Consider the following 144,179-nt stretch of genomic DNA (forward strand, 5'->3'; position numbering starts at 1 on the left):
GTGGTACCCTAGACTCTGCTTTTGTGTGGGAGAATCCACTCAATCCACTGAGCTTTTAATGAGTAGACCTAGGCTGATTAAATGCATTGAATCCTAATGCAGGGGAAAGAAAATCATCTGGCTTTTGCTTTTTAGGCTTCCTCTGTCAGATGCATGTTTTACAATCATATTCCTTTTAGGAATTGTAAAGTTAAAGCTTGCAAGGCAGTCATTGGATGTGTTATTCATACTGCCATAGAAATAAGAATATTATCAACTTCACATGATTGCTTCTACCAGTTTTTGCTTCTTCATTAAGAGAAGCTTTCGTCCTGACCTACTAGCTTAATGTTAGTAGTGTATCACAATGGATGTTTCTTGGCTGTGCTTTGATAAGCGTCAGTTTGATAACATTTCAATTATGATAATTCATAAAGCTACTTTATATGGCTATATTAGGGCTCATGTCTGCACTAGTCTGCAAGAAACGCACTTGGCAGGTGTGTATTTCCACGGTATATGGTGTTTGCATTATTAGCATGTGTACTTTGAACTGTATTTCTTAATTAGTATGTAATATCAGTGTGCTTGCTTTTCCAGTAAGTATTACTTTAAGTTATTCTTGTTGTTTTTGTGTTTTAATGACTAGAGGCAGTGAACAGCAGACTGTCACTCGTGACAGGAAAGTCTGAATAATCTGAAGCTTGGAGTTTCAGAACTCTGTCATAGCTAACTGATGCCACATTTTGTCCTGCCTGGTTACTTGTCTATTGGGTCTTTCTGATTATCCTTGGTCAGCTTTACAGCGCATTTCACCGACTGAACTGGTTAGAGCAAATGAGCTTTTGGGACCTGTCCTACTTTAAAACACTCTTCTGACCAATGCTCAAATCTGGGCACCGTGTATTAATTATTGAATGTGATCTTCTGTACTGACTAGCTGGAACAGTCAGTTCTTTGTTCCACCTGATGAGCTGGTGTCCAGAAGACAACTTCTTGGGCCTCTGCCTTAAAACTTCAGGGCTTTAATCATCCTTTATAGTAAAACACCAGAGCTTTTCAGCCTCACAGGTATACTCAATAAAATCCAGTGTATTGAGTTGGCTTGAAATATATTGATATAGGTTGATACTAGCTTTACTCTTCTCCTGAAGAGCTTCCAAAGAACACTATTTTTACTTGCAGTTATTTTAAATCACAGATGAAAAATTGGCCACGCATCTCACGAAAGTATATGTCCATTTCTATACAGCATCTGATATTGTCTAACTCTTGCTCCATCTGTGCATCACTTGTGCATTGGATTTTGTCGTAGCCCAGAACTGAATATACTTTAAATGTTACTTAACATAATCTGTTCTACAGCTATCAAAAGTTAGTATATGATATGTATATCCTTTCATGAGGTCCTCAAGTAGTGGTGTAAACACATTAATTATTGTATTTTGGAATGCCATGGGTGGCTCCACCCTATAAACGATTAGCTTGCTGGACCCACAGGATGTTTCTCTACAGTTCTAATGTGTTTCAATAGTCTGCTGCTTTCATAAATTAGTGAAGATTCCAGCTTCAAGTTAATGTTGGAGGGTATTTTACCAAATCTGAAGTGTTCTAGCTGTCTGTGTCAAAAGCTTTAAAAAAGAAAGTCTGTAGTCTTTTACAGAATTGTTCCCTGTGCTAATTTTCTGGAATATCGGCTTTATGCAGAGGATTAAGAAATCCTTCTTTGCACCTGAGGAATTTCTTATTAGCTAGTTATAATGGCAATAAATTTAGCCAGTATGACAAGTGGTTTGTGTTCTACAGAGCATTTTTGGATGTGTGGGGTTTTCTTGTTTTTGTTTTTATTTTTTTTCAAATGTGCTCCCAGTGCCCTTTTATCTTTACCAGTGTTTCAGATGAAGTTCCTTGAATTCATGAAAGTCACTGAATGATATTTGGGGCCATGTCCTCTTACACTACTTTGTTTTGTTTTACCCCCAAGGTCAGAATATTCTGCAAAGAACACTCTTGTTAGTAAAAGTTACCTACGTTGCCCATGGTTCTGGATCCATGTATAGAAATCATTTCAACCACAGTTGAATCATCTTTTTTTCTGTTGCATAAGAAGGTGGAGTTGTGGAAATGTTAAAAACTAATCAGCAGTACTACTTATAAATCTTCAATTAGCAAATGCTGTGTAACCTTAATAAAGTAACTATCTTCAGTTATTTTAATGACACTTTTCTGTTATTTATTGTCTTAGGGGGTTGTTAAAACCTAGAATAAAATTGATAAATACATTTGTTTTTTATAAACAGTAGTTTAAGAACACATTCAGTTTTATCAGGGCTAATGCTCAAAAGTGCTATTGATGATGGTCAAGAAAAAAACTGGCTGTAGTACAGCAAGTTGTTTCTTAGAGATGTGTTATATGTTAAGATCCTGTTGAATGGAGAAAAGTTGTGTGTCGTCCCCCCCCCCCCTTTGCAAGTTCATAGTGTGACACACTTGGGAATTATATTAGAAGTTTCATAAAATGTGGCTTTGGACACTTGCGAATTGTTTATCTTGTTTTCATAACTGTGCTCCAGTTGTCAATTGTGTGCTGGTTTAGTACTTCATTAATGAAACTCTGCTGTGCTTTAAGCTGGAAAAAGGGAATGCTCCTCATTTCTGTCCTTCTGTGTCATTCCTTGTTTGTAAGGACCTAAGCGTGTGGCTGCATAGCAAAGCAGATTGAGGAACTACTCCTACTTAAAGCAATCTTTTTCTTTGAAGTGTACAGAGAAACTATAGCCTCATGTTGAATTTGTAATTTTCATTAAATAAAAGATGCGGGAAGGCAGAAAGCATGAGACAATTGAAGAAAGTGACTTTAAATTGTCCTTTCAGCTGCAGTTCTCACAATACCAGCCTCTCCTACCACTCTTTCTAGTGTGAAAGCTAAAATCAAATGCTAATGTTTTTACTTTAATGACGTGAGTAAGTACTAGCTGCTGGATGACAATCTATTTAAAAGGCTTCTGTTTTGGTCAAGATATGAAAGGATGAGGTGTTCATAAATCTTTTAGTTTCTTTTTAAAGGAAGAGGGGATTTCAGGAAACAAACAAGCAAAAACGATTGAATAGGAGTGCTTGTATATATGGTGCTAAATAAGCCTGTCATGGTGGTGCTTCAGCCCTTAAGGGAGTCTTACCAGGTACCTTGCATTAGTCAAAAGCTGAGAGTTGTTAACTAGGCAGACAAGTGTAATTGCAGAACTCTAATCGTGTAGTTCCATTTGGAGAATGCTGCTCTCTGCTTTTTGTTCTACACTACACTGTTGCTACACAACTAATTTTACTGCTTGTATCTTGCTTGAGTGACTCAATCTAATGAACCCAATTTGTTTCAATTCAGGATAAACGGGCCTTTATTTTTTTGTATTACTTGTATATGAAAATGGTATGTCATGTTGCACTTAAGTTCTGGATGACTGCTGCTGAAGTAATTCACTACTGGATCTGTAAACCAACCTTCCTTCCCCTTGTCTCCTTAAAGTACTTTTTCTGTTCTGAAGTAGATTGTAGGTTTCTCCTTGTTCAGCATCTAAACACACTTGATAAATATGTGTAAAACCTATGACTTTCTAAGTTTATGTAATATCATTGCACATTGATCATGTTTTGGTAACCAGGTAATTTCCAGGTAATACAGAATGAAATACTTGTCAGGGAATTTTGCTTTTTTGCATGAGAAAGTTGAGTATTTGCTGTAGTTTTACATAGTGTGTTTTCCTCTCCTCACTTTATATGGACATATTATCTTATTAATCTTCCAATCAAAGTGTGTTTAATTATAGAAACCATAACAAAAAAATACCCCCAGACCCTGTGGTAGAGTTTGCAAGATGCTGAAAATTTAACATTATAAAACTTTAAGCAGCTGTTCAGTGTTCTGCATGTGAATGGTGCTGAAGTCAGAAGGTTAAGCAAGTATCTTGATGTTGGTCATACAAGAGCATAAGGGATTTACAGTGCACACTATAGACAATCTGTTTACAGCTATCCATTTTAGCTGCAAAAGCAAAATCGTTCTAGGAAATATATTGTATAAAACCTATTTTCTTTGTTAGAATTGAATGTGAAGAAAAGCACATCTGTAACTGACAAATTTTTAAGAAGCTTGTTCTCTACCTTTCCCCTGTAATAACAGTTTGGGGTCTAAATTTAACTAAGAGTATCTGAATTTGTTAGAGTTTATCTCCATGCTGTGTGGCTAGAAGGTCTTTTTATCTGAGAAACTACCTTGTTTTAAAAACATCTGTTTAAAAACAACAGAAATCTGAATTCTTTTGATACTCCTTTTTAGTAAGTCCTGTAGAATGTAATAGAAACATGCTAACTATAAGGGGCAGGGAGAGAAAATGACATTTGCAAAATACTTACCTTTAAATTTTAGAGAAACATAGGCTTTCTTTCAGTTATTTTTACTAAATTTCCCAGATTCTAGTGTTATCAGCTGTTCACTTGCTATGGCTACCTTTCATTTTTATAACCAGGTCATTCCAAATTACACAACTATTTTGACAGACGTGTCACTTCTAGGTATAATTTAATGCCAGTTATTTAGGATTGGCTGTCTCTATTCAAAGTCACAAGTTATCTTATCTATGAATGAATTTTAGTGGGAGTTTAACTTAATATTGGTTCCCAGGCTAAACAAGGGAAGGCTTATAATGTTATTTGCTTTTTTATGAAATACATTTGCCTATTCTGCAGAATCCAGTGGAACTGAACTGGATTCAGTGTTTCTAAGGACTGCTATTGATTCTCTTTTGGAATAAGAACTCTGATATAATTGTTTATTAATCTTAACTTTGTTTTCCTATTGGGCAGTCATTCAAATTATAAAACTGCATTAGTCTTTCTTCTACAGTTTGTCTTTTTACTTAATTCTTTGAATTAAGTTTATATATTTAAAAGAAAATTATGATGTTTGTCTTGTGTTTTATAACTAGTGACTTTTCTGTTTGGACAGAACAATTGGTCTGTGGAGTTAATTATGGCAAAATTGAAATTGTTTGCCAACATGTATAGAACTGTATTTCTTATAACAACCTTTTTTTAGCGCAGGTATCAGCGAAATGGGTAGATTATTGTGGTGTAATTTAGAAGTTGTGCTTCAGAATATCCTAGTTTCTGTAATCTTTTTTTTTTTTTAAACAAACTAACCAACAACACCTTAAATTTTGCATCTGTCTTTTTTTTTTCTTTTTGAATGGCATGATTTAAAGGTCAACACTGCTCTCTTAATGTAGGTTGTGAGTGCTGCATGTGTGCTTTTCAGAGCAGTAGTGTGAGGAAGCTTGCAGTGGAATGGCAGGACGGCCTCATCCTTATGACAGTAACTCCAGTGATCCAGAGAATTGGGATCGGAAATTGCATAATAGACCTCGTAAACTTTATAAACATTCAAGGTAGGTGCTATGTACAATCTATTGCATCTCAAAACTACAGTAAAATCCATTCTAAAGACTACTGTATCTGGTTGTGGCAAGTCCTGTCATAAATCTTATAGTTCTTGTTAAAAGGAATACTAGTTAATTGGTTTTAAAGATATTTTCTAACCTTACTTATTAGCCTTCCTAATCTGTGCTTACATTTGTTTTACAGTGGGTGGGTGGGTTTTTTGTAAATGCCTTTTGTGTATATCAAGGTACCAGTTGAGTCTCTGAATATTTTTGGAGTGGTTACCAGGAATTACTTCCTGTTAATCATTTTCTAGTCACTTGGCCTTCTCTGTTAGATAGTATACTTAAAATATATGCAACTTGTTCCTTGCATGCAAGTTTCACTCTCTAGGGCACTTTCTTTCTAAAGCTGCATGTCAGATATTGCTTTCCCCTTGCTTCCCCCACTGTGAGAATGTTTTCTAAATGCTTGATTTGAAGACATTAAGAAATTAACTAGGGTGTTTTCAGCAAACATTATTAAAAATATGATCTAAGCAAAGCAGTTGGTTACCTAGCAAATGTATGTGAGGAAGCATGTTGCTGAAAGTATGCATAAGCATCAAAGTAAGTATGTATTTTTCAAGTACTGTGGTCCTTTATAAAGGCTAAGTATAACTAAAAATATTCCTGTTAGCCAGCTAAAATTTTTACTGATTTATGTTTTCTCATCTGTAAGATGATAGAAGGAGAACCAAGCAGCACATTCAACAACAGTTTCTAAATTCAGATGTTTTTATTGTGTAGATTCGGCTAAACTGGACTCAAGTATTGCCCAAAGCTTTCTATGGATGATTAATGTTGTGGGTTTTTTCCTGTCATTAAAACTTGAATCATTGTGAGACATCTAAGAGGGCATGAAAAAAGAATGTGCTGAGAATCAAAAGGCTTGCAGGGACATCCGTGTAATTATAGGCTTATTTGTGATGTTACCTTCACAGTGAATAAGTGGTATGGTTAACATAGACTTGATGAGGGAGCTGCTACTGCTAATCAGCATAGTCTTATGGAATATAACTTTGTACAGTCAATCTTGATATTAAGATGACAGTGTCTTCTAAGTGGTCTTCTTTAGGGTCTTTGTAGTGCAGTATCAGTAAATGAACAAGATAGAAGTAATAGGACAGAGTATGCGAGCTAAGGACTGTTCACTGTCAGGGATCAAAGTGTAATTGTAAATGGGCGATTCATTGCTGAGTCTCGTTCAAGCAGTTTGTCCCTGATCCTGTGCCACCTCCCATGATTGGTGATCTGGAGGAAAATCTAGAGCTGATATTGATGTTGATGACTCCTCATGGAGTGTTAAATAATAAAAAGGACTCAATAACGTGTGATCTGAGTAGCTTATAAACTGGGTGCAAGCAATCGTGCATTTTTAATGTGACTAAACATGAAGTTATATATTTTGGAACAAAGAATGTAGGCTGTTCTTGTAGACTGCATAAACTCTATCGGTGGTAGTGTTGGCACTGTAAAGAACTCAGTGGGTAGTCAGTTGAACATGAGCGCACAGTAAAACATATGATCAAAAGGGCTAATGCAGCTATTGGATGCATGGTGAAATTATTGGAAGCCTGGTATCAGTGGTTCAGGGAAGAATTTTGATTTGAAAGGATTCTGAAAATATGTGAGTTCTTAAATACCTTGTGAGGCATGAAAAATTTAAAGGTTAAGTGATGACTTGATCAGTCTGTAAAGATCTATGCGGGAAACGGCAATATGATGATCTTTAGTCAGCAGGCAAATTTGTGACAAAATATAATAGCTGGAAGCTGAAACTAAATAAATCTCATCTAGAAAATCAGTACACATGGCTTACCATGTGAGGTTTGTGTTGCATTATCTATTTTGGGGAAATATTTAAATAAAAAGCTGTGTGGCTTTCTGAAAGACTATTTGATTCGGATAGGAGTTAAGTTCAGAAAGTCTGTAGCCTGTGCCTTTCAGAAAGACAGGCTGTGGTTGATCGCTTCAGAAGACATGAATTAATGGTTCACACATGACAACATATGAAATATATGCCTTTGGAATAAGGCATGTATAAGCTAAATTAGATGAATTTCTAGCAAAACGCAATCCATGTTTCCAAAATAATGCATTTTATGGAGGAATAGTACTCAAACTAACATCTGGTGTGGGGGGTTTTTTTTGTTTGTTTGTTTTTGTTTTGTTTCAGATAATGTAGACACATTTTTGGAAAGCTTTGTGAATGAGAATCCAGCTAATAATTTGAGGTCATAATAGAGTAATGAATAGATTAAGGAAAAATGTTTTGTAATCTTGTTCCTTTAAGATACTTCATTACTTCAAAGAATAAAATTATTGGAAAATAGTGCACTTTATTCAAAAGTCTAAACTAAATAATTTGGTTTTGGGTGGCTGAATATAGGCATATTAATATTGCTTCTGACTTAATTGACACTTTTTCTCAAGAGAAATGAAAATCTGTGTGAAAACTGCAGGGTTAGAAAAATGCTTTGGGGGGCCTAAATTTTAAGGGTAGAACTTGAACAGAACTGCTTTCTCTTAAGGTTTGAGCATTGCAGTCTTATTTGTCCTGCACTTTCAAAATATGCCCTATTATTATAAGAGAAAATAGGTTTGCAAAATATAATAGTGAAATCAGTACTTTATAATTCATCTCAACAAGGGAGTAAAATTTAAGACTGATGGTTAGTCTGTCACTTCTTGATGCTCTGGAGTGCTTAATCCACCAGCCTTAACATTCTTAATATAGTTTTTTTAACTTGCTAGGCTCATAGAAAGCATAATCTAGGACTGTGAGCCATCCAGCTGTGTGCAAGGTTTATGTGGCAGCAAGGACAGCTATAGAATCCTGTTCCCTTCAATGTGCTACTGTGCTAAGGACTTGTGGCAAAACCATCTAAGGTATTTGTATTAAACAGTTATACAGGTTATCTTTCTAGTTTTGAGGATATCAGCCCCAATTTTCGAAACCTCTGGCAAGTTGTGCTATTGTTTTCTCACCTCTTTTTTCTTCAGTGTTCTGAGATGGGCAATGTAACAGAGCTCTGAATAAACAGAAGGGAGAGATGCAGAAAATGAGGACTAAAAACGTAATCCAGATGATCCCCACTATGAATCTAAAGAGCCTGATGGGATGAAATTGTTTAATCTTAAAGCTGGCTGTAACTAATGATACAAACAGTCCTGTTTGTCAAAGCTATTATGGAAGTCATTGAGATGCTTTTTATTTAAGTATCTGATTAAGACAGAAGACAACTTTTGGGAATCAAATGTTGACTACAGGGTGACTAAGGTTCAAAGAAATAGTTTCTGAATTAACGTTTGCTTTAGTAAGTATTGCTGTTATGTATTTCCTATTTAATTTTTCATTGCTTATTAGCTTCCCACGTGTAGCTTCTCTATAGTGCTGTAGTTTTTGTTTGTTGTTGTTGGAAGACTTTCATTCTAATTTTGTTGCACTAAGTGCTTTCTCTGAAGTTGTGGTGAAGAATTTTTTGGCTTAAACTTGCCTCTTATAATTTGTTCTGGATTTCTCCATGCCTGTTCTAGAGTCTCATTTGATAGTTCCTTGTTTGTTCATTCTGTTTAGCCGATGTTAGATTCAAAATCCTTTCTGCCCTACTGCATTAATGAACAAAATGCATCTGTGCCTTGATTCTGTTTTCATGACTTTTGAGTCTTTGAAAATCTTGAACCTTTTTGAAAAGTTTCCCACAGATGACAAGTTATTGTGCAGATGCTGAAGATTAAGATTTTTTCTAATATTGTGTGCTGGGAGGATGCATTTATGGGTCATGAATTGAAGTTCTGCTTGCCTCAGTGTTTTTAAGCACATGAAGCATCCCTGCAAGACTCCCTTCCTTATCCCTATAATGATAGCAGAACGTATAACCTGTCTTCCAGTGCAGGAAGAATTTTTTTTCTCCTCTTGTAAATTGGGTTTCTGCAATTGAACATTTTATAGAGTGGGACAGGCCTGCACAGTACGTGACACTAAAGCAATTAGGCCTGTTATCACCAGTCATAGCTCGTGAAAAAGCTGCCATGCATCTTCTACTTTATGGTAACTGCAAACATACCTGCTCTTAATTGCAACCTGGTACTGATAAATCAAGATCTCTTTATTTAGCTTTTTATTTGCACCATCATATAAAAACCTTGGGAGAAGCTGAGATGGACTGGGAGGAAGTGTTCTTGGAATCTAGAAAAATGGGTTGCAATCAAGGTCGTGATTTTCAGAAATTTGTCTACTAGTCTCTTGTAAGGTACCTAAGGTAGAGTGGTCTTAAACAGTGGTGTTTTTAAGTGTGTGGGTTTTCTGCTTTTTGTTTGTTTGTTTGTTTGTTTTTTCCATCTGAGAAGGCAGCTTGCAAACATTGCTGAAAAGGAAAACTTGGTGGCCTTCTGTGCAGAAGGTCTGACTAAATTCTCTTGAACTTCTCCAGCACACAAATGATGCTCTCTAAATACCTTCAGATGTTAATTTTAGTGGACTTCAAAGTCATGCAGAGCTTCATCAGACCCTGTCTTTTAATTAAGTCACTAAGCACTAAAGAAATGAAACTCATGCTCAGATACATCCCTAGAACTTTTAAGGACAGCTGTCCTCTGCAATTGTTGTCTGATCCTTTCTGCTCTGAGAGCAGAAACTAATGGCTAGATTCAGGTTCAGTAAGTGTTTGGGCTTGATTCTTTTGAATTTGAACTTCTGAAGCTGATTTTTTTAATAGGTGGAGGGACTTCCCAAGAAGAAATTTTTTCTGCCTCTTTGAAACTTTGATTTTTGTGTAATGGCTCTCTTTGAAAATGGAGGAGGAATTGCTGGTATATAAATAAAGGCAACCAGTATCCTTGTATGGAGATCATGTATTTGGGTAGTTTGACAGAAGAGGTGGGGTTTGAATGTAAATCTACCTAAAGATTAACTCTTTGCTCCTTGAAAAATACCTTTGGCAACTGAAGACTTGCAGGATTTTTTTTATTGTTTCCTTCCTGAAATGGAACAGAATTACTAAGAAATGTATTACAGCTGAGAGGACCTGCTGAAATGCAAAATTATGTGGTTAAGAATTTCAGAGCTTCAGAGCAGAATTTCACCAAAACTGCCATGCCGAGCTGAAGGAAAATCCTGTAGTACTCCCCAGTTTAAGCAGAGGGAAAGAATACTTTCTAAGGGCCTTTTTATTGGAGATTTTGCAGCCTAAGTAAAGCAGGGCTGCTGGACTGTGCCTTTACAAGATCTTGGCAGATGCATGTCCTAGCCTGACAGGTAGCTGTGTGGGAATTTGGAGCTAGGCTATCCAAGGCGCATACTTTCTACCTGAAATTGGAGCAAAGGAGAACAAAGCGTGCTAATTCTGCTATGGAGAAAAGACTCCGTATAGTGAATCAGTGCTGAAAGAACCTGGCTACAGTTGTACTTTTTCTTGCTGCTGTTTGACTCTTCTATTAATAAATAAATAAATAAATGTTTGAGGCAGACAGCTTTTTATCATACTTCTTGTAGGGTGGCTTCCATGGCTTATCTTGGAGCGAACAAAAGGCATATAAAGATTGTGATGGTTGTTCCGGTAGAATAGGGGGTGGGGTGTAGGGAGGGTTGTGTGAGCCCCCACAAAACCCTAAAACAGGAGGAAATTCACTGGCTCAGGTAACTGAAATTGTGTGAGCAGAAATTCTCCTTCAGTGTCTAAAGAACTGATTCCTCCGTCTGGAATGCTGGTGCTCTCCTGCCTTTCTAATCAGAAGTTTCTTTCTTTTCTTGATGACTTCTTTGTAACAGCAGGCCTTTTCTGAACAACCTCCCTTTATTCCTTCAACTTTCATATTTCCATTTTCACTCTACTGCTTCTCACATCTTGATTTTTATCTATTATGATACCTAACCTACTTTTCAACTATTCCTCCAATGCATTGAGACTCTTTTAACAGCCTACAGACATTTTAAAAAGAATCATTTTAAAAATGCTGTAGCATAATATTTATTTATCCTTCTCCAAAGGGGAAAAAGAACCTTAGAGGAGTTTATCCGGATAGAAACAGTAATCTGCTGTGTTGCTTTTACTCTATTTGTGCTCAGCAGACTTGACTTGTTATCAAGCATTTGATGACCTATGGATGTGAAGATGTGATGTATCAGGAGTTGGTGAACTACATTTAGGTTGTCACCAAGTGTAGTACATTTTACCTCTAAAGGTGTGCATGCTTTTGTCTAGCATAGGCTTGCTGGAAAAGGGATGTTTTTAGTCCAAAAATGGAGGCTGTGCTGTCTCATTCTCAAAAGGCTATTGCCGTACCCGCTTATGAACTTAGCGAAAGGTGAATTCATATTAAATATTGATTCTGGGAGACTTTACAGTAACAGATTAAATGTCCCCCGAAACTTGCATGGATTTGAATGTCTATAAAAGCAAATGAGATGTGTGACAAGGGACAGTTAGCAATACCCTTTTCAGATGCGGTGTTTGTGTGCAGAAATCCGACAAGCTGGCAGGACTAGAAATAGCTCCGCAGATGGTACTTGGCAGCGTAGCGAGCAGCTCTCCTCTCGCACGCTCCTCGCCCTGCCTGTCAGTCGCGGTACCCAATGGCTGCCTAGAGATGGGGGAATGGCAAGTATGAATTCAGCTCACAGGAGGCTGCGAGGTCAGACGTCAGGACTGCACTACGCATGGCTGAGTCAGTGACTGAGAGAAAATGAATTGAATTAATATCTAGAGGGGTTTGCGTCTTTGAACACTTAATGGACTGTATAGCTACAATCCTCTTATCCTTGAGGGGGAAGATGATAGAGGAAAAAGTAAGGCTGGCTGATGGTGCAGTGAACTACTGATGAGATGATGGAAATATCAAATATGCTGAACTTAAGTAATGCCAAAGGATGCTGATCTGGCTTCCAAAGCTGCCTTCTTGGAAGGAACAGAATTCCTTTGTGCTCTGATTTCAAAATTATTTCCATGCTTTTGTGTTTCTTCCCTGATAGATACAAGAGGAAGGTGCGTATCTGTTAACAGGAATAATCTGTGGACAGTATTTAGGAGAAGAATGAGTAAAAGGAGAAGTACTGTCCTTTGTGTATCCTGGTCAATTGAAATGTCCGCTGACAAAGAGCAGGCTTCAGGGGGAGGAAGAAGGGCATAAGCATTCTCATTGTGTTAAGTCATAGTAGCATGAGCGGAGTGGATTTTTTTTTTTTTTTTAAGCCTCACAGAAATGCTGCTGTAACTTAGTGTGTATCTTTAAGGTTCTATGTCCCTTTTATGCAAGTGCTGATTATGTGAATGCAAGTGTCCTAGGAAAGGACTGGATCTAAGTTTGTATGTTAAGAGAAGTTAGTTAATAAAAGTTTAGAAGGTAAGGGGGGAAAAATGAATGAAAGTCTGGGTTAATATTTCATTGCTGTGTCCCTTGCATTTAGCTACGGTTTTATGGTTTTTTTTTTTCCCTGACAATAAGTGTATTGGTTTACCACCATAATTCTGTGCAGATAAGAGGCAGTTTTGTAAAACAAGTATGTTAATTGGCAGTGTTAAGTAAGATGTACATGAACTTTATGTATTGGAATACATGACAATTGTTTTGGTGGCAGAATTAATACAGTTTAATGACTTCTTTTAATCATTAGTAATATATTCAAAGCAATATGTTGTTTTGTATAAAGACAAAGGGAAACCCTCAACAGATGACTCAAAAGCATCATTAAATTGCTTTTATGGTGTTTCTTCTTTAAAAAAAAAAAAAAACCCTCTTGCCTGACTGCAGAAATACAAAGCATACCAGTATGACAAGCCTGCCATTTTGATGGTACTCTTCCTCCTTTACTTTATAGTAAGCAGTTTTGCTTAAATAAAGCTTTGAGCTTATTTGGTTTTGCTTGTGTGACAGATGCTTTTAAAGAAAATGCCTCTTTTCTCTTTTTGCAAAAGCAGAGCTTCCTTTAGCAGCAGTTGAGGAAGAAAATAAATTCTGTCACTTACTGACCCTAAAGGTCTTGCATGGGTGCAGTGATAGTGTGCCAGTGTTCCTCTGGAGCCAGGAAAGAACAATATATTGAATTTATGGAGATTGTCTAAATACACCACTATTCATCTTTTTTCCTATAGGAAAAAAGAGGATAAAGCAAGACACTCTTCTCTCTTTATAAACTTTTGAGTGTTAGTTAGTCTACCTTTTTATTTATTTTATTTTATTTTTTGGTCCAGCTTTAGTGAATGAGAAAGTGAGAGTGTGGATTTAAAATGTTTTTTTGCTTTTATAGTTCTAAATTAAACACAATGTTAAGCGCCCAGGAGAAGAATTTTGCTTATATGCCGCTTTTGTGTCTCAGTCATTGCCTATACCTTCACCAGTGCAATTTATAGCTGTTAGTCATCAACTGGGAAATTAATTCAAAGCTCCAAATTGCAAATACTTCTTTTTAGAGTGAGTTAGTGATCGGAAACTATAATGACTTTTTTGGAGGCTTAAAGTAATGCGATGTGCTGAGAGCATCATTGATTGTTGTAGGCTGAAGTTACAGATTAATATAGTGCGACAGCCAGGTGCCGTGGAAGACCAGTGGCTTCCTGGCACTTTTAACTATCAGTAGTTTGCTGCTGTTTGAAAAAACACTGCTGTTTTATCTGGTCTGCGTAACGCTTTTGTAAGCCCTAGCACTTACTGACAGTTTCCCTGTTTTTGCAAGTAGGGCTGCTGTGCTTTTGTCGGGCACTTTGTCATCAGGGTAGGTGAGTTGCATTGACACAACTGCAGAACTCCCCGGGGGAGGCCAGTTTGGCTTATCCGCATCATTTTGGATCGTTTTGTAGTTAAGTCCCAATTTGGACAAAAGTTAAGCCTTGATGAACAAAATGCACTACAAAGTCTTTGCTAATAGCTTAAGAAATCATTAATTTAAACCTATGTTATAGGAGAGGGAGTGAATATTTTGGTCTAACCTATTAATGAGTGAAATTAAATGACTCATAATAAGGCTTAGATTAGTGGTGTAAAGCAAAGGGTTTCTGCATTTCCTTCACCCCCCCCCCCCAAAAAAAAAAAACTTTGTTAGGAGGAAAAAAAGATATTATTAACAAGTACCTCTATCAAAATTTTAAATTCATTAAGTAGTTCTGGTGTCTTCATTTTCTCTGAACACTTGCAACTTTTTCTGAAGCCTCTTTACAGTAAAATCCAAGTCATAGCTCTTCTTTCATATGTAATATTGGCCACAGGTGTAGGATTGAGGCTCCTTTTCAGACCAACTTATACAGTAGCCCAGTAACACAGTTTTCAGAGTCAAATATTGCAGGGTAATGCCAGTAAATGTTTCTATTGACCTGCTAGGTCCCACCTCTCTTTGTATTTTCTCTTTGTTCAGGTTTAAACCCTTTTCAGTTTTAGTTGTCTTGCTTATTGTAAAACAGAGTTGCATTTCAGTAGTGGTATTTCGTCTGAGTACATATGCTACAGAACAAATGGAACTTCAGATTTGGTCGGGTATATGTCCAACGGTTCAAAGAAATGCATTTACATTTTTTGTGCTTTGTGATTCAACAATGATGAGACTTAAGATTGACATTTTAAATGGCTGTAATTAAAATGAGGGAAGATTCGTGATTCAGATGGTGCTGTCTCAAGCCAGACTGCTTGAATTCTCAGATATCTTGCATTTTGTGTGTTGTTTTTCTGGCTAATAGGTAATGTGCCTATCTCGCAGCATTAACCTGTAGGAAGGTACAATGTAGAAGTAGAACAAATGAATGGTGTCTCCAGTTGCAATTTGAACAGCTCCTCTTTCAAATTATTTACTAATTTAGCTTCAGAAACAAATTGATTTTAATATTTAAAGTTCCTGTCCTCCTCCACCTGGAGGTCTCTGCCTCCTTAGCAGTGCTGCATGCTGAGCTACTAGTTCACGTGGCCCCGCTCCAAGGGGCTGGCTGCAGCTGGCCAGAGAAGGAAAGGTATTCTGCACGCGCCTATGCCCTCTTGTCCCCCACCTTGGTTGCTCCTTGTCCTTACTAAGGCAAAAGTAGCCCAGTTCCCATAGTGGGAAAAAGTAGCTGGAACATTAAGAGCTAAACACGCCTGGCATCTCTTCCGAAATGACTAAGGCTGATGCCAGCTGAGTCAGTGCAACTTCCTGTAGCACCTGTTTTTCTCTACTCCTATGAAGAGATTATTAACCAGGGCTCGCCCTCCTTCAGTGTGAACTCTGAATCACTGCTTAGAAGGTAATGTGGCTTTAGATAGTCTTCTGGTATCAAGAGTTGCATTTTAATTGGCTTCTTCTCCGTTAAAGGGTAATTCATGTCTGCTCTGCCAAAATATGTGATATGCTTGCAAATCCTTACAGAAGTTCCATTTCATTTTTTAGTACATTTTCTTTATTTAAAGAAACTAGAGTGCTTTGGTTATTGAGAAATAGGGAATCATAATTTTGATACTATGAAATAGGGCACCTGCAAAAACCATGGTTTCTCACTGCGTGGTTAAAAATATTACCTGGGGGTAGGATCAAAATGCTTCATTGACAGAGACCCGATCATGTGGTTTTATTAGGGTTTGCTGAGATAATTTGTCTCCAGACTGCTAGGTATGTGTTTGAGTACTCCTTTTTCCCCTCTCCTTGTGGGATGGTTATACCATGATGTGCAAATATAAAACAGTTAAGGGCAGATGAGATAGGATTTTTTTTTTTTTAAGTTTGTGACCTTTTTTTTTTTTCTTAAGTTTAGCTGTTAGTATCATCTCTCTGATTATACTGGATGATATGCAGATGATGACTATCATCTGTAAGCAGGGCTCAAACTTTGGTTGCAAGTTAAGTTTTAATCATAGGCTGCAAACCATCACTTCCTCTAGTTCGTGGGCACATTTCATACCTATTAACATGGTTATCTTCTGTATGCATCAGTATATATATGTAAGAAAAGGTCAAAGTTTTTTCTGAATTGTTGATGTTCATGAAAGGGATGTTGAGGATCTCAATCTGGCAAATTTTTGTGGGTTTCGTTTTCATAATACAGAACATATCTCTTTATAATAGAGAAGTAAAACAAGTAGAGAGACATGTTAGCCATGCTGAAGTGTTACATATCTTTATACATTCAAAATAGCATTGGATGTTTTGTGGAGTATACTATTGCCTTTTAATGAGACTGGTTTAATTCTTGGACTGTAAGTCTGAGCACTTCCAGCCATAGGCAAGGCTTCTTGCAGTTGTTTTACTTTATTCAATAGATCTCTGGCTGACTTCACATCTAGAAGATGCATGTCTTATTGCAGCATACTTTCAGCTTGGCAGGAAACAGTATTGCAGTAGATTCTCTCTGCACCAAAATTCTGCTTTATCAGTTGTGAGCCTCTTCCCTCACCCAGCTGGGGTGGGCAGAAACTTGCATCCCTTAGCTGAGAGGCATATTTCTTATCCTTTGCGTGCTAATATCCATTTTGTGCCAATTTTAGCACCAATGTAAACTGTATCATAAGGTCTATAATAGCCTGTTTTGTTCTGATTTAAACTCCTCCTCTTGTATCAGTCACTGATACCTGAAGCTGAAACAGTGAAGCTAAAACATGTCATACTAGATGTTCACTTCTTAGAATAGCCTTGATTTAAAAAAAATTTTTTTTTTTCTTCTGAGCAAAACAGAGGACATTCTGTGCAACTTGCTTGTACAGTTCATGCTCTTAAAATTTGCTGTGCTGTTCCTATCTAGGCCATTATTCTTACATCTTTGTGCTCTTGAATCATATAGTATTCCTAGCAGACATTTTTAAGGTCTCTTGGGTAAGTTGTTGGATTCACAAGCTGTAAGCAAGTGGGTCATTGTGGCCCTGTTTCTTGGTCACAAACAAGTGGGAAATAATGATCCTTCTGTACCTGTCAGATCTTGTAGGTGTCCACACTTCCGTCTCAGTAATCTAGTACTTGGGGTTTTAAAAATGTTCTTTAGTTAACCTTTTACCTTGTAAATGAGGAGTGTTGTCATGCCTGTGCTCAAAAGGCAAGTAGCAAAGGACCTGATGTGGGAATTCCATGGGGATTCAAGGAGACAAATGCGTCTATGCTGTCCTCAGATACCTATTTTGAACAGTATAAAGACATAAGTATTTTTGCTCAAATTCGTTACTATAGCTTTTGAAGTTGATATTTAATTTTTAGTTTCTGAAAGTGCTGGACCTTGAACTAAGATGTCTTGTTGGTAGGTTTAATAATTAATTGCAAAATAAAATCAGTATCTTAAATTAAGAAATATAACATGACTTAATCTAAAAATGTCTAAAACTGTTGCATTAAATTTTGCTGGTTTAGAACAAATGACCAGCTTGTTACTGACAGTGTTGTAGGTCATAGCTTTAATGGTATAGCTAATATGTTTGCTCTCTGGGTTGTGATCTCTTACTATTGGCTCTTCTAAGAGGAACTGGAAATTAAAAAAAGAATGCACAGATGCAGACTCGACTGGTGCATCTCGATGCATTAACTAGCTTAAGGCTGACCTTTTTAAAGGGCAAGTTGCAATAAAAGCCAAGTGAGTACTGGAAGCCTATACTCTGAGAAAACCTGTTTTGGAAAACCTTTATTGAAAAAAATGACCCCTATCCCTTAATTTCTGGGTTTGATTAGAACACTTAACATCACATTAAGAGTCAGGGTAAAATGCTCGGTTGTATTTGGCTTACTGGTTCTGGAAGGGATTTCTGTGAATTCAGGTTCATGGGCAGGCTGATTAAGCAATGTTTCTGTAGATCACTCAGAAATAAACAGGTATTTCTTGCTATCTAGCTATTTAATGTTCCAAATCATTGTTCATGTTTGTTAATATAAACATAAATAAAGTAAAGAAAATGGAGGTGGATAATGTTCATCTTCAAACCATGTATGTGGAGCATAAATTGTAAATGCCTTTAAAATTTAAATGTACAATGTTTATGAAACTTTGAAATGCTGAACACTTATTTCTCTTTTTAGTACCTCATCTCGTATTGCTAAAGGACTAGACTGTACAAAAATGAGCCTTCATGGTGCTAGTGGTGGACATGAGAGATCGAGGGACAGACGAAGATCAAGTGACAGATCTCGTGACTCATCCCATGAAAGAGCAGAATCTCAGCTCACTCCATGCATCAGGAATGTTACTTCACCAACAAGACAATATCACTCTGGTGTGTTCAGAGTCTATAGCCTTTCAGGATTAAAAACTTACTATTTTGTTAAAAGGATAAAGTAAAAAGCATTCTTTTTGTTGATGGTGCAGGATACAGACTTCTAATGTGCCCTCTGACCTGGGAGTAACCTTTTTTGCCAGGTCGTCATTTTTTTTTCCTTCAGTCCGTAGGCTGTACTCTCACGTGATGTTCTTATTTCATTCAAATCACAAGAGCAATTAAATTCTTCTGAGAACAGAATTGACTAAATACTTCCCCTTACTTGATAGCGTTTAGTTTATATAGAAATACAGATCTAGAAAAAAAGCTTTTTTTTTTTTTTTTTAAGCAAAAACTTGGGCAGTCGCTTTGACCTACAGCACTAAACACAGGATCTTTGATGCATAGCTCCTATATTATGCTGAGCCACTTTTTCAAAAATGGAATGCTAAGTTATTCTTGTAATGGCTTTGGGAAGACAAGGTGGCTTTGTCTAAGTAGTAGAAACTTTGGGATGTCCTATACAATTGTTAATTTTGTAGGGTTTTTTATTATTGTTATTAATAGAATATCTTTAATTGAGTTTGTCTGTAATTTATCAAGTTGCCACGTCTTGTTTCTGGAAAGAAATAAGTTGCGCAGAACTCATGTAAATCTTAATTTTGTTTCACATTTTTCTCCCTTCACCTCCTCCCCTACAAGATCGAGAAAAAGATCACAGTTCATCTCGACCAAGCAGCCCTCGTCCTCAGAAGACTTCCCCGAATGGTTCCGCTGTCAGCATGGGGAACAGCAGCAGAAACAGTAGCCAGTCAAGTTCAGATGGGAGCTGCAAGGCTGGTGGGGAAATGGTATTTGTGTATGAAAATGGAAAAGAGGGAGCTCGGAATGTGAGAACATCTGAACGAGTAACACTCATAGTGGACAACACTAGATTTGTTGTAGATCCTTCTATCTTTACTGCACAGCCTAATACAATGTTGGGCAGGTTTGTATCTTTTTTTTTAATCTCTGACTGTAGAAGAGAGTCATAAACACTTCATTTAAGAACTGTATTTAAATAGCTGTTGAACTTATCTTACTACAGCTGATCTGTTAATGTTTAATATTATCACTTTATAAAGGTCTTTAAAGTAAAAATCAGATACAAGTTCTTCTCTGTATTTGGCAGAGATGCCAGTAGATATCTATTACCTAGAGGCAAAAGAGTTCCTAAATAAATGAACATTTCGTGACATATTCGTTTCCTTCTATCTTTTTGAGCATTGCTTCTGTATTCAGTCTTCCCCATGCTATCTCCTGTTTTTAAAGCTAGCTGCTTTGTAAAATGGAGTAGTGAGTATAGCTAGTCTCTTTCAAACTAGCAAGGAGGAGAACCTTGAAGGAACTTTTTATTTTTGCATAATGGGCCTACCCTAACAACATTCAAGCTCAGCAAATTTGTCTTCTGAAATGCCTTTTGAACAAGGGAATGTCAAATGGATATTGTTGATACAGTGTTGTGGTCAGTGTCTCTCAGCGAAGAGACCTAGCATTTAAAATTGAATGAAAGTCCACAGATGTGCATGTAATACTTTATATAGAAACTATAAAGAGCAATATATTTAACAGGTTTACCTGGTAGGAAAAGATTTTATATTTTTCTTGCTTGCTTACAAACTTGCAGAAGAACAAAACAAAATGGAAATAAAGAGAAGTAATCATTAATACAATTAAATTCTTTATATAAGGAACTTGTAGACGTGTGTGCATATATTATACATATACAAGTAAATATCCAGTATAACAGATGCTGTATCAGTGTGAAGCTATGTGGTGAAATAGTCTCCTTTTTCATGTTCACCCTCAGAGTAAGTGGTGCTGGGTAACGCACTAGATTTCTTTGTGTTGCTGAGTTATTCTGCCCTTGGGGATTGGTCCAAAGAACAACTTTATTTTATCTTCTGCTAATCCAAAAGTAGGTTAATAAAAATATGGAAATATTGCTCTAAAGTGCAAGTTATTTATAAACCCACTCTTCCCCAGTGCCAGTTCACAGGACACTGAGCAAGAACTGCTTAACTAGCATGTACTAGGAGGTAAAAGTAGCTCTAGTAGGAATGTATTGTTTGCCTTAAGCCTGTACCCTATTAGACTGCCACTTTCATAAATATTATATTCTTTCTTGGCTTAAAGTGGACAGAAAACTCGTCAAATCAGCAAGTGGAAAAAGTGAATTTGTTCTCCACTGTAAATGTGCACAGTACTCTGGCTGTATCTTTTTTTGGGTGGTGTGTATGAAAGCAAAGTTTTGCCACTGGGCAGGTTTGTGAAATAAAACATAAAGAGTAGATGGCAATATTTTGTAAGCATAGGGTGTAGTTGAGATACGTTTCGAAGCTGTTCTTTTTTTTTCCTGGCAGTCTAACGGGATATTGTAGATACGATTTGAGACATGAAGAAAAGTTTAAGTTAAATCTGTTGTCTCCTTAGCCTAAATTTCCATGTGTCCTAACTGGAAAAAATAGGCTGCACATGCTGTGCTTATTTATGAGCATCTTCTATCAGAATGATATTTTAACTTTGAAATTAACTAAATTTTTTAAACTAAATTAAGTTTAGATGAGTTGTATCTATTTGAACACTTAAGCTGTGTTTCTCAAATTACCTCAAGTGTTTTTTAAATAATCAGAATTTCACAGAAGAAATTGTTTTTGTGCTGCATCCACCACACGAGTGCCAAAGGAAGTGTCTTCTGGGCTCCCGCCCAACTTCAGCACTGGCAGGAAATGGCCTGGTCTAACTCTTGTTCTGATCAAATAATATTGGTAGGTGAAGGCTGAAGAATAAAACTAGTCTTTCCTCAGTTACATTACCTTGCTTCCTATTTCCTAGTGGTGTTGCTAAACATTAACTGAACACTGTGCATACGTACGAGATGGGATAGACTTTCCTTTCCTCTACCATTTCAGAACAAATTCTGACATTTTACTTCTCAGCTTTACAAAAAAATCATAATAAGGAATTCTAACTAAATTACTTATTTTCTTGGATAGGATGTTTGGATCAGGCAGAGAACATAACTTTACGCGTCCTAATGAAAAAGGAGAGTATGAAGTTGCTGAAGGAATTGGGTCCACTGTGTTTCGTGCTATTCTGGTGAGTTTTTATGGAGGAAAAAAGGTAGGGGGAAGTACTATTAGACCAAATACTATAGGTATTAAAAAATATGTAACTTCTTGCTTTAGCCTTACTTACATATCTGGACTTTGTGGATGGAATAAATACTGTTCTTTTGTACTGTTCTTTGAAGGAAGAAAAAAAAAAACAACTTAGTATGAAAACACTCCTAGGTTTGTGGGTTTTTTTTTAAGATGCGCATATGTTAGCCATAGAGACAGAACAGATGAAAATTTTGCTTCCCTGAAATCTGTTCACCTTCTCCTGTACATCTGCACACCCGCCTAGTTCAGATGTGTTYGTCCTCTCTTGTACTGAAATTAGGTGAAGTACAGTACTTTAACTTACAGCAGGGAACAGGAGAAAAGCGAATTTCAGTCTGAGAAGAACATGGCCCCTTATACATTTCATATTTGCACAAAGAAGTAGAGCTGCTCTACTTTGTCGACAGAACCAGAATAACAAAAGCTGGGTGATGTATAGATAAAAGATAGTATACATGCACAAAAATGATCAATACTAATAGCTGTCATTTAAATAGCAATTTTAACCAGAACTCACTGCTCTGAAAGCAGCTACTTCAGAAACTTGTTTGAGAACAATAATATTCAAAAAGTTTAACACATACTTTGCTCTCTTAGGTTTTAGGGGAGCTGATTGTGGAGAGAGTCTTATAAACAATTAAATGTTTGTCAGTGAATATTTTAGAGTGCATTGTGCTTCTTGTTTACGGCATTACTGTAGGATTACTACAAGACTGGAGTGATACGCTGTCCTGATGGGATATCTATTCCTGAACTGAGAGAAGCATGTGACTATCTCTGTATCTCCTTTGAGTATAGTACTATTAAATGCAGAGATCTCAGTAAGTATGGAATTTCTTAAAGTATGTGAAAGATAGTATTTGAGATAATGAAATGAAACAGCAGGAGCATGCATTTCCCTGCTGTACTCAGCTCTGAAGAATACTTAAAATCTATTGATGTATTTGCAGTACAGATACCACGAACATTAAGTGGTATTTTTGCAGAAGAGGGGGAGGATAATTTATTCTACTCACTTAAGAGAAATAAGCTATGTTGCTAGCAAAAGCAGTACAGCTGTGCTGGTGYGTCACTTCCAAGTGTGTAGCATCTCTCCAACTCTTTCCTTCCCTGAACGCAGCCAAAGCTTTTGCCAGAGTTTTAAAATGACCTGGCCTATGTCTCGGATCCTGTTGTCTCCTGACTTTTGTGCAGTTCAGTGCGGTGCCTGCCTAGCAAGCCAATCTGTGCGAGTCCAGCTGTGAGCTTGGTGCAGGGGCCAGTGTGTGCCTCTACCAGCCGGGCTGTGATGTGCTGTTGCCTCGTAGTGTGTCGCCTGCTGAGTCACGCTGTCTGTTCGCTTTGTCCTTAGCAGAAGGTTTTAGCAGCTGATACTGTGAAGGTTTTGAGAGGCTTTGTTTTTAAGCTGCTGCTTTCTTTTAGGAAGCTTGAGAGGAGTCTGGCACACAATTACCAAATGTTTAGCAGTGGTAAAACATTCAGGAGATCTACTCAGTGTTGCTGAAGTCACTACACTGTCTACCCAACAGAATGTTAGTATCTGCAGGACAGTCCTATCAGTTTGAACTGCTGATGTGGTTCTGGTAAACATCTGAAAAAGTTCTGGTCTTATGCAAACTAATAAGCTAAAAATATATTTACAGCTGTCTGCTGTAAATAATACAAAATAAAGAGAACTGCTGTGTTTCTTTTGCTTTCATTTCTTTACCAGATTTCAAATATGCCTATGCTTCTAAACTTTATTTCAGGTGCTCTCATGCATGAATTGTCAAATGATGGTGCTCGCAAACAGTTTGAGTTCTACCTAGAAGAAATGATTCTCCCATTGATGGTAGCCAGTGCTCAAAGTGGTGAAAGAGAATGCCATATTGTTGTGCTGACAGATGATGATGTGGTTGACTGGGATGAAGAGTATCCTCCACAAATGGGAGAGGAATATTCACAAAGTAAGCTTATTTTCATGGTTTTCACTGAGCCACACTATGGCAAAGGTAGTAGTAAACATGCTGCTTTAACTTATTCATGAGCACTGTTAGTGAAGTCTTTACAACATCCCTAATACTTCACAAAAACTTAGTTTTGGTAGTTTGCTTAATCTTTTGCTTCATTTAAGCATCTGTTGCATGTTACATTCAAATCTTAGGTTGAAAAGAGGAACTAATCTTTATTTTTAAGGCATTGTTAGTCAATGGAGGGGAGAGGAAGGAAATACTGTCTGAAAGAGCTTGACAAGAAAAGTTGGATAGGAGTCCTGTTTACTGCGGGAGAGCAACCAGAGCTTTGAAACAGAACATGAGTGTCTGCTAATATTTTGGAAGTGTAATAGCTTGGTCTATAGATGAGTTAAAGTACCTGTTAATGGAGTGCCCTTCCCTGCACATGTGTTATCCTTGTAGCTGGAAACGTCTCTCCAATGTGAAAACTTGAATTTCAGGATTTTGAGGGGGGAGGTGGGAGCTTGAGATGCTCTTTGTACTCCAGTAGCATAAAATCCTCTTAAAAGTTTCCCGGGGGAGGTGGGGCAGGGGTTCTGCTAGATTTTTGAAGGATTCTAACCTACAGTTATACAGCTGTCCCTCTGAGCGGAGAGATGTAAATACAGATCAAATGTGGCTGTTCTAACATGGTGTAACACAGCTGGCTCAGGTTTCTCAGACCTTCATGTCTCAAATGTGAATTAAAAATTCCTCATACCCTAAGTAATTAGCCAGGCACATACTTGCCTTTTTAAGTTTAATACTTTTCTTACAAGATTAATGGCCCCAATCCCTTCCTTTCAGGTGCTATCTCAACTAAATTTCATAGGATTCCCTCTTGCTCTGCTTCATGTGTCTGGGTTTTCTGAAACTGATTTGTCCAGGAACTCAGATCTCTCTTAAGCAGTGCTAGGCAGAACGGGGAGGTTTCTGAGTGTCTGCAGAAATTCAGTCGGGGGAGTTGAGGGGTGTGTGTGTGTGTGTGTGTGTGTGTGTGTGTGGAGCTGAGGTGGGGAGTATTTCATGTGGTTTGCTCTGTGAATTGTCCTGTTACATTCTAAACTGTTCAAAAATCTAAGTGTACAAAAAAGATGAGACTGATTTAAAAAAAAAAAACACCTGTACAGCCGACCAGCTTCACAGTGCCTTCAGCCATTTCTCTCCGATTTCTGTCTTGGATATTCTGAGAGGTTCTTAAGTCTGTCTTTGTCTCTCTTCCTCTCCCCCTCTTTCTGAAATAAAAATACTTGATTAAAGCAAAACAGTAGAAACAAGATTATGAAATCTTTTTGTTGTAAGACTAGAAGTTTAATCTTTGAATACAATTTTTCTCATTAAAATGTATTTTTAGTTATTTACAGCACAAAGTTGTATAGATTCTTCAAATACATTGAAAATCGAGATGTGGCCAAATCGGTTCTGAAGGAAAGGGGGCTCAAGAAGATCCGATTGGGCATTGAAGGTAAGAAAAACTTTGCTTACAAACTGACTCTTTGGGAAAGAGCTCCGCTGCACTTCACTACTTTATGATCATCTTCACAGTTGAAGAAATCGGGGCTGATACTGTGTATCATAGTGAGGCTAGATGATACAATGGCGAGAGGGGGGAATGGTACCCAATAAGCAACTGGTCCTGCTAGAAAACCTGTTTACAGGCTCATGGCTGGTCTACAAAATTTATCTAGCTGCTTAGACTGTTTGTAGAGTAAGTTAGGCTGGGAGGAAGGAGAGATGGAAGAGAGCACTAGGATCTTCCTTGGAAACTTAAATCACAGATCAGAGCAATGCTGCTCTCTACTTCTGAGGTCTCACGTCCTGCCTTCCAGATCATAGTGTTATAAAAAGATTGATGCTTTGGTTTAAGGAAGAAGCAACTAGCTTTGCCTGTAAAGTTTGGAAGAGGCTTCTCACTAAAATATATGCTAAAAGCATAGTTATTATCTGTAGCATGTAACCTCTTTCTTAACAATTCTGTTGGTAGTTAAAACTTTTGACTGTGCATTTTCCTACCTTAGCTAACATTAAGTAGAACACAATGGTGTCTGTTACCATTCAGGATGCTGATGGTGACAATTACTAATCGTCACTATGCCTTCATACATTGTCTTTTTGTTTAAAAAAAAAAAAGCCTGAACTAATCAGTACAGGAAATGTTACCTTTTGCTATTATCTGCTGTTTCTTAGGTTACCCTACATACAAAGAGAAAGTGAAAAAGCGACCGGGTGGAAGGCCTGAGGTGATTTACAACTACGTCCAAAGACCATTTATTCGGATGTCATGGGAGAAGGAGGAAGGAAAGAGTCGGCATGTTGACTTTCAGTGTGTGAAAAGCAAATCTATTACAAATTTGGCAGCAGCGGCAGCAGATATACCCCAGGACCAGCTTGTGGTAATGCATCCTACCCCCCAAGTAGATGAGCTGGATATTCTGCCTATTCATCCTCCACCTAATAACAGTGAGATGGATACTGAGGGACAGAACCCAGCACTCTGATGTAGACTCATATTAAAACAAAAGCATGCTACTTTAAAGTGACTCTGTACTCAACTCATACTACACTGCAATTCCAGTTTTCTCCATTGTGTAACAGTGTTTAGGATATTGCAGTATGGACCTTTTAAAAGACCAAAGGGAGTATCTGATTGTTTTCTAAAGAGTACAGATGATAACATCCTGCGGTTACAGTTACATACATGTATTTGTTTACCAGTAGGTTTGTGACATTGGTTATTTGTATGCTGGACTGTCCTCACTCTAAGCCCATCAAAAACAATGGGATGTTGGTGGCTAGTGTACATTCAGTATTGTTACACATGGGCTAGAATGCAGAATTGGAACTGATAGTAGCACTTTATAAATGGTTGATAAATGGAATTTCAAGCCATTTTTTATAAATGTGTTGCACAATACTAACAAAGTGCTTCTATCAAAAGTGTTAACTGTAAATAGTTTTGCTCTGACTAGATTGACCCTTTTAAAGTTATTGTATATGGTTGAGCACAAAAATACTACTACTGGGTTTTTGGATTGAGGACATGATTCAATTACCCATTTAACATCTTGTTAAACTCAGAGTTCTTCGGTGAATTTTTTTCACTTGTTTGCAGCGTGAGCCATGTTCAAAAGTTGTGAACAACTGATAGGGGCTTTATCTTAAATTTTGCCTTACCTTAATCCGTTCACAAATATTTATTTACTAAATTTTTCATAAGTGTCATGAAATAGGAAAATGGAAAAGGTTCATTCTTCATTTATTAATGATTGTAAACAAGTTTTTCATTCAAATAAAATTTCCATTATTTTAATTGGTTTGAATTATTGTGAATAAGATTAAGTATACAGATGAATTTTAAAAGTAGCTGCTTTTCTTTCCTTATGGTGATTGGAGAACACTTATATTGTTACTTAATATTTTGGGTGGAAAAACAAGTATTGCTTAATATTAAAGAGAAATCAGTGGCACTACCAGACTACCTTAACTAGCCTTTCTCTTGCAAGTTTGGTTTTTTTTTTGTAGTTTAAGCTCAGAAACCAAGCAAGTAGTAGCTTCTCTAGAAATACATTGTAATGACAAAATACTGCAAGTGTATGTGAGGCATTGTTTTCTGCCCTTTTCCCCCCAAAGAAAGAAAAATGATAAATAGGCAACTACTTCTAGCATGCACCTTCACAGGGTTTTATCAAATTTATTTATCAAAGTAAATGCTCCATTTTAGAACAAGGGAAACATTTATTTTAAAAATATTTAACTGTCTAATACATTACACTTTAACAATATTTATAGTAAAGGATTCTTACAAGAAAGAATAAACAGCTTTATGGTACAATTAGTATAAGAAATATCCACATGGGGACTGTTTTGCAGTGTAAAAACACACCATACATCTGAAATGGTCATTTGCATATAAAAGCTACCACTGATGCCAGTGAGTTGCACAGTGATTTTAAAAAAATTCAAACAACAGAATCCAAAATATACAAGTAATGCAAACTATACACAGCTAACCAAATCCACACAAACACTGTAGCGGGTTATTCCATGTTGTCTGAAGTTACACATGGTAGGATGAGTGGCATTCTGATATGGCTTTTATGAAATTCATACATAAAAGCTTCTCCAGCCAACAAGTTTCACAGACTGCAGAACTCCACCAATAAATGCACTTTGATATTTGGATGTTGAAGCAAGGTGCATCATTTACAAGGGCCATGGCAAATCACTGAAATCCACAGGGCCACCAAGACCTGCATCTGCTTCAAGAAGGCTCATTATTACGGCCATTGCTGCTTCATCATTGCTAGGGCTGCTTGATCCTTGATCGTTGTCAATCATATCAATGCCTATATGAGAGTTTTCCCCTGTAAGCATAAATACAGTAAGTCATCACAAGTCCAGATTTGTTTCATGACTTATTTGCAATGATCACATGCCATATGACTTGAAGTAGAACAGCTGAACAGGCTGAACTATTCTGTGAGTATTAGCATGTCTGAGAGCCAGGTTGCCACAGTTTCAGGGATACTGTTGATACCTGGGAGTTAAGAGTACAAAGGTTAGGTCACTTCTCAGAAGTGACCAGTATACCTGATATGGACTGTCTTATGATGTGCTCTACTACAAGAATAATCTAGATTAATGCCTAGGAGTCAATTTAGCCTTTCTTATTGGCTATAGCTACTTAAAAGCATTCACAAGAAGTAGGTGAGGAGTTCACCTAATTCACACCTATTCAGCAAGACAAAACAGGCTTACAACCACTATTTTTTTTAAAATGACAATATAAAGCAACCTAGACAGATTGTCAGGCTACTCTTGTAGCCACTCTTTTAGGCAAACTTAAAGTGGTAAGTTAGTTATGAGCTTTATTGTTCAGCTAAATGCTACAGATGGTAAAAGCAAGCTACTGCTAAAAGCAATCATCTTGTTAGTCATCTGTACAGTCGTCATGTGTTTAGTTGATATCAAGGTAAGTTATTGTATGTCCTTGCTTACCAAGAATAGAGGAGTTGTCAGAATATGGGTAACCAGAGTTATCTTGGATTTGCCCAGACAGTAACCCAGCTGAAGGAATGTCTGAAGTGCCGCCATTCAAGATCTTAAAAGAGAAAACAGAAGCTATAAAGCAACATGTCATATGACAGTTTAAGATATTGTCTCATACCAGGATACCTTTTAATACAGTGAGGATGGACTTCCTGAAAAAACCCAGCATCTAAAGTCTAGTTAATGAGACTAGTTGTAAATTAAGATCTACTTCCTCTCTATTATGCCCATTAAGCAGATGCCAGATTGATAGCAGATCCCTTCCTTTGCAGTGGTGATACAAAGTCAGCACTACATGCTAAACTTCTAAAAGTAATTTCTGAAAAAATACTAGAAAGTGCTCATAAAGATGATGCAGAAATCTAACTCATCCACCTGCAAGTGATAGTAGTTAGAGCTAACTAGAGAACATGTGAATTTACAGATATGGTGCATGTAAAGGACTGTCAACTGAGCTCCTTCACATAGGAGGGGATCATACTCCTAAAACTGAAAAAGACTACATGAGCTGAGCACTGCTCCTGGATGCTACGTCTAACTGTTTTTGGTACAGAGCAGCACAGTGGCAGTGCATACACCAAAGCACATGATTGTATAAAGAACATAGCAGGGACAATAAGCAGAAATTCCAGAATCTCTGAGATTCTTAAGCAGCAAGGAAATAGCTGAATTTGAACCATAGTCTTAATCACTCAGATGCGTGTATGCTGGAAAGCATAGGGTAAGTACTTCTGAGCTCCCTTTGAAGGCAGCATCAGTTGGAACTTGAGCTACAACTTACACGGTCCCTATGTAGAAGGCTTTTCAAGTTTGCTTTCTAAATAAGGATGAATATTGAGGGGGCACCGTATTAGACATACCCAACTCACCATGTGCATTTTCCTTAATTCTGCTATGTTAACAGTAGCCCTTAATATATGCAGGTGCTGAATTATTGTAGGGCAGATGGAGCACAAATGACTATTCCTAGAATTACAACTCTTAACTTATTACAAGTTCAAGTTCTACTTCAAGTACAAAGTAAGCCACCAATAGAAGAAAATATTTAGTGTAAATGATATGTTCCAATGAAACAATTCTTATCTATAGCCATGTTAGTTTCTGGGGAAAAAAGCAAGTCTGTAGCAGGGTTTGAATGCACAAAATAAGAATTTGGGTAAATGCTCTTTTTGCCTTGAATATGACAACTATAAGCAGCAATTTGCTAGATCACTTAACCACTTGAACACTAATACTAGGTGCTTTTAAAGTGTTGATAACACTATATGAATGCTGCTCAAGCAGTCTTAGGACAAGGCATGGTACATAGTACTGATTTAAAAAATAAACTGTCAGTGCACAGTGAAGCACCTAATTGTCACATTTTCTGCTGCAGCAGTATGGTAAAGCCATTGTAATTCATTAGACTTAATGTGAGTACGGTGAGTGCTCAAACAATAGCAATTCCAATGTTCACCAGTATGTGGTGGGAAAGAGTTTTTGGAGGATCAGGAGACATGAGGTGAGCTACTTACTTGCAGCTCAGTTAAAAAATAAAATTGGGGAAAACCTAGGAGTGGGCAGATTTCAAAAGCTGTCAGTGTTTAAGAACTACTGGTTTCTGCACTGTACGGACTGCTATAAAGGGATTTGGGCTACCAGAATGTTGTGATKTGCTGTCACAGACTCCTTCAGCCATGCAGAGTTCAACACCACATGTAATTTTATAAGCTTTATCTCACACTGCTTACCACTACTGTTGCAAGTCTGTTTGTAAAGCTTGTTCTTACCTTCTTGCCTCCTGGGGATGATGTATCAGGTGGTGGTGTGCTGGTAATATTCAGTGGACTTGAACCACAGCTAGAAGGCGATGATCCTCTTATCCTGTCATGGACAAAATAGGGAATGATTTTGCTAGTGATTGATTGGACTCAAGTGCCAGAGACTTGGAGTTTCAAATGCTGACCTTAGTATCAGGTGGCATAAGGTGTTTAAAAGCATGGAATTCACTGCTGTAGTTTCATCACCCTTTCACTGATACACAAGTTAGCAGCAGCAACATTTTAAATTGCAGCCAGATCATTTTAATTTGCAGCTAGATTAACAATAACAGTTTGTGTGTGCATTGTCCAGCTTGCTCAGTCTGCAAGCTCTACCTCCTCCCACCTTTATTTGTTGCTGTGCAGCCTTCACAGAGCATCTGCAAGGAACAGATCCTGGGTATTTTTTAACCAAAAAGTTAATCTCAGTTTTGGGGTACTGATTCAATTTTTACCGGCTAAGAATTTGGCCTGCATCAGCCATACTAACCTAGACTCCTTCAGTGAGCTACTGCTACAGAAATACGCTAGACGTGATTTAATTAACTTATATTAAAAAACCCTCAAAGCAGCATTTTTCACTTTCATTTTCCTCAGCTTGATCAAATACCAATCTTTTAATAATGAATAATGTATTAACTGTAGAATCAACAAATCTCCAGACTAAATGGAGGAGGGATAGTTACAGAGAACAGTAATGGAAATGGGAATCTTATCCTTGGCAGAGTTCCCCTGGGAAAGCTGAACAGAAGGCAGCCTTGGAAAATAGTAACAGCTGCTGAAAGAGGACTGGAACTAACCCAGGGTCTTCAAATGAAAGGAAAGTATGGGGGGGGGGGGAAAACTATACTACTCCATTCACTGCAGCTAATTAAGAGTTTTACAGCTACTAAAAGTGATGGGAAGTTTTAAAGTCTTGGTTCAACCTGCCTGTTGCTTAAAAGTATGTTTACAGACAGGAAAAATGTCAGTCCTTATTGTGATAGGTTTACTGTTTTTTTTGCCTAAGTATATAAGTAGTCTCTGGCCTGCAGCAGAAACAAAACTATGAGAGATGGGTCTGAAGTTTTTCCTGAACTGCAGTTCAGGACTGTTAATACCACTGAACATTTGCTAGATGGGACTGCTTTTATGGGCAGGGAACAGTTCCCAAGAGGAAACTTATGAAGAAAGGGGGATCCTTAGTCAGTAGAAATTAATAGTGACACCTCCTGAAAGTAGCTGCTCACACAGAAAGATGCGACACAGCTGTTTTGAGAACCACCTAGCTGTTACTACAGACCCTTACTGCAGGGTACCACATCACACTGTGTTTAAACTAGAGCTGTTTCCAGACAGACTGCCTCTGGGAAGACAGAGCTAGCTTAATCATTGTATCCTTGGTCAATAAGCTGTGTGAATACTCCTCAAGTTGGACTTACATTCTAAAAACTCTAAAAGCAAAGCAAACTGGATCACAGGAAAGCAAACATTTGGCAATTGTCAATAGTTTTGGCATTCAGAGGTTGTTCCACTTATACCCTTAAGTCATGGGAAAAGAAAAGCATGGAAAGGAATTTGGTTTTAGTTAGTTGCTCTTTTTATTTTCTGTTTCTGGTAAATAGATAATTATCACCATAAAAAAAAGTTTCAGTATTAGTCCTTTTAGAGTAGAAAACTGGAAGGCTGTAACTTTTTCATGCTTTCACTGTGCCTCAGACATTCAGTATAGATACCTGTAGCTGTCTACTTATAAAATACAATTGCATAATTCCACCTTCAGCTTGAAGAAAGACTTCCTTAATTTCCTTTAAAAAAAAAAAGCCACTGATTTTGCTTTAACTTTATACCATTTTCTCTCACCTGTGAATCTCCATGATTTCTTCAGCAATCATCCTCCCTATTTTACCTGCCCCAGCTCTTGTTCCACCTGGAATTCCAGGGACAGTAGGATGGGTCCTTTTGGGGCCACCTGAAACAAGTAGATATCTTAAGGTCAGATAAAAGCTTACGGCCCTTTTCCAAAAAAGCGCTTGCATTTAAGCATGAAAGGGTCCCCCAGCTTCTCAAAACTAAATGAATTGTAAATATATACAATTCCACTGACTGGTGAGTATCTTCAAATATATGGACTGCTCCATCTTGCAGTGGGCCAGGCTATGCTATACCTCTTAGACATACATCTATGCCACTAGGTATACATACTCTGACTCGGGTAAACATATTCTGACTCTTTTCAGAATCTGGCTCTTTCAAGCATCTGGTAGTATCTCTTGCCCAAATTTAGTAGAGAACAGCTTACTAGACCTGCTTTAATATGTGGCTGAATAGGCTCATCTCCAGACACACTTGTTCTTTGCGAAGAACTTACCAGCACAGACACAGTCAATATGGAATAAACTCAAGTTACCTGATGAACATAAATCAAACCCCTGCAGGTTACTGCAAATATCTCAGAAGTAAAGAAAAAGTGAGCTCTGAACCTTTAGAAGTTCACTGTTATTTTAATGTGATTTGGCACTTGCACAGTGCTTCAGGTTGTCTGGAAGGAGCTCAATATATTCCAAGGCACAACAAAGAAGGGATCGCCTACTGAAAGGGCAAGGAAGCCTCGTAGCATTGATTATACATAGTGAACATTTGTCTTGTTTTAGAAATTCATATTTAACAATAATAACCCTTGCAATCTTTATGGCTCAAATCCATCAGGAGGTGAGATAGCTCAGCACCTCCTAGAAGATCATCAAATCCTTAGCTGAGCCAAAACCACTTGAAATTAAACTTCACTCTTTCTTTTCTGGGAACAAGAACTATCAGTATGACAATATTACACATGGCTGATTTCTTTTCAAAGGCTATGCTGTAGCATGAATAAGCTCATCCCATTTTAGAACAGTTTGTTCTATATTTCTTCATTCGTGAAAGCCCCAGACACGACTTCATTTCTGTAATTCTACATTCAATTACTAATCACCATACCTATATCTCAGCTTTTCTTCCTACCACACTGCCAACTGTCCATGCTTTGCCATCCTCCCTCCTTCATAGTTTCACTTACTGAACCTCATTTTTCAGAACAGAGATAGCTGAAAAGCCCAGCTTTTGCACTGATCTGCTAAGCATACTGTATACAATTTATGAGATAATTCCAGACATGCACAATATCCTGTAAAGGCAGAGTTGATAAAACTAACATCTAGTAAAGTAAATAGGGTCTCTAAAAGCAATGGCTCCCAACTTTTTGGAAAGAATCTCAGTGCTAATAACATCCCTTCTCCTCAATCCTTCATTCATAGCCTATCACTGCATCCGCCTACTCCTCCTCACTTCTACCCTGCTCCAGTAACACTTCATTATTAAATCAAGCTCTGCTCCATATTATGCTACACTCCATCAGTTATAAAAGATGTTTCAGTGATCTGCAGAAGCCATAACAAGCCCGTGGTAACTACTGGATTTCAGTCTTCATGTCTTGACAAAAAGTAAGTCAAATAAAGGGGGAGTGATAAGGCGAACAGCCAAACTATGTTTATGATCTATCCACCCTGAGTGTACATCTGCACTGACAACAGAACTTGAAGTTGCTCTGGGACGACGTTTGTTATGCATATATRACAAATAGACTCCTCCATGAAGGCAAACATTTCTCCTCTAACTCACTCCTCCAACCTTGTTCATAATTATTTCCTCTGTCTGACTCATTCACATTCTCTCTCTGACYATTTTGCATTCAAAGCTGATTTAGGTTCATCGGGGCAAGAACTGCTTTAGCATTTGTGTGTCCTAAAACATATTTTTTCCTTAGATTTTAACAAATTCACAATGGAAAAATGCAGCAAATTTATGCATTCAGGATTAGCTGGTAACAAGGCAAGGCTGCTAATAATTTCCTCACAGTACAGTAGTTACCTTCTCCAGCCTGGAGAACACTGTCCATACTATGTGGAGAAGCTGCAAGCTGTGGAAAGGCTGTGTCCCCACTGTCAAGTACATTGGTGCTGTGAATTTCAAGAATTAAAAGAATCAGTGATTAAGAACCCTACAAAACAGTCTCTCTGCCATTGTGACAGAGCAGAATGCTTCAGGGTTTAAGTAGTTTATGAATCACTATCACCTCTGTGAAAGAAGCACTGTGACTGACATTAAGGCTAGATAAACAACAGAAATAAAACATCACGTTACAACTCAAAACGTGCAATGCAAAACCCAAATTGCTTCTCTCATGAGATGAATTCCTCTACAGCAGTTATGCTGTTGTGAAGTCACTGCACCTGTACAGAATCCTCAAGGAAAAATAATGCATCTCCCATACATCTCTACAAGGACTGTAACCCCAGGTTTTCCCAAAGAAAGAAAATATTTATATGTTTGAAGACTTTAATAAGCACCATCCAGCCTATATTACAATTCATAAGTCAACTAATTCCCCTCCCCACAGTATGCAATTCTGGCTGCTATCTGTAGAATACTTACTGTCTTCGGGAAGATGTGCACATATTTATGTCAAATCTTAGCTTAAGGCAGGGCAAAACAATCAGCATTTACATGCATTTGTTAAGGGAAAAATACTTACGAAACAACTGTATTTGTTGAGACAATGTATTCTACTTCTTTGGTCCAAGGGTTCATGAAACTGAACCAGCGACTCCTCAGTGTAATAAAAGACCCATCTTTTATTTTAAACTTGTAGCAGTTGGTTGTAATTTTTTCTCTTGTCTGCAAAACTATAGACAGATAGAAAGTGAGTAACCTTGTTTCAAACAGGCACAATAACTACACAAGCAGAATCCTTGTCAGGGAAAACTCAATTCAGCTTATTCCTCCCCTCACCTCTGGAGAAAAATGCTATTTCTGCAGCTTTTTTCCCCTCCATAACCAAAGATCAAATATTCATTAAAAATCCATGGAAGTCTAACATAATCATATCATTCAGCTCATGATGAACAATGTTCTGAACAGAAGCATTTGCAAACAGAAAGACAGCCAAATCCTTTCAAGTTTCCATGGCTTTCTTAATACACTATTTTCCCAATATTTTTACAAAATTTCTTTATTGAATTATTAATAATTGTACCTTGTCTATGACATTCTGCAAGATGTCCTATATCATCTTGATGAAAATACTCATAACACGAAGTACCTAGAAGTTCCTGGGGTAAGTATGCCAGAATGGCTGTTGCCCTTGGGGAGGAGGGAAAAAAAATTGTTTTTCAAGTTGAAATATTAATGACAGATTACTAAAACTCATACTGAAGTTAGGCAAGCTGCAAGTAATGCTGAAAGGTATTTTAGCTTACAAGGAAAAAATTCATTAAGAATACTCTGTTTTCTTTTTAATTCTCAGGTAATTATAAAAGCACATAACACCAACAGCCCTCAAGTGGTGTATTTGACCTATCACCACTGGATGTAAGAGTTTCTAAATAGCTTTGGAGGTATATTGTAATTCTGAGAATTTAAACTTGATTAAAACTACTTTGTAGCAGCCACAAGGTAATATGAAGCCTTCTGCATATGATGCCATTAAAAATAAGCAGACACCTTGGGTTTGAAGAGCCGCAGTTTTCCTTTGTGTACCCATGGTGCTGTTGAATAGCAGCACAATTTTAGCATAACTAGTGTTTCAGGAGCATTTTCTCCCAGTTGCAAGACTTAAGAGTAGAACTGCCCCCCCCCCCAAAAAAAAAACCAAAAAAACACCCAAACCCATAAAAAAGAAAGGTTAACAAACAGAATTTTCCTAAAGAAGCACTAAGAGACCTAATGTATATCTTTATTTTGAATCAGACAGGAACACAAAGCAAATAGAACAACTTTTCATTTCATCAGAACAGCCACAAAGCCAAATCATTTGCTTCCTCATCAGAAAACTTTAGAACCAAACACACCTGAGATCTGCAACATGGAAAAGACACATGGGTTCTTGATCTGACTCTCAGGTAGTGTTCAAGGAGATGTTGGCAAAGATGGAATACATCTCAAGAAACTAGGAAAAAAGACTTCTTTGTACATCAACTTGGTAACCCAGGCCTTAAACTAAGTTCAAGAGGAAAAGTGAAGCAACACTGCAGATAAGTGACAATAGGCTAGACAGTGGTCCAACACAAGGCAAAAGGGCCATTCTTGACAAGGAAGAAGTTACAATGGGCCGGTGGGCTAAACGTCCTGGAGATCTGTACGTTAAAACAGGAAAACAAGATGTGTTTCTTCTGTTGTTTATGATTTAGAAGCTGTATCAAATTTAGTAGGATAACTCATCTAACCAGAATACAAACATGAAAAATAACAGATAGGCAAGAGGGACATAGGAATTGGTGTCACCTTGCACATTATGGATGTGTCTGCTTGCCACCAGCCCCCAGACCATGGGATAAGACAGACTTGTTGAAGGTATCCGGGGAGGGACAATTCATGATGGCTACCGTGGTGCATGCAGCACAGCCATCACCTGGCAAAATCAGTACTTGCTGGTAAAGGAGGAACCATTTGAGAATGCAACAAAGCAGGATTAACATCCAGGAATGCCTTGAAATGCACACAATTTTATTTAGGAGATAGATAAAACTAGAGGATGAAGGACAAAATCAAATCTGCAGAAGCTCTAGGCAAACTGCTTGAGAACATCAGGATAGAAAGTAACATGGCTGAATGACTCAGGGGTAAGAGTTTGAGACCCTCTAGCTCAGTGGAAGAATGGACAGCAAACAAAACCAATGACCTGCAGTAAACTTTCATTTTGTATGTCTCTTAGAAGAAAATTCGCTTAAGGAGAAATGATGGTTTCTTGAAGAAATCAGTATAAAAGTCACAATTCCAAACTAGTCCAATGCAAATGAAATAGGAAGGGTAATAAGGAACCAACTCAGCTAGATCATCACCTCTTCTGCAATCTCAAAAAAAGCCCAAAGGAAATATTATAAAATGTAGAAACTATTTCATATTAAAAAGTGAGAGTAAGAATAACAATAAGAACATAGAGGGACAAAAAAAGAGATACAACTGACAAAAAAAAAGAGAGATTTTTAATGCAGGGTATTTTTTTATTTTTCCCCTTAAAAGCCTTTAGTACTAATCAGGTGGCTTACATCATTAGTCCTCACTGACAAAAAACTCTAAGACTTCAGCCTCAGAGAAGAAAACATTACAAAGTATTCACATGAGAGAAATTTTCAGACTGGCTTTTGTCTGGTGAACTTTATCCCAGGACACTTAAACTACTGACAGCTGTAAGACTGCTTTGGTGAGTTACACCTGAGAGCCTGTGGAAAACCAAAGAGCAGCAAAATGTAGAGTCTATCATTAAAAAGGAAGAGCTTGGAACAGACTAAACTTTATTCCAGTATTTTTCCAAGAACTGAAATAGCAAAGCCTCTTAACGGCACTGGGGTGGGGGTTGAAGGCCTGGCATATATGATTAACAACCAGTATGGGCATCAGTAAGCAGCTTGCTAAACCTTTTTAATTTACTTTCACAGAAGGACAAACAGGTCTTGTGGAATGTGGATGATGTAACAAACTATGACAGATGTCAAAAGACCTAATGAATTCAAAGTTTGACATTGTTTTACAATGTATTATACTAAGCAAGGAAGGAAACCAAGCTGCTATAGATACTACACGTACTAACTAGCTGGGCCACCACAGTCAGAGAATAATTTCTTAACTATTCACTGTAAAAATGGCAGGCTACACTGAACAGAGTTTTAAAAAGAATCACCCCATTTCTTACTTCATTCAGTACTTTTAATGACTCTGGATGGTGAATTTGAGAGTAAAATTAAGTTTATTAAATATGCAGACAACATCACACATAGCTTCAGAATTCAAAGTGATCTTGTAAAGTGGAGAAGCAAGCTAAAGAAAAAAAAGAAAGATGTAAAAAAAGGATGAAATTCAAGAAGGACAAGTGCCAAGTAATACACTGCTGGAAAGAATGATGAACAATTAGGAAATAGTTCAACAGAAGGAGATTGAATATAATATACCATAAGGCAGTTTTGTTCAGTCACTGACAGCAGAACACCACACTAGTATGTATCTATCGGAGCACACCCTATGAGATGCACAGAACAAACCTGCTACTCAGCCCTGGAAACTTCAGAACCAAAGTTCAAGAAGGGTGTGGATGAAGCAGGCACTCCAGACAACAGCTACAAGAATGGCCAGAAACCACCATCTGAGGAAAGATTTAGCTTAACCCCCCCCCCCCCCAAACAGATTTATTTCATTGCAATCATGCTTCCTATCTGAAAGATGCACAGCACAAAGAAGAGACTCCATCTGTTCACCAAGTCGTAACGGGTTTAAACTGCAGCAGAGAAGATTCAGATTTAGCTTATCTGTTACTAGGAATGCCTTTCAATGGTAGAGGTTAGTGGTTCCCTGAAACAACTTGCCTGAAAAAACTGTGGTATCTTCCTTTAAAACCATCAAAAAAACCACAGGATAAGCAATCACACTCGAAGAATAGTGTAGCACTTCATTGTAAATCTGAAAATGGCCTACATGGCCTCTTGCGTCCTAGCTGTTCACAATCCCACTACAAGCCCTTGTTTATAGTCTAGACTTGTAGTCAATACATGCACACAATTCAGTGAGTAATGAAGTATTTTTATACATCCCCTGCTGAGACAATTTATCAGAAGACACCTTGAAGAGCACTCTTGTCATGCTTTAATAAAAAATATTAGATATGTGCTTAACACTTTTACTGGATGTGAGCCAGGTCATAGACAACTTTCAAGATCATTTCTTCCAGTGAACTGAACACTACACTTTGGAGCACGGACCCAGGAAATCCCAGTTACTTTGCAGACAGTTACTGTGGAATAGCTGCTACACACACTCTCATTCAATAGTAATGCAATGTGCCCCCTTGCACAAATGGATAAATTAAACCAACTAATCACCTTCCCTGCACAACAGAAACATGAGCACAGGTAATCACCTCATAACAACTGATGAAAAGTAGCTCATGTGTTTCCAGCTCACGGATGCACTTTACGGCATTCTGCATATAACACCCCTCTTCCACTGCTGCTAAATTAGTATGGAGTTTACTTGTGAAAGCATAATTTTACACTGAGGGCTAATACATGCCATTTTCCTCATCAAGTATATAGTATATTATTAGAGGAAGCCAGAGATATGCCAATTATTTTTAATTTAACTGCAAACATAAGGAATTGGTTCAGTTATGAAGTCTTTAAATGCTCAAGAAAAATCAAGTACAACATTAATGCCTAATTATTCTCCAGAAGTTTCTCTATGCTAATTAATGCCTACATCTTTTCTTTTCCTGCAAGTTCTTCTCCAGGGACTATGCACTCCATAATGGCAAAACATTAGGGTCACAGAAAATCAGAGAAGTGTCTCTTTTCTAGATTCCCTTAGACAAATGACAAATGAACAGTGCAAGTTTATATGAACAAAAAAACTGCAACATAGAAATAAATTAATGGTTTTCAACTTTTACAGGTGCCCAAATATTCTCCAGTGGAAGCATGGATCCCAGGATACGAAACTTAAGCCTACGGATGAGGCTCACTTAAAAAATTCCCTTTCAAAGAGCCCTTCTAAGTAGTATACATCCTTCAAGGTACGTAGACAACAGCTGGAAAACAACAAAATAGAGTATTGGGGGAAAAAAGCAGAAAAACTTGTAGACAACATTTACTAAAAAGTTGAAAAGAACAGACATTTCTTTTTTGAATAGTATTTGCGCTACTTTAAGTATATATTATGCTGTCAGTAAATCAGTGTTGGACAGTGACTTATTGCAGAAGTTATTACAAATACTCTTACCTCTGATCTACAAAAACAAATTTCCCATCTATTGCATGTCGAGAAACATATTCTGTAGGTTTCACCCTGATTTCACCATTCACTGGTTGTGGTACTACATGGGGATGCAGCCGTCCAATTGCAACAAGACAACTTAAATTACAACCCTCATTATCTGGTTCATTATCTTCATCTAGTCCCATTTTTGTTGGTGGCCAGCTTTTTAAATATCCTGTACTATGGATAGTGCAAAAGCTTTTGCGGTCTGCTGTTTAAAAAAAAAGAAAGAAAGAAAGAAAGAAAGTAAAGCTCATTTATGTCATCAATACTGCTTTTGGAGAGCTTCATCTTTCAGTTTTGCTAAAATGCACAAAATGCACCTCCCCTCTTATCCTGGAAATCTGGGATATTGCTCACTAATGGTTTTTCAGTATTCCTGTGATATCGCGGTGCATTGGAGAAGTCAGTATACAATATACCTCTGCAAAATCATTGTTTATACTGAAATGCCAGATAGTTCAGACCATTTGATAATCTTTATGTAGAAACTGCATCAACTCTTATTGTTTCAGCATGGGATGCAAATAACCTAAAGGATTGTTTGGAGAAATTAGTATATTAAAAAAAAAAAAAAAAAGACTTTTTTTCAACTTAATATGAGGCTCCTGGGAAAACACAAACAATATGGTTAGCTGAAAAYACACCATTTGGGGTGCACAGGGGTAAATGTATACAGGGCTGAAGATTAAGACTCAATGATAGGTAGTACAGGCAGTATCTGAAAGAACTCATCTCCCCTCGCCTTGAGCAGGCAAGACTGGCAGCATACACTGCTCACAACAATTTCAAGAAAGGAGAGAGGAGAGTTTGGCTTTATATGCTGATACAACATGTAAGAGCTACTCTGGAAAAAAGGAAACAGTATGAAGAGGAGAAAGTAACAGACCTAGATATAGTTCATATAGCAATATCTTAAGAGGAAACATAGACTCTAGTAGGTAAGTGTCAAAAACTTAACCACTGCACGTTAGCAATTGTAGAAAAAAATGCTTGATAGTCATTCTATTTGACAAAATGTATAATTGTTACCTTTCTTCTTCGAACAGGTTGAAGGAAAATCCTTGTCTTCTATTTTTACAGAAGGTCTATTGCACTTCATCCTACAAAAGAAGGACCGTCTTGCTCCAGAACATAGTCGTGATGGCCCAGGTGTTATATCAGTTTTAACTGGGAGTCCAGCTGCAGCAAACAAAGGAAGTGAGGAAACCTTCTCTTTGTTAGATAAAATCTTAACCATACAAATGATTACATCATACAACCAAACTGTATGATGTTTTAACTTTGCTGGGACTTGCACAGATGTCCCAACTGTTACATCCTTCCCAGAAGCAAAAGTGCTATTTTTGAGATTTTCCTTTAAATGACCCAACAACAACAGGATACCAACTGATTCAACTGACCATATCAACTTAAAGAGTTCCTGATTATACTTTCTAGTGTGAAAACACTGACTTGAGAATAAAGGGTTCTAAATGCAAAGATTACAAATAAATTGTAAAAATACTCACACATCTTGCAATAAACATTTTWATTTCTTTGAATACTATCAATTGATTAAAAACAGTGATTATTTACCATAACCAGAGTGGTACTTCATACATACAGTCACCCAACAGTCCCATAGCCCTTCACTTCAGACTGGAAGAGTTTTCTATCATAACACCCAAAAAGCACATAGGAATGTATACAGCAGAACAGGCCCAGTGCCATTTCAGGTTCCTCTCAACTGCAGTATCTCAATACATCAGATTTTTTTCATTGTTCTGATGGAAGGGGAAGAAAGTGATATGCACACAGACTGCAAATCTCCAAGAACTCCAGTTATGTGTAAGGAGTCTCTCTGTCCAGAAAGAAAAAAGTCCCTATGACCATGCCCTAACAATAAGCCCTAACCTTTATCATATTCTTGCAGGAGGTTTTTAGAATCCTCTGTGGAACATAACTGGAGAAACATATTACGAAATGGCACATCAACTCTGGGAGCCAACAGCAGAGTGCTGGTATGGGGCTCCAGGAAGACACTTGGCACGYGTCAGGAATGCAGGTATCAGCAAGGTCAACGATGCAGTCGGAGCTCTAGTGGAGAGCGCTCCAAGAACTGAGGGAGGTTCTAACTCACACAGTAACTTTTCCACAGCTTGCTATCCACCTCAACCATTTCTGCATGGGGATATACATAAATGGACAGCTGTAAACCTGGACAAAAACTTCTAGGGCGCTGTAGGCATTTAACATGAAGAGGAAGACAGTGATTCCAATGTTTCAGTGTGTCTCTCTGTCATAGCAGATGGGAAGACCAAAATTCATGGTATTTACTTTTGCCTTTACTTTGTCAGAGGCACACAAAAAAGGGATAGCACTGGATAAACATACTTGAAGATCAGGGAAAATTTTCCAGAAACCAGGAGCCTCTAGGCTCATCACCCTGGAATGACCTATCTTAGTCCAGTTTCTGACCTCGAGCTGGTGGCTTCTTTCAGATGAAAGATCCAATACTGGGCAGCTAAAATACAGGCAAGTCTCCAGTGCTACCTACTACCATTCTGCTCATACTATATTATCACTGGTTGCTACCTCTGATGCCTGGGAAAAAAAGGATTCCTCAAAGGTGAAGCCAGTTATTAAAACTAATACATCTATATTGCAGTACATGCCAAACATACAAGCTTCCATATTTAGGTATCAGTTTAGTACTTTTTTCCCTGCCTTTAAGATGGAATTTCCTTGACATATGTGAGGTACTTCTAGCTGGAAAAGAATCTTGTGGAATGACAGGTAATCCAAACAGCTCCTCTCTCCTTCTGGATGTTAGGTAAATACTCAGAATCATTGTATCTGGCTACATGACACTGTTTCAAAACACACAAATACTCACTTTTTGCATCTATAAGCCTTTCCCGTGGTGCAGTGTCAGAAGAAGAGAGCTGTTCCTTCACTTTGGCAATGTCTTTAGGATGAAGGTAATCAAATAAGCTTTGACCAATCAAATCATTCTGTGGATATTGAATATTCAGTCAAAAATTAAAATAATTGTACTGCATATTTTCCTAATTTTAGCATCCATTATTAAGAATCCTTTTATATATAGGTCTGACCAATGAACATCACACATCTGAAATCCAGGATTTAATGGAATGTATTTATTTCCTCTATATGTTTTGAAGTTATGACTATGTTGCACAGTAATTTAATAATTCAGTTATTTTCAGTAAATGTTTTGCAGAAATAGCATGCTCAGTCCATTAACAAACAACATTTTGGCTTCTGTTTAGTCTCATTTTGTATACTACATGTTTTAAGTAAAAATCATAACAACGAATATTTTCTTTCAATATTTATGTCATTAGTAGGTATTTAGTATATATGTAAACTAAAGGCTGCTTGAAGTAAACCTTGGAAAAAAAAATTTTTTAAGTTGAAAAGGATAGCAGAYGACAGAAAAAATGAAGACTTATTTACACATTATATAGTGCAAGTCAAGCCTTATGTTAAGCATGTATTAAAACCTAGCTTTGGTCTAATTACGTCTCAGATTGTATTTTGGAGGGAGTCAATCCATGGATAACACCATGGAAATAGTTTCTATTTTCATCAGTTTTACTTGACAAATCCCACTCCTATGTTGGCAATGAGCACTAATATTAACATTTTTCTCTTTCCAGACAGCCTCAAGAGAACTGAAATATACAAAAATAACCTTTTAAAATAAAATTTTTGACAAAGAATGATGCAAGATACTCCAGTGTTTAGATACAGGTGCTGCTGCCCAATAGCAAATATTTGGCTCAATACAAATCTTAGATGAGTTTTTAATCCATTATTAAGCAGGATAGCAAAACCAGAACAAAGATAACCAAGTAGAAAAATTCTCCAGAACATATGTGAAGCTGCTGGAAGAACCTCAGACTGATTTTTCAACGTTCACTTAAAAGCGAAGTTAGATAACACTTGTGCAAGTGTGATGGTAAATCCCTAATGAGAATGCGTCACTACCAGTGAAACAGAGTTAGTACATTTTCACCTCCTTAGATTCAACTCAAACCAGGAACAATTTTTTCTAACAACACTGCAGARATCAGAAAGCATTTTTTTGCAACAAATATCACCTTTCAAGATAGACCATTCACATGAATACCCCCCTCTCCCTCCCCCAAAATAAAGGCATAATCACATAAAGCCTTTCAAATCTTCTAAGGCCTAACATTATTTACGATAGAAAAGAATACCTGACTGTAGTTGAGGATCTTGAAGACAGATTCTGAAACAAACAGTATCTTTCCTCTGTCACAGCCCACAACAAAAAGAAATCCATCTGCTGCCTAATTAGGAAAAAAAAATGTAAATTGCTAAGTTATACATCTTCCCTGCATCATTCTAGCCTTTAGAAGCCTTTTATATACAGTAGAATTTTTAGACCAGGAAAGCTCTCTCAACATTTATAGAGATAACTGAGTCAACAAGCAAAATATGAAATTACAATGAATTTTTTTTGCATTTGCAAATATTTTTGGCATCTTTCTGGGAATCATGCCCAGAATTTAAAATCGTTTTTATGGGAAGAAAGAATCCGTGTCTTGTCCTGTAATATTATGATTATGTTTACTAATGCTTTTGTTTTCAAATTAAAACATTACCTTAACTATATTTACTTCATATTGGCTCCTTTAGAAACCAAACACAACCTGAATATTTATGTGTCTGCAGGTAAGTAGTACTCATTCAGAAAGTACTGTTTTTCAGTCACATACAAGCATGCAGGATCAGGCCCTAACTTTATGGCTCTAGAGTCACAATGCTGCAGAAATTCAATCCTGCATATGCTGTATCTGATCACTGCAGTGCTTCACAAATTATGCAAGCTACTAGAAGTGCTTAACTTCCAACACAAGTGATATATACTCTCTGCACTGTAAAAGAAGTATAGAGCAAGTAGCCAAACATACTGAGTTCTGTTGCATCAGTGACCTCAAATAAACCAAATTCATTACATCATTGTATGCTGAAAATCATGTCAAGGTATATAATTTTGGTTCATTCCATGAAATAACCAAAGATTCTGATGATCAGGAAGCATGGTGCTTTTACCATCAAAATATCTGAGCTTCTCAGATCTCCATCTAAAATCCTTTTGCTTAATTTTAGACATGTTAATCATCTTTAAATCACATTGACTTTACGCAATGGTCTGTCATCCTCCATAATCAAAACATTCTTAAGCTGAGGTACAAGGTAGAAAAATACTGGTGTTTTGCTTTGGGAGAGCTATATTCACAGCCATCAATATCTCATAATTAAAAGCTGAAACATACCCTGAGAATAAGATGTTTTAATTCATCATCTGATAAAAAAGCAGGCTTATAGTTTGCTTCTGTATATGGATTTGTAGCACCTAAAGAAAAAAAAAAATCCCCTATATATTACTAAGTTTGCAATACACAAATTTGACGATAAACACTTAAATGAGCAATATTCCTTTGGCTCCTCTTTGTACTGTTATTCTTTTCAGTTGTTTCTTAAGATGAAAGTTGCTTTTTTTGTTCTCTTTTACTATCTAGATGAACTTTGCAGGTATTGGCCCAGAAAAGGATGAAACCCTTTTGCTAAAAACACAAACATACTAAAGTGTAGGTCATAATTTGAATTAAATGTCTTCTGAGATAAAAATTGTTCCTCAACATATTTTTTGCCTTGAGTGCTGTGCTTGACTTAGGAAGATCTATTCTCAACATTAGAGGTCAAAAGTAGGAAATTAATTTATAAAAAAAGATTTCTACCTTCAAACTATTTCTTCTTCCTAGAACCTAGTAAAATATGACAAGGTCACTTAACCAGACTATCAGTTAAGAGCTTACAAATTGGTTCTCTCATTCCATGTCAGAGACATAAAGCCCAACATTACAGAGGCTGTATCTAACGACATCAAACTCCCCAAATTATCAACAAATGAGGCAGTTAGTTGTTCTAGCATAATTCTTCCCATTCAATTTCCTTTAGAAAGACAAAAGGGAATCAAATTAGTAACCACTGAACTGTTATTATGTACTAATCTAGCCAAATGACAGTGGCAGAAAAAAGTTAAACTTAAAAAAATGCTACGATAAATATGGCTGGAATATGCCAGGCCTCATAGGAACTAGGAAAGTGACTCTTTCTGGAAATTTGCTGCACCACTATCCTTTGTGAGGGACATACTCTCTGGAGGCTTAAGCTTCCATCATCACCACAGATTGCATCCAACAACTGATTCACTCTTAGACAAAGTTCTAGGACATACAGAATTTAAAACAATCCCAACCCTTCCAAAACCACAAGAGTTTCCTTTCAGGTGCTTGTAACAGAAACCAATTAAAATTACTCAAATCAAATTCTCAAAGTACTGCTTACTCTTTCACAAAGTGTTAATGGTACGAAAACAGATCTCGCCAGTCCTGTAGGAATATTACTCATACCTAAAACCTAACTTTCTGTCCAAACAAATCTTGCACACTGCCTGCCTAAGAGCATTGCTCAGTGCTACACAGGTAAGTGTGGACTGCCACTTAAGCCCTTTGTTCCCTTCCCCTGCACACCTCAGCTGCTTTGCCTTTCTTGAATCTAGCGATGGTGATCAATAAGGTCAGCCTCCTGACTTGATGGAAAATTCTTTGCTCGCACAAAAAAGCTCCCCATCAGATATCACATCATGAACCTGCAGTTGCTCATCTGCAAAACAGAGGGGAAAGGGAGGCCATGTCTCTTAAATGGTAGCTTCATGTTACAACAAACTAGCCATAGCATAAAGCCACACCTTGAGTTGGAAGGTACAGTCTGCAGCATTTGTCTTTCCATGACTTGAGTCTCTCAGCCTTTGCTAGCCCACACAAACTCCTTTTTTTTCTAGGTTCTGATATATTTGGTATTCTTAAGGATTCCAAAAGGAAAAAAAAAAGTGCTAAAGATGACATCTGACTAAGTTCAAAGGTGTTTCTAAGGAAGGAGTCATGGAGGATAAAAAGGAAAGGCAGCCTCATTACAGTTTCATGTTGTAACCAAATCTACATCTTCATGGCTGTATCTGATGAAAGGCTCTGGATGCTTAAGACTACAGCACTATCAGGTGAGAAAGTCAGGAAAGGAGTTCTGAAGAGAATTCCATCGTGAACCACAGCACAGACAAGATGCACACATAAGGGCTCCAGCAGAACAAGTAGCTCCAGCAAAGGAACAGCATGCTTACGTCATCTCTTCTACACAGAAAAGCCCTAAACAACAGCTTTAGCAAGAGACTGAAGTGAGATACTTTTCTAACGTCACTCTTTAAAACAAACAAACAAAAAAAACCCCTTAAAGCTACAGAATTTAACAAAAAAACCCCCCTTAAAGCTACAGAATTTAACAATTTGATTTGCTAGAAGAATATGCATTAGTCCCCCCATACCTTAAAAATGGCTAATTTTTAAGCAGCTCAGGTGAATTTAACAAGTTAAAAGTTCTTTAATCTCCACAAGTGTAACTACACCAAACAAAAGTAGTGTTGCAAACTCCTTAGGTGCCTACAGCTCATGAAAAATTTTGGAATCTCAAGAGCTATGGTGTGCCGCAGTAACCTATAAATGAAACAGAATCACCTGCTAATAAAAGTCCTCCTGCAGGGCATTAACTTACTCCTTTTTTGCAGAGGCAAGAAAGAGGGAGAAAATTAATGGCTTTGGGGAAACTCCATATTGTTCCCTCCCCACCAACTTACCACGTAATGTTTTCATATGCTGGACTGCCATTCTCAACACAGTGAGTTTATCTAGTTTTCGAGACATAGCGTTGCATGTTGGTACCAAAGACGCCAGTTCATCTATAAAACTGTTCATTTTATCTCTACGCCTTTTTTCAATTTGACTGTGAGCCTCCCTAAACAAGTACGGTGGTGAGGAAAAACAAGAAAGCATGAGAAAATAAATCATTAAAAAATAATCCAACTCTTGAAAAACAGAAATGCAAAATAACCTCCCCCTGACAATTAAGTCACCCTCTTATCCTCATGACAAGGCCATCCACATACAGAGAGTTCTCCAGACATTAAATGTTCATTATTTGGGTGAGTAACAGTTATAAGCAATAGGTAAGGCTGCAGCACATGGCTCTAATTTACCAGAAAACACATATAATGTTGGTCACCCTGTACACCGCATATTCAGTTCTGAAACCATACATTAGACAGCACAAAATTATCTTACGAATTTCCTACTGCTGTCCAATACTTCTTAGCACATACACCAAAACCTAACAGGAGTCACAAAGGTCACAGGTAAGCAAATTCCAGTGTATATAAAAATTGAATAAAGCATTCAATTAAGTATTGTAACCAGTATACTATATAAATGTACTAAGGATTTAAAACTATCTCTTGCTGTGGCAATATAAGTTTTCTAAACATCCTACAGTTTTCCATTTAAAGTATTTGAGATACCTCTGAACTAAGCTCTTGCTTAACCAGGAACATGATGATCAACACTGATTTTATTTTTGTTCTGTATCTTCAAATATTACAGAGTCTCTATGAATACTTTTGTGACCCACTATGAGTTTAAAGAAACAAGATTACAAATGTAACATTACCAGAAATATGTGCAGACTTCAGTTTCAATGTTAATATTAACAGAAGTGACTAAAAACATATTTTAATAAAGTTATCTACCAAATCAGCATTTTCACAAAACTATATGCAGTTCATACAAAAAAAAAAAAAGTTAGTGTAAAAATATGGAAAAACAACAGAAGGTCAAAGCTATAAAAATTTATTTTCAGAATAACAAACACATGCAAATATTCCTTATATAGCAAAAGGTGAGATAGCAATTCTTTTCAATATACTTGTTAAGGGTATATTACCTTGCATTTTTTATTCTCCCTTGTTGGTCTGTATACTCCAATCTGTTAAGAAATGGTATCACAAAATTACAGTACTGAAAACAATTCTTTTAGTGCATCTCACATACCTACTGACCTTCATCAAAAATCAGCATTTTATTTGATTCTTTATTTAACCATTCCTCAGAAAAGATCATTATTTACAATATTGCAGTGCGTCTCAAACTTTTTTTTTTTTTAATTTCTGTAACAACATTATGCCTTTTTCCTGGAAAAAAAAAACAGTTTGGGGCACCTGACTGCAGTGACATTGAACACTGATATCTAAACACAGGATCCTATGTTAGTACAGTGGAACTAACAATTTACTGACTGTATCAATAGTACCTTCCATGTTGGTCATCTTTATCTGTGTCCATACCTTCCCTGCAGAAACAGAATAAAGCAATTTATCACAAATTAAGCAGGATTAGCAAAGCTCTTATCAAACTGTAATAGAATTATTATAAAGTGTTCCTGCCACATTTAAAGAATACAAAAATGAAAACTTGGAAGGACTAGAGAAGTTCTGGTTTTTGCAATACTAAAACATTTTCTTAAACTGGTTTTCTCCTTTAGAGCAAGCCAAATGGCACAGTTTGATGTATTTGACAGTAAAACATGCTGCAGTTCAAAGACATCATCTATTATAAAATGTTTTTCAATTAACTGGAGAAAAAAAAATGAAAAAGGACATATCATTTTTCATGCCTTCATCAGAAATATGGCAATTAACTTGCACTTTCCACAGTTAAAGGTTTGAACATAGGCAGTCATCGAAGTGGGTACCGTAAAATCCACAAGTTGCCCTGAATTAACTTGTGCAAACGTCTGTGTGTTCTACAGCTTAGTTTGCCTAACGGTAGATGATTTGGAGGTAGGAGACAGTAATAATCTAGACCACATAATATATTTAAACATTGAAAGTGGCCAAGAAGAAGGACAAGATTGGAGATTGTATGAAACTAACCAGACTTATTTTAAATTAGTACAACTTTTCAGTGTAGACGCATGGCTTGGATTTGTCTCAACACCTGAAAAAAAAAATCTAAGGAAGGAGGCACGAGTGATAAAAAGAAAAAGGATCCTTCTCACTACATTTATACTTTGTAATCATAACTACAGAAATAAGAAGAGAGGAAAGCCTAAATCTTCACATTAGTACCTGGTAAAAGACTTTGGATGCCTAAGACTACAGCACTATCAAACAAAAGAATTAACAAAAAGAATTAGGAAGAGAATGTTTTGATATATTTAAATCTGTACAACTGTGTTTAAACGGACATTCTTAAATCTGGCTTATTCTGGTTTAAATTGTACCTGTAAGTTGTAGGTAAAGGGAGGGAATGATGAGGAAAAAGACACAGCATCTTTTTCAAGTTTGAAGTGAAACTGATTATTGAAATATTTATACTTACTCAAAAGGAAAGCCATCAAGTCTGAAAAGATAATAAAAAAAAAATTACACCCTACATAAGAAGTTGTAACACTACCTACATTTTTGCTGAACTTCTTAAACTAATAATTTATATTCTATTTGAAATGAAAGCACAATGAAAACAAAGACAATAGCAATGAATGTTCATATTTTAAGGTGACAAATTTGTTCAAGTTGATCTACTTTCAGAAAGAATAATTCTGCTTTTTAAGATGGGATATTGTTACAGTTCATTACACTAAATGTGAAACATTAGACATAATTTAGGACAGTTGTTTCACTATTATGCGAATTACTATGATACTGTTTCATCTGCAGAAACAAAAAGATCTCTGCTCTACACATATTGCCCTTGTGGTCAGGTAAATGAAATTTCAGAGTACTCCAAAGCCAGGAATAAAAAACATATCTGAAGTTTCTCAGTTTTTTGATTCTGCCCAGCAGGACAGATAACCATTTTCTCTTAGTTAGTACTGATCCTAATTCTGAAAATTATACAGACCTCCTCATATCATAAGGAAAATAAAAGGAATCTCTACATGCAAATTAAYTGCTGGCATCACTTCAAGACTGCAAAGGGGCCTGAAACAGCACTGAGCTTTAACACATTGAGAGGCTAGGTGGTTTTTTAGAAGTTTTATGACAATCCTTTTCATGTTAGTCATTAACATATTACCATTATTTCAGTTCAATATTAGACATTAGCATTCTTAAAAATAAACATAACAGTCTTTCATATATTATTCATTGTACTTTCTAATTAATCACCTTTGTGGTTAGTTTTTAAAGAAGTTTGAATAATGCTAAGTGTTTTCTTCATCTCTCAATTTGCACATTCAAGTTACTGTATTAGCCAATGGCTCAAAGCACTTCTGATGCTTACAAAGAAATAGCATGCAGGTCTAGAGTAAGACTTAGAAACAGAAATGAGGCATCAATTATCCACTTATATAGGTAGCTGAACTACTGTTCCCAGGGAATGATTTATACTCTGTAGTAAATCACATGGTAGATACGGCATCTCAGTTCTTAGTTGTTTCAGTGCAAATTCATTTACAATCAAGTTGCTAATGAAAATTGATCTGATCTTTAGCTACAGGATGCTTGCTGGGACACAAAGTTCACTTTAGCCTTAGAAGAACCGAAAAGAAAAACCTAAAAAAGGTATTTTCACCAGGTAACTTACTAATGCTTCAGGTCAGTTTTAATTTTTATCATATATTATTTTAACTTAAAACTTTATTCCTAAGAAAGGAACTAGCTGTTTAGGGACCTGTGTGCAAAGTCTTGGATTCCAGCACGTGACTAGAACAGACTGTAGTGGAGAACGGATAACCTTTGCTGAAGTGACAGCAGTAGGTTGGACCGGAATTTCCCTTGAGGGGTTGCAGGAGAAAGAATTGAGATGAAGCTGGTATGGAGAGCTGAAAGAGCAGCTCACCAATAAGCTTGTTTGTACTTGAGAGGTCAACGGAGAACAACACCAAAACAGTCAGGTTCTTCCTTACTCCTTGACTAACTTCACTGGTCAAGGAAGCATAAAGCTGGACACTCATAACAATTTATAAAAGAAACAGATTGTTAATGGGCAGCAAAAAGCTGAACAGTGGCATCTCTGAATAACATTTACAGATACGTACATACAGAAAGATGAATCAAGGGAGTCTATCTTAAGTTCTATGCAAAAATAGGAATTTTTTGAAACCACCACTTCCTTTGCAACACAACATGAACTGTAGTAAGAAGACAGCCATTGTAAACTTATTTTACTTAGGATTTAAGGAAACAGTATTTTCACATATTTAATAAAATGCACACACAACCTAAAGGGCAGAATTATAACTTACAAGAGCAAGCTGTCTTTTGGAAAAGAGGACTTGAGCAATGCTTCCTAGCCAGAAGAATAAAGATGGAGAAATCCTTTCTAGAGAAGAGGAAGTTGGTAAGATTGAAGCTGTTCACTGAATTTTGCAGTAGTCAATTCAACTAGAGGGAGTCATCTTTTTTTCAGGAAGGCTAAATGCATATTATGGAAGATAGGTATGTAGTAAGTATGTCCATAGTCTCTAAACAGTAACTAAAGTTTTGCACATAAGTCATCCTAAAGAGAAGCTCTCTGCACAGGGAACCTAAATCTCAATTGTTATGCTTAGACTGGATTAAAAATTATACCCCTCCCTGCAAAAGGAATTTCCAACAATCCAATAGCCCATGACAATAAAATCTGTGGAGAGTTGCATAAAAATGGATGTTACATAAAAATGGACTACATAGCTATATTAATGGATGGGACCCATCCATAAATTAACCTGCAGCTAGCCGCTATAAAGTTGTAACACATATGATGAGGGCAAAAATAGGTGAACAGAAGGAACTATTCCTAGTTCTGCTTCTGCTTTTTAACTGATTAATTTCCTTCCTGCTAGTCAGACTATCTACTTCCTATGTAAATGGTCAATATAATCATCCTTCACACTGTACATTTCATCTATATTAATTTATCTTTCCTGACCATGTAAAAGATTTCTCTCCTCACCCTTATCACAAAAGCCTTGGTACAGATTGTGACACTAGCTGCATAGCCCTCAAAACTGGCTGCACTGAAATGAAGGCTTTATGTTTATTATTAAATAAGGAACTTTCTTATTAGTGTATAGTAACTTTTTCCTTCATTAAAACCTTTACAACAGGTTATCATGAAAAGGTTATTAAAAAAATTACTATAAATACTTCCATTGTCCCCCCACCATGATGTTCTGTCATAATCTCTTCTCAACAGTGCTAAATCAAGAGAAATCTAACTTACTGATAATCAGTAGAGCTTCCTTTCCTTTTCCTATTACAATCCATTCCTGAAGTGCTAAGGGAACTGGAGATCAAGTCAGTAGGATCTGGTGACATGAAGTCACTAATTGTAGAAGAAATGTCCATCCTTTGGTCTGCCATTGGTTTGTCTGAAGTTATCAAAAAGAAAAGGAAAAAAAAAAAAAGACTGCATTAACAGAATCAGAAATTTACATATTTTTAACCAAAAAACAAATTTCAAACTTAGTATACTTAATATCTGCAATAACTACAATTCCATTATTTGCTTTTGTCATAAAACAGAGACAGGTTAGTACTGTTTCTTTCAACTGCTGTTGTATTAAACACAGCATACAAACCATTCTCAAAACACATTACTTAACACAATGTTTTGCAGAATCCTCAACATGAGCTGGAACTAAACTGGGTTTACTGTTAACTGGCCAGCCAACTGCTGCTAACCAACATAAAGGATAAGTTCTGTTTGCCTTTTGCCTATTGGGGACAATAATTTGAGTGTCTCTCTCCTTCAGTTGCAGATCATATTCTCAAAGTTCATAAACTTTGCGAGCTCCACTTCCATTAAATTCCATGAAATAGAGTTCAAAATACTTCCAGAGTAAAACAGGTTAAATGAACACCAGCACAAGAGTCCCCACAAATAAAAACCTAATAACCCAGCTATGGTCTAAGAAGCCTAGTTAAAGGTGCAAAGGAATTTGATTAGCTTTTTGTTCTAAAGGATGTACATTTTAATCCTCTAGACTGCAAATAGCTCATTTAATTATATTGTTTGTAGAGACATAGTAAACAGCTTATCCATTACTAAAGGGCATCAACTGTGAAACAAAGAATTTTACCTAGGGAAAGAAGCTGATGCTCAGCCTGAAGCAGTTGATCACTTTAAAACATTTTCATGCCTTGTAATTTGTTAGTCAAATATTTCCAAGAACCTGAACAGGAAGAAAATCAGCTATCATGAAAATCACTTTCAAGATAAGTTTGTCTCGAACAACTATTTTAGACAAAGTTTACAATAGCAAATAGATACTTTAACAAAAAATAAAATTTCTGTTTTCTACTTGAGAGTCAAATTTTAATTTTCTTTAATAAAGTATAGAAGCTTTATCCATTATCAACAAAGTTAGATGATGGGATGTGCATCTTCAAAGGACCCAGCTTTGGAACAGAACAGGTATCCTCAACATCAGTTCCCTCTGGGACCTGTTTATCACTCCTTGGTCTTTTCAACTAGTCACATAAAAACCCTCCACAAAACAACGATCAGATCTGAATGCATTTACTCTTAGATGCTACCAGAATGAGTCAAACGGCTGCACAGCGTGAAAGATAGACTGATCCTTTCATTTCCTGGCTGCTTCACTTTTAAGCTAACCATAGCAGTAAGATGATTTGGGCTGGGTTTACTGCTTTATTTTACTTTGTAATAGTAGCTGGTATTTTCAAAGGAAAGATGGTTAAAATTATTGTTCTATTCTGCAGGCTTCAAGTTTTAAATCAAATCCACACACCATACTGTAACTCAAGCCCTCAGCTATGTCTCCCAACTACACTGTAAGCTTAGTGGCCAGCTTGCATATGGATGCCCTTCGCTTCCAGGTTTCTGTCATGAAATACTTTTCAGCAAAACTTACTGTGTGAGACTATGACCTTAAAACAGTTCTAACAATCTGTCTCTAGTAAAGGTTAAATTTTTGAAAGTATTTGAAAGCACTGTTTTGTGGTTTATATATCTGCAAGCATTGCTACTGCCTTTCCAGCCTGCGACGAGAGCAGAACATGCTGCGTACGCAGAGCAGCAGCACACACTTTCAGATGTTCTCAAGTCTAACTAGCATTCTGTCAATGTGAACGTGTTGCAACTGATTCTACTGCATCATGTATAAAGACATGTTAAAAAGTTATAAACTAACAGAAACCCCACAAAATCCAAAGTCAAGGGTATCATTTTCTTCATGTTTCTTCAACTTGTGAACAGAGGATCATCCTGTACTTCTGGAAGCAGAGCTTCCAAGCTGAGGGGTTCATCATCCATCTCACCATTCATCAGACTTCTCTGTGGTCTTTTCTCAGTATCAAAACAAAAAGTTCGGTATTTCTGAATGTGTGGACATACTGGTAACAGCAAGTTTAGAGTTGGCACCAGGTCACTGACAAAAGCTAAATCGATATAAGTTTAAATCAAATTATGAGTTCTCATTGAATCCAGAATCATAACTGATTTTAGAAGGCAGCTGTCATCCATGCTAATATAGTTACTTGTAGATCAGGCCTAATTTTCTTCTTACTTCAGCCCTTTCCTAGTTGTCTACTTTGTCCGTCTTACCCAAAGCAGCACAACTACAAATCTAGTCATATGATCAAGTTACTGAGGTCTATGAGATTACCACACCTTAATTTATAACACACCAGTTAAACCATAGTCACTGACCATTTCTCTCTTCTTGGTCTCTCTATCAGATGCAAAGAGAACATTATCTTCAACCTCAGTTAATGCGCAATAGTTAGTTACAGCTACACTTAGAGTGGCCTGTGCCTAAGGCCTACGCATTTAGTGATAAAGTACTATCACACCTAACTGCCTACAGTGATATTTTTCTATGCTAAGTGCTGTGCATCCAGAATTCAGTCCTCTAATCTATCATAAAACCCTGGGCACTGTGCAATGCATGCTCTGGAAATGAGCAGTTTCCAAAATTTCTGGCCGAGTCACGCACCATTAACTTTCCAAAGCTCCTGAACACCACTATATACCACTACCTGAGTACTTGTTGAGCTCAAATTTTACTGCTTAAGGTAGTTTTATAGACCTCAGAGAGAAGGTTGGGACTCACTGGAAAAAAAGAAATGTTTTCCCAAGTTTGACATAGTCTTTTTAAGAGTACCTACAATAGTCAACGTTTTAGAAGGAAAGAGAAGGAAAAAAGGGATACGATGAGAAAAGGGGATGAGAAGAAAAAAAGGGAAAAAAAGGCTGCACAAGTCATCAGTATGTTTTCATGCAAAAAACTGCTTTGCTGTTCACCTCAAAACATAACTTTAAAAATCAGTTTCACAGAAAAATTCTATAAATTAAGAATTCATTCAACTGTGCTACTATTTTAAATTGTATAAATAACAAGAGCATATACTTTAAAGTTTCAAAGCAGCAATTTTAAATGCCTAGGTCATGTAAACAGAGCAAAACTACATTAAAAAAAAAAAAGAACTCTCAATTTCTTTTCGAGTTAGCCCCTTCTCCACAATGGCCCAAATGCTCATCTCGTTCTAACACACGTCCTACATTTCAGCATTATGGGAATTAAGAATCATGTATGTCTCTTGAAATGAGGTTTAATGTTAAAAAATGTCAACCCAATGATCAGAGGAACATCAGCATGCCCCAGTATAATAAGCAGTAAACATTTCAGCAAAATTTGTTTTATTGTTAGGCTATCTTAAAATTCTGGAAAAGGAAATACTTTAGTAGCTTTTCAGCCTCAAGCTGCTGGTTGTTCAATGGCTCAAAAAATCCTCTACAAAAAGTAACACAGAAAAAAATACCCATAGATATAAGCAAAGCCCAAATCTTCCAATTATGACCCTATGCCTGTTGCCAAGATACTTCAAGAACCTACTTGAAAAAATGCCAAGTAGGTCACTTCCTGATTAAATTCCCCTGTAGGTAAGAATTAAACGATATTTTGTCACTGTGTTGCATCAGATGGTGTCTCTCCACAGCCTAGTTTGGACTACTTCCTTCAGGATTCCCCTCCCTCACCTTCAGTCTTTCTCTAACCCCCCATAAGGAGGCTAATGACACAGTAAACACAAATCTTATTGTTCATCTGTTAAAAAACAAAAAACTGTTAGATGTCACATGACTAGCTTAATCATGCAGCAAAGCTGATCACGAGCACATAAACACCTCTGAGCAAATCAAGGTCAGAGCTAAAATAGGTCAACTAAGTCTGCCAAGCACCCATCTGGGAAGTCCGGACCTCTTTATGAAAGCACCACCAGCTTCAGCCACCCCCCAGGCAAGATTCAACTACTTCCAACATAAATTTATTTAAAAAGAAACATAATTCATAACTTTGTGAATCAGAAGTGTGTCATATACTAAAAGCATTATTTCACGATAAAGGAAAACTGTGGTGTGGCTTCCTTAAGAAATAATTGAGGAGATACTTATTGTCCTTATGAGTAATGACTGAATTGAAAACAGACAGCTAGAAGGGAAATCTTTCTTCCCTTCATAGCAATATTCTGTCTCAGACATTAATTTACACAGTATGGACGAGTAAGAAACAGAAGAGTAAAGATTATTTATCTCCACTATCTATATTTCTCCAAGATGTGTTGTAGACATCTCCAGATATGGGTGCATTCAATAAAAGTGGGAGATTTCCGCTCAGCAGCACAAGGACCGCAGTATCCCTATGAGACTTTCAGGACAGACAGGCACATGCAGGCATTGATGCTGCAAATGACAAGCAGTTCTTTAATATCAGAAACTTTATTATGGAAAAACTCCATAAAAATCAAAGGAAGATCTCTGAACAAAAGCAGTGATATTTTCCTTTGCCTCCAGCACTAAAGGAGCAGCTGTCCGAGTACTCCGTATCCTGTTCAATATATTGATACTGTTTTGTTTTAATGGCATACTTGTATTTCTTGAACTTCCTGAAATTATTTGCAAGACTATTCTGTACTCCCAGAAGATAAAATGCCATGGGGTAGTATCATCTCATATGCAGATGTTTTAGATACACAGTACCCACTGGAGCATAGAACTGATTTTATCCTGCTCTGCTTGTTGTGGGCATCCTTTTACCGATCACTCAACACCATGGTTGCCAAACTCTGGCAGACCACAAGCCACATTTGAGTATTGGAACTCTTCCCTACCCAAGCACTCAGCAACAACAGTGGCTCATGCTTCCTCCCCATTCTCAACCACACACACAGCAGCAGTGATCAAATGGGCTCCTGCCCTCTTGTGTTATCAGTCACTGCTTGCTATCTGGCACCCTCACAACATGAGCTGCACAAGTACCCCTTTCTCTGTGGAAGGCAGAGCCACAGCCTTCAACTGCTGAAGTGACTTACTGTTCAAGCAGCTGTTCCCTGTCTTTCCTAAGGAAAAAGCAGAAGGCTGAAGGGAAGCATCCCATGAATTTAAACCAGCCACAAAGCTACAAGTTGAATCATTTTGACTTAAGGAAAAAAAGGCCTCCAATGAACAGAAGAAAAACTCCACAGGCACAAAGAACATCTTTCAGTTCTAGGAAGTCAGTTTAAAGGCAATTTCTCAATAGAGTGCCCGCATGCACTCCCCTGCCAAAATCAGGTTTGTTCATCACTAGTGCCTCTGAGAAAAGATATGTGTCGTATCATGGGATCACCCTACAGGAGTTTTCTAAACTCATGCAATGCTGTAAGTGGTAACAGAGCCATAGGACAACATTCTGAATGTTATCCTGCTTAGAGAAGCACTTAGACTTTTAGCTCAGGAGGTGCCTCATTTCTCATCTCTCCTTGCTTACAAGGGAAAGCACTAAAAGCTTTTACTCCTAGCTATTTTGGCAAAGAACTTTTATTTGATTCTTTGAAAAACCTAAAATAAGTGGTAACTAAAGCAATTTTTATGCAAGGAACTCCCTAAGACAGGCATGGAAGATGGTATCCTTCCTGAGGACTGGAAGAGAGCAAATTTCACTCCTATCTTCAAGGGCAAGAAGGAGGATCTAGGAATCTACAAGCCAGTCAGCCTCACCTTGATCCCTGGGAAGGTGATGGAGCARCTAGTCCTGGATACTATTTCCAGACACATGAAGGACAGGAAGGTGACTGGAATTAGTCAGTGTGGATTTATGAAGGGGAAAATCATGCTTAAGCAATATGCTAGCCTTCTATGATGAGATGATGAGCTTGCTTGAATGTGGATGTGCGCAGTGGATGTTGTTTACCTTGGTTTTAGTAAGGATTTTGACACCCATAACACTGTCATAGACAAGCTGAAGAGCTGCAGGGTGGATAAGTGGTCAGTAAGGTGGACTGCAAACTGGCTTAACTTCCATGCTCCAGTGGTTGTGACTTGCAGCATAAAGTCTAGCTAGAGACCAGTCACTAGTGGTGCACCCTAGGGGTTGATATAGGGGCCAATACTGTTCAACATTATCATTAATGACTTGGATGATAGGACAGAGTGCAACCTCAGAAAGTTTGTGGATAATACAAAATGGAGAGGAGTGGCTGATAACCAGATGACTGTACTGCTATTCAGACAGATCTCAACAGGCTGGAGAAATGGGCAAAGAGAAACCTCACAAAGTTCAGGAAAGGGAAACGCAGAGTCCTGCCCCTGGGAAGGAATAACCCCATGTACCAGTACAGGCTGGGACTGACCAGCTGGAAAGCAGCTCTGAAGAGAAGGACCTTGGGTTCCTGGTGGACAACAAGTTGAATATGAACTTCTTATGGCAAAGAAGGCCAACAGCCTTCTGTGCTGCATTAGATAGAGTGTCACCAGCAGGGTGGGTGGGTAGGTAAGTGATATTTCCCCTCTCCTGAGCACTGGTGAGGCCACTTCTGGAGGGCTGTGTCCAGGGCTGGGCTCCCCAGGGCAATAGAGCCATGCACCTGCTGGAGTAAGGCCCATGAAGGGCCACAAAGATTGTAGAGGGATTGGAGCATTACTCATATGAGGAGAGGCTGAGAGAGCTAGGACTGTTCAGTCTCATGAAGAGAAGGCTCAGGGAATCTTATCAATGTGTATAAATACCTGATGGGAGGGAGTAAAGAGGGCAAAATGATCACATAGGCAAATATCATCCAATTCTGACCTAATCCAATTTCACAGCATCTATAGAATGGTTGAGGTTGGCAGGGACCTCTGGAGATCATCTGGTCCAATACCTCTGCTCAAAACAGGGTCAGCTAGAGCAGGTTGCCCAGGTCCAGTGGGGTTCTGAATATCTCCACAGACTTCACAACCTCCCTGAGCAACCTGTTCTAATGTTTGGCCACTCTCACAGTAGARAAGTGTTTTCTTATGTTCAAGTGGAATTTCCAAAGTCTCAGTTTTTCCCTCTTATCCTGTCACTGGACGCCACTGAGAAGAGTATGGTCCCATCCCCTTTGCACCCTCCCATCAGGTATTTATCCACACTGATAAGATCCCCCTAAGCCTTCTCTTTTCAAGGCTCAAAAGTCCCAGCTCTCTCCACCTCTCCTCACAGGAGGAAGACTCCAATCTAAATCCATGTCCTTCTTGTCCCAGGGAGCCCAGCACTGGACATAACACTCCAGATGTGGCCTCACCAGTGCTCAGGAGAGGGGAAGGATCACCTACTTCAACCTGCTGGCAATGCTCTAATGCAGATCAGAAGCTAATGCAACCTAATGCAGCACAGAAGGCTGCTGGCTGCCTTTGCCACCAGGGCACATTGTTGACTCATATTCAACTTGTCTACCAGGAACCCCCCCCAGGTCCTTCTCTGCAGAGCTGCTTTCCAGCCGGTCAGTCCCAGCCTGTACTGGTACATAGGGTTATTCCTTCCCAGGCACAGGACGCCGCACTTCCCTTTCCTGAACTTCAGGAAGTTCCTCTTTGCCCATTTCTCCAGCCTGTTGAGATCTGTCTGAATAGCAATGCAATCAACTGGTTATCAGCCACTCCTCCCCATTTTGTATTGTCTGCATGTATAAGTATGAAGCTTCAGACAGTGTGGAAGGAAAGGAAAAGGAGCTGGTTCTACAAAGAGGGCTGAGAAGATTTAAGGAAAACAAAACAAGCAAGCAAAACCTAACATGTTCTTCTCTCAGTGAAGCAGACAAATACCTGTTTTGAGGCCGACAGTCTTGCTGATGGAGATTACAGACCATGGTGGGGGGGCGGGGGGAAGAACTGGAACAAAACCAAACCCCACCCATGCCCCTTCAAGGAATCAAATCTTGAGACTAAAAAGAGGTTGTCCACTCTACAGATGAGGTATTTCCCCTGTAGGGCCAGGGATACGTACCACTAGTGATATAGTGAAAAGTCTAGCATAAAATTCTACTGAATGGGCACTGGATTTGGAGACTGTATCATTATCAGAAGCAGCATCCTGACTAACCATTCAACCCTCAGCTACAGGGGATTTCATTTCCTCCCACATCTCAAGGGAATCTGTCTGCCAATCTATTCAGCGAATCCCAGCTAAGAGTTTCAAAGCTTGCTAGTTTGTAATCCTTATTGAAAGCTATACCATCTACAAACTTTCCTTCAGTCAGGACTAGACTCTTTGGCCTCTGATCCTTTGAAATAAGCTCATGTTGGCCTGTTTAAACACTTCCTTTTGGGCAGCCATCAAAAGAAAACCTCACACGGGAATTAATCAAACCTTTGTGAAAGGGTGGTGATAGACACTCTTGGAAATTAGTACTAAGATGCTGCTGTTATCAAAGAACTTGGCTTGCTTTAATAACCAACCCACCAATACACATACTCTTAAGTTTTCAGGAGTTGCTTCCACAGGAATAACAAAGTGGATCAGCCCTTCTTGGAAGGCTTCAAGGGATTTCTGCAGCACACCTACTAGAGAGGGTTGTTACCCACACATAAAGCAAACCTGTAGCCTCTGCACAGGCCTCAAAGCAACAAGTATTGATCCTGCAGTCACTAAATACTGGGTATAATGATATTGGCGATCAAATAAATTACCAAGCTTAGCCACAGTGGCCAGAACTAGAGTAATCAAATCCGATGTCTTAGCTGAGACAGCAGGGACAAGTGGATGCTACCTCAGAGTTGTTGCAGGCATTTCACTGCGAGTCTTATGACATTTTACAGACACACTAAGACCCACACAGGTATTCTAGAAAAATTTTCAGTTTTTATCTCAAATGTCAATGAGATGGAGATTTTAAGGAGGTTTACAAAAAAGTAAAGCTGTCAATAAAAGAGCCAATCTCCTACAAAGGGTAGGAGAAATTAAACAGAGTTAAGCCTACGTATAAGTAAATATCAGTGTAAGATCCACTCTCAATTAGCACACTTCCTCATGACTTTGGATTCGTTACTTAACAGGGCCCAGGTGATCAAAAATCACCAGTTTGATTTTACTGGACACAGATAAAACTGAGAGGAAATAAAGTTATAGTTATTTGAGAACAGTTGCCTTCAGAAGAAAAATGAACTTTGATATTAGAAGTGTTTTCATTATTCACAAAAAAATACTTTAAGACAATGGTATAGACATTTTGTTCAGCATAGCGCCCCAAAATTTCTGTAAGTTATAGAACAAAATAGTTATACATWATATTAAAAAATAGGGACCACCAATGTTAAACACTGGTAAAGTAAGTTCACAGAAATCTATATGTTAAGATGTAGTGTTTAATATTCATTTATTCCAATCCCTCAGAAGACTTTCTGAATGCATGGGAAGGAACAAAGTATTAGCTTTTCAATATTACAGAAAAAAAAATGAATAACACTTAAAATTAATAGACAACAGAAGCTTCAAGTCCTTTGGCTGCACACCAAATTCTACTCTTTTAACACCAAAATTCTTTATTCTAATAGTAATGACTGATCCCTATACAGTCCAAGTATAAAAATCTACTCCCTAAATTACTGAAATATAAGCTTAGTCTGGTTGTCAAACTGAGTTTCCAAGCCAGGTCCAGCCTCCAGTGAGTGAAGCCTGCACTGTTTTACAACCATAGAATGCAATCTTTATCAAATCCAAGCCATCCAAAAGATTTTTGGGAGATAAAAGACTGAGGGAAAGCTATCCTACTAGGTGGGCAAAACTATTATCCAGAATTAATATGTCTTAAGTAACAATCTAACCAAAGATATTGTTGACTTCCGTAGGAGCTTATGTATTTCAGTGTGCTTTGATTGGGACCCTTAAAAAACAAATCTCTCAACTGAGGAAGCAATGGTTTTGTGAAGTCTCYCAAACTGTATGTATTGCTCCTAATCTGTCAAAGCAATATGTCTTGTCTTGTGCAGCATTCAACAGTCAACTTCAAAGCAGAAATTACAAAAAAAACCCTACCACACTCCTTAAGAGAACTGTACACAATCTGGAATAACAGACATTTCCAGAACAGGAGAAGCATAAAAGGTTAATAGGATAATCTACTTAACTCATTCCTCCTGTTTACACAAACAGTAGAAGTTTACAAATCAGTGCATCTAACTGAGAATGCCTACCTTTTGCACATGCAATCAAAAAGATGCAGCTTTCTATTCTAAGAGTTCATCTTACTCCAACCTATGAGCATTGCTTTTTGCAGGCATATCCTTTAGATACAAGTTTTAAGGATATCCTCATCCTTCAATTATCTAAACTGGATAAGCTAAGTTTCACACAATTTAATATATGTGATCTAATTTAGGGCTTAAGAATAAGTGTCCTGAAGCCCGATTGTTCATTGCAAACAATATTATTACCATGACGTGTTCTGGACAAGTTGAAGTTTTCCTTACTGTGGCTAAGTGAAGCTCCAATATTCTCACAATTTGGCAAATATTCTTCCTGCAGTTCATCATCTCCAAAGTTGCCTTTCAATGGCAGGAATGCAAGTTCCTCTCACAAAGTTATAAGAAATGTGTCTTCTAGAGGGTCTCTGTATGAGATACTAGTCTTGCAAAACACTTACTCATGTACTTCAAAGGTCAAAACTATATGTCAGATACCTCTCTAATACTTACCCAGCCTGATCTTTTATTCTAACACACCATGGAACCCATTCTAGGATTTCTTCCTCAAGCTTACAACTTCTGTTTGTGCTTTAATATATTTTGCAATAGGATGTTTTGATTTAAAGATTTCAAGTGAGAACAAGCTTTTACTCAAGCCAACATTCTTTTCTTAATGGCAAAGCACCATTTTTGCACTCCAAGTTGGCTACCCAGCTTCCAGCTACTGAATTTGCTATGTGCTATTTTAAGGTTTCAAAACATTTAGAAACTCTTCTTAATTATTTTGAATTCCTTCTCTCCTCCTCATACTGGAGAATTGTAGGCATCAAAACTAGACATTGCATTCAAGCACTGATGTGACTAATCCTGCCTAAGTAATAAGTCCTCACTTGACTTTCTCTTGTTTTTGCATTCAGGGATATGTTGCCATTTTTCAGTTTACCAGGCTGAACCACCACACACTTCTTGCCTCTCAAATGCATCTATTAAGATGACAAAGTTAGTTTCCTGCATCTTGCTTTGGGTTGGATCACCTGGTCCAAATACTGTTAGACATTCTCTGTACAGTAAAGTCCATTTTTCAGTCATATGACTGCAACAAACCCAACTGCATTTGGCATGTGTGAGACCTTTCAGAGATCTGTTGCTAAACAAGTTAAAACAACTAATAAAAAAATAACAGTTCAAAGAGTTTATATCTTCAGGGAAGAAAGCACAGAAACAAAAGGGCAAAAACATCATTAAGAGGAGTGCAGACATGGCTTATATTTATACCTAATCCTTTCGTTTCCAGCTCTTGCACAGTTCCTTTGGTCCTACTGAATTCCATCTCTGCCTGGAAGAAACTGTCCCTGCTCTCAGCACACTCTGCCAGTCTCTTTGCCAGCCTGACAAAGAGAAGTTGACAGGCTATCAGCTTCACTTTGATCCTAAAGTTATCTTGGGGAAAAACAAGATATTCTCAGCTTGCCTGAAACAAAGAGATATTCACCAATAAACTGCCTCTCTGTTGTTTCCTCCAGCATGCATCTCTCGCATTTTTCCCATCAATTTCTTTAAAAGCTCCTTTGGACTTTACACAAAGTTAGCTGTCAAACACATACACACCAGATTCATATGAACATCAATATTTCTTCCCTCAAACCATCTCAGTACTATGTTAGAGGCTCAGTTTCAATATTGTTCTCCCACCCACTACATCACTGTATTTTAGATAAAGGTATCACAGCTTTCTGTTTAGTATATGAGTAGGTACTCCGCAAAACCAAAAAAAGACTGCAGAAGAACATACAGTGACAGCATACCTACTGTATATCTTAAAATTTGTATGTGTAAATGGAGAAGATTACAATTTTCATTTCCTAACTTCCAACTTCAAGAAGGTAAAAATCCCAACTCATGCAAGTGGATCTGCATCTGGAGTCCCTTTGATTTCTGTGAAGCAACCATAAGTATTAACATAAATTATAAGCTTAACAGTTTGATTTCCTAAAGTCATACTATTTGCCAATGACTATCCAAATCAAGCTGGTAAAAACTGAGGCACTGAAGCAATTCAACAGTTGCATGTTTTCCATTAAACATACTAAGCAAGACACAAACATTAAATAAAGTTACTGCATGCCATTTTCAGTATTGTTCAATACTTCAAAAATAATACCTTCCCTGCCTCTTAAATGAATGATCCACTGCTAACACTGAGAAAGGCAGCATTTCGAAATGATGACAGCTCATGCTGTGGCATTATCTGCTACTCTGCTCTTCAGAATGATTGACTTAAAGCAGTTATGAACCACAGCAATAATAAAGACTGAGAACTAGGGCAAGTTCCCAAACCTTCCCTAGGACCAGCATAAATACTGATACAGTGCATTATAAGCAGAATTGCTGTAGCTGAAAACTACCCATTCAGCCATCCAACAAACAGCAGTGCTTGCTCTGGCACAGGACGGGGTGGCAGGACTGAAGAACAGCTTCTTCAAGACTTGAATCATACTTTTGTTGGTTTGAAATGACCGTGCAACCAGAAAGACAATTAAAAGTAGTCCTTTAACAGGACATTAAAAAGAAAGGTATAAGTGTCAACATACCATATGCTGAATGCATAAATGACTTATACTCTTGGCTTCTTCTGCCTCTGCATAGCACTAGCTATTTATTTTTCTTTCTAACTTGGATAAACTGGAATTTCTGTGCAATGTGGTACATCTACACAGTAAGCCCAGAGTAGCCTATGAGGTGCATTTCACTAATGCCAGCATCTAGAAAGTTTCGCTTCTTAGACTTCATAGATCACAACATTCAAAATAAGAGTCAGTAGAGTAAGTCAAGGGATAATCCAGGGAGAAACCATACAGAACATTTCCTGTCCTTTATGTTGATGCCCAGAGTAGTAAGTACCTTGATAAAAAAACTATACGGCTTGGAAAAAGTCATATTTGTGTAGCTCAGAAAAGCATGATATACTGTTAAAAACCTCACAGCAAAGTTTCACAGAATATCTGATATAACATTTTACAGACAACATCTGATATAACATTTGACTGGCCTTTTTTTTCTCTTCACTATTACCCTTCCCCCAGATTTCCTTTCCAGTACTCTGGCACAGACTTCCCACAGACTCCACAGGCTGTCTGCACAGCGTGTCGAATCAACCTGTTTATCAGGCTAAGTACTAACTTGATAGAAAGAACAGTCTTCCATGGGATTAGCAAACTGACTATCTTGCAGAAAGGTCAGATGATACTCAGAACCAGCACAAAGCAAGGGGGTGAGAGGTTGCCAGAAGGTGGGAAGCAGCAGAACTATCCCTTTCAACAGCAGGGAGTGGATAGAACATGCCTGCCACAACCTTTAACTGCATGTGCAGAGTGAAAATTGTTTTCCAGTTTTATCACAGCACTCCAGCAGGATTTATTTTCATATGCAAATTCCTGTGTGGTTTGTGCAAAGCAAGGTGTGCTGAAACCCTTCTACTAATCCACACCTGTGCTGTGACATTTCCTTTGCTTCAGGAATTTATTCTTTTGTGAATGACAAGTTAAGAATTTATAGACACACTACTGGAGGCTTCCTATTCAGTCTTTATTTGTTGCTTTAGCAGTAGTAGAAGCTTATTTTCTTAAGAAAGGCCTACAGCAATAGGAAAGCTCTTGACAGAAATGGCTCATGAACCACATTCCTCTTCTGTGTATTTATACATTAATGCTGATGTTCACAAGAACCAAATTTCCAAACCTGTGACATTCAGCTGCCATCTGGATTATTACATCTGGATGCAAGTCTTCACATGCATTTTTTTCAGACAGCATTTTAAATCTATGTTTTCTATTTTAATAGGAATAGTATTGTTTTAAATTATCATGTCTGCATGTGTACTTTTACATTATAATTGGAACTGAAAGCATTTTAAAATTGCTGCTGTATTTAGAACAAAGACTCACATTACCAAATGAAGATGTCCCTTCACAGAGAGAGAAGAGTGAGCAGGAAACATGGAGAATTCACTTAATAGGGCCTTATGCTATGCAGGCATCTTCACTGTTACAAAAAAATGGAAATAAAATACAGCAAGTGAGGAAGAACTGAGCATCACACGCACAGATCAAAAACCCCTCCAATGCCAAACACAGGTGAAATAGGAAGAAAACTCATTCAGAGAAAAAAACACAAAAGCACTCTTTTAGTAAAAACTGAAGTCTACGTTTTTTGTGATTGCTTGTTTGGTTCAAAAGTCTGCCCACAAAACCTCCCCTCACCCCCATGAAAACAGTACAGAGAAAGCAGGCATCTAACTGTTGCAAGCAAAAGTTTTCCCAACCCATTGTTCTATTCTGAAGTAGAACATTCCAGGACCTATGCAGTCTGATCCCAAAGGACCTGTGAAGGATCACTAGACAGTTCACATTCCTCCCCAGAAAGTTTAAGTAGGTTTAGAAGATCCTATTTCTGCAAGTAACAGACTTGTGACAAATGTTAATAATGCAGCCCCTTAGTTACCACTTACAAATACTCAGTTATTTACAGCTCCTGAACAGTACTGAGGATTTGGATATCGCCCAACAATTCAGATTATTAGAAAATGGAAAACTTTCCAATTTCACTCAACAGAACAAGATATGCAATCACTTCTGTATGAGGAACAATCAAGTAAGCTAATACACTTCAGCCTAGAAAACAGGCAATACCATGGTCTACAAAATTATCAAAAGTCACAGTAAGGACTGAGAAGGATTGTTCTCTCTTTCAGTGTGAGAATTAAGGACATCAAAAAAAGCTAGTAGGAGGCACATTGAAAACACGGCAGCTCTTCACACAACAGGTGACAGGCCTTGGAAACTCCCTACCAAGTAACATGAAGGCTAAAAGTTTATGGTTTCAAAAGAAATAGGACCAGTTCATGGAAAGGAATTCTGTTGAGGATTACCACATCTGGCTCATGAAGCCCCCGAGCTGAAGATAACTGGAGGCCAGTGTGAGAGGTCACATGCTTGCCCTCATCTTACTCTTCCCTAGGCAGTCACTAACAGACTCCACAGGAATTGGGCCTTCGTTCTGGCAGGGAATGATCATTCTTACCTTCTTTCAACATTAGCAAGAGAACATTATCTCAGTTTCTAAATATTCAAGGAAAACTGCTAATTACAGGAATGTCATACATACTTTCAAGAATATCCATAGTGAAAGTGTAAAGTACACAACAACCTCAAAAAACCCTTCTAGGATACCTCAGGTTTAAGTCACCTAACCTGCAGTCATCAGCATAGCATCACCTAACAAAAGATGGAAAGTTTCAATTCAGTACATGTTAAACTGAGTTTAGCAAAGCAAGCTTTAAAGCCTAGCTTATCAGAAAAACTAGCCTAATATAGAATTTATAGAATCCTAATATAGAATTTATACATTATCAGGCAAGTGCTTTCATAAGTGGAATTTAAAATCTGATTTAGACATCTAAATTCCCTATGCAGTACCTAGAAACTACAGCAGTGAGCAGGGAACCATGTAAAAAATCAGTGCAGTAGACACAAGCTTGCTATTAGCAAGCATTTAGGATAGGAGTCCAGTCCTTTACCAGGCTAAGCACTTTAGTTAATAAGTGCAGAATCTCTCCACTCACCTGAAATCTACAGCCTACAGTAGTAATTGAACTTTCATGTCATTGAGCACCACTCAAAATTCTCTTTTAAAGAGGCCAAAGGAAGCAGCAAATAGGGAAACTATCACTGAATAACACACAGGAGAAAAAACTGAAACAGACAAACAGGCTTACAATAGAATAGAAAAGAATCCCCTCTTTCAGGTGATCATATACTAATCCCTAGATAGAAATATTTCTACTTTTCCAGAGTCCTATTTTTCTGCAATGTTCATTTTGGAACATGATCTCTAGAATCTAATGCATTATTCTGCCGTGACTTTACTAGAGAAAAAAGAACAGCTCTATTACTAACTACTACCACTTTTGTATATATTTTTGTTTCATTACCTCATCTGGTGTTCCACTGAAGTGTTTTTTAAGGATATCTGCTAAAGCCTGTTCAGCTGGCTTCAAGGGTTCTGTCTCCTCTTCTGTATTTACCAACTCTTTGACCCTAGATGTACAAGCTTAGGTATTCAATAAATTCTGAAACAACAAAATATTTAGCCTGAATAAACTAACTGACAAATATAAAACTCCTTTCATTATCCTCATGTTAAAACACTACATTTTTGTTCTCCTGAAAATGGGTATCAACTCCTCAAGTTTCCCCCCCCCTTTTCACCTCCATCAAATATCAGTGCTTGAAATTTTGTTCTTATCCAAATCCTTGGTATTAAAACTTGATTCTCCTATTTTGAAATAGAGAAGAGTTATATTTTGCTCCCACTAACTAGTGAGATTACAGTCCAAAGGTGGGGTTTCCTTTGCCTTTTAGTATTGATGAACAAAATTCAAGATATGCCATTTTACCTATCCCTTACAGAAAACAGATTTGAGAATCCCCTTTATTTTTTTTTTAACCTCCTAAAATTTTAAATAGGTTTTTGAAGAGTTACAAGAGTCTTCATAGATGGTCCCCTTCTCTCTGCCATAAGCCTTTCTAGCTCTCCTTCACAGTGTGGTTAAAGCTGTTTGTCCCTCCCTTTGCTTTCTACTGCTTAAGCACATAGGAGCTTAGAGGAAAGCATACAAGTTTTATCTTAATACTGATACAAGATTCTTTCAGATTTGTTCCCTTGTATGACCACGTACACTCAATTCTTATGCAGCAGGAGACAAAACAACCTCAGCTATTTTATACAACAAAGTGATATGCTGTAATTCAGGCCAAAGTTTATTTTAGAAAGATATCCTGCATGAACTGTTGGGTTGCAGAATCTACTAACCTCCTACCATTTCTGTTCCAGAGCTTAGTTCCACTTGTTCTAAACCTTCAACTTTTCTAGTCTGAATTTGAGTAAGATACTAATCAGCTACTGAGCCTCATTTTATTTACTCCATCAGGTCACTAACTGAAGGATGAAATCATCCAACTGCTTTTACTTCCTTTAACTACATTTGGTTGCACTTCTTTGATTTCTCACTGTGAGGTTGTGTTTCCAAATCAAAGTTCATCCCTTGACCCATTTTCAGTTTTCTACAAAAGTTTTCTGAAGTACAGGAAAGTATTAAAATTCTGACATAACTAACATCATACATAGAGACTAAAGTTCCTTTGTATCCAGATTGACATCTCCTGTTTATAAAGCCAAAAATTCACTTGTATAACTTTTTGTAACACTGCACTGGGAACAGCTAGTCAATAAAATCCTCCTCCCCTCAGTCATTTCAAACTTTGCTTTGTAAGACAGTCTTTAACTTGCAAGTGTGATATATAGATACATGTCTGTCTATGCTGAGCAGCTAGTTAGAAACAGCACGTATATTTCTTGAGCAAGACTTAATCAAGCAGCATAGGCTGCTGCATCACTACCTTGCCTCACTCAGTCCTTTCATCACTTAGGGTATCTTCTTCCATTATATAATCAATAAAAATACTGAACACCAAGTTCAAACCCAGGTGGAAATCACCAGAAGCAATGGTACTGACTAATTCTTGCTTAGAATCGCAAGGAGTATGAATCAGTAAAATAGCTTATTTAGTATGGGGCTACATGAATTTTCTACAGTACAGCATAGATCTCTTTACAGGATTCACGTGAGATCTCTTACATTTTCTTATTAGATGAGAAATTGAAAATCTAAATGCTTAACCCTTTGTTACTGAGGGTGTGATTCCAAGAGATGTTAACTGCCCACTCTCATCCTTAGGTTATGCACTCCCCTGTAGAACTGGCCCTTATCTAATCTCAGTGAACTGATTCAGAGATTCAAAAACAGATTAAAACCAACTCCATCAAAAAAATAAGTTTTCTGCATGTTTCAGTCCACAGTAAGGTGATTCAGGGAGGCTCATTTATCAACACCCGAGTTAAAACAAATCAAATCTCTAATACACACAAGTACAATCAAGAAAGCCTGTATGAGTGCTATTCAAAATCCAGGTAAGCTTGGTTTAAGGAACCTATTGTTCTAAATTAGAACGACACATTAGAAAGGTCAAAATACAGTTGTACTGAGAGACTGGTGTGTACAGACTGAAAAGTGAGAATGAGAAAGCTACCAAGACAAGAAGAAAACAACAATACAGGATGCCAACAGCCATAACTGACCACACCTTTTAAGAATGGAAGACAGTGATTAGATCAGACACAGAAATGATTCCGATGAGCACACTTTTGGAAGAATGTATGGAAAATACAGAGCTACACCATAAAGAATTATTTAAGAGAAAGTTGCATACTATTGCCAAAGATCCAGCCAAATGACATCACAGGGAGGAATTAAAGAGGATCTGCTGTGTTGTATTTGAAGGTGGAGAACTATAGTACTTCACTGCAACATGCAATTATGCTTGCTAGAAAGGGAAGTTAGAGTTAACTGTATTTATCCCTAACATTTCTTCTTTAAGGTAGAAATCTGCTAGCCCATCAAGAGTTTTGCAGAAGTTGAAAAGCCATGAAAGCTCCTTTCTCTACTTGTTGTGCTTCTCCAAAATCCACTTGTCAGCTTTTACAGGCAAGCCTCAGAATTTGCACCAACATCATTCTCTGATCCAGCTGCCAACACATCATCATTCCAAAACATTCCCTCCCCCCAAAAAACAAAAAAATACCCCTACACTCATGAAACTGAGATAAAAGGATAACAAAAAGCCACACACCAACCACTTCCAGAGGAGTGGGGGGGAGGGGGAGAGAGAGAGAGAGAGAGAGAGAGAGAGAGAGAGAGAGAGAMCACATATATATTTAGWCAGATAGTTAAAAGACCATTTACTAGACTTTCTGAAGTCACCCCCCCCCCMAAAAAAAGCAGAAGAATGGAAGAGTATTTCTCACTGATAAATTTTAGAAAACACTATCTTCTATTTTTTTTTTCAAGGGACTCCATCACTCCAGTATGTTTAGGGTTATAGGGGAGTAGTAAGCCACAGAACTATCCTAAAACTGGAAGATAAGTCAGGTGACAGACACAGTATTTGTTATAAAAAAAAAGTATGGATCTGAAAGCAATGCCAAAGGAACTAGATTACAAAAGTTTTACAGCACTATGAATGAATTCAGAGTTTCAACCACCTGCCTGAGCAAACCCTGTTCTAAAAGGCACATTTATTTTGTCTAAGAAGCACCTGGAACTCTCCTAAACTAAATTAAGCATTCAAGGGGGGGACCTCAAAAGCTTTGTAAGACTGAATAATAACTAGTTAATCTAGAGACAGAAGATCTCCAGTACTTTATAATGCTAATTAGGTCTCCAGTGAGATACCAATAGGCACTTTTTCCTCACTGTTTTGTTGCATGAAGGGCTTTTTGTCCTGCTTCTCTCCAAGATGTGCAACTATTTGGTCCTTACTAATATAATATGCTCTAGGAAAAAAAAAAGTGGTCATGAATTTATTTTAAGTAGAAGGAACAGATTCTCTTGTTATCAGTTTACTTGAAGCTTTTCTTACTTTCCATTTATATTCTGTATAAAGTTAAAAAGATTGAGTAAATCTTAAAAAAAAAAAGTGTGTATCACAACCATACAGAAAACGGATTTTCAGGCCATTAAAGACTTGGAAACATCTATTTCGTAGCTCTAGAGATAAAGTAAAAAGTTGTTTATTTTCTTGGCTTCTGGATACCTGTGTCAAAAATAGCATTTGTTATTTTTTATGTAGATTCACAGAAGAAGTGACCCAACAGAGCCTATCCAAAAATATTCTGTCATATATCCTCTTCTCCCACACTGAGATTGCAGTGTAACATATTTAAAGCAGCACTGCTACTGAAACATAGTCTTCACACTCACTGCCTCTCCCACCTCTCCTTAGGGCTACTCATTCTGTGAGCTGCCACTGTGCTGTTTCCTAACATACATTAGCACAAGTGTTTATGAAGCCACAAAGTACATGTTATCAGGGAGCTGAGTCAAGTGAAATCAATCTCGGGGGGGGGGGAGGGTGTTATCCCTGAGCCAAATCAGATTCCCTAATCCAGTGCTCTTGCCCAAACACATGTGCCAGCACAGAGCAGAGGAACAGTATACAGGGACAGGAATGGAGGGCAGGAGTGCAGATAGGGGCTACCTTGTCAGTAGCAATACAGCTTAATCTTGAAAACTACTGTCTAAATATGCCTAGCTGTCTGCAGATGTTACTAAGGACACCTATGGCACTACAGGGCAAACCATCAGGTACCAAGAACAGAGAATTCTTTTTGTCTGCAGGTTTTCACTTTTTGTTCTGTCCAAAGGCCTGACCACAGCTGTGGTGATACTGCCCTAGACAGTAGCATTTTCCACACAGATCCTTGAAAAGCTCAAAGAATTCATAAGCCAAACTAGAATTCCGGGAGGGAACAATATATGTAAGGGACACAGTCAGAGAACCTGCATGCTGGCATCAGCCATACACACTTCTCAAAATTTGTTCAGAGTTGGTAAGGTGATCGGCAGAGAATGCTGTATGTCAGTTTCTAGTTCATACATTAAGTTTGATTAAGTTTGGAAACTCTTGTATATCTCGGGTTTCTTTAATGGTATTTTGTTCAGATTATTTCTTCAAAAGACTCCAACATGCAGTATAATTATCTAGGGAAGGATAAAACTGAGGTAGCTTTTTTACAAGCGAAACATGTCAACTAAATCAAGACTTTCATTTAAAGAATATAACTGCTCATCTGAAAAGGAGTAGAACAATATCCCTTTATTTTGAGCAGGCAGAGTTCTAGGAAATTGCAATGGCCTACTCTTTTGAAGTTCTCCTCTATATTGTTCTTCCTGATCTTACACTTGATGACGACAATAACATTAGAGCAAGATGAATAGAGAACTAGTCCATCTAGGAAGATGAAACTGGCATGTTATGGAAGAGTCTCATGGCAAAGTCTGAGAAATTAGGACAGGAGTTACTTCATTCAACAAACAATAGCCAAATACAGTAACTGAGAACTCCATATTGCCAGCTAGGATATCTTAAACAGGCTGAACTAGATTTTTAATGATAAGATAGGGAAATACCCCTTTTTCTTCAGACTTCTGCCCAGTCAGATAGGCTGACCAAGCTACACATCACTCAGACATGGAGGGGTAGGGATAGGGGGGAAACCTATCATATAAAGCCCTAGAAATTCCAAAACTGATGAAACAGACAAATCCAGCATAGATCAGGGTAAACTCACTGCTTCTATTTCTCTCATTAGAAACAGGAATATCTAGTTGCAGAACTTTCACTTCTAAAATACAAATAACTTGTGGTATCCGGAGCCAAAATGCAAGGTAAGCATTTAACATATCCAACAGGTACTGTGGTCATTCTATAATCAACAGTCAGGGAGCTCTTCCAGCAAGTCTAATGTTTTAATGTGACAGAAATCACTGGACTGACTTGACAGGTTTCTAAAATAAACTGAAGTAATCATCAGCTAGTTTGGTTATAGCAGCCACAGAGTATTTCCAAATAAGAGAAAGACGAGAAACTTAAGTATACAACACTATTTATAATTTAAAAAAAAAAAAAACCCTCCAAGCTCTTGCACAACTTCTAGCATACAAAGATACTGCTTTCCACACATGAAAATGGCACTGTGAAAATGTCACAACAGACATCACTTATAAATTCCTAATTTCACATAAGAGGTCACTAAAAGATTAAACACTGCTTAAATACTGTTATTTTAAATGAAGGCTCTGTAAATGTAAATTTATGACAGCATTTGACATCATAAAGCTTCAATTCGATTTTAAAACTTAAGATGTTAGAGTTCTCAAAACTTAAAGCCATAATAAGCTAGCTATAGATTAAAATTACAATATATGGTTAGTCAAGGATAGCAAGTTTACCTACTGTTTTGAGGCTTTATACAGTCATTTAAAACAAACAAATCTGGATACTAAAGTCTTCTGAAGAGAAACTTGAGTGATTTTCTGGTTTTCTGAACTGAGGCCATGTCCCTAGTATAACATACAAATATTCTTAAGTATGTTGAGAGCACAGTGATGATAGTCACTTTTTTTTTTATTATTCATTTAATTCATTTTATCTATAACAAACCAATTTGTAAAACCAAATCCAAGCATTACATTAAATTATACCCTTGGCAACAACACATGTTGGGAAAGGGAACAGAGGAAAAAATAGTTTCTCTGTCAAAGATTCCTACTCGTTCTCATCCGAGAACCTAAAAAGAGTGAGCTGGGCTTGAACTGGGAGAGGAAAAGCCTTTTGATATCAACTGAAAGGAGCAGCCAGCCAGGACAAGCACAGTGGTAAATACCTACTGCACAGTTCTATAAGGAGCAGCCTGACACCTTGCCAGGACAGGTGGGTGCATGCACATCTGGATAGAGTGAGATGGAGGACTAAATCTGTACAAGGAATCAGACAGATTAACTGCTTTCAAACTGCAAAACTGCACACTGAAGAACTCAACAGTGGCAAGAGAGGGCCAGAAGTCACACTTGAACAAAAGCCTCAAAGACTAACATTTGACTTTTGCTTTTACATGCTGAACCCCAATTATATCCTTGAAAAAAAATGACTAGGCTAATCAAACCTATGGGCAAAAGAAATAGTGCCTAAAAAAGTTATAGTAGAGCTAACACATCAACAAGCAAACTGTGACAGAAAGTCTGAATCTCAGAAGAGTTAGGTCCCAGAATAAAGGGCAAAATGAAAATAGAACTCAATCCACAGCCATCCTGCTGTTGCTTTCAACAAAATTACAATGCATATATGCAACAGGAGCGATAAAAGTTATATTACTTCTTAAAATAAATTTTTGCTTCAAACTGGAACAGAAGTCCTAAGTTTTATAATGTTCCAAGGGAAAAAAAAAAAGAAACCCATTCATAAGAAACCAAGAAAAAAAAAAAAAAGACAGCATAAGTTGAAACAGTAAAACAAATGGTTTTAAAGACAGGAAAAAAAAAATCTTCCAAAAAATTTAAAAGTATATTAAGTCTCTTTTCTCCTGCTTTTCTATGAAGTAACTTTGCCTCCTTGCTTCACAGTCCCTCCATTAATATTCTGCACTACAACATTGCTTAATAATTTCTATCAAACTTTTTCTGACCTTGTTCTTTTTTGTTAGACAAACTAGAAAAGGCAAAGCCACCTATAAGGAAATTTCCAAGATAAACAGCAATTCAGATCAAGAATCATATTCATTTTTGAGAGCTCTGATAGTCTTACTTCATTATCCCTCCAAAAATTACATCGTCCTAAACAGGCAAGACTAACTTTGCAGTTTCCCAAGTATTCTTGTGTCACAACTACTTCAAATCTTTAAAATACATGGATTCCATTAGCTTAAAGTATTTTTAGCTGATACAAAGTAATTAAGGCAAAGAGCTGCAATGGAATCAGCATATATGAATTATTATAAAATGACTTCCTATTAAAGTGACTTGAGAGATGTGATGCCAATACACACTGCTTAGAAACTGCCAAACATATCCTCCCCACTGATACAGCAACTGCTCATTGGGAGATACATTTCCATTGTAGCCATATCAAGTGAATACCATTAAGGATTTAACAACATGTTCACCATTTCTTTTACACAAGCTGCAACTAAATTGCTTGTCTGTGGAAAATAATAAAGCCTACTAATGCTTGCAAGGAAAACACTGCCAAAATAAAGGTGAAAAAAAAAAACCCTCAACTGCTTACATTCGTTTCAATGGGTTTCTTTAAAAGTTAGTAGAGAACACCAACAACTTAGCCCACGAGAAACGTGGCACATTATTTCACCATTCTAATTCCTGAGAATGATATTTCTTGCTCTGTAAGTATCCTGCTGGCACCATTCCTACAAAGGAACAACCTACTAAACTACAGCATGGCTTCTGCTCAGGGTCACAAGTTGTTCTGACACCAACAGCTGGCCTAGAAGCGCGTCTGACATCAGAGACACTGAATAACAGCTTCTCAAATGGCAGGAGACTGAAAAGGTTACAAATTCTGCATGCATTGGCTAAGAAATATCTTTTTGCAACTGCAGGTGAGAAAACATGATCTGAACACAGAAAAGAAAGATGAATCCTTGCGGGGGGGGGAGCAGGGATGATCCTTCACTGCACACATGAAAGAGACATTATCATCCAGCTATCGAACTGAACTATACATCTACCACAAGAATTTTAGCAACAGTTGAAATAAGTCTGAAATAATACCAAAAGCAACAGAAACCATCCATCTTCTTTGGGGCAAAAGATGAAATTCAAACTACTTTTTTAGTTAAAGAATATTCCAGACTACCAAAACCCGAAAATGATGTCTGATCTGCATTCTTACATTTCTCAACATCTGGTAAAAGATCAGGTTTCCAAGGAGATGAAGTCTGGGCCTTGGATAAGTAGCCTTATTGCATTTTTTCCAACAAATTGAGGTAAAAAAAATGCAGGTAGTATATGCCATTCATACTAGTGAGCTATCCACCTATATATTCAATGTAAAATTAAATATACATCACAGAATATTCGACAATATTTGAAGTGATTACCTACATGTAAAAACAATTTAATAATCACAACTGGCATATCTTCGTCTCACCCACAAAAAAACCTTGCAAAGAAAACTGAAATTGGCTTTCTAAATAACTACTCAATACACTAAGTCTTAAAAAGAGAAGCATCCTCATTTTAAGTGTATCATTGTGTTCTGTTTCAGTGTCTTGGGTTTAACCTACATAATACCATAGAAGTATACAACAGCCATACACAAAGATTTACAGGTTTGTTTTGTTGTTGCTTAAACCACGTAAATGACCACTGTGCATTCAATCTAACTAAATCTAGAACATATTTATTATTACAATGCAAGACAACCATATATATGCACACACACAACAAGCAGAGTACACCTCTGGACTAATTTTTAATCCACTAAAACCCACACTAGCTCTAAAAATGCCTCAAAGACCCAGACTGAACTTTGCACAGCTCTCTCCGCGCAAAGTGCTTCTGAAAATACCACAAAACACCTTATTTGCATCTTCAAGTACCTCCAAAACATAGACTTTAACTTCTCTGGGACAACCAAGCAGAACTTTCAACAATTAAATGCTGGCTGCATGCAACAGCTGATGCTGAGTTCCAGTCAGTATCATCTCAATTACTACATTGATCAAAAAACAAAACAAAAAAAACACAAAACAATGTAATAATTGATTAAATTAGCCTGAAGCTTTCTAAGTATAATGATAGCCCAAAGTGAAAGTTTCAAATCATGTTTAAAATGTCAGCATGGAAAGCCTAAGTATTCTTTGATTTTTTTGGGGCTTGTCTTTGCAGTAATTCATTATATGTCATTAAGCATTTTCCACTGAAGAAAACTGACTTTTCCAAGATCTTTAAGCATTCTAATACTTAGAGATTTACCTACCTGCTTTTTACCACTTTTATGCCCTTGTTCAAAAGCAGAACTAAGGGCAAAACTGATGATAAAGGTTAAAAAAAGAAAAGCACACAAGCTACAGAACTACAAAAACAAACAAAAAGCACCCCCACCACTAACTGATCTGCCAAATTCAGCTTGGGTTACTTAATAACAATGAATTCCTTCAGATTTTCCTATAGCCCCTATTAAAATGTTATCATATAGACAATTAGGTCTGCATTGAAAACAACTTAATGTTGAAGTAGAGCATGAAACCAGTGTTTTTGTAATTGTCTAAATTGATTAACCTACAGGTCTCTTGGTATTTCCACTGTGCTTGACAGCAATTCACTTTTAAGAACTGTCTTATTCATCTGCAGCACACAGCCTGCAGCTATCATATTAGGTCTCAGCTCCATCATCATAGTCTTACATAGTATTAAAGCACTGTGCATAGATAAGCTCTGCCAAGAAAACCCTGTGAATGTTCATTTGATCCTATTCTTTACTTTAGCAAGATAATACTCTCCACTATTTCCATGTTTGTCCCTGGCTTCCTGCTAACAAAAAGAATCTTCAAAAACAAGTATCTGGAGAAAAAAATCTCCAACAAACTGCCCCTACAAACATCACCTTCCTGGCCTTAGCAAAGGCCTCCAAATAGGGCAGGTGTCTTGGCAGCAGACCCTAACTTCAGTTCTGGCTTTGTGGAATCCCACCTACAGCTAAATTAATCTCCTGACACCCCCATAGGACCTTGTAGGGAAGAACAAAATAAAGCAGTTTTTCTTAGGTTCTCTCTGGTGTTCCCTTCTTGTCCATGTAGTCTCTAGATGTACTTTTCTTTCTTTAAGAACACAAAAAAAGAAAATGAAAAACATAGGCCTTCATGTCTAGGTACCATCCTCCAAAACTGTGATGGGGGACAGACAACGGAAATAGGCTGTGTAAAAGAGAATACAGGATGAAACAGTATATTAATCTAATAACAATGATATTTTATTGGGTTATTTTACAGTCCATTTCCCCAGCTAGGCATAAGGTCATGAATGGTCATGAGAAATACAAAACCACAAAGCTTAGAAGATGGAAAAGCTTTCCTCTTAATAGGCAAATATTGGTTTAAAATATTCATATGAGAGCTCTACAGTTTCTGACACCTCAAATAGCTATTTACATTTGCATACCCTTGCAAGTACAAAACATCCACATTCTTCCGGGGGCAGAGTTTAATCTCAGCCTTCTGCTAGATCATTTACAAAGACAGTTCGCCAGTACTAATAGTCAATTACAGCAAACAAACAACTTTCTTCCCCCCCCCCACCTGGCTGCAGTCTGTGCAATTATCAGTTGCTCCCATTTACAAAACCCTTTCAAGAAAAGAAAAAATCCATACTAAACAGGCAGAACAGGCTATTTCAATGCTAACCTATTCAAAATGAAGCTGTTTTTTAATTTGTTTGTAATGTTTAAGGACCAATGTTCGGAAAAAAATTTTATTTAAAGCCTGAATGAATTCTGCAAAGAAATTAGAGTTCAAAATCATTTACAAAGATGATAGCTATCTGCAGTTGGCCCTTTATACCCCAGATTCTAAGCGAGTACTTAAAAACTGCTAATAGTACATTTGTTGCAAAAGCAAGCAAACATACCCACTTGCTTCTTGCAAAAATACTACAACAAGATTTTCAGGTACTAAGATGTTTATAAAATTGGTATAACTGAAGCACTGGAATAACAGAAACCTCAACCGTGAAAAACACAATTTGTTTCACCAAAAAAAAAAAAAAGCAAAATCCTGATCTTAGGAAGCCACCTTAACTGTTGTCAGTATTCTACTTTCACTTTCAAAGAAAAATGTTCGCTCTCAGCATAAGATACACATACAGCTGTCAGACACAGAGAGACGAGAAGAAACAGCACCAGTCAGGGTAGCCTTAGGACCCTAACTTAACCATAAAACATTCATCTCATAAGGAGAGGAGCTAACTAGGCTATACTGTTAGGAAGCAAGAAATCCCACAGTGACTCTCCATGTGTCTCTAGCCGTCTGCAGGTAGGACGGGCCTCCATGCAACAGACTCACAACCCATAGAAATTCCCAGCCACCACCATCGTTGAAGTGCTAAATACACACACTCTTTGCGCCCCACATAAAGCGGGCTTCATCACAAAGCACCTGATTGACTGAAAAAGATGCAAGGGATCAACTGCGGGACAGAGGCCGAGGGGTCCCATCCTTGCTGCAGGGGAAGGGGAACCAACCTCTCGCTGCTCAGTGACTTACCTTAGCTACCACACACTCACCCTTAGACAAGGCGAACTCGAGATAGGAAGGAGAAGCAGAGCTAGCACTGCCTCCACCGAGCTCCGGGACCCCCGTTCCCGCCCCTTCCTTCCTCCCAAGGAGGCGCCGCCGCCAGGACCCCGCGGCTCCGGCTCTGCCCTAGGGGCCGGGGCCGGCTGCAAACGGCCGCGGCTGGCGCCCGCTCCGTCCTCTCCGGGTCCCGCCACACCGAGACAGCACGCGCCGGGGCCGCTGCGCTCGCCCCCCTCGCCCCGTCTCGGCTCCGAGGGACATTGCCCGGCACCGCCGCCGCCCGGGCCCGGCCACCTCCACCCGGGGAAACCGCAGCCCCCGCCTCCCCCGGGGCAGGTAGCTCCCCGTGGCCTGCCGGAGGGCACAGCTCCCGCGGCGGGGGGGGTGGCCGGCGGCGGCGGCGGCCCGGGGTGCAGCGGAGGGGCCGGCCGCTCCCTGCCCTCCCCTCACCCTGCAGGGGGCGACGCCACCGCCTCCCCAGCGCGGAGCGCGGGCCGCCCACCCCCTCCGCGCGCGCGCCCCCCCAACGGTCGCCCACCGCCCGTTAACGGCTCACCGCGGGCTCGCGCGCCCCCGCGGGGGGAGGGGGTCGCCCTCCCTCGGCAGCGCGCGGCACGCTCGCAGCGGCGCCCAGCGCAGGCAGCCCCCGTCCCTGACCTACTTTCCGCCTGGCTTGCCACCCAACGTCGCACCACTAACCTACTTTCCAGCCAATGGCACCCTCCTCCGGCCCCGGACCGGACGCGCCGGTCCGCCAACGGGCGAGCGGCTCCCCGGCGGTCCTGACCAATGGCCGGCCAGCGGGCTGGCAACGCCCGCCCTCCTAAACAGTGGCTAATCCCCAGTCGCCCCCGGGACGGCAGCCAATCAGAAAGGCTGTTGGAAGCTTCAGTCCCGCCTCCCAGAGGCGGAGGAAGGCGCGTGCGCAGTGGTGGTGGCGGCGGCGGCGGGCGGTTGTTGCGTGGGGGACCCGGATGTGGCCCTCGTGGTGTGGCGGTTTTGGCCGTTGCTTTTCCTGTGGCGCTCCGCGGTGGCGCCCGCGGCGGCGGGCGGAGCGTCGCGCCACTGTGCCAGCCGGTCGCCCTCGTTCCGTTCAGCAGCCCCAGTGCTGCCGCTCTGACTCAGCCGTGGCTTTACGTCATTTGTGTGACATCGTCCCGGGCCGTGACGTCACCTCTGAGGCATCAAGGTCACTGCGGCCTGCCGTGACGTCACGCGGCCTTGCTGCAACGTGGTGACTGCCTGTTCTAGGCCTGCCTTCCCCACCCTCTGGCCCAGCATCCCCTGCAGTGGTGAAGTGAGGGTCTGTGCCAGCCGGTGTGGGGGAGCCGCCTCCGGCCTCCCATTACCTCGTGGAGCCAGGGACTCCTCACAGCTGGCCAGCGGCAGTGCTGCCAGCTTGGGGTGGACAAGCATGTACCTCGTTCTGCTGGCCTGGGCTCCCTGCCCTCGCTCTTCTCCAGCGTGAAGTGGCTGTGGTCGTCCTGTTACGCTATGCTCCTTCTACCGCCTCTGCTGCATCTGCGGACTGCAAGGTCACTCCCAATGTCATCCACCTGCATTAGCAAGTCCCAGTGTTGTATCTGCCTCATGTTGCTGTATTGCATGTATGTGTTCTTGAATACGATATGACTTCAATAAGTTGCTGTTGCATCRCCTGCATATCATATTTTGTGAGACCTCATGCCTAACAGCACCCTTCAGAATGTTGCAGAAGCACATGTACAATGCTGCCATCAGTTTTACTACCATAAGTGCTAAGTCATCTCTCAATGTGACTGTCTAATACTGAAACTGTAAGCTGCAATAATTTTATTCAGCATTTAAAAAGGCCAGTGACAGAACATGGTAAAGCCATCCACTGCAGCATTTTATAGTTTGAATTTAGATGTATTCTAATAATTGAGTCAGAAAACCATCATCTACATGATGATGCTGGCGTGTCAAGGAGATGTGTTGCAAGAACATAGAGAGTAGTTGCAATCAAATGCAAACATTCAAATGTTATTGTTTTATTACTACATCAGATTATCATTGTCACATTGTCATTGTCTTAATGTTGTCATTTTCTGTCTTGGGATGCCACATCACAAATGTTTGTTGTATATTTACTAATATCACCAGAGAAGTGTGGATTGCAGTATTATCTAGTTGCAATGCAGTTGTGGTTATTCTAATCCACTATCACAGGATGTGAACTCATCCTATGACAGCGTTAAGGTTTAGTTTCCACCTAACTGATCTGGTACTCAACACAGCCAACAAGTGGCCCCTGCTGGATGCCAACTTCCTATTCACATCACAATATTCCTACTCAAGGAACAATGTTCCAGCAGAACAAGGTAAATCGCATATCATATATTAACCAAATGAAAATGTATACCATGAAGAAAGGAGACAAGGCATCAGTTCTCAGGGACTGTTTTGCTGTTATTGCTTCAATTTGTTTTAGTGCGCAGAAGTTATGGAGGTGGAGAAATCTCCTTGACTACTTCTTTCTCACAAGTCTTTGTAGTTTTCATCATTGTTTCTACCCACCTGTAGAAAGAATCTTCCTTATGCACTCAGTCACATACTGTCTCTTTTAATGAGCCCAGTGACTGTGGTGGGGAATGATGCCAAGAGTAATGATCTTTAGCTATTTCTGTAGGAAAGCAGCTTAGCAGGCCATATGTCATAATTTCCCAGTAAATGATTATTTTGATTTGTTTTTATACTGTAGTTTCTATTCATGAGATATTAAAGAAAGTAACAGCATCTGGTTAATCAAATCTGTGTTTTCAGCATATGATGATATTTACCAATCATATTCTATTCCTTTTTTTAAAATAGATTTTATCTTTAAGTTCCGTGCAGGGAATTTTTCTCTGTACATCAATAAGGCATTTTATAGATGACTATTACACCTTAAAATGTTAAGCATGCAAAGTTTATCACTGAAGAGTTAAGAAATGACAGTTTGATATTTGATGAGGTCTGCATTCTACTACTGTTGGCAGAAAAGTTTGCTTCACCCTTCTACTACCAATTTATAAGCACAGAAAGTAAACAGAAGAGGTGAGGCTTGATCAAATGTACGATAGGTACTTTTTCCTTAAAGGGGAGTACTTGAAGGAGTACATGAAGGTGAGATCACACCACAAAATGTGGACCATGCTAGAAAGACCTGCTTGGTGGTGTGTTCTGCTCAGGGTGCTGTGCATAAGTGCTTCTGATTTGTCCGATCTACTCTGACCTGGTTAATTTTCAGGATTTATACTATTTTAGAGAAGATAGTAAACTAGGTCTTAAGCAGAAATTTAACTGCCTCTTTAATGATGTATGCATTAATAGTTACACCCTACTTAAACACTGGAATTTAGACTAATTTCTGGCTTAACATTACTATTTAAAAATAGGAGGAGAGTATGCTGTGTGTTGATTGTACCAAAAATTGGACTTATTAATAGACTATTGAAACTACTAGCCTGTATTCCCACCTATGGATTTTCTTCATTGTTTTCACATTTGAGTGTTAGAGTAATCACTTCCCTATTCTTAGATTTTTGTCTTTGTATTAAGAAGAGTAGTGGGTATAATCTCCATTAAATACATCCTATTTAAGGTATAGTGAGGCTATATATCAGTGGCTTCATTTTAGAATCTGCAAGTTTTCATCTAATTTTTGTATTTAGGTATCATTACATGTACAAAAAGAAGCCTAGTTTCTCAAACCATAACCCAAAAACTGAGAGCATTTTTCTTTGCCTTCAAACAGTCCCCGATATGTCTGTGTAACAACAGATATTCAGAAGTTCAGAAGTAACCTGCCAAATTATGTCTTTGATGTTTTAGTTGTGTTTTGTCTGAATCATGATTCATGATCCCAATTAGAGATGCAGAAGGAGACAAATCTCTGAGTCTTTGGAGCATGAGTTCTTGTAAAATTGTTTGGAAATATTATTTTACATATTTATTTTTGTAATGTCTTCCAAGACATATTATATATATTAGCACCTAAATGTGTATCTAGCTGCTTTACAACATTTTAAACACCTGCTGTTTGTTTATAGATCTTTTGACCTGCAGTAATAACTTGCCTGTCTTACCCTTCTATCCAATCTCTTCCTCCATTTGACTCTAGGAAATTTACTATGACATCCAGTCTATGATCTTATCTGCAGCAGGAGAATTTATAGCTCATAGAAAATTAGCAAGACTTAATAACTTGAATACTTGGATTTCTTGTTCTGTATATACTTTAAAAAAAAACAGAGACATACTGAGCCACATTTCCCACCCTCTTATACAAAGGTAATGCTGTGCTTCAACTCAGTTATAAGAACCAAAGAAACAGAATGCTATGGCTCAGTACTGGTTGCAAAGTGATGCCAAAAAACTCTCAGTGATGGTCTGTTTATTATAGTCTGTCACAACTCATGTATGGCTCGTTTAAACTTCCTCTTTAAGACAGAAGTTTTGTCTCAATGAGCAATAGCTTAATCATTCTTTTCAAGGTTCTCCAAATTCTTAATATATTACAACACCTAAGGCAGGGGAATATAATTTTTTTCTGATTTTGTTTGTATAAACATTTGTCACTAAAAACTGCTTACTTACTCCTGCCACAGTATTTCCAAGTTTGAGCATTACAAATCCTAAGTCTAAATATAAAGTAACAAATACTGACTTTTTCCTGTGCTGCTTATTGAGATTTTTAAAATCCATTTTTCATCTTTAAAACCTTTGTCTTAGTTACAGGAGCTAGAAGCTCATTTGAGGAAAAAGAGAAAGAAGATTCTTTTATGATCTGTTGATTTCAGCCCTGTGGTCTCTAAGAACACCAATTAATATTCTGAGATTCAATAGAAACTCTCAAGAGTTGGCAATCCAGTATCTGGCAATGTAACAGGAAAAGGAAGAAGAATCTAATGAGGAAAATGAGATTAAGACCAGAAATTGTAAGTAATTTTCTACAATATTTTTTCAATCTTTATGGAAGGCCCAATAAAAAACATTTGTATCTTTATTTGGATTCAAACTTAGCAAAGGTCAAAGTGATTTCAAATTTTTTGCTCTGTTACAAAGGTATGGAATTAATTTCATGGCCACATCAGGGTTGTTTCTTTCAGAGACTGGAAGTATCTGAACTTGAAGTTAAAAACTTTAAATATTTATGTTTTATTGAATAGAATACTTTAAATTAAAAATCTTAAAGCCTATAGAAAGACAGCCTTTTTAAATAAGAAAAAATTTTCATCAGAGGCTTGTCTTCCTATTTTATTTCCTGTTTTCTAAAATTCTATCAAAGTATATACTAAAGTTTTATTTACCATTTTTGTTGATACTTAAAAACAACTATAACCATTCTTACAGTGATCTAGATTCAACACCATGTTTAAGCATCATATATAAACCTAGAGTGAGTTGCTGTAAGATTTTTGCTTCCTTACAAAACAATTTCTATTACGAATTTTGTTAAAATAGAATTAGTCTCATCTGACCAAAGATTCTCTTGAAATTGATGGCCACATGACTTCATCATTTATTGAGGAAACAAAGATCCAGTGTGGAGTCTTACTGTCTTTTTTGGGAAGGGGGTGTAACAGCTTTGTATGGTCCATTGTCACTGCATCTTTGAATCGAAGTAGTCTGATTCTTTCTTACTAGCAAGAAATTCTATAGCTAGCTCTTTTAGTTTCTCATCCATCCTGTTTCCTTATGACAGTGGTGGCAGCTTCACTACAGCAGTGGTATGTTTGAAGCACTGAAAGAAATTCTGTTCGGCATCAGTTCCTGCATTTCAGGAGAATAAGAGCACTTCAGTGGGGCAAAGCTTACTTTATTATTGGAATAAAGCTTCATTATAAGAAAAGCAAAATCTGTCAAATCCATAACCTACATTCCACAGAATAGTCAAGAACAAGGCAGTACCTAGGCGGCTTTGACTTGAAATGAGGACAAGAATCAGTGAGGTAGAAAGTAAGAAGAAGACTTTTCCCATTTGGTAATGAACTGATCAGAAAAGGTTTTGAACCAACCTTGATTTGACTGTTTTAAGGGATAAATAAGAAGCAGAATCAGGCATAGAAAAAGGGATAGCTGGAACTGAAAGTGTCACCTAAATATTTGAAGAGTTATTTTAACTAATTAACGCTCAGAGGCTGTATTAATTAAGGAAGTATTATTATCCCCTTTTTAGATTGGAAAAATAGGCATGGAGATTAAATGAGTTGGCCAAGGTTACACCCGCATACTAAATCACACTCAAAGCTACAATTAGAAGTAGAGTACCTTGCTGACAGCCTTCTAAAGAGTTCAGTAAGCTGCTCAGCACTTGCTTTTTTTCAGATCAGTTGCATGAAACATATTATTTATTTTCCAAATACAGGGAATGCCAGGGACACATATTCTGAAAAGAAGCTATGGAATATATAAAAATTAGTGGATTGATTCTATTTTCAGTTAGTGTTGATAAAACTAATAAAAACGGATTGTTTAACAATCCATGGACTTAATAAAAGATAGTATAATTTGAATCCATTCCTTTAGGATGTTCAGATTGAAAAGATGTAATATGGCGGTGAGACAGAATTTTTTTTTTGCATTTCATCTTGTAAATATACCAGAAGTTATTCTGAAGTCTTTAGTTAATTCTTGCAGTCAGAACTCTCATTGATTTCAATACTGATTTCATTAGGCATTTGGAGTAAGGCCTGCAGTAAATGCATGTCGAAGGTTGTAATTTCCATCAGCATTACATGTTTCTGTACTCCTGACTGTTTTAAGGTAACATTCTTTCAAAGCTGTGATTAGTTGTAAACAGGAACTATCTTTTAAAGAAAAAAAAACAATACATCTTTTATGTTCACAGTGAGCTTTGATTTCTCCATTGTCAACAGACAAATGTTAAGTAGTCTATTAATACTGTTTTGATACATGTTAATATTAGAGAAAGAAACTTTTTGTTGCCAGAGAAGATATCTGGTATTAGAAAACAGAATAAAAGCAGACTTTTTTGTGGGGTTTATAGGTATATCGACCAAAAGGTGTGTCTGGCATGTAGTAAATGGGAAAGGCGTGAGGACTCCGTCTTGTTATTAGTTTATATAGAAAAACAGGAAGTACTAAGGAAAGGTTTCCCTCTTGTTCTGAGTGCCAGGAAAGTTATTTGGCCAAACTCATGAATCACAAAGCAGACTAGAAGGGAGTTTCTATGAGTGTGGCATGAAAATAACAACTGCACTCTAAAGCCTGAAAAGTCAAACAATTTGATACTTTTGTTCTGCTGCAGATTTTTCTTGGATAAAAGAACAACCCCAGGAATATTTGACAATGCAAAGTCTTAGTGCATAAAATGTGACGTTTGTATGAGAGATACCATTTTACTCATCAACTGCTCTATTTTAAGACCAGCTCAGCCTAGGGGCTGCCATTTGGACAGCAGCTGGCACATTAGAGCTTTATATTAACTGACATCTTTACAGTCGAAAGGATACTTAATATAATCATGTAAAATCTTTTCTCATAGTTGTGCTCTGTCACTCATATTCCATCTTAGCATGTTGTCTTTTCCATGTACGTTTTCTGTCCTTTTCATGTCAAAAAAAGTCAGTGCATTGGCAGCATTAAAGTTAGTCCATAGTAATGTTTTGCTGTGATGTGATCAAACTATATATACAGCATATGCCATAAAATGCAGATAAAGGATGTGCTCTTTCGGTGCCTGAGAAAGGCAACTAAAAGGAATCCATAGTAAGGTGTGTCAGGGATAAAATCCAGTGACTAGCACAAATAACAGAAAAGACAGTGTATGTTAATTAATTATATACTAAGACAAGCTACGTACATGGTTTAGATCCATTTGGAAATATTTACATTGCATAAGTAGGAAATGGTTGCCAAGTTGCCACCTAATTCTGGAGTCTAGCAGTTATACGAGTAATTTGCCTATTGCCATAAAGTTCTAAGACTTCATCTATCTCTTTATACAAAGAGGGAACTGAGTCCTTTTCTGTCTTTGAGAATGCCAAATGCCAGTCTTTTCTAAAAGATGACAGAATAGTAATGTTAGAGGGTAAAGACACCTGTGCCTAAAGATGTGTGGGAGAAAGATGATTGAAAAGAGAGGACAAAATATGGGCACTGCCTATGTGCAGGCATTGGACCCTTGTTCACAGTGTGAAGTGGAGCTACCTGTTCAGCCAGCTTCCAGTGCTTGTCCCCATTTTTTTTCATCTTCTTAGGCAGTCCCTGGGCTCACCAGCCCTGGAGCCCTGATGTAGTTGCCCGACTTGGACACTCAAAAACTCTGCCCTCGCGCATGTGAAGAGTGGGAACCAAAGCTGGGAGGTACCAGAATGTCGCACTGCACAGGTACTGTATGGATAATTTTGTCCTATTCTCAGTAGAATTATCTTAGCTACAAAAGGTAGTGATTAGTAGTAAGGTTAAAAATGACTTCTCTTTTCACATTTTATTTCACACATTAGTGGACTGGCATTCATTTGTGTCGTATGTTTAGCTGACCTTGGTTGTTGAAATCATAAGCACCAATGTTATATACTAAATGGATTCTCACCAAGACTATTCCTACAACCTCTTGGGTTCTAATGCCAAGGACTTAATGAAGGGCACTTTTCTCTCCTCTTTTCCTCCATCAGTGGTGTCCAGGAGGTTCTGCATCATGGGAGTCATCTCCGCTTCTGGAGCCATGAAGCTCCACAGTAATGCTGGACTTGCACCCACTCCTTGTTTTTCCTGAAGTTACCCAAACAGTTGCAACCCCAGGATCATTTGGACTGACTGATCTTGTAGTGCTAGCCCAGAGTTCCAGCCTGCTTTTTATTGTCATATGTGCTTCTGAGTGTGCAGGTCTTATGAAATGAAGTTTGCCATGAGTCTTTCCAGATGTACACCTTGACTTTATTGTGTTGCAGTAAATTTGTGATTGAAGCAAAGCTACCACATCTGATACAGGTCCCACCCTCTCTGCACCCACTTCAGTGACTTCAGAAACATGATTGTTAATTATGTGGGTGTTACTGGGAGTGGCATAAATTTTAGCTATTATTGTATCTTGCACTTCTTTGATTTCCATCTGATGTTCGTATATCAATATCTGGTCACAAACTTTAAAATGAGGACCTTTATAAAACTATATTTGCTGATAGAAATTATTTCTTTATTCTTTGGAAGCAATTATTTTTTTTATTTTAACTTCTGAAAAAAACCCTAGTTCTCAGACAAAATGAAGGGGGGAAAGATATTCTTCAACACAGTGGGATCAGAAAGAGCATGAAGGGGACGTATTATATTTTTCATTCTAGACGTAGCAAAGACCTATCCACCCATCCATGAATGTGTGTTTAGAGACAAGCACAGAAGGGATGAGGAAGACTAGTCTGGATAATATTTGTGTTGTTCTTAAACCAGTCCTGTGGAAGTTTCCTGGAAATAAAATAATGCAGCCTCAGCTTGGACATGGAGTCAGTCAGAGTGAGTGGAGGGAGCATGACTGAAATGTTCATTGTTGCCAGATGATCAAGGGACCGACAGGCTAGTTCACAGGCCAAAAGCAGTGCAGGTGGTCGGGTCTAAGCAGATGATTATGTCTTGCTCTAAGTTCTACAGGTTTGTCCAGGATTTATTACACTAGTGCTTTTCAACACATTTTAATGAACAAACAAACAAAAAACTGTCTGTTTTTTTTTAATCAAAAAATGCCAGTGGTCAGCTGCACTTCTTATCCACAGTTACTTCAATGATCTTCATTTACAGCTAATKAAATTTAGTATACACTTTGCATATTCATTTATTACTTGTATTTTCCCCCATTTCTTTGCTTGAATGCGTGGGAAGGTGTCTGTATTTATATAAAATATTTGTATCGTCTTCAGGTGTCCTACAGACCAACACTTGGACCAAAGATTGAGAAGCAACATGTGAGATTATAGGGGAAGTCTTCACTACTCAATGACAGGCAAACTTGCCACACTCAACAGAATAAGACCCTCCTCAGTGGTTCTTCGCGTGCATATGGTCAGGTGGCTCTCTGGGTCAGAGAGCTGAACCAAACGGAGCTTGCCTCCATGTCAGAGTCAGTATGATACCTAGAACTCTTTTCATTCTATGAAAAAAAAATCTGTCCTAAAAGCCTTCTTTGACTTTTTATTAAGAGAATAATCATCCTATAGATAGGTGCTTTTCTACTGGTACTTTAAACTTGATCTTTTAATTAATTCAAACTCCAAGGTGGAAGTAGCAGCTTGTAGACAATTATTTTGAATTTCCTTGGGTTTGCTCCTGTAATCCTCATGCTGTGTCACACGTAATWACACTGATGGCAAAAAAATAATGTGAAGCTTTTCCTACATAATTCTTTTAATTTTGAATTAAAAGTGCTAAGCCTGTCATAAATAAAACCTAGCAATTATGGCAAAAATAATTTAAAAAACATATCATAACACATACAAGAATACTGGCTATTATAGAAATAATCTAATACTATAGGGCATTATATCATCCCTGGTATAATTTTATTTAAATATAACATAATCACTATAAATACAGTTATTTTCATCAGGCTGTTTTTACTCCAGTTTTTAATGACTGTTTTCTAACATATTATTTATGGTTTAATATCAGCTGTTGGTACATGAAGTGTTACATGACTTCAAAATCTTTATGAAAAAATTAAAAAATATATATTCTGTATATATTAATGCAGAGCATGAAAGAATTAGTAAAGGTGGATAAATATATTCATTTCATCATACAGCTTGTTCAGATCATGAGTTTAATGTCTCTGATTTTTAGAGATCTGATCTACAGCTCATTAAGTCAATTGAAAGACTCCTCTAAGAGATTTTTGGATCAGGTCTTCAGGTGGAAGAAGAAAATGTTCTTTTGTGGGTTTTTTTCAGGTTTCCATGTGTTGTGTTGGGAATTGGATGCAAAGCTATTGTTCAAGCCAGAGACAGTATCTGTAAGTGTGCCAATTAAGTTAATAGCAAGTAATGAAATGCAGTCCTCAAAAAGAGCTACAAGATTGTCAATGTTCCTAGTTTGTCAATGCACAATTAGGTTCCTTTTGTATTTTAGTAGTACATACTTTCCTATTTATTAAGCAAATATTCACTACTCACACTAAAGTTTATGGGATGATTTCATGCCTAAGACACAGAAGAAGACTTTGAGAAAACTACCACAAACTCAGTAAGTTACTTCAGACTAAATCCTTTCTTTTTGGTGTGAATTATTTACTTAAATGTGTTTCTGAATCTGTCTCTCTGGCCTTTTGTTTATTGGTAGTTAAATGGGGATAATATTACTTGTCTTAGGGTATTGCTTCAAAGCTCTTTTTAAATATTTTTAAAGTCTCTCAAGACTCTCCCCTGAAACATGGGATAAAAATACAAATCATTGTTATRTTCTTTCTGCCAGGCTATTGCTATGACACATCTAATTCTCTTTTCATGTTGTCTTTTTTGTTTGTGATGTTGTATACTAGCTTTAGGTTCGGAGGATGAAAGTCCTAAAATGCCACAAATAATCATTTAAGATAATCAATAATTAAATTAATTAGATGATACAAAGCTTTTGCCACTAATGAAAAAACAGACTTCTATTATTTGGCCTCTGTTCGAACATTCCTGTCTATAGCCTTCCATATTTCCAATGAATATTGAATTAGTGAGTGCCCAAATACTACTAAAAAAATTCATTCATGACACACAGGATGGAAATAAAAAGTTTAGCCAAAATTCTCTCGGAACACTGGGAATGCATTCTGCTGTAAATTATATCTCATGTAACCCTATGGAGTCCGTTTGGATTTTGTAATAAACAATAATTTTTGTATAATATTTATAACATATTACTAGCATTACAGTAATAGTGCAGTAGTGCAGTAATTAAAGCAATAGTGCAGTAATACAGTATAGTGCAGTAGTAACTCACATTAGGAGTGGGTTCTAGTACGCTAGATACTGTACCAGCAAAATAGATAGAGGGGTACTATTTCTGAAAGTGCTTCAATGGCATAGGAAGCTGTTCCATTTTCAAAAATTGTTTAGGCATTTAGAAACATCCATTTTATTGAAAGCCTATAGTGCTTAGCTTTCTATCTGTATTATTCATTTCAAGAATGGATTTCAATGGAATGGATTTTTTGAAGTTCAAGTATCTCTAGAACTGAAGATACAAATAAGATGACCAAGGAATTCCAAGAAAACATTATCCAGACAGTGGCTTCATTCTTGATAACACTAACCAGATACTAAATTTAAAATTTTATCAAGACGTAAAAAACAATTGTGATAAATGGGGAAAACAGATGGTAGTATGATGAAACAGCAGATCATAAATGTGAGAAACAGAGAATGCATATTTCATCAATGCAGCTAACGTAGGCCCAGAAGGTCTCTCTAATTTATTTTTGGCATACAATTAGTCCTAATCATAATGTGTTGTGTTACAATGCTGTGTCTGGGATTCCCAGAATCTTGTCCAAGGCATTTTATTAATTTTTTTTTTGCAAGTATAACTACCAGTAGAATTGTATTAAAATGATATCTCAACTATTTACAACCCTGGTCAACATAGTCATACAGACAGAAATCTGCAATATATTTATGGCCTAAGAGACTATGCTTTTCTTCCTTAGCAAACAAACAGACAAATGAACAAAGACGACAAGAAAATAATGTTTACCATAAAAGTGTACAAAATTAATCTATCATTCCCTTCTTGGTCCAGGAAAAGGAATGATGACATATCTTGCATGATATACAGAATCCTAAGAACCTGCAGAAAAAAAAGGCCAGAACAGGTTTTCCTTAAGGATGTCAGTCTTATAGATTCATATGTCTTCTTTAAATGATTTTACAGCCTATATACAAGTCTCTGCTGAGCTCAGTTTGAGAAATGTGGTTTTGCCATTTTGATAGTCTGGTAATGTAAATACTATGCTTCAGGATAAATATTGCTGACTTGGAGCTGAGTTTGGCGTTCCTGAAGTCCGTCAGGCCCTTCCTGAAGTTCTTAAGTGGGGGAACTGGAAGAGAATTCTGATTCCAACTGTGTCTTTGGCCTGAAGTGAGAAAGAAAAATGAAGAGGGAGGTCTGGATCAGTTTATCTAATGATTCTAAGGTTTGTGAGGGTGAGAGAGGATCTGTCTGGCCACATTGCATAAGCTTGCCACTGATCACGCTGAAAAATTTTGTCTCTTTCGGGTCACAGCACTGTGTAAGTGATGTGCACATATATGTATATATTTTTTTACTACATATATATAAGTAGTTGTCTTTTCCAGGTAGATGTAATATATGGAGATGTATTGTTGAAAAGATTTTCCTACTGCCATTGGTCATAACTTGGTTATTACAGCAAGGAGTATATGTTTTTCCTTTTCTCAAAGATGTCTGTTTTTGAGGATGCCTATGTTTAAGGACTGTAATTGTGGTTGGTTAAACAGTGTTTTGTGGGTTTGGCCTATCACAGAATCAGCAGTTAAACATACACATGCCTTATTACTATAAACTGAGTGATTGCTTGTCTTGAATATTTCTGTGTCTGTTAAATTTGGGGCTTTCTCCAGGTGATGAGAAAACATTCTTGATGATGCTTGATACAAACTAACTCAGATGTCTCTGGTCATCAGCTGCATTATCTCCATAATTACAATCTTAGTCTGAGAAAACCCTTCTTCTTCAGCTGGGCCTTTTTTAGTCTTTTCATGCACATTGTTACTATTCCTGTTCACAGCATCATTTTGTCTCTGCTTTTAAACCAGTTCAGATCCATTGTGTGCTTTACAAATAAACCTTTAAAGGCATTTTCCTTAGTTTTCCATGAGAAGCTATAGTAAATGCTGTGCACTTTTAAACGTTTACAAGACTTAGTGAACTTTGCTTTCTATGTTGTTAATGCAGTTGGTACAGAATCAGCTACCTTTCATGTGTACCAAATTCATCATATTTTCTGGTGCTCAGCACCTCTGGTAGTTTGATGTTGGACTCTGACTAGCTCTTTGTATTTCCATGGTTACTAGTAGTCCCAAGAGTTCTATTAGTCCCAAGAGTTCTATTAGTCCCAAAAGGCAGAGTTATTATATCTTTTTTTTTGCTGTAAGAGGCATAAAATTAACAAATTAGACTATATATAAATGAAAAGATTTTTTCAACATTACAATATCAACTTTTTCAGTTAATTTTCTAGCTAGAGTCAGTAAGTGTTTGCTTAAGTCTTCTGCAACTGTTACACCTGTGTCACATTTTTTAAGTATGGGTTCCTTTTAAAAACCCTGGAGAGTCTTTTTTTCTTTCCCATTTAATTTTGACTGAACTTTGCAGTAGATTTTGAAGGCAGTGGATTTAGAGCAAACCACTGAGGTTCAGACCTATCCTATAATTACATAATCCCAGGCAACTATTAATTATTAGCATACATACTATCATTTGTTTTTATAGATATGAAAAATGGAGGTGAGAAGCATGATTACTTTTCAAAGAACACAGATGTAGACACATCAAAATCAGACTGAGAATTTCAGATCTTAAAACTTTATGTTTCTTTCAAACAGAAGACTGACAGAAAGCCCTTCCTGAGTTTCAGAACTCATCTCTGGTCAAAACCTGGCTTCTTCCCAATAAATTATGTGACAGAGAATTGGGCCTTTTATGAGCAGGTAAGAGATGGTATACCCTTAATAGGAGAAGGCTGCTGGTAGGAGCAGTGTTGTTCTGGGAGGCTTTCTTTAGATAAGAGTAAAGCAGTTTGAGAGTTTTTACAAAGGAAACACTTCTGTAGCTGTGGTTTGTTATGGTCTCCTGAAATGAAGAGCTCTGAAACAAGGAGAGGTTGGATCTTCCCTGGATAGAACAGATGGAGACTAGCTGAGGGCAGAGGAGTGAGAGGGAGTGATGAAAGAAAGCCAGAGAAATGTCTCTAATGCAAAGAGAAAATCTTATATACTAAAAAGGTTCTGTATATTGATAGCAGCATTGACTAGAATTGCAGGAAGTGATCCTGTTAAACAATGGAGTAAGGCTCTGCCAGGGAAAGAGAATGGGACTCTCTGTAATTAACTGTGTAGAGTTATTGTGTCAGCATGTACCACAAAGGCACTAGCATCTTCCTAACTGAAGAGAAGAGGACCTCCTCTTTTCTTGTCTTTTGGAGCTTTTATTTTGGCTGGAGGTACTAAAATTGCTGAATCAGCAAATGAATAGCGGCATAAGCTGCTTCTGTGGTCATCATATCAAACTGTAAAATGCCTATTTGTTTGAATAGTACCACTGTAGGAGAGAGGAGCACATTAATAGGAGAAATGGATCAAAAAGAAAGTACTGTATGCTATCTATTCACTTAAAAAATAGACAATAGTAATGACACAACATTCTTCATCTTTAAAATTTCTTATAGATATTAATGAATGTTCACAATAACCCAGTGAGATGCATAGACACACTGATAATCTTTAGATGTTATGTATGAAAGGTGATGGTTGTATGGTTATATAATGTATCTAAACACTTCTGAGCAGAAACATAGTCCAAGTACACAAATGAGCAATTACTGAAAAATAGAGCAATAAAACTTTAGCCTGGTAATTGTGCTGGCTGCTTCACATTGGTCAAAAATGTAACTGGTTGTTATGTAGTTACAGGTGTTAGATTGTCAAATAATGCGTGTGTCATTGATGTTTTAGGTGGCAATTATGACTTTTGGATGACTTCTTATATGTGTGGAACAATGATAATTATGTATAGGAAACGTCAAGACAGTGCTGCAAATCTGACAGTTAATTCTGGTATTCTCATCCAGGGAGTGAGATTTGTGGATCTGAACTTGAGTAGGTTATGGCAGGATGCCACAAGTGCCACCAAGTGAAAGAAAGATGAACTAGAAGGGAGCACAATAGTGGCAAAGAACAGAGTTTGCAGAGGTGACTTTTTAACAGCCTGTTTGGGCTCCAGTGGTGATTTTTACAGCCAATTCTGCTAAATCAGACTGAATGATCTCCAGTGCGGTTCTTGGAAACACTGTTAAAAGCCTGTTGAACTTGTGAAGGAGGTACTTGCAAGTAGGAAATGCCAGAACTTGTCCTTGGTGAAGGACAGATCTATTTTGTCTGTAATGCATTTGGAATTGTAGCTGAGCTGAAGCAAGGCCCTGGTTTGCAGCTGACCAGGTGCTGCCAACAGCCCTGAGAACACTGATGGCAAGCTTCTAGCAAAGCAAAATCATGAAATGACACTGTATGACAACGCAGGATTTGTGTGACCTCACTAGAGTTAACCAAGGCCAACAAATGGCATCTCTTGTATCTCAGGATTGTATCTATGCCAGTTTCAAAGTTCTGCTTCCAAGTGTGGATGCATTAGATTGCTCCCAATAAAAGTTAGGGTGTTTTTTCTAATAAGGATTATATGTCATAAAGTTGATGGCTACTACTCCCTTCACTGTGGATACAATTTTTAGCAACCTTTTTATAGGTGCAGTAGTGTTTGAAATCTACCAAAAGAATATGTTTCTTGTACCATTATATTGCAACAGTAGTACCTCTGTCTGTTCAGTGTATTTGTCAGAAAGGAAGACTGGACTCACCTGTGTGCCTTCAACTTACATACACTATGAGCAGAAGAGGGAGAGGTTAGTTCCTTTCAAAGCTGATGACTGAGCAGCAGTCAAATGTGTGATTACAACTCATGTAGCCATACCTAAGCTAAATGTAATCTAGCTGTCTCATATTTAAAAAACACTGTGGCTGCATTAGTGTAAAGCTCAGTCTAGGTCATCTCTCCGAGTATTGATMCACATTAGGTATGTTGAGCTCCATTTTTCTGAGACTATATTTTTATTGAAATCTGAGCAATCTGGTTCAAACTAGCTTGTGGGTATATCTGTAAGAATTACAGTGCAAGATACTCAGAAGGTTCCAGTCCATTGTTGCCTAGATAAAATAGTTAAATTGAGTTAGTTTAGTTTAAGAGAAAATGTTTATTTATGTAGGAAGTAGATGTATAATTAATTAACATGGAATCATTTTGGAATCCTGTAAATTGGCATGATAAATTATAATGGAATATGGTAAAAGCAATTCTGCCTCCAGAATGGGAAAATTATATCTCCTTATAATTTAAATGCATCTTGCAAATTAATTCATTCTAAACTTACTGTGCAGCAAATCACAATACACCAATACTTGATTAAAATATCCTAATTTTTAACTACATCAGTGTGAAATGTTTCTTAAATTATTAATATTTTTCAGTCCTACTGCTGACTGCAGTAGAACTTGTAAATAGCTTGTAAATCTATATGTATAAGTATAAATTTTCCTCATCAGAGTGGTATCTTCGCTGTTTGCTGATCAGAATTTCTGATCTCTATACATGTCAAAGAATGTTTTCTAACAACATGATTCTTTAGGGGATAAAGGAGGCAATTCATCTCTGTCTTTCTGTCTAAGCCTATGCTAGCAAAAGTCCTGACACAGATAAGTCAAAGACTGTTTCTCTCAAAGCAAAGACAGGTATTGTACTTGTTCTTGGGGATGGGAGGTTAGAGTTGATCATTCTGAGTGCTTCAGATGATCAGTGAGACTTGGGGTTTCTGACTCTATTCAGTTTGGGGTAAGTCCCTCTTTGGCATAATTTCTCACCATTCTATAAGCCTGATTATATAAAGAGCTGTTTCTAGTATTTATAAACCTTTTACTAGAAGATTTACTTTCTCAGTTGGAAGAATTTTGTTATGTGGTGCCCACAAGAACATTTATTTGTTCTAACCTGCTTTGATACCTGTCTTCACTTGTCCAGGTATTCTCAGTCTTTGGAAAGCAAACTTTTGGGGGTTTACCTGTATTTTCATCATGAGATCTTTTTAAGATTTTGAGTATTTTTGGTGATAGGCTTGCTTTTTTTTGAGGATCCTTTGCTACCTACTAGAAAGGGACTTACTGAAATATGCCCAGGGTAATGACGTAAGTTCTGAGGTGATGTGGTGCCAGCCCTGGAGACCAAAACTCCAGAACGTAGCTGAAACCCTCCAATGCTGTGAGAGGCCGAGACCCAAAGATGATCCCTTTGCAGGTTGTTTTCAGAGAAGCAAGAATAGAAGTAAAAAAATTTTGTTTATTATAGGAAAATTTAACAGTATTAGCTTTCTTCTAGTTATTTGGCAATACGTTTACAAGTTTCCATTCTCATTGTTCACCTTGGGCAAGTGATCTTTAACACCCTGAAAGCAGATGACCCTCCATGTTGCTGGTATACCTTAGCAGTGCTTATTGTAGAAAATCAGTGTGAATTTCTTGTTTGCTAGAGCAGTTTCTGAACTTGCTAGAACCCAGTTGTGCAAAGCAATCTGCGATACTAGCTTGTTCATGCAGCCTAGTTCTGGGGAAGAAAGTTGAAAAGGCTATCATGGAAGCCAGGAAGGAGAGTTTTACCAAATTTTATTAAGGTTTCTGACTCATGATGGACATTTTTATATTTTTGTAGTTTTGCTTTGCGTAGAAAGCTTAGAGTTTATGAAATACATATAAGAAGCATCTTAAAGGAAGAGACATGGAAAGGTAGTATCATAGTTCTGGGAAAAAACAAAAGATGAGATGAAATGAAACTTCAGATTTTTAACTTACCTATCTAGAAGACATTACTTAGATACCTAAGAGTGTGATTGTCTCTCAAAACTCTCAGTAGTTAAGTATTTATTGAGGTTACACAGAGAAACTTAGATCATATTAAGTAAAAAACTTATTTAACAAATATGCGATAAAATATTATTGAAGATCTTACTGCAAATAATGCAACAGTGAAAATAGAAATGCAGTTTACTTCTGTTGCATAAATATATGATTGTGTGTCTCTTGGGTTTAGAAAGATCCTTTTCTATCCATAGGCACTTAATAAGTGATAGGCCAGAATCCACATAAATGATTGCAAGTCTGTTCAGTGGCCCTTAACCTCCAGTAAATAAGTCTATGATCGGTCTGGGTATTTTGTTGTTGCTGTGCTCTAGGTTATTTGTTATATGTGTTTGTAATAAATCTCTTGCACATGCTGAGTAGAACAGGAGGGGGCAGAACAACATAAGTGTAGTCACTTGCATGTGACATCCATTACAGGCATCTATATTGTTTGTAAAAATGAAAGTAAGTGGAAAACTGATCTATGTAAAAGATTTGGTAATAATTATAGTTTAATGTTCATCTAAAATAAATTACTCAGATATTCAGAAACTACTTACATGTTTTTTCTACATATGCCTTTCATTGCTGCTATGCTATTAATGAACATTTCTGAAAGAAATGGGTTCTGGGCTATAATAGCACTGTTAGAGGAACTCAAGCGTTTAACTGGATTATTCAGTTTACACTTGAAATGGAGTTGTCATTTTCATTTTTGAGGGTTACTTTGAATCCTGTTCATTTTTGCTTAATTTTTTTACTTCTGACTGTACTCTGTTTCTGTTTTGGTTTCTAAAACATTTATTTTGTCTTCTTTAAAATAAAAGGCTTTAAACCAAAGTGCCCATTTTTAATAATTTAGTAAAATATCAGCCCCATTAACTATAAAACAGATTAAAATCAGTATTCCTCTTGAAAACTTTGATGGAATGGGATGCAACAGTTATTTTTATTATTTCTATAGGTCCTGATTTAAAGGCCATTGAGTGAGAGTGATTTCACTCAGTCAATGTTCTTTGGATAAGCTGGGCTGTTGATGCAGTGTTTTTCAGAACAAAGGCTGAGCTTCTTCCCAAACAGCAGTTTGCAGCTTGAGTGAAGAGCAGACAACACTCACAGGGCGAGTCTTGGGGTGGAGGGGAAGGAGTGAGTGAAGGACAACTGGGGAGACAGTGATATTCAGTTATTGCTTTGGTACAGTTTTTACTTCATTTTTGTAGGCTTTTCTTAGCAATACAGTCTAATGCTTTTCTTTTAGTAATAAGATTAAAACATATCATCAAAGAATGCTGATATTTATGCTCCAATAAAAAATATTCATCCTAATGGTAGGTAGCTTTTGCTGTAGTAAACCTTATTTTATAAGAAACCTGTAAACCCAACTATTGGTTTTGAGCCTTGCATGACTGTTTATTTTAAAAAAACATCAGGAGTGCACTTTTGCAAGTTCTTGAGGTCTACGGAATAACATGGTTGGCTTAATACTTTATCGAAATGAAGTGTCTAAGGCTGTATCATCTTCTTCACAGTCTGGAGGTAGAGTAGGCGGAAGGATTCTAGAGTTATTTAAATCACCAACATTAAAAACAAAACAACCTTTTGGAGGAAAACAATATCAATATTATTCTGTGCTGCAGAAGTGCAATCAATATTAACCTCTATCTAAACTAGGAGAGAATGATTTGTATTTTGTTTAAAATTGTGCAGCAGGAATGCAATCTGTAATATAAAACATGCTGTGCAGATCATGTGGGGTCTCTTCATCCCATCTTCAACGTATATTCATTGCAAGGATTTTAACAGGTTTAAATACAATGTGCATTATTAAACTTTTGGAATTAAAAAAAAAATCTAAAACTAATACTAACAAACCCCAGAAGTGATGCTTATATTTCAATCACAGGGACTGGATGCTCTTAATGCTAGAGTAATACTAATTCCCATTTCTGTGATGTGTGTCTGTGTGGTAGATAGTAAAACATAACTACAATTTATGAAGGCTTTCATTTTGTCCCTCAGTTAAATCATAGTTTATTTTTCAAGCCATTTATACAGTGAAACTGTACATACTTAGATTTACAAAAATGGTGGTTTCATATGAGGTGTTATATATAGAAAAAATATTGAGTAGTGATTTCTGCTCAGATTTCTCTGCTTTCAGAATCTGAGACTCCTTGCATGTTAGGTGCCACAAGCTTCTTAGGTGACTCTATGCATATTACCCAATCTTATCTCATGATAGATGTGGTCAGTATTATCAGAATGATTGTGAGATGGTTAGTAGAACTGAGCAAAACTTTATTACCCCTGGGGGAATTGTTTAGCTCCTTAGGAGCTTTGCATTCTTCAGAGAAACAGGTAACTTTTGGTCTTACTGGACATCATGTAGCCTCAGTATGATGAAAATAACTTTTCCATATCTAAGTTGCTTACCTTGTTTCTTAATCTCAAAAATCCAATCACAGTGATGAGTACTCATCATCTCAGACTAGATGGTAATGATTTGTATTCTGCTTCAGCGGAAGCAGAGGTTTTTCTTTCCCTAGTGAGAAAATCACAGGATATGTTTCTTTTTATTGTTTAGTTTGCCTCCTCCACTCTGACTATAATTTCAGCAGCATAATAGATAAAGATATCTCTATTTAAATCTTTTTCTTGGTTCATAAATTCTTATTAAAAATGTTCTTCTAAAATAAATTGTTAATGAATGAATAATGTTTCAATTCTTGAAGCCATGAATAGTTATGTTTATTTAGCTTGCTTTCACCTATAATCTGGTATATTTTATATTACCTGTCTAGAGTTTTAAAACCTTATGAACTGCCTCAAGCATTTCTTCTCATGTTCTCCTTCTTTATCAGATAAATTGCTATATAACCTAATGAACTTTAGAGGGATTAGCTTGCTGAGACCCTGTTTCTTCTACAGTTCCCAAGATTTGTACTACAGTCAGGATATTATCTAATTCATTGGTCTCTCCAGCAGGGTAGCAACATAATTACAAGCCGCTATCAGTATCCTAGCCAATTTTCAGTCATAGGTAAGACGCCCTGCTCAGCTTCTTACTTAACAAGAGTTGCAATGATTAAAAAAAAAAAATTCTAAGAGTTTAAATGAACTGTCATCTGGAAAACCCTTTAAGTGCTTTGCAATATTCCCCTTCTGTCATCCTTTGTTCATGACTATTTGTAATTTTGCCTATTGAAGTATCATCTCACGTGATTTCTACTTTAGCCACACCTTCCCTCAGTTTGAGCTCAGATATTCTACTTCCAAAGTTGGCTTTGTTTTCAACTTGAGATGGTATTCTTGGGGTACGTTTTTGAATGATAGGTTGTGTAGAGGTTTGCCTTTTTGCGGCAGCTCTGGTTTCATGTATGTTCAGGAACAAATATAAAGCGTTATATATATATACGCACACACACATATAAATAAATATATATATAAAATGTAAAGCACTATAAAGAAATAGAAATGTACCTCTTCCTGGTTTCTTCCTCATTTAGCTTGTACTTCGGTTTTGTCAGTTCTTGCTGTCTCAACCTCTTTTTATTGTTTTCACATGCATTCTGCCTCTCTGTTTTGTAGTATTTGTCCATTTCTGGAAAAGTCCATCAATTTGTGCTGTGCTAGCTTATGGATAGGATGAGATGTCAATCTAAAATGGACCAATTCTGTTGAGTTTTACATTCTACAATTGGTGGGAAAACAAAGTGAAACTTAAATTGATCAATTCAACTTTAATATTTTTTTCTTTTGCTGATACTTCATGAAACAAGACAATAAAATGGTTAATGACAGAGTGAACCTTGTATGAGATAAATGAAAGCTTATACGGAAATGTTCCTATATATGAGATATTCCTGCTTCAGGGAAAAGGATGGGCAGGCTTGACTAACCCTGTTGTTTATTCCTTGAAGTAACTTCGTTACTCAACCTGCAATCTGGTTAATGTGCTCAGTTTAGAACAGTATCTAAACAATTGTAAATGAAATGTTGATAAATGTTTAATTTTTAAAAACCGTGAACTGTTGTTCTTTTTGTAAGCAACAGACAGATGCTAAATCTTTTTGTTTTTAATCTAATTGTTTCTTTGATGAATATTTATACTAGCTGTTTACTACCAATAGGTCTTATTTTTGGCCTCTGTCCACCTGAACACTGGCTAGTTACTTTTGTCTTCAAACACTATGTAGCAATGCTGAAATCCATCTGCATTACAGTGAGTGTCCTGTGGACGCTGGATTACAAACTGCTGAAAATGTTTTCTTGCCTCCCATTTTACTCATTCTCATATGGGTTGAAATTTAGTATCCTTGCCTTTGCTTTTGGGGGAATTTTTCTTAAAGAAAAGCTGATAAGTATTATTTCTGCAGTGATTTTTATATTTGAACTTGAAAGGTTGCTGTCTGTGATAGAGTAATGTAAGGCTTTTTTAACTCAGAGAGAATGATCAAGTCTTTCTGCTCTGATGATTGGACGCAGTTCTTCAATCACTTTTATAGTTTCTGAATGTGACTTTTATATAAAACTTTATTTTCATTTTATTATGCTGAAGGTTTTATTTTTGCATGTACAATTTTTACTATTTTATTTGAATAGCATTCAAATCAGCACTTGCGAATAGCGGCTTGTTGTTTGGGTTTGTGAGATCAGTAGTTCTGTAGTTGACTTGTACATTGACATTACCACATAATGCAATCCTTTTAATGGCAAATAATTTGCTAAGTCTAAAACAATATATTCCATCCCTATAATATGAAGTTACTATGAAATATAGTGCCATACTATCAGGAAAATAAAATTAGTCAAACCTTGACTATTGGAGCACATAGTCCTGATTAATAATATTTACTAAAAGATACATATTTGAAATTATTTTAAAACACTACTCCAGAAATATATTAGTCCAAATAATTTTTTACATAAAGTTATAATAATAATAATAAAACCAGCTAGGTTTTACAATAATGATTGTGTGTATATCTTATTCTTGAGATCTGTTCATATCTTATTCTCTTGCTTGGTTTACTATCTTCACTATTTCCAGTAATTTTTTCCTTTTTTGTTTGAATGTTATCTTATCAGCTACTAATATGGTTACTGAATTTTACTATATCACAGGGGTGTAACTGGTGTCACAATTAGTTGTCCTATTTAACAAGTGGGACACATGCAGTATCTTCAGTTTTACAGTAGTTTACATATGTGATTATTGAGTGCATGGTTCTAATGGCAAATGCTGGCTCTGCAGCGAATTTGGAGCTTCTGGTGTGATCTTATTTCACAAGGAATGATAGGATCTTAGGTGCCTAAGGTTTCTATCGGTAGGCTAACAGCCACAGAAATGAGAGCAGTGCAGATCTGCCATTCTGCCCCAGTGAATGGCATAGGGCTCACTGCAGCATCAATTCTGGCGAAACTGCCCTTCTGCCCTGCCTGTGCACTGCCCTAATTTGATTACGCCCTTGCAATTTCTGCAATATATTTTGCCACATTCTCAAGTTAGATTTGCATGCCAGCCTGAAATTAAAAACCACTGCTTGACTTGTGCTTCACTTCCAAATGTGCTTGTTACCATCAAGGGCCTCTTTTTGCCTTTCCTGTTTCTGTAAGCTAGGAAGAGTCACCAGGGCTTTCCAGGTAACAGGCATGGCTCTGTGCCAGCAGATCATTATGCAGATTTAGGGCTTAGAGCAATCTCGATAAAATGATATGTTATGTACATGTAAATAGTTCTGTTTCCTCTTCTTGTTTTTGTGAAGTGAGCATCCCAGAAATGGCATATATCCAGTGGGTTCAACACTTCCTCTTCAATTGATTATTCTCTTAATTTAATGGCTTCTGACAATAAACTCTTTGGAACACATTTTCCAATGGGTGGAAATCCATACTATTATTAAAGTGTTAGACTTTTGGCTGTGCCAAGAAATGCTCTGGCAAACAACTAATTACGTCCACAGATAAAGTCTGACAAAAAAAAATTGCTTCAAGCCACAAGTCAAAGGCTTTAACCATTGTTTGTGTCGAGTTACTTTAGGGGTTGTGATTGCAGTCAGTTGGGTGGGAATGTGGCTGTGAAGCAGTGTTTGTCTGAGGGACAGGCCCCTGCTTTAGCCAGCATATAGAGCCATACGTAAAATGGCCTCTTTGCTTTCACTTAACAGGATGCTGTTCACCTTTCTGCTCTGCTGAGCACCATTTCATGACTTCACAGCCCAGGAATTAAACCCAACACACAAAGCAGCTTTACCAGTAATTGTCTACAGATTAAATTAAATGCCTGTTCACATACAATGTATCTGAATTGTATCGGACTCACTTCTCCCTTTACACACTTGCTACTGAAAAATGTTGCAGTCCCTGGGAGTCTTTCTCTCTCAGAGATTTGATGGAAGTGTCTGGGGGTTTTCTGTGTTCAACATGATGTTCATTCTATTGTGTTTTATAGTGAATAAAATAGCTTAATCCCATGGTATAACACCAATACATTTTATTCATGGAGCTACTGTCAGTAGCTTTGTTTTCTGCTGCAACTTTTAAATTTCCACTGTCACAATGTTTGGCAGTTTGAAATGTTGGTATTATTTTTTGTTTAAAATTTTGAGGAATGTGTAAAATCCAGATAGTCATATTTTGAACTAGATGAATTGGAGTAAAATAATTTTGACTAGTTTAAGTCAGTCATGCCTCTTTCCCTTCACTTTGTATTTTCATATGTGGAGAGTATAAAGCTGTTAATTTCATGAGGAAAACACTTAAAAATAATCAAGTTTAAAAAACCAGTCAGTTTCCATTGGGGTGGATTTACGTATGTATTTCTTCTGTATTTATTTTCTTGTGATTGTTCACTATACTACAGAATTGTGCAACTGTTCCAGAAGTTCTTGACTCAGAAAGTGCTGCAACCTGCCTTTCACTTAAAAAAATTATCTCGCTATTGACCATCCGGCTGGTGTAGCTGATGAGTAATCTTTTTAAAAATTTCACAATCTCTGATTTCTCATTTATGGTATGCTCCATGATTGTCAAACATCTCCCACCAATCTTTCAGTGATCTCAAAGACCATCACTTTATCACACGACTCAATATAATCTCTGCATACTCTCTATAATGATATTATATGTGAAATTCTTCTCAAAACTTGAGTTTTGTGCAGTATATTCTGTACATATCCAAAAAGAATATGGACTTAGCTCAACATTTCTTAATTCAGGGGAATCAGGTGAAGACTTGACCCTAATTCATTCCGCCTCAGTCAGATTTTACAAATGCCCCTAAATTGTGATGGTTTTATTTGTGTACAATGCTAAAGATCACACCTTTCAGGAGAATAGTGTGGTCCTTAATGAGCAGAGAAGCTTTTGGAGTGAGTTGTTGTTTGACATTAGGGTTGTAATTCCTCCAAGGTTTAAAATGTTCCTGTGAAACAATTAAATTGAGGGGATTATACTGTGTCATTTTAAGACTGGGTCAAGAATTAAGGTACTTTTTTGAATTGTGTATGGCTTTCTAGTCAGAAAAGAAGCTACAGTAGACTTTTGAAAACTACATGAAAGTTAATTGCATTCTACTAATCTTTTAACATTTTTAGAAAAGGATTAAGCTTTTGTAGTTGCACAGAATATGAAACTGTGCTTGCTGAAGGAAGAAAATACCAATTCATTCTCTTGAAGTTGGTTGAAAAGATTTCATGTATACTGTGCCAGAAATCTCATGTATTAGTGTTAGAAAGAACACTCAGAAAATCAAGTATTGTATTTACTGCTGTATATGCAGTCATCTTCAGATCCTTTTTCTTGCCTTTGTTTTGACTGATGCTTCTGGGAGTGACTGGTGAGTAGGTAGGAAGACAAGATCCTCTCTAAGGGCTACTGCCCTTAAATATTTTGGCTGAAAAACTTTCCTTCCAAAATTGTGGTAAATTTTTATAAAATATTTCTAAAGTGAGAGAATATTGATGGTCTTGGTGCTTTCCTGAACAAAGTACCAAGATCTATGAGATGAGGAGCAACACACTTTAAAATTATGGCTTTATCAGAAGTTGGGGGGAAAGATTGCATCACAGCCCTGGAAGTCTCCATCAGCATAATGATGAAAGTATTTATATCAGCAACAGAGGAAGAACTCCAAGAAAGAAGAGGAAAATAGGACCATATTTCTACCAATACTGTGACATGAAGGTGCTTCCTTAGGAAACACCAGAGGATGTATATCTTGTGTCTGCAGAGCCAGCTGCATAGCCTCCTTCCAGCACTTCCATTTGTAGTCTCAGTATGGCTTTGCCAAAGGTTCTAGGTAAGAAGATAAAGGTACCAGCAAAGTGAGAACTCACTCTAAAATGTCATTACCTTAAATGCCATGCTATTAGGGCAGTACGTGCATGATTGTACATGTTATTCCATGCTAGACTTCACTTTCATTGCCTTTTACCTTTTTTTTTTTTTTTTTTTTTTNTTTTTTTTTTTTTTTTGCTATTGCTAATACAGTAGACTTATTTCATTGTACTCAATTTCAGTCTGATTCAGCCTTTGTTCTCCATTCACGTAACTAAAACTCTTGCCTGGATCCTTATCGTTTCATGTCTTGACAACTGCAGTCATCTTCATTCTTGTCTCAACAAATACTGGCTTGCAACATTTGTATCTTTTAAAATGTTTTTCTTGTTATTTTGACATTCCATTGTTCCCTCTCTTGTACTGTGGAAGTATTTGCTTTAACATTTTAGGCCACTCCTTACCATCTCTTATATACTTCAACTGCTGACCATATGGCATCTGTAAAGCCAGCCTTTATTGCCCTTTTCAGTGTTTCCAACAAGTATCTTTGAATTTCCTCCTATGTTATTTAATACAAGATATTAACTAAAAAAACCCAGTACTATTTCATTGTCCTTCCATTCCTTCCAACTGGGACTCTAAATTCTACTGCAGTTTGACTATATATTAGTAGCACTAACCTATCATAATAATTCACAAAGCATACGGGAATTCTGGGCTACTGCCACATGAAGCTCTGGGGACCAAATTTGACCAATACTGAAGTCAACAAGACTCTTACTAAATACACTATAATCATGTGCCTGAAGTACAACTTATTCATTACAGTATTACTTTTATTAAAGGTCACCAGGAGAATACCGGAACCAAATGTCTCATCCATATCATTCCATCTAATGCACTTTTCTTGACAAAAGGTTGATAGAAAGAATGTGTTTAGCATTCTTTTTTGTGTTAAGAATAACAAGTAATTTTTTTTAAGAAATGGCTACTGCCTTTTTTCTTATGCATGCCAGTAAGGCATAAGCATCTAATTGCTATTTAGATACCTCAGGCTAACATTAGATTCCACTGAGATCCTCAGAGTTTATGCTTAGCAACAGCTTAAAAACAACAGACACCCCAATTCTCTAAACATTATCTGTTCTTTTGGCTGCCAAGTTAGCTAAAAAGTCTGCCATGCACGATCAGCTCCTATGCACCATGCTGACATGCAGCTTGGCTACTAAGCCCCTTATGGGTTTTAACACAGCGTTCACCTGCCTGCCTGTCTCCCTCCTGGTAGACTTCTCTTGCACAATGGACAGAGACTTTTGAGGCTGACATTCTCACATGCTCTCCTTGCTCTGGTTGAGTTTTGATTTGCATTTTGTTTCTCTGAGGAAGAAGTTGACTTGGCTCAGGTGCCTGGCGCCAAGAGGATTTTCATTTCAGACGCAAGTAAGCTAGGCGTGGAGACGTGGAGTCAAGTTATCTTCTGCTATATTATTTTCTTATGACTGGCATAGGTAGCTTTTCACTTTACTCTCTGTCCTTGATGATCTCTTTGTAAGGTGCTTGATTTTGCCCAGGCATTGTATACAAGTCTTGGGTGATTGTCTCAGAGGGTTGACTTCTATTACATTACAGGTCACTTAAAATTAGGCATTGCAGTGTTGAATGGAGCAATACCTAAGTCGTTTTTGTGGATTCTGTCATAAATCTCTTATGAAAATGAGATTTTGGGTCGTATCTGCAAAAATTTTGAGGCATCTAAAGATGACAGTAGTCAGCTAATGGTATTTCCAAAGGTGTCTAAGCAGCTTGTATTGGTTTTATATAATTTTCTAAGTTCATAATTTTCTAGGTCCCTCCCCCCAATTTCTATTTGCCTGTGAAATCCAGCTGTTTTATGAGGTAAAATATTTGGGTGATGGGCAAGTGGAAAGGAAACTAATCAGCAGTTATCTACTTATCTATTACAGTGGCTTTGAACTACTTCATTRTATGTTAATTAGTTCATGTTACAGTTGATGCCAAGTTAATCTTATTAGTATTTAGTGTGTTACACAGCTTTGGAAGTGATAATATGGAAGGCTTCTGGAAAGTAGTAGTTTGTAGCCTTAGACTGCTATGAAAGACTTCTTACTGTCTTCATTACAAGCTGGGGGAAGGAAACCTGGGTAAGGACTCTTAGGGATTATGAGAAGGATTATATTATTACAGAAAAGAACAATTTTTGTTTTAGAAGTAAATGTTCTAAAAGCCACCACAAAATAGTAATGTATCAGATTATCCCAAGTAAATTAGCTAAATTGGAGAATGGCAACTTCATACTGAGTTATTTCTATATCTAATCAAGGATAGCATGATCCAAGGAACCATTGCCCAAACGGAATAAATCTTAGCTTTCACTTCTGATTTAATTTTGAAGAGTAAACTGTATTCAAAATCTCTCAAGCAATTTAGCTGAGATTTCTGTTTAGACTGGATAAGATAATCTAAGAAACTAAAGTTAGAATCTCATGGTTAATTAGTACAGTGGCAGAGGGGAATAAGAAGTAGAATCTTTAAGACAGCAGATTATTTGATAAGAAAATTTTAATGTGTTTAATTTTCAAAAGTATAACAATACAAAATAGTCTGCAAGGTTTTTATTGTGTTCTAAGACTATGCAAAACTGCATTAGAAAGTGTTTGGGTGAAGATTTAGTATATTTAAAGAAACATTCCTAAAAGAATATTTGGGATTGAGAACTACTCTTGTAGACAATGTGATAAATGTAGAGGAATCTCTTGCAAAATGGACCTTTACTAAGCTTGATTACCACAAAATAAAAATCCAGTTAAGGCATTGAAAAGATAAAGAAAGACCATCTGTGAGGAAATTTGTCATAGATCTAATTGTAAGCTAATTTTTTAGATAGAGCAGCTACTGTAGTTTGCATGAGATGAAGTAGAGAAGTTAGAAATCATTTTAGGTTATGGTACCAAAAATTTTGCCGGGATTACAAAAATATTGAATGAAAAGGTAGAAACAATGCTTGTAGGTCAGTTAAACACAAGGTTGTAAATAAACACTGTATTTCATTAGATGGTGACTCTGCATTCCACTGTGTTTCTGAAAATGCTTGAAATAGTGATGTGGGTAAGATGTCTCTTATGATTCCTGAAAACCAGCAGTGACTATATGCACTACAGTTAATTTTGTCCCAGAGGTGATATTAGTGTGCGTGGGATAGATTTTGATGTGATAGAGCAGAGGTAGCTTTTTGTACTGGTTAACTGAAGACTGTTTTTCACAGAGAATCATAAATTGATACTTGGTTGATTTTGTACTAATGGAGGGAGATAAAATCTGTTTTGTTAATTTTTTTGCAGGTAAGTTTTCAGGTTCGTGTTAACCAATTCCTTAACACAGGAAAAAGATTGTGAATGTATAACTTCATGGAGAATTGATGAGGAAGCATGGTCTGAGGGGTGGCTGGAGTGCTTCAGATAGCCTGGTCAAGGTTAATTTCACAGTATGGCATCATGAGCTGCTTTGTTGCTCTGGCCACACAAATGAGGTTGCTGAGAAAAACTGAGACATTTGCTTAGAGCTTAGCCTAGATTAGAGAGAGGTAATAGTGTGATAGGGAGTCTGGATAATTTTTGTACTTTAGTTGCCTTCTCAATTGCTAAACTTTGCCATGTGCAGATTGATAAGTTATGCAAATTAGTGTTCAATTTGTAGGTAAAAACTTCCAAAATTGTCCTTTTAGTAAAAGTAGGAGGCTTTCTTATTACAGTATCAGTATAAGAATCATTGATCTTCTGCAGTGTTGACCTAACTTCAGGGATAGCCAGCTATCTAGTACTTAGCAATTGTACTTCAAAGTCAAAACACTATTTAAATACTATTCAAACCCCTAAATAGTGTGAGATGGTCTATCCAGAAATCTTTGATATGGTGCATGAGCATCTGTAGTCAGCATGATCAGGACCAGTAACTCTCCTGAAATGTTATTTAGATCTTGTCTGTCTGGAAGTGATCAGGAAAATTAAAGGTATTAAGACAATGTGCTTGATTAAAGAATGTTCAGTCCCACCTCCTACTTGCTTTATATCCCCTTGTCTTTAGTAAGCTTTATTATTAAGCTTACTATTAAGCTTAATAATTAAGCTTTATTAAAGATCTTTAACTATTTAACTCACATTAATATTGTGTATTTCTGTAGCTAAGACCTTACTGTGTGGGAATATACTCTCTAATTAAGATAAAAGGACTTAAAAAGAACAACAAGTAGAAGGACCCTATCATGGGATAAATTAACATAAAATATATTCTACAAGGAGCTTAAGCATGATGATAAACAATGAGGTATATGTGTAATCTCTGTATGTAAAATAAATGCTCTTCTGGTCACACTGTTCTACTTTTTAGTAATTTTAAGCCTACGTATATTACATTTTGTATTTCTGTAGTGGCAATATCCTTTCAAGGATGGCTATAAATATGTCCCAATCTTTGTAATTGGCTTCCTTATGTTATCTAAACTTTTTATGTATTGTTGAGCACATTTCCTTTGATTGTCAAAACTACAGGTCCCACCTGTCACGGCAGGACTCATAACTAATCCAATATTTGTTGGGCAGGTGAAAAAAATTGGTCTTATTGTGAAGTAAGCTGCTTACGTACTTTGTGGTATCCATCTGCCCTTTCTTTTTAAATACAGACACATCCAGACCAGTTACTTTTGAACCTGTCAGCTATTTTTCTTGTTTGACAGAGAGAGAGAGGTATGTTGCATGAATAACAACTGAAGCTTGGTTTCATTGGCCAGAGTGTATCTCTTTATTTTAGTATGGTTCGTTTTGTTTTGGGTTTCCCCTACCTTCTAGATACCATGAGAGTAACTTTAGGACAACCTGTTACGGAGAATCTCTACTCATGTTAGTGAAATCAAGAGGCAGTGCAGGAGGCCCATTCATTCAAATAAGGCTTGCAGAACTAGTCTCTGACACTTTTTTTTGTCCAGATGTTTTGCTTGAAGCTGTTTGTAGGTATAAAACCTCAGTTCTGACCTTTGTGAGGAAGTAATGAGTGGTGGACAGTTAAAGGCCAAATTTCAGCCTTATTTATTATCTTTTTCAACACTGCTTAGGTAAACTAAGTTAGTGAGAGCACTAAGCCAGGAGTCAATCCAGAGTTTGTTGTATACGGAAATTGCACCATCTTTTATAACAATTTTGTTTTGTGGTTGGGCAATCTATGAGCTACATTAGTCCAACTGAATTCAGAAGAATTATTGTGGACTAGGTTAATGTCCCTAAGGACAGAGACTGGACCTGAAGTACAGATATGCATGTATTTGTGCTCTTTGTGCATGAATCTGTCCAAAAAGACTTTTATATTTTATCTACATAAAAGTCTGCCTTAATATCTTTGGCTATTTTGTGCCTTTTTCTGGCTTCTAGTCCTCAATGCTGATAAGCACTATAGAGGTTCCAGATAACACAATTAGTGTGTGTAATAACTTGCACAGTATTTTTTTATTTATTTTATATCAACCTACCAGTCTCCATCTAGCACAGCATTTAGGGCTTCTGTAATATCAAAACAGTGGACTCTTTATTGACATTTAATTAATGTTAGCATTGGAGCTACGTCAAATTGCAACTAAAAAGTATTTTGTGCTATGCATAGATGGTTCTGAATAAGCCAACAAATGCTTTTCTTTAAGAGCAATTGTCTTAGACACAACAAATGGGAGATTTTTTTTCACTATGGACTCCAATTCTTAGTTGGTGAAGGGATACTAGGAGGGATTTGCCCATAACTGGAACTATCAAAAGAGAAACTCAGAATACTCAAACTCTACACCAGTACTCTGGTCTGTCTTATTAAAAAAACCTCTCTGAGTTATTAATGTTGGTCTCAAAGACAACTAGCTCAGTATTTAATGTCAGTCAGCCTACTGGCATTTTACAAGCAAAGATGATCCCTACCAATTTCAGATAAAGCTCTTAAATCTATATTTCCAAAGAAAGTCTTGTTTTTTAATAGTGGTAATCCTTTAATTGACTGGGTGTGGAAACACCACAGGTTCTGTTCTGGATTGCCTGGTGAGAGGCTTTCTGCATGTTATCTGTTGCAGTTGTTTTAAAAAAACTCTGCTTTAAAGCTCAATGAATTTTTGGTCTTTTTCTGTGAATAGCTGTAAAGCTGTTAAGTTCAATAAATTTAATGTTATAAATGCASTTTCGCTGTAGAGTATGTGATGAAATACAATATAATGATAAATTTGGATGAAATAAAATAGTTGAGTAGAAGCTAGCAGGAAGTTTTGTCAATTGGGAGAAGCTATATTTTAGAACTGTATATCAAGAAAACAAATTATTTCAAAAGAGAAATAGAGGATAAGAACACAGGCTTGTTCATTTTTATTCACATTTATCATCTAAGAGAAAGTTTAGGTGAAGCGTAAAGCTGTGGGGGACTTTATGCATCTTTTAGACACTGATAGCTTGCCCCTTTTTGGGGCCCCAAGCTAGTTTCAGGTGTTCTGCAAACAAAAGTGACATATTTGTTATAATTGATATTTAAGGTATTTACTAATAATACAGTTTGTTGTGCTGGCTTTTTGAGCACCTTATAGTTAAATAATCTAGGAATAACAGGCAATGTGTTTTGACACACAGCAGATTGAACCAACAGAATAATGGAGTCCTACTGGCTATCAAGAGCTGGAAATGGTATATTAACTTATGATATCTCATTCAGAATCTGCCAAGAGTGTGATCATATTGCAGTACATAAAAGTGCACTGAATTGTACCTCATGGAGAATAAAGTACGCTAAGTAACTTCCTTATAACTTTCTTGCAATGTAAGATATCTACACATCTTGCAAGTATTCTTTCTTTGTACTCTTGGCCTTTTACAGCTCCTCTTACCTGACAATTGTTTATTTCAATTAAACCTTTCATAGCAGGGTTGCAGTTGGCCAAACTAGAGCTAATTTTAAAATTGAAAGGAAGTAGTTTAACTGCAGCAAACATTATCGATAAGTAGAGCAAACTTTTAAGATGGGCTATTTTAAGAGGCGAGAAAATATAATTTCATCCTCAGTTTTGTATGCTATTCTGTTGTAAACAAAGAAGATTTTTAGACTGTAATAAATATGTAAGAGATGCACCTATTTTAGAAGCCATTGATTCTATTAGAATTTACTGGGTTTACAGGTCTAAACAGCTAAATTCCAATTATGTCAAAGCACTATCATTATATGAATGTTATGTGCATCTTTCCAGACTGTAATTAATTCAATTTCAAACCACATTATTTCCTAGCCAGCACTGAAGTTGTTGGTAGCAAAGAATAACAGCTTCCTGTGATGGAAGGAAAGATAAAATACAATCTATTGCACTGTGCCATTATTTGATGCTGCAAAAAGCATCTGAAAGACATTGAAGGCTGTCATATGGCAACGTTCTACTTCCAAATATCTAAAAACTTTGACATGCAGTAATTTGAATCCTTTTTAATTCCTCTAAAAATGACTAAAGATAACATGAAACATTTTTTTAATGAAATTTTATAAATGCCTAATTACAGTTTTATTAAAACTAGTACTGGAAGGAGAAGTTCCCTGATGACATCCAATGACATAGCTGACCGACTAGGAATTTCATGCTGTATTCTTTCCTGTTATGTGTTGGAGGAGTTTGGTCAACTTGGAACATGAATTGATGTAGAATTTAAGCAGAAGACCAGGAAAGATTTTTTTTTCTTTCTGCTACTCAGTGAACATAATATTTGTGGACTTTCTTGTTCAACTTTCTGATCAGTGGAATGGGAATAATACCATGTTGGAGTATTTTACAGTTGAAGTTCATAAGAAGCTTTGAAGATTAAGTACAAAGAATTATTGTTCGTTAGTTTTGAAAGCTAATCCATGAGTGAAAAAGAGGAGTAACAAATGCCCGAGGGAGAAAGAGCTTCTGTCGGGGCACACATTGTACAAACTGCTCTTTATGTGCAGAGAGGGGGCATTATTCTTGGTTGTATTACACACTAGTATCCAGGATTTAAGAGCGTTAAAAGTGCTCTAATTTGGTGTTTAGGGCTCAAGGTAAACAAAATCGAGGGTAGTGGCTGTATTTTGTTTTTAGTTTTTGAGTGTCTGTCACAGTAGAAAAACAAAGCATAGTGAATCTTAGATTTTTCAGTCTCTTCTATTTCTGTTCCCCAGTCCGCCGTTTGTCTTGTAGAGATTTACTTATTGCACTATGCTGAGGAAAGAGAAGTACCTCTGTGTTTCCTGCTAGCCAGATCGCATAGGGCCCAGTGTAATTGGACCCTTCTGGGGTCAGCAGGACTGGAATCACAGCTCTTTCACAATTCCCACTAGAGGTGTTTTGTTTACAAAGGTTTTGTTTACAGAGGGCTTAGAACAGCATTAAGCCATGTTAAGATATACTGAGAATGGTGGCATGATCCTTTTCTTTATTGTCATATTTTGTGAAGGTGATGAACCTTTTCCCTTTTAGTGTCTGTATACATCCCCAAAAGTCTGAGTTAGCTTTTCCTTGCAGTACGTAAATTTCTTTTCAAATCTCTCCATTCAGATGGTCCAGTTTCTTATCAAGAAGTTGGTTTTTGGGGAGCAGTAACCTAGACAGATATAGAATGATAATTTCTAATCCCATTTCCCAGCAGTTACACTTTCTCTGTTTTGGTTTAGTGCAAATTCCACCTTTGTAGGCTCTTCAGGTACAGGCTTAACAATTTCTATACCAGGAAGGTTGTGTAAAATCACAGCATACTTTCAGATCAGGAGACATTATTAAATCAAAGAGAGGAGGAAGCTCTCTCCCCACCCAGCTTCTGAGACTAACAGGAGAGAAAACATGTAGCACTACCTGAACAAGATAAAACACAAATATCATGTTTGCCTTTGGATTTGTAGCTCTTGCTAATCTCTCAAGAATCTGTCTTCTGACTCATAATCCAGGTAAATTTATTCCTTTCCCAGGTGTGAAGTTACCTGTCTTCAGATGAGAAGTAGTAACTAAACATATGCTCCTATATTGTTGCTGGAAAGGGTAAAATATATTTGCTTAAATTGAGGATGATTTAGACAAACATGCTTTATTTTTCTTCACAACTTCACAGATTAAAAATGCATTCCTTTAGTAATCACATCTCAGAAAATCAGTACTAACTCCTTACATCATTTTAATTTACTTTCTGCAATTGTCTTGCTGTCCACTTACATGTCTGTGAATCATTTCATGAATGATTTTAATGGGATCTATCTAGCTGCTATACTTTGTTGTTTGCATTCATTTATTAAAATATTTCAGATGTCTTTAAATTGAATATTCAATGGTTAAATCACTAAATGTGAAAGTAATAGTGAAATAAAATTGATACATTCTGTATTTGACTGCAGTACTAATTTTCTTTACATTAAAATAGACTACCGTGTTAAATTCATATAGGAACATGATAGCTTTTCTAAAGTATATGAATTAATTCTTTTATAGTATGTAAAATCATTATTTTTAATGTGATGTTGTTTGTAGGAGATTACAGACATTCATTAGCTTAAAAAAGTATTTATTTACTGCATTTTAAATTAAGAAATAATTTTTACCAGATTTAACTCAATGTATGGAAAATAATAAATAAAATCTATCAGTAGGAACATTAGCACTAAGCTAGATAAGAATCCACTACTTTTTTTTTCCTGTTGCAGCAATGTAAGTACAGGCATATGTCAGCATCATGATATTTTCATTGTTTCATGATCCTGTTGAACTACTCAGTTAACAAATGGTATTTCTATGGTCAGCTGGTCAGGATATATCTAACAAAAGTTGGAGAAACACAAAGTCAAGAAAAAGATGGAAATTCTAAAGAAGCTGTATAACTACCTAGATCATCATTACTAAGATAAAATACTCAGCCTGATTGTACAGGCCACCATGTGGCTTAATCCTTTTCTGAAGGTCAGGAGAGTTTTATTCATCTGGTGTAATTGGCTAGACCATGAAATTACTCTGAGTGATGACCTGTAATACTCTTTAAACATTTATACAGCTTCAGCATTAATTTAACTTGCCAGATCATTGGACTCGTAAGTACTTTTATATTAAAAGCTGCATAGTTGCAGAAACAAAAAGTTCTCAAAACATTCTTCTCTGCTCTTTTTGCTATATCAAGTTAATCAGGAGTTGCTAAACCGGAAATATGAATACTTTGGGGAATAAATACTCAAATAGAGCCCATTATGTTAGCTTTGGAATGGCTTTTTAAAAGCGTCTAGGAACTTCTCACTGTGCCACTTGATTTAAGGTTATCTACACTAAATATATTAGTTCTGCCCTCACTGACAGAGCATTTGCTGGAGATGCTTCAACCACCATGGAGCTCCAAAAATAATGTAAAGCAGAAACTACAATTGGCATGAAAAAATCGCAAGATTTAACTTAATTTTCAACTTAGCATAATCCTTCCACATGAAGGCTTTGTCATAAGATTTTAATCCTTTTATTGCTGCATATAGGGAGTTTCTTTAAAGATACTTATTCAGCTAATACAATAGGAATATGATAGATCAAGAACAATGTTATCAATAGGCTACTTTCTTAGCTCATTAAAGAGCTCATTAAAGATTTGAAAATTTATCACTTGAAAAGCAGCCCTTTTAAGTCTTTTTTCCCTGTTTCAGATAAATTTAGGAACTGCTCTTAGAATTGTACTTAATGTATATTTAAAATTTATGTTAAATGTGTATATTTAAAACCATTACTTTTTCATTGTGTGCAAGCATAACATTGATGCCTGTGTTGGCTGCAGATAAAATATTGCAGAGTTAACTAAGACTGCATTTATTAATTCTTTCCTGAGTGAGAAACTTTGTAAAAATTATACAAAAAGACTCTTCTGAGCATTTTATAGAGGGGCCCATTTTTACAGATGGGAAGAAGAGGAAGGGGAGTGTCTGGCAAAGATATAGTGGTAGAAACTCGGACAGAATATCTTTCTCCTCTGCAGTTTTCTGCAGATTTTATGGAGTATTCCCTTCTTCTGTGAAATATTGCAGTTGTCTGACACATGGCCCGTTTTATTCCAGTTTAGCTGTTTTGAACTTGATGTCACTGGCTGTGACAATATAGATGATGGCAGGCTCAGGACTAACATAGGACTTGGCCACATGCTGTACCATTTTGAGCTCTAATCTTGAAACATCATTCTCTTTTCCTTCCTTTAAAGGGTTCCTGGAGACTGTAGACATACTGGACTGTAGGGGATATAAGAACAGCTGTATTGGTACAGTCTAAAAGATCATCCGGCTGAGTAACCTGAAAATGCACTAAAAAAAAAACAGGTGCAAGGGTAGCTATAGTTATCTTTTGATAACTATAGTTATCAAAAGTCTGTAAGTCTGGAAACTATGGCATTCAGGGAATTCATGCTTCATGAATTCATGGAATTCATGGTTTTCTTCAAGAAATCTATTTCAGAAGTATTTCTGTGGTGATTTTTGCAGCCCATATTATCTACTTATATAAAAAGCCATATTCCTTTGCAGTACAACTATACCATTCAAGCTTGGTTCTGTCAATGTAATAGTTTCATATGAAAAGTGAACTTTCTGATAAAACAATTTGAAGTAAAGAAGAAGGGCCAATTAACTTGTTTTATATGCGTTAAAATATAGCCTGGTAAATAGAGAAAACAAAGTTCATAATATTTTTGCAAGTGCAAATGCTAGTAATCTTACTGAGTTCTGACACTAATTTTGTAAGAGAAAGCATTATACAGGCTATTCTGGATCTGGTAGCAAATGAATAATGTTTTATATTCTAATAGATATGCAATTAATATACTTTATCTCCCCATCTAAACACAGGTCACAATTTAATTTCCTTCCTGATAACAGACTGGTTTTGGAGATGTATATTCCCATCCAAAGGTTTGAAGTGTTTTCTTCTATAAAATACTGTGAGATCATCAGGCATGACATATTTTGGAGCTGAGAAAATAGTGGAAGCCTTTCTGACTGTTTAAATCTTTAAGCCACCTTGTTTATTTAGGTAATGTACTAGTTTGCCTGTTTTTGTATATGCTGCTTAGATAGGGTACTAAGACTCAAAGTATGCTACTTCTAATCATGAGGAAGAGACAGTCCTGGTTTCCAGCATTTTTGTAAATAGACTGGCAAAAATCCAAATAGTTAGATCTGGCTGAATGTTTTTTTTAATTTAAGTAAAAAACCTTCTGAAATACAGGTAGGCATATAAAAAATATATAAAAACAAAGGTACTTTTTACCAGAAGTTACTTAAAAAAATTAATTTGATGTGCATCAAGAGTAGCCGTTCCCCTTCTATACTGCCTTAGTGCCTTGATAGCAGAGGTCTAAGCAATCAGGGAACTACTACTTTGGATGTTTCTCATTCCTATTGGCTGATTTTTTGGAAATTCCATATTAATCAGCATTTTAATTAAATTGTTGAGGTAAATCTGTCTAACTTAAGCATAGCTGATTTAATAGAGATGTATATCTTGTGCATGCATTTTGCAAATTAATCATAAATTTATTTTCTGAAGGTTGAAATTCTACATGTTGAAACAAGAACTTTTGTCTGACTGGCAGAAAAGTGAATTTTTGAACTATACTGCTGTTTGTAGATGTTAGAGAAAGAAGCAAAATTGTAATTTAGACAGTTGCATGTTTATGAATGCGCRTACTGCTTTGAGGAAGTGACTGCATTTCAAGTTTGTAAAATATTTATATAATTGGTACTGTGGTTCTAACCTTTAGTACTTAGAAGCTCTGGTCATGTTTTGTTATTAGACACTGGAATTCACTTCACAAGACATATTAGATGTACAACAGACTCGAGTTTAGGTATTACATTGATATTTGTGGTCTAGGAAAAGGAAAAGAGAATGCCCATGCTTAACAGAAGGAAGCTGTATCTTATTTCACTTTTCTAAACCAAGAATAATTTGTCCTTTTGCCAATTTTATGCCTTTGTTTTGTTTTTTCTTGTTAATGACTCCAGTCGCATTTGGTAAATCAACACAGAGGATCTCCTTTTTCATTATGCACAGAAGTCTCTCTTCATCCCTGGTTTAGTGAAGCATTGCTTCTCCACAGTCTCAGTGGCTGTCCTTGCTCCCAGTCCCTCAGCACTGCACACTCCCTCCCTACCTCTTCTCTAAATCCTTTTATGATTTCCACTCTATCAGTATCTGATGTTTTTTCTGTTATTCAGCTTTTTCTGCTGACTCAGTCAAATGCTTTTGGTCTTATCTCTAGAAGCTGTAACTCGACCTGACTGCTGAGCTGTGCCTTCAGCTCTAGGTCTCTTCCCAACTTCCAGTCCTGATACAGCTATAGAGCCTTCTTCTACTTCAAGTGAGTGCACTGCTTCTGGGCTGACTTGCACATTCCTTTATTGTCTGTTTGCCACATTTCACTCGCACTCTCTGCTTGAATCACAAGACTGCATTGACTTTCTCACACTGTAGATAGGCATGATCAAGGGCTATCCTCCTCCTTGTGTCCCTAGTTTTATTCTGTTCCCTACTCATGTAGCTTCTCTCAGTTGCTTTTCTACTTCCATGCCTCCCTTGCCTCACTGATCCCTCTCCTGCCTGGCCTCTCCTGCTCCATTCTTTCTGTCTTAACTTTTCATCTGTCTCTATTTCTGTCTATCTTCCTGCTGTCATCAGAAATATATTCTTGCTACTAGTTACTTGTCCATTGTCAACCAATTCTTTCACCTCTAAATAAGTCCTGGCCAATATACCAAACACAACTGCCCTTTTTGCCCCTGCTTTTGCTGATCACATTGACTTATGCTTCATCTTTAATTACTGAGTTGAAAGGTGAAAGATTTAAAACTAATGCAAAAAATTATTTTTGGGCAGCACAGTGAACTTGTTCATGGAAGATCAATATGACCTGGATTCTGTTCTCCTTTAGTCAGTGGTAAACCTCCTGCTGCTTTGCATGGGAGCGGTTATATGTTTTGTACTACTCTGATGCATGTACTTAAATCAGGCACTGTTCAGCTGTGAGACCCTTCCTTTGTGTTAGAGACAGACAAGCAAATTAGTGGTACCTGGTCTGCAGTCTTAGGTCTTGGGAATGACACATCTGCTCTTGAGTTTTGTCACTTTTAACTGTTATATACTTTATAGTCTGTATGTATTTTCCAAGACATGAATCAATTACCTTTTAAAGAAGATATGAATAGATTACATAATAGATGCTGCTATGCATTCTTGACATTTTGAAAAGGCAAGTAAAACCAGTAGAACTGCTATGTGTTCCTCTAAATGTTAAGGCAAAATTTGTAATTCAGGTCATAAGTTTATAATAAGATTGAAATACTTCAGAAGAGATAGCAAGGAATGTAGTTCTGTGAACAGTTACAAAAACTTCAGTTTGATCGTATGCTCTTGGGTATCTTTGTACTGCCATGCAATAAAAACAGCAGATAGCTGATATGTCTTGGCTTGTTTCTATGTATATACCTTTTGCGGTGCTTTCAAGGCTCATACCATTGTTCTAGGATAAGTTCCCAGTGAAACACTCCTTTTGATTTTTTAATGTGTAATAGTCCTGATTCTATTTTAGAAAAGCCACTTTTTTAAAGGCCTTCTGTTAATGTGTCATGTTGATTTCAGATTGCAATTTTCATGTAAAAAGAGTGCTTTAACTGCCAGCTCTGCAAACTCTGGTTTCTTGGAGTCAAGGTTGTGCAAGCTTTAGTGGTAAAGACATGTCAGACAAGGTAGGTAGCATCAAGAGAAATTGCTTCACACTGCTTGCAGGCTCGGGACACTAATTAACAGTTCTGTTAATGATCCATGAGAAAAAGAAGCCATGTAAATAGATAAGACTAAGTGCACAGAGAGCAGAGGTTTAGGGTAGGAATGTACTATTTTTATAGAAGCATTTCTCTGGCTATGTTTGCATTTTGGTCTTCTCAGTTTAATTAAAAATGAGAAATTTTCTGTTTTAAAATACTACTGACAGAAGGTGAGTTGGGGTAGGGAGAGCCATACAAAGGGAGAGAGAGAAGGCAGGAGAAAGGCAGAGCAGGGGTGCAGGTACTTCTTTAGCAGATGACTTTTTGTACACACTGTATGATTCAGTATTAATGGGTGCATAAAGCCTTCTGTATCCCTCCACTCCTGGTAATTCTGCTCCTTATTTGTGTAGGAAGCAGCATGTAAGAAAACATTTCCTACTGAAGAAGGTGGGAGAAAAATCTATTGTGCTTTACTCAGAGCCATGTTAAAAGAAAGAGGGCTTGTTTCCTCATGACATTTACTTGCCACTGTCTAAGCATGTTATGCTTAGTGTATACTAAATCATTTGTGTTCCATGTGTCATGGCTCTGGAGCATGGGCAGGAATATTAAAAATGGTATTGCAGTCTTAATGTATGAGGTGGGCTTCTGACTGTTGGCTGGTTTGGCACAGATTTCCTCTTCTAGAATAGAACGTCACTCCATAGTCTAAAAACATTTAGGAAAAAATGAATCACAGTTTGTTTTCTCACAGGTTTGTAATAGGTGATGTAGCTCGGTTGCTAGCATTTTATTAGAACAATGTATTTTGGCAGAAGGTTTTATGTCCTAAATAGCCTGTGCCATATGGAATCCCAGTTACTGTGACTATGGAAAATGCCCAGAAGTCTTACATCTCAACAGACTTTTGACACATGTCCTCATTTAAACGTGTAAAAGTGCTCAGGAATCGAGTATGATGTTTCCTGAAAAAATTCTGGCTTGTTAGAGAAGTATAATGCCCGCTTGAAACGATATCAAAGATATTTCAAATGTATCTGCTCTTTGCATCACAACTGGTTGGAGAAGGATCCCTGTACATCCATCATGCTTTTTTCCGAAGAGGATAATCTGTTATATAAATGGCATTCTTACTAATATTGTAGGCAGCAAACCTTGCAGGTAGGACAGGAAGCAGSAGTAAGACTCATATTCTGATCCTGACTCTGATGGTGTTTTGTGTAACCTTGGAAAAATAACTTAAACTTTGTGGCCGACTGACTTCTTATACTGTGCAATGAGAATCATTTTGTAGTGATTTGTGGAAAAAGTAGTGTTCTCTGTTGGAAAAAAGCTATATATCTTCATTTAGAACGTGCTCTGGTGAAAAGGTACCTATGGACAAAAAATTGTCAATGCTCTTGTAGAAAAGTTCAACTGCATCTTTCAAACTTTAAAATAAACTGGGCCTCGCTTATGATAAAGGAAGAAGGGGATCTTGATGATATTCCTCCTTATCCTTTTGTTCCTATCCTAATTAACAACAAAGTTGACCCAGATCCTCAGCCTGTTTTATTGCCAGTGTCACAGACCTTTATAAACTAGAAGTGAGCAAAACAAAACTTTGGTCACTGCCTTCTAAGTGGACTCTTCAATATTATTTTAGTAGTCTTCCTTCCCTCAAAGGGCAATGCTTTCCCACAGAAATTTGCAGAGAAGAGAGAATTGCTTTATACTAGTTGGTATTTACAGTGCATTTCAAAGCTTTGAGATTTTTCATCTAACGCTGATGCAATCACTTTGTAGCTCATTAAGCTCCGTAACCCAAGTGAGAAATGCCAAAGGAGTTGTCTGTGAAGAGAACGCACACTTGTGTCTTACTGTGGTGGTATGGTGCACTTACACTGTGTGGTTATCTTGAATGATAATGTATTTGGAGGCAAGAAGAACACGTTTGGTTTTTTTTAGTGTGAACTCACGTCACCCTTCTTTTTGTAGCTTATTGTCTGTTGATGAATTTTTAACCAAGCACTTAAGGGTTTGACACAGAATAAAAGCATTAAGCTAGCTTTTCAAGTCACAGTATCCCTTAACCTTACTGCACACCCAAACCTGCTTTTGTTTTCCCTCAGCTGGACTGAGGAAGTAACTTGTATAAAGAGCAAATTGGAAATCATTAGTATTCATTCCGAGAGTCTCTTTTTTTCTGACTTTCTGATTTAAGGGATTTCTGTAAGACTCTTTCCACACATTATGGGTAACTAAGATTTTGCAACCAATGTCACAAGTTACACTCAGCTTTACTGGTTATCCAGCATTATGGTACCTGATGCAGGCTGATTTTTTGAAGCGGTTGCTTCACTCTGATAGAATGAGATATGACTTATGATGGGTAGGATTTAGGTTTGATGTAGCTTCAGTGTTGCTGGAATTTTGTTGCAAAAATGAAGGTGTTCTGCCTTTTTTCCATGTAACGTATTCAATAAGGACATAATCTGAACCAAGACTGTACTGTAATCTGAGAATTGGAAGTTGATTTGTATTGTTAACCCACCAGAGAAAATTGTGCATCCATTTCTCAGCTGTGGTTTGCGTCCTGATATAGCCAGGATGCTGTTTCCCTACCGTATACAATCCTGAAAGTACTGGAGACCTGCCTTATTTGCATTTCCACAGCTGGTAATTTTATTGTTACTAGTTATACTGCATTTTTGTCAGAAAAAAATAGTGTAAGAGAAATCCAGTAACCATTTAATAACCATAGCAAACTTACAGTAGCTGTAGTTTTGGCAGTTGTATTAATACACTTGTGTGTCCTGTTATACATGAAATCCTTGATAGCTGCCTTTGATAGTTCTGGTATAGAGTATTATGTGGTAGAAAGGGATAAGAACACCTGAAGCAAGAAGGGTGAGTGAAGATTAGCATTGCTGTGCAGAGCAAGCCCCTATCACTGTGCAAGCTTTAGGGCTATCATTACCAAAGACTTTGTCTTGCTCATAGTGCAATACACAATCCCAATAACCAGACAGCCCAGTAGCACTGTTTGAATTTATCGTTCTTTTCCATCTGCCCTGCTTCATCTCCATCCCAGCTGTGGGCCCTTAGGACTCCCTGGCTGCAGTCAGAGATAGCCCCTGTCTGGCTCTCAGCTGAAGCTGCTAATTGCAGCTGATGCTCCATGAAGAGCAGGTGGGAGCTGGAGAGGCCTCTCCTCCCTCAGCCCAGGTGGCCACTTGGGCTTGCCCTGGCTGCTTTCTGGGCAGTGGCTGACCTCCAAGGTTAGGTATGTTAACAGTATTAGTATTTACTGGACTTAATGGAGAGCACATTGGAGTAGAGCTTTTGGTAAGCACAGATTGACTTTATTCTTACCCTTTTCTCTAGTTAGTAGGTACAGAATGCAGTTGGAAACAACTAAAAGCAGTTGAGTGTTACCTTTTCTAAGTGTGAGTTGATAATCAGTTTCTYTTAGTATTGTAAGTGCATATATTCAGTTCTGTTCTTTAGAGTTGTTTAATGCTTTCAGTTCTGACTGCCCTTGAGAAGACCCGAAGGTATTCAACATCTCTGGGGAGCTTCTGAGTAATTTTGGAGCTAGACCTTGATATCTGTGTGTGTGTATCTCACTTTGCTCTATTAAAGTGGCCTTCTTACCACTGCAGAGTGTGGTAGTCTAAGAGCAAGCACAGACATGCTACTGTTTTAACTGTTACTGTGTAAGTTAGCCTCTTCAGGCCTGCCTATATTAGATACTCTTTGGAATAATTACTTGCGCTATGTTAAAGTAAGGAACGGACTGGAAAATGAAACATTTCACGAGAGACTTAATTTGTAGTATGAAAACCCAGTAACTGAGCTCTAACAGAACTCTAATTGTTCAGGCAAATTTTAGACCATCCTCTGGGCACTAAGGAGGACAAAACAAACTTGAAAAGCTGCTGTGGGGGAAATAGTAGTGCTAAAAAGGTTTTTACAGGGTAACCAGTCCCAAGTTTGCTTCAGAGAGTTCTGCAAGATTTCATTCATGTTTCACTAAGTATGAATCTGTGGAGACATTACTTGAATTGTTAAACCTCTTCAGTCTCTTCAGCTTCCCACACTTGTAATAACTTACTGTTAGCCTTTTCAGTGTCTGTGCTGTAGTGGTAGCTGGAAACTGGGTTGTGTTGGTTTTGAAGCAAGCTTCTAATGTAGTAGCCTTATGGCTAGGCTTTGCAAGTAGCAAGGTTTTCTGAAAGGCTGACCTCCGCTTATGCCACAGCCATGTAAAGCTCTCGGCTTGATTTTTCCCATCCTTTGGATTTAGACATTTGGTAAAGACCTACTTAGAACTGGTAAGGCCTGAATTGCTGGTTTACTTTATTTTGTTCTAAAGTAGTACAGGGGTTATGGTGGTGGGAGAAACTGCAGTGATAGGCTATGAGTCAGATCTAAGTTGTGTGATGTGTGACTGGCATCTAGTTTTGTGGGATAGGGGGGAAAAAGGGGAAGCGGGGGAAGGTTGGAGCTTGGAGGGCTGGCTGGGTTTGTTTGCCTCTGACCAAAGCAGAGGTGAATGTGTTTTACTTCAGTGTCACTCCTTGAGCAATATTATGTCACTCACTTGTTTCAAGCACAGAAAAATTTACCAGTACAAACAGCCCCTGGAAGTATCTTTCCAGTCGAGTTTGCTACAAGGTTTTGACCAATGGTGAAGTTTACTGAATTACCAATATTGTACTAATCCTCTTGGAATGTAGCAATTATCACCTTAACATCACATAGATGTTGCATATATTCACAAGGGATTATCATCTCTTCCTCCTCCTTTCCTCTGCTTGAGTAGAGGAGGAGCAAAGAAAATTACCATTAGCTCCTGAGGAGGAGGAGTAAAGTGGAATTGCAGCTCTTGATCTTGCTGCAGCTGTTTGTAGCAGGGAGTGAAGAAAGGTCGCAGCTCTGGGGCTGGGCTGGCTGCTGTTTCCCAGCAAAACAAAGCTTTAGGTGTACCACAGGGGACACAAATACTATGTTTACCCAGTCCTTCCATGTCACTAGAAGCTGCAGAAGTCTAGAGAGTGTCTCAGATCCCTGGCATTTAAAAAAACAAACCCCATTTTCCTTGAAACTCGATCTATAATGAATTGCTTTTTGTTTTTCTGTTTTAGGGTTTTTTTTTTAAAGATGCAGTAATGCTATAAAATTTTTCTACTACTTTAAATTTTTTCATGTGATAGGATTTAACATGAAACTCTGGTTTGCTGTACCCTTTGATAGCCCATCTGAATGATTTATAAAAACTTTAACAGAGGCACCACCATCTTTGATCCTTTGTTAGGAAGCCAAATCCCTCCAGGTGGTTTAGCCAGATGCTAGCACCTTGACAACGCCCTACTTTGTATACTGTTTTAATAGTTACTAATTACCTGTTCAATGTCATTACCATGTTTCTGTTTCTGGCACAGAATTGCAGAGCAAGTTTCAACAGTCACACGAAAAGATTACTGTGTATTCTGCCAGCAAGAGAACATAACAATTGTTAGCGTGCTTGCAATTATGTTGAGAAACTAGTGTGTGTATTTAGCTCTTAGAATTTGTTTATTTTGGACTTTCTGCGTTGTTTATGATTTCTTCCTTACTGGAATTTGTGATCTGAGCAATTGCTTCTTGTTAAGTCCTAGAGACCAAATCTACTTTGCAGAAACAGCGTATTTTTTACAGTTGGGTATCACTCAGCAAACAAAATCAAATCTCCTCAGAAATATATGCACTTTTGGAAGGTCATAGTGCTGAATATTGTTAGTCCAAGATCAAACTTATTAAGGCAAACAAACCCCAGTGACTTATATTGTAAGAAAATATTATTCAGTGTTATAAATGAAACCTTATTTTACTGTGGAAGGAAAAAGACCTTAAAAAGATACAAAGGAGACTGAGTTCACCTATCCCCACTAACCCTGCTCTGTTTCTGAGACCTGTTTCATAGTAGTGGTCTGTTTAAAACCCTGTTAAATCCCATGTTCAAACTCCCTTTCCGAAAAATATTTCCTATTGAACATCCTATAGAGAGAGATGGTCTCAGCAGGGCAGACTAGTTGGGGCAGAGCACCGTGTTGATGCAGATGTTTTAGCACTACCTTATTTGACACTGCTTTGTGGGTATTTGCCAGTGCTGCACTGCTCAGGGTAACCACACATGAAATACCATTTGTTGTAGATTGGATAGAAATGCTGATCTGATTAATTGTATATCTACAACAGGAAGTTTTCCTAGCGTAACTATGATGATTAGTAGTGTGATTTATTTTGGAGCACTGCTATGCTGATAAGAGCCTGAAACATAACTGTGGAAACACTAAGAGGGTTTTGGCTGGTTTAGTTAAACAGAAAAAAATTATAGTGAGGAACTAACCAACCTGCCTCTAGTCAGATCTTATCTATAGCGGAATACTTAATTTTTACATTGTTGTTTAGTTTTTAGAGTTCACTTCCACATGAAAGACAATAATTACCAAAGCTATTGTCTGAGCTGTTTTCGAGGCAAAAATCCTTGTTCTGGATTTATCAGCTCATAGATGAATCACATTTTGTAAAGTAGCTTTTGTGTCTGTGTGATCTAGTGACTTTCTAATTCTTTTGTCCTCTTCAGTTTACAAATAATTCCTGGAAGAATAAGAGTGGTGATCAATGTGAATAAGAGCAAAGGAATTGACCCCATCATTTATGAAAGTGTAGATTTGGGATCACAGGACACACCTCTAGCCCTTTTCCGCACTGGCAGCAGTAAAGGAGCAATATGGCTCAGTCAACTCTTGGGGGCTGGAGGAAGTTGTCTGATAAAGATTTTTCTGTCATCCATCATCGGGTGTTTTGCCATTCATTTGTATATATCCATTGCGTCTTATTTCTCATTGGTGCTTTGCCTGAATTCTCAATTTACAACCCGGGAGTAGTTAAAAACTTGCAAAAATGTAGAGAGAGACTTTGTAACCACTGCTGTCGGTGTGTTTTCAAGGCATGTTTTCACTGGAAACTTGATTTGCGGTATAACTTCAGAATTTATTCCTTGGTGGTCAGTGCAGATTAAAGGTTTGTTACCTGTTTGCACAGATGCGTTGCTCTTCGCTTCCCCATCAGTTGTGCACCTGCTTAACGGAGCTGCCTTGGTAGCTGGACCGCTGTAATGAGCAAGAACGGAAAGTGTCCTGTGACAAGCAGTGCGGGCTGTGGCATGGTTTGGTGGAGGGAGTGGAGAATTGCAGCTGGGGATTATGGTGCAGAAACATATAGTCAGACACAAGGCAGTCCTAAACTGCCTCCTTTACCAGGAAGGAGCTGTGTGGAGCTGTGGCTTTCCGAATTAATTGCCAGCATAGCCTAATCCTGTGTTTTAGTCATCATGTTGCAGAGATTTGAGTTACTGTGTCCCAGTAGTGATCCTGTTTATATCAGGAAAAAAGAAAGCGAGTTTACGATTCTTTCCCAATGAATTGTTTGGAAAAATTGTCTTCTTCTAGGTTCATTGGGGAAATTATGTGGGAGGTCAAGTAACAACAATGTGTAGCCCTAGGCTTACAGTTCTTTTAAATATGAAAGGAAGAATTTTACATTTGTGGGTGAGAAAGGGCAACAGCCAAATAGGAGCCTAGGGTAATGACAGTGAAAGCGTATCCTCAGGGGGTCACCACTGCCAAGAACACAGGATATTCGGTTATGTATTGTGTTTATTTTTGGACAGTATTTTCTGATTTATGAACTAGCATGCACTAGAGCGCTAAATCGGAATGGAAAGTTACTTTATTCTGAAATAGGAATATGTGAAATTCTACATGTGAACTAAAAAAGTACTGCCTTTGTTTTTTGGGTTTTTTTTTTAAAGTGAAGGGTAGCTTCTCTTAAAATAAAGTTATCTGCTTAAATTTTAATTTTAAAGCTTTATATTTTTTTAGTTGTTCAAGAAGTGTCAATTTCTTAGCTAAATTAAGGCCATGCAGACTTACTTAGATTGCTCCATGGCTTTAGCAGAAGTAGAAATTGAGAGTACTTGGAGCCTGTGTGTTTGTTGTTTTCCAGTTAAGGAAGCTGGCAAACGATGTTACAAATTTTTGGAAGAATTGTGGTTTTACAGACAATGAAAGCAGTACTTAGAGCAACACAATGTCAGATAGTACTGCTGAGAAAATAACTATGATCAGTTTTTTTGTTGTATAACTGAGAAGTAATATGAAAACCTAATATAAATTATAATCATAGGATGATATAACAAACAGCTCTGAAGTCTGACATTTGCAAGATCAAAAAGGMTGTCTTTAACGAAACGGTTCCGTGACACAGTAGCTGTAGGCACTGTACCATCTGGGCAAGCAAAAAATCTTTCAAAAAAACTATAAGGCTTAGAAGTAAGCATGTAACAGTTTGCAGTATAGGCTTTGGAAATCTAGCTGAGGTGAGTATTTGTTTAAAGTGTTGGTGTTTGGGGATTTTTTTCTTATTAGAAAGGATTATTAATTATAGAAACTAAAAAGAATACTTTAAAAAAGAAGTAAGCTATATTTCATTACCAGAAAGGTATATAAGTGCCTGTATAATGCTGTTTTAAGCCACTTGCAATTATTCTATATAGTAGGGTGCCTGGGATATTTTTATTARACAAAATCTATTGGCTTTTCTTTGCAGTTGTATTGAAGCAAAATATTTTTGGTTAAAAATGCTCCTTTTAGTTTTTTTCCACAGGGTTATTTGCAATTTTTCTTCAACATTATTTGCTTTTTATTTTGATAATTGGACATTTAAAAGTGCTCCTGGAGTTAAAATAAAATTTTCTTTTAAAGATATAATGCCTACTGAATACTTTTGTGTTACTTTCATGATTACAGGAGAGAAGAATACTGCTCATATCTGCTTTCTGACCATATTTTTTGATCAAGATAATACATCCTAGGATTTTTATTTATTAAGTTGCATGATGAACTAAGAGAAAGGACTGCTGTCTTTTTAAGGTATAATACTTCTAAACACTAAGAAGTGTTTTTCCTGACCTAGCTCTGGATAAAATTTAATTCCAAATTTACTTGTAATTTTAACAGTTAAAAAATCATTACTGTTGGCATGGGCTTGAAAAGTGTGGAGGAAGTGTTAGGTGTATGTTTAAAAATAAATAAATAAGAAAAAAAAAAAGGAAAAAGGAAATGGGAGACCCCCACCGAGTAGTTGATTTTCCAAGGTTATGTAACAGCTCTGAGGGAAGTGTTTTTGGCTTTTGTTAACGGCTGTTATTCAAAAAATGAATATTCATGTTTTTTGAGATCCTCTGATAGATAAAGTCTAAGGCATCGCAGAGTGCACGTATAATCTCTCTCTMTMTATATTTTTTTTTTTAGTCTAGTGCTTAGCTGATAAATGTTTGTCTGCTTTTCAGTTCATGATGGAAGATTTGAGTCATGGACAAATGAACCAAGTGTGTTATTGAGGAAAAAGAAATCTAAGCTGAATCTTTGTGTGCAAATCAAATAGTTTAACCCGTGTTAAACGTAAATTTCTAAAATCCCATTTTGGCTACTCTGAGAAAGTTTCTGCTGAGAAACCACATAGGTGAATTTTTAAGAAGATCCTCATCTTCATTAGCTACTGCTGAGGTATTTTTTCTTATGAATTTCAAGCACAGTGGGGCATGATTCTACAAGAGGTGGTAGGTTTCAGTTTAGGAATAGAAGTACTGTGTATTTCCACTGATGTTAGCCTGCTTTGTCCAGGCAGATTATGAAAGTGTCTGCAGGAAGTGTTTTTGTAAAATATTAGTCACAGATCCGTACTTGCTTACCCTCTTTCAGTTGCTCTGTGTTGTAAATTGAAAATGGTCACAAGAGCACTTGTATGTCTGCACCCGATTTATTTTGAAAGCTGCGGTTTCTCTTGTGGTTGGCACCTGGCACAAGTGGATTGCTTATGAGAGTAGAGAGATGCCCAAGATGCCTCCAGAGAAGTCAAATTATAGCCAGAAAATCTGATTTTCATTGATAGGAATTTCCCTGTCTGTGAAATAGTTGTTTATAGCCTCTGACTTCTTGTTGATTAGAATGGAACAGACAAATCTAGCTCTGTGAAATCTTGTTTGTAGTTTGGTGGGGGGGTTTTTTGGTCTGCCTTTGCAAATGGTTGCATCACTTTTTGTTTCTTATTAAATTAAAATGCTATAATATCAAATGATGATTATTTTTATAGTTAAATATTCATGTTGTCAAGAGCCAAGATACTGTAGAAGCTGAAACAATATGACTACCTGAGTAGACAGATAAAATACACTTCTCCACCAAAGCAAAGGCATGTTGAACTCATGGTGAAACATCTTAAATGTTCTTGGCCAAGTAGGAAAGATGCACAAGACTACAACAGAAGAAAATGCTATAAAAACAATTTCTAAGATTTTGGTAATATTAAGGAATTCATTTTTCAATTGCACGGTGATGTAAGTGCTAGTTCTTTGTATAAGCCTCTCAATACTTTAAAGTAGTTGGGCATCCTGCTGTGTACTTTAAGTTGATAGTGTACCTGGGATAGTTTTTGAAAGACAGAAAACTTGTTAGTCCTTTGTGTAACAGTAAATATTCTTAAAGGTGAGGTATTTCAAAATAAATACATTAGACCTACAGGCAGAAATTGTCATAAGTTTTTTTTTGTTTGTTTGTTTTATCACAGCATAAAGGTGATATGTTAGTTCTCAGAACAGATAGACATTTAATAAATGTAAGACATGCAAGCATTTTTTCTTCCTAGAAGAATCTTTCATAAAACCAAGTATTTTCTTACAACCTCTAGAAAAGTAGAGATTTACATTTTTATTTGGTCTCTTGTAACATTAAAATAGCTTTGTGCTAATTTACTTCTACAATTTTTTGCATTTCTTCTCACTGCTTCACATGAACTGTAGGGATTACTTGAAGCTGAGTCCTGTTCTGATCTGGTTTGGGTTCACTCTTGTGTGGATGTTTTGGGGGGGGGGGTTTGTTTCTTTTTTGTTGTGTTGGTCTTTTTTTGTGGGGGGGGGGTTTGTTTTTTGTTTTTTTTTTTGCCAAACAGCTTGTGGCCCAGTCGCTTTAATATGTAAGCTGTTAACAGTAGCAGTGATTGAGGAAAAATGCAGTTGCTCTGTAACTGTCCGTGTGTGTTGCACAACTTGCTGACACCTCTGTTGCTGTGTAGGCAGTATTTTCAAAAAGATTTGAGCAAAGTGCAAATATTAATTGAACAATAAGCTGTCTTTCATCTGATACTGCTGAGATTCCTGCTACCCAAAACGGACCTCAGAGCGACTGAAGAGAGCCACAGTATCTATTAAATTCAGCTAATTTAATTTTGGGTTTTAATACTGCTTTTTGGATCAATTACTTGTACTGATTGGGGGGCAGGGAGTGGGGAGAAGAAGGCATAAGCTCTATTAAAGCGTTGGGGAACAGTGAGGAACAACCTAACAGGCAGTAATCTGCAAGTAATCTTTTCAGCTCTCAGGAGTGGTCTGGAGCCAAGAGAGGACATGTGCTTGCAGCCTGAGTCTATAGCCTACTCGTAGGTATTTAGCTTTTCCGTATATTGGGTAAGTGACACTTCTTGAGAATTCAGTTTCTTCCTGATTATTTGGGACTTTTTAAACTTAAGTTCTGTGTTCTTTTGTGTTGTGCAGTTTCAAAGCTATCTGTTTTTAGGGGTCCTGAGTTACTCAGTGTTTTAGCTAGTTTGGTCTGTTTCTTAATTTGGTGTTTATTATGCATGTTACTAGAATTTCTTTCCATCTAAAAGTCCTGGTTCTCGTACACGCAAACCTCGGCATATGGCCCCCATCATCCCTGAGTGCAAATGCTTTATCAACTTGTCCCCTTAGCACTATCCATATGAAGCATATGGCCATGAATAGTGATATCAGGTAGACTTTTCTGAATACTGTGAGATTTCTACTGGGGGAAAAAAGTTCCAGAAAATGAAATAGCATGCAACCAGAATGTAGACTATAATGCAGCAGTCAAAACCCACAGTGGATGAGTTATATATTTTAGTACGGAAAGGGTTAATTCAAGATAGGAATGCATTTTTGTTTTTAAGAAATAAATAAAGGGAACTGGTAGGTCTTAACAGCTGGCCAAAAGCACTTGAAAAGAATCACAAGCTTCTGAAACAATTAATCCAGATCAAGAGGGGATAACTTTGAAGTTTGAAATATTCTCCATGCCTGAGGAGGGACTAATTTAAAGTGATCATGAATGGAGTAGATAGCTGATTTGTAAGAGTGGGAGTTAATTTATGGATATGAAATCTGCTTTTTGACTTTACAGTCTGGACTGTTAGATCTTAATCTTCTATAATAGATCAGTAACCTGGGCAAATATGGAGTGAAAAATACCATAGATCATTTTAGATTAGTACAGACCCTAAGAAATATAAATGACTGAACTTGCTATTGCACCTGTATTTATTGTGAGAATCAGGAGTTTTAGAAAGCTTGATTATCAAAAGGAAAAATTCTAAGTAGATTTGAGAACTGGCAAATTTGAAAAACTTGAAAAATTAAAGCTAACCTACTCATTCTAGATTAAATCTTGGAAACTTAGCTATTGTTTGTTATTACTTTTCCTGTGTTCTCCATTTATTTTATTGTAATTGCTTTACGGAACTTCATGCCAATTTCTGGAAAAATTTTCTTGGAAATAAAATTACGATAGTGTGTGTTTTTTAATCAAAAAGCTCTTTCAGATAATACTTTGTATTATCACATCAACCAGAGTGACCAGTCATATTGAAACAATGATTTTTTCAATGACCAGTCTTTGGGCTTTGAAGATTATACTGAAATTTTCACATTTTGAGCAGGTAGCTTCCCCCAGTTGCATTTCTATGAGAATATTCTGTTCTCAATCCTTGCCAGTATTTGTAAAAGGCTCTTTGACTTTTCTGTGATCACTTCTGTCTTAAAACAATGAAACACCTACTGCTGTCTTCATTCTTTTTACCATCCTTATTTCTCCCCACAAAAGCAGAAAGTGAAGCTATTAAGCAGGCAGGTGACAATACATTCCTATAAAGAGACAGCCATCTCATACGCAGAGAGAACTGAATCCTGTGACAGCTTCTCCCTGGAGACTGCAGGTCTCCCAGACTTTGTCTTCCCATGTGGACTTAGGGTATCTTTTCTGACCCAAACATATCCTTTGTAAGACTGTCCTTCATGCACTGTGATGAAATTATGTCCACTGCTGACTGTGATGGGATAAGCCTCTAACACCAACAGAAATTTGAGGAAAAAGTAGTTCGGAGAAAACGCTTGAGCTAACATTTCTGTATTATTACTATTTAATGTGCAATCTCAGTGTACAGCTGAAGATGACCTTGAGATTGCGGGCATGATAGCATGTTTGTAGTGTGAATACTTCTCAATCTGTATGATATAAAGTACTGCAACAGTCTTGAATGTTTTAAACGTCTCTTCACCGGATAGGCCATGGATGTGTCATGACATTAGGCACTAACAGCTTTGTTTGCGTTAGGAGGGGAAGGGGAAGAAATTAAATTTCTTCCCCATGTGGAAGGGTGTGGGAGATGGGAATGGAGATGGTGGTATGGTCATCACAGCCATATCCAATAAAGCATTCTGTGTCATCAATCTACGTTCCTAACAAATAAAGCAACAAGAATACCAACAAAACAGGCAACCAGCTTTGAATAGCAAGTTGGGGAGGAGAGTAGGGAGAAAGAGGTTCATCTTGAGCAAAAGGACAGAGAGAGGGGGGTAATAGCTTCAGAAAAATCCTTATGGATGGAGCTAGATAGCCAAGATCTTAGGCTAAAGAAGCTCCTTAAAGAACAAAAGGGAAATCTTATTGTAAAACATAACCTAATATTGCTTTTCCTTGTTTCATTTTCCTCTTTCAGTATGTTGTCATACATAATTTAACATTTTGTTGTATTAAACTTTGACTTAAATTTTCATGTTTGAGCAACTGTCTCATAAAGTGTGATCTTGGGTGAAGTTGACAGGTTTTTGATACTATTGCCTGATTCTAGACTTACCTTTAGGTATACACTATGATGTGCTTTAGAATCTGGTCCTTTCATTCTTCAAGCTTCTGTTCAGAAGCATGCCAAATCTCCTGCATGGGGCTAGGACCCAGCTGCCTGGACTTGCAGCCAGAGCATGGTGAAGGAAGAGCTGATGCCCACTGCATTTCTTTCAGATGGTGACTTCTGACACAATCGGGTCATACCTCCCCACTAAGAATTAGAACGTTACTTCAGAAGCAAAGAATCTATATATTCTAATATGCAGTTGTAACCAAGTGAAGATGAATGCAAAACATAATGAGTTTAGGAATCTTGCACTTCAGGGCAGGGTTGGAGAAGTAAGTCTTTAGAGTTGGAAGTCCTTCGGGGTCCTGCTCAGACTGGAAAGTTAGGATGAGGCCTGAGCTCAGGGTGGGTTTGCCACTCCACGTACTCTTGGAGCTGGACTCACCTTTCAATTCTTCAGTATGAGCTTAGGGTTAGGGAAGCAAGGTCTTCCGAGCTGGATTTTCAGAGGAGTCCTGCTCAGCTTGGGGAGTGGGAATGGGGGCTTGGCTCAGGACAGGGCTGTATCTCAACACACATTTGGACCTGGCAGGCACTGTACTCTGCTTTGGGATTAGGATGAGGGCTTTCAGAGCTGGAATTGCATTGGAGACCTGCCCAGCCTGGAGAGCAGGGAGTGTAAGGGCTACTAATGCTGGGTATCATGTTCTAGGAAAAATCTTCCCTTATGTTTGCAAATTAGTGCTTTGGTATAAGAGAATGAGCAGGCACTTCCCAAATTCACACTTGCACAGTTATTGGTGCTTATCTTTTCTAAGGGCATTTTTCATTTCAAATCTGCAAGTTAATATGCAATGAATTAAAAAAAAAAAATCATAGAGTTCCATAAAAATTTTCAATGCTAACTATTAGTGTGTTGAGTAATGCCTCTTTTTCACCTACTTAAGCTTGAAATTCTGCACTAATTTTTCATGTTATGTATTCTGGAAAATGTAGTAAAGTGTTCTCTCACTGGTTTAAATAAAGAAGAACAAGTTGGGATTTGTAATAATCAAACTGACTGGGTGGAATACCGTTTCATTCAGCACAAGCCARAACCATGAGTTCTCAAAAAAGTCAACATCACCACGTGATGAGTGAAACAATGCCAATTCATGAACGCAAATCTTCTATAAGAATATTCTGCAAAACTTGGCCTGTATCTCAGATTAGCTCCCGGCTGGTTTAACTTGTCTGGCATATGCTCAACTCTGACACTAGCTGATCGTATTACTCAAAAAAAGAAAAAAAGGTGCATCTTCTTCTGCACCTGTGTTTTTTTATATGCATACCCCTTCCATGTCACCAAACAATGTGCTGACGTACGGTACTTAGTCACCTTCTCTATATGCTGATGCTCTGAAGTTTATTTTGCTCTTGGCAGCTGGATTGTTTCTTAATCCATTGACAAAACCTACCTAATGAGCATTTACAAAGACATTGCCATAACTAGAAGACTGTTGGTGACATCATGCCTTGATGCCTATAAATCCCCAAAAAATCCTGGATACTGTGTCCAAGCAAAATGTTGGTTTTTTTGAGAAATATGTAAAAGTTTTATTCTTGCTTTGCACAGTTAAGTATGATGCTTCTTTGCATTTGTTTCAAATGTATAAACAGGGAGTGGATTCTGCTGTGCTAGACGCCTCCTTGGCTGTTTGTTAAGGCTATCTGGAATATCATTTGACCTTCCTTAATTATTTGTGTAAATATTCTCTTGACATGAAGTAACTTTAAGAAGGAACGCATTATCCTGTTTTAGGTAGCTTGATGTGACTATATAGGGCTGGCAGTTTGCCATGCAAACTATAGGTAGCCAGAACATAGTTTTGTTTTGTTTTTCTTCCTACAAAAGATAAGGCCTTGTAGGTTTCTTGTTTGAGGGTCCTCAACTCATGTCATTTCTTTGGTAATGACAATGAGGCTAATAAGCTCCAGTTGCTGTAGGCTTATAAATATATAACCCTGGGCGGGGGGAAATTACATCCTTTGTACACTGTTAGGGCTCACTTGAATTAAGAGCAGGTTGTTCGTACTAATCTTTGAATGGCCATCTCTGACCGACTTATGCTATCACCAAGATTGACTAAGGAGGTCACACAGTACAGTTTCATTTGCTATCAGTTGTCTGGCAAGTCCCTTCATCCAAATATCAAGGCATATTTTCAGCATTTAGCAGCATCTTCTGCCAGCTTTGGAAACTTTCTCATCTTGGAGATCTTCAAGGCTTCAGTGTAGGAAAACTCTGACTTTTGTTAAACGTCCTCTTTGTCTGGACAGCTAGGTTGATGTCATCTGAAGGAGCCTAGCTCTCTGCGTTAGAGCCGAGGTAACTAATTTGGATTGGATGGTTAAAGCTAAATGAGAGAATCCTGCCCTGAGAGATTGTCTGAGGGTGAACCATTTTAAGAGGAGACAAAATTTTGAAGTTTCTCCATGAAAGCTGTCAGGGAAGTTAGGTTTATTTGAATGCAAGAAATGCAAGTTAATGGAGAAAAAGATTGTGGACAGAACTCGGGGATATTTAATTTTGAATCTGACCATGATAACACATTGACTATTCTTGCTTAGATTCTCATTATGTTCAGAAAAGCTCATCTTTCTCTTAAATGAACTAAGGCAGCGAAGAGTTTGGTACTTATTTTTCTCTTGCATCTGTGACTGTTCACTTATGAAACAGGAGCAAAGTATTTTTGTAAATTTTGTCCTACGTGATTTAAGAATCTAGACTTTAAGTAATTGAGATACTTAGAAATCTATGTTCCCTATTATTTTCTTCAATAAAGCAGAATCTCTTAAAATTCCTGAATAGATTTTGAAAATGAGTTCAGCTTTCTGAAATGGTTTATACTATAAATGCTGAATACATAGGGAAAAAATGCAAAATAGCTTTGTATAGCTGTACTATTTCTTCTTTCCTTCTTGGTTTGGCACAGAAAAGGCTGGTTTTAAAACGCAGGTTAGAGGACTAACAGTTAAAACCGTAAAATACGAAGAAGCATGTTAAGGCATGACACTGTTGCACAGTTCATTCTTTTTTGCCTGTTGCCTCTAGAGACATGCACTAAAAAGAAAGAGGAGAAGGGGCTGAAGCAAGCATTTTAGAGCTTATGTGACATACTTCAGTGATTCATCTTAGTTTACCAGAATAAATAAAGATATGTTTAACAAAAAAAATCCTCCCAAAGATTCCTTGACTCCTTCCCCCCTGCAAATCTGTAACAAAAATACTCCCAAAACACMAAACGCTTTTCTTCTTCAGACTTTTTTGTCTGCCAGACTCAGGGGCAGGTAAACTGCCAGACCTACTGTCCCTCACCCAGCCATCGCAGTGTTTGGCACTGCCAGGGATGTTTGCAGAGCTTGCAATTTTTCAAGTATGATAAATATTCATTCTCTCTGGAGAATACTATAAAGGTTTGTTAAGTTTGAATATTAAAGAATCTGGTATTTCTTCTGGCTGAGGCAGGATGCACATTGAAGTGGTATAAGAAAGTGAATGTATTGGGGAAGTATTTGATAGTTTAGTTCACTCAGTTACTGAGTTGACTGAGCCAATTCACTTTCTCAGAGTGTCTTCATTCTTAAAAACAGAATATCTCAGCTACTGGCATCTTCCAGTGAGAAAAGATTATTTTACGGCTGTAAAGAAAAAAATTTTTTGGTGGAAATTCAGATTGGAAATACATATTCAGCTGGAGAGAATATTAGGATAAATTCAGGATATGTGGATTTGCAGAATACTTAGGGCTATAGCTAAGAAAATTTAAAGTAGTCTTACTGCTTTGTTAGTTCCTGGTAAGTTGGCAGATATTGATAAGAGTAGTTTTTGTTGTTGTCATTGTGGGTTTTTTGTTTTTGTTGTTTTTTAACAATAGTGATGATAAACATGACATATACTAACAGGAAAACTGGTTGTAGGGTGCATACTGAAGACAGAGAGGCCTAGGACAGGAGTCAAACATCCCATACCAGTCTGCAAGACTAAAATGTTTGCAGTTTAGCATTTTACACAGTTTTTATTGGAGTCTATCCAGCTATTTGTTTATAAAGAATTATTACTCAATGATGAATTGTAGTGGTGCAATCCAGTACGTAGGGAAATTTGCACTGTAGTATGGTCATGTGCCAAGTGTAATATCTTTGGGGAATAATAAAATAAGTGAGATATTCTGACCTCAAAGATAAATGGACAGCAACAGCAATTATCTGTAAAGTTGGAAACTTGACACTTTCTGTATCCTTAACTAGAGATGATTAGCATTGTCACTGTTTTGCGCTAAGATTTTTAATACAAAATGCTGATACCAGGATTCAGTGTCTGTTAAATCCTCGTATTCTTGGGAAGAAGACTCACTGCATAAAACATGTACATGGTCTATCTATGCTCAATGCCAAATTTGCAGAATCACAATTTAGAGTAGCACTTACTCCATAAGCAATTCAGATACCATCATGGAATTTGTTATGTGAATGTTGGCTGCAAAATCGGGCTCTAGCTGCACGGCAAGGCCAGTATAAAAGGTAAGGACTGAATTGTTCCACTGTTTTCATCATCTGTGTATGATGGAACCAGCTTCTTTTCAGAGCGGGGACTATTTTTTTCCTCAGTGTTCAGGAATTACCTTACATAGTTGGTACTCAGCTGCAAACTGAGTAACTCTTAATTTGCACAATATTTCCAAAACTATTCTAGCACTGTTATATATATTTTTTTAAATTATATTCAGAGCTGCTGTAGATCTAAGTAGTTAATTTGATAATCATCTAGAACACATTTACTCTAGCTGACAAGTAGCTGACAAGAGAAAATGATACCTGTTATACAGGGAATAACATGTTCTGGTAGCTAACAGTTTCCATTTAAAATCTGCTCTTCTCTCATTTTGTTTTGTCCTTCTATAATAGTACACTTTCTTCTCTGTAAACATTTCAGTATCTACACTTGTCTCCTTGAGTGCTCTTTCATCTCCTAGTGCTCTCCACAGTGGAGTTTTGCTGCTAACCATTGCAAAGCTATTGAAACTTTTCAGCACCAGTAGCCCGTTCCCCTAATAAGTGAAGCATGTCTAGTAGTCTAGAGATTATTTCATAATGCTTCACCTAAAACTTTATGGAGGGCACATAGGCAAACTGAAATGCTATAAAGAATATCTTATGCTGAAGTGTTTTCTACTTAGAAAGTTTGAGCATACTTGAGTGACGTTTATTTGACAAAAGCATGTTGGAATAAATGTAAATTTGATTCAAATACCAGTGCAGCCATGGAAACACAAGTGCAGAGGATGCTGCACCAGGTCTCTTTGCTTGAGTCTTGTCTGATACTGAGGGTTTTTAGGCAAGGCTGAGCATCCACCACACTCGCTGCAGACAGTGGGAGTTGGAAGAAATTACGATGTTCTGGACTTCGGAACCAGACGCTGGCAAGCACAGAGCGTGCAAGATCAGTCAGAAAGGTTTTGCTTTGAGTAGTTAATAGCTTTTCAATGAGCTAGCCTTAGAGGTAGTAATAATAGGTTTCCTACAGTTTTTCTAACTTCCTTTGCAGTGGAATATGTTTAGAAGAAAGAAATCTTTAAAGAGACTTGAAAATGGTTTAGCCAAAATCGTATGTATTTATTACACATAACAGTTGCATTCTTTTGTCTTTTTGATAATACAGATAAACATTTCTGTGACATAAAATGTTAGTTTTGAAATGGATTAAGGGGCGGGGGGGGTCTCACACTTTTCAAATTAAGTTTTGTGACAAAAGTGAAAATTTTGTTTTACTTAACTGGATTTGTTATCCAGAATTTCTATATTAATTTCAGTAGGGACCTCTTGGATCATTTAATTCACTTGTACTCTTCGTACATGTTTTTCATTTTGCAGTAAAGCAATTATAGAGACAAGGATTAGTTTGTATGTTTTGTGGAGAGATTATCCTTGCCATTTATTGCATTTCATGTTTATGTTGGAATACCACTGATGTTATAAAATAAGTCAAAAAGACTTAAGTTATAATGATGGCCAAAGTCTTAATGCTGGAAGCTCTCTGGTGATTAGAATAAATGTTTCCTCTTGAAGAAGAATGGTGTGGAAAAAAAAGAAAGTTGTAATGGGATTCATGTCTCAACATTTTAATTTTAATTATGCAACTTACTGTTTTAGCTACTGTATTTAAGTTTTGCTTTGTGCACAGATTGCTTTTACCTCTGTTGCATTGCTTTGTGGTTGTTACATACTAACCACTGGGCAATGTCACACTAATACTGTAAGTAACATTAGTACAACTTCAAAAGAGCAATGTTTTGTTTGTTTCTTTGTTTTTGACAAGGTGAAAGAAGACTTTTTTTTTAAGTAAGTTTTTAGTGCTTATGCAAATAATTAGCAGTGTTCTTTCAAATCCTTTGTAAACTCCTCCTTCCCTATTTTGTTCCTATGCAATTAGTTTTATCTTGTGTACCAGTTTGAATGGTGATAGCTCAGTACGTGGTTGGTCTCATGGTTGCACTTGTTGACATAAAATACTGGCTTTCATGACTGCTAAGAAAAAGATAAGTGTCTTGGGTTTCAAGAGCTAGGTCTGTATGGAGATGGTGATGACAATACGTACTTTTTAGCCTGTTGAACACCTTTCTTAAAAAGACCCACCAATTGTACAGGTAGATTCTGTACTTAGTGGGAAGCTCTTGGGCCATTGTAAGAACACCATGAACAACTAACAGAATACTATCCTATCCGTCCCTTAGGATGTTGTTTTTAGGCATGGGTAGTAGTATTTATGTACTGTCAGTCCTCCTTGCTGCATGGGCCCCATAAAGAGATTGCCACTGTAAGGAAGAAATGCAGTTTTAGCAGCTTACTAA

The 144,179-nt window shown here is 37.3% G+C and overlaps 3 protein-coding genes across 14 annotated transcripts in view; 1 reads left to right on the forward strand and 2 right to left on the reverse strand.

The window, feature by feature from the left end:
* Window positions 1-4,885: 4,885 nt before the first annotated feature.
* BTBD10 (BTB domain containing 10) lies at window positions 4,886-27,309 on the forward strand. Its single transcript, XM_026087771.1, has 8 exons — window positions 4,886-5,420; window positions 18,400-18,593; window positions 19,278-19,563; window positions 21,611-21,713; window positions 22,479-22,599; window positions 23,527-23,724; window positions 25,106-25,216; window positions 25,939-27,309. Exons 1-8 carry the CDS (start codon window positions 5,320-5,322, stop codon window positions 26,247-26,249), a joined length of 1,425 nt encoding a protein of 474 aa, XP_025943556.1. The 5' UTR covers window positions 4,886-5,319; the 3' UTR covers window positions 26,250-27,309.
* Window positions 27,310-27,408: 99 nt separating this feature from the next.
* Window positions 27,409-82,234, reverse strand: ARNTL (aryl hydrocarbon receptor nuclear translocator like). Of its 12 annotated transcripts, none has more exons than XM_026087762.1 (19): window positions 82,217-82,234; window positions 54,408-54,500; window positions 53,549-53,696; window positions 50,723-50,743; window positions 49,653-49,691; window positions 49,287-49,328; window positions 48,148-48,305; window positions 45,731-45,810; window positions 44,648-44,740; window positions 43,297-43,414; window positions 41,451-41,600; window positions 40,383-40,629; window positions 35,653-35,759; window positions 35,152-35,302; window positions 34,488-34,576; window positions 32,442-32,550; window positions 30,570-30,663; window positions 28,750-28,852; window positions 27,409-28,115 (listed from the first exon to the last, which is right to left on the reverse strand). In XM_026087762.1, the coding sequence occupies exons 3-19, from the start codon at window positions 53,686-53,688 to the stop codon at window positions 27,955-27,957; spliced, it is 1,902 nt and encodes a 633-aa protein (XP_025943547.1). In that variant the 5' UTR covers window positions 53,689-53,696; window positions 54,408-54,500; window positions 82,217-82,234; the 3' UTR covers window positions 27,409-27,954. The 12 variants fall into 12 exon arrangements, with proteins under 12 accessions (XP_025943547.1, XP_025943544.1, XP_025943549.1 ...); XM_026087759.1 differs by having other exon boundaries at window positions 82,179-82,227; XM_026087764.1 differs by lacking the exon at window positions 82,217-82,234 and adding an exon at window positions 82,074-82,166 and having other exon boundaries at window positions 40,383-40,626.
* Window positions 82,235-119,568: 37,334 nt separating this feature from the next.
* The window catches only part of RASSF10 (Ras association domain family member 10), a 67,792-nt gene continuing 43,181 nt past the window's right edge, over window positions 119,569-144,179 (reverse strand). Inside the window, exon 3 of the mRNA XM_026087751.1 lies at window positions 119,569-119,745. Within this exon, the coding sequence (XP_025943536.1) occupies window positions 119,569-119,745 (177 nt within the window). The remainder of the gene's footprint in view (window positions 119,746-144,179) is intronic.

This window comes from Apteryx rowi, unplaced genomic scaffold (genome assembly GCF_003343035.1).
Source record: "Apteryx rowi isolate R43461 unplaced genomic scaffold, aptRow1 scaffold_73, whole genome shotgun sequence".
Classification (NCBI taxonomy): Eukaryota; Metazoa; Chordata; class Aves; order Apterygiformes; family Apterygidae; genus Apteryx; species Apteryx rowi.

Bases quoted from the DNA above. Each gene is read 5' to 3' on its own strand.
- BTBD10 (XM_026087771.1), top strand. From the start codon at position 5,320: ATGGCAGGACGGCCTCATCCTTATGACAGTAACTCCAGTGATCCAGAG. The intron at 22,600-23,526 runs GTAAGTATGGAA...ACTTTATTTCAG, and splicing joins TATTAAATGCAGAGATCTCA to GTGCTCTCATGCATGAATTG. The intron at 23,725-25,105 runs GTAAGCTTATTT...ATGTATTTTTAG, and splicing joins GGGAGAGGAATATTCACAAA to TTATTTACAGCACAAAGTTG.
- ARNTL (XM_026087762.1), bottom strand. From the start codon at position 53,688: ATGGCAGACCAAAGGATGGACATTTCTTCTACAATTAGTGACTTCATG. The intron at 50,744-53,548 runs GTAAGTTAGATT...TTATCTTTTCAG, and splicing joins GGAAGCTCTACTGATTATCA to ACTTGATGGCTTTCCTTTTG. The intron at 49,329-49,652 runs GTACTATTGATA...ATTTCTTAACAG, and splicing joins AAAGATGACCAACATGGAAG to ATTGGAGTATACAGACCAAC.